Here is a 144,179-nt window from a genome sequence, read left to right on the forward strand (position 1 = left end):
AAGTTGAGAGAGGAAGGGTTATGCTACAGTTAACGGGAATGATAGAAACTATGAATAGCATCATTTCCGTCTTCTCTTTAGCCAAATCCTACCAGTTCAGCAAGAGTGAAGTTGAGACTCTTATGCTCAAACTTGCGTTCATACAAATATAGAAGTCTAAATAAAGCCCTAATTTCTTTCATCTTACCATCAACACTTTCAGTTGGGCATTCTGTCTACCCTGCAACTCATATCATTACCAAGATAAATGTATCCTACTCTTTGTTAGGCAACAGAGTGGCTCTCATGTCAGAAAGCATCTTGCTTTAGCTTTATGATGTCAGACTGCTAGGCAACAGAATGGCACCACATGTCAGACAACTTCTTGCTTTAGCTTTATGATGTCAGGCCCCCCTGGACCAATTGTCCTTGTGGAAGCTGACCACACAGGAGGATGAGATATCAGAAGTTATGCAGTAGGTTACTATCCGTATTCATGACTGCCAGCCACGTAGGAGGGGGAATGGTAAAGGAATCTGAAACAGTCAAAGCTCTGTGTCCTTTTTGAAAGTGGGATGGGGGTACAAAGACAGATTATCCTTCACAAAAATCCATCTTGAGTATCAGAGCCCAACATACAGAGTGCAGGAGAAGAGGTTAAATGAGCTTCCTACCGTGAGAATGTAACACTATTTTTCATACGTGAGATGGTGCATTTCAGCCTCAAAGGCAGCAATTTCCTCGAATGGAACATTGCTATCACCAGGATCTAAAGCAGGTTTTAGTAGAGTTCGAGTCAGTCAGTCTTTTATTAACTATCATGACCAACATAATGTGATCCATATTACTTCTTTCTTGACAGAAATGATATTCAGGCACAGGTTTCCACTATAAAGTAGTGAGGACATTCCGTTGCTATGAACATCTTTTTAATGCCCAAAAGAATGATTGGGCGTTTTACTTACCACGTAAATTGGTAAAATGATGCACTATGCCAGAAGACTTCCTTTTTTTTTTTGCTTCAGTCTCGGCAATTCAGAGAAACTCTGCTGTGAAACACTGCCACTGCTGGTCATTCAGTATAATCTGCAGATGGAAAAGTCCACTGTTAGTACATTTAATATAAGCAATACAAAAAGTTTTGATTTATATAAAGGGTTACCAGATCTATACTATGGAGTCTGTTTTATTGTGAAAATCAACAGCTCAATAAAAAAATCAAATCTCAATTTGTGTTTATAACCTCCCATACTTCTCTGCATTCCCTTGACTCATTTGCTAAAACTCTCTAAACAATTGTAGCACGTACATTAGGACATAGATCTTTTTGCCAGCCAAGTGGCAGCGCACCATTCTCACTTCTTTAGTTTTAGGATATGGTACACCAGTAGCAATTAAGCCAGCTGATAAGTTGAGAGAGGAAGGGTTATGCTACAGTTAACGGGAATGATAGAAACTATGAATAGCATCATTTCCATCTTCTCTTTAGCCAAATCCTACCAGTTCAGCAAGAGTGAAGTTGAGACTCTTATGCTCAAACTTGCGTTCATACAAATATAGAAGTCTAAATAAAGTCCTAATTTCTTTCATCTTACCATCAACACTTTCAGTTGGGCATCCTGTCTACCCTGCAACTCATATCATTACCAAGATAAATGTATCCTACTCTTTGTTAGGCAACAGAGTGGCTCTCATGTCAGAAAGCATCTTGCTTTAGCTTTATGATGTCAGACTGCTAGGCAACAGAATGGCACCACATGTCAGACAACTTCTTGCTTTAGCTTTATGATGTCAGGCCCCCCTGGACCAATTGTCCTTGTGGAAGCTGACCACACAGGAGGATGAGATATCAGAAGTTATGCAGTAGGTTACTATCCGTATTCATGACTGCCAGCCACGTAAGAGGGGGAATGGTAAAGGGATCTTAAACAGTCAAAGCTCTGTGTCCTTTTTGAAAGTGGGATGGGGGTACAAAGACAGATTATCCTTAACAAAAATCCATCTTGAGTATCAGAGCCCAACATACAGAGTGCAGGAGAAGAGGTTAAATGAGCTTCCTACCGTGAGAATGTAACACTATTTTTCATACGTGAGATGGTGCATTTCAGCCTCAAAGGCAGCAATTTCCTCGAATGGAACATTGCTATCACCAGGATCTAAAGCAGGTTTTAGTAGAGTTCGAGTCAGTCAGTCTTTTATTAACTATCATGACCAACATAATGTGATCCATATTACTTCTTTCTTGACAGAAATGATATTCAGGCTCAGGTTTCCACTATAAAGTAGTGAGGACATTCCGTTGCTATGAACATCTTTTTAATGCCCAAAAGAATGATTGGGCGTTTTACTTACCACGTAAATTGGTAAAATGATGCACTATGCCAGAAGACTTCCTTTTTTTTTTGCTTCAGTCTCGGCAAGTCAGAGAAACTCTGCTGTGAAACACTGCCACTGCTGGTCATTCAGTATAATCTGCAGATGGAAAAGTCCACTGTTAGTACATTTAATATAAGCAATACAAAAAGTTTTGATTTATATAAAGGGTTACCAGATCTATACTATGGAGTCTGTTTTATTGTGAAAATCAACAGCTCAATAAAAAAATCTAATCTCAATTTGTGTTTATAACCTCCCATACTTCTCTGCATTCCCTTGACTCATTTGCTAAAACTCTCTAAACAATTGTAGCACGTACATTAGGACATAGATCTTTTTGCCAGCCAAGTGGCAGCGCACCATTCTCACTTCTTTAGTTTTAGGATATGGTACACCAGTAGCAATTAAGCCAGCTGATAAGTTGAGAGAGGAAGGGTTATGCTACAGTTTACGGGAATGATAGAAACTATGAATAGCATCATTTCCATCTTCTCTTTAGCCAAATCCTACCAGTTCAGCAAGAGTGAAGTTGAGACTCTTATGCTCAAACTTGCGTTCATACAAATATAGAAGTCTAAATAAAGCCCTAATTTCTTTCATCTTACCATCAACACTTTCAGTTGGGCATCCTGTCTACCCTGCAACTCATATCATTACCAAGATAAATGTATCCTACTCTTTGTTAGGCAACAGAGTGGCTCTCATGTCAGAAAGCATCTTGCTTTAGCTTTATGATGTCAGACTGCTAGGCAACAGAATGGCACCACATGTCAGACAACTTCTTGCTTTAGCTTTATGATGTCAGGCCCCCCTGGACCAATTGTCCTTGTGGAAGCTGACCACACAGGAGGATGAGATATCAGAAGTTATGCAGTAGGTTACTATCCGTATTCATGACTGCCAGCCACGTAGGAGGGGGAATGGTAAAGGAATCTGAAACAGTCAAAGCTCTGTGTCCTTTTTGAAAGTGGGATGGGGGTACAAAGACAGATTATCCTTCACAAAAATCCATCTTGAGTATCAGAGCCCAACATACAGAGTGCAGGAGAAGAGGTTAAATGAGCTTCCTACCGTGAGAATGTAACACTATTTTTCATACGTGAGATGGTGCATTTCAGCCTCAAAGGCAGCAATTTCCTCGAATGGAACATTGCTATCACCAGGATCTAAAGCAGGTTTTAGTAGAGTTCGAGTCAGTCAGTCTTTTATTAACTATCATGACCAACATAATGTGATCCATATTACTTCTTTCTTGACAGAAATGATATTCAGGCACAGGTTTCCACTATAAAGTAGTGAGGACATTCCGTTGCTATGAACATCTTTTTAATGCCCAAAAGAATGATTGGGCGTTTTACTTACCACGTAAATTGGTAAAATGATGCACTATGCCAGAAGACTTCCTTTTATTTTTTGCTTCAGTCTCGGCAATTCAGAGAAACTCTGCTGTGAAACACTGCCACTGCTGGTCATTCAGTATAATCTGCAGATGGAAAAGTCCACTGTTAGTACATTTAATATAAGCAATACAAAAAGTTTTGATTTATATAAAGGGTTACCAGATCTATACTATGGAGTCTGTTTTATTGTGAAAATCAACAGCTCAATAAAAAAATCTAATCTCAATTTGTGTTTATAACCTCCCATACTTCTCTGCATTCCCTTGACTCATTTGCTAAAACTCTCTAAACAATTGTAGCACGTACATTAGGACATAGATCTTTTTGCCAGCCAAGTGGCAGCGCACCATTCTCACTTCTTTAGTTTTAGGATATGGTACACCAGTAGCAATTAAGCCAGCTGATAAGTTGAGAGAGGAAGGGTTATGCTACAGTTTACGGGAATGATAGAAACTATGAATAGCATCATTTCCATCTTCTCTTTAGCCAAATCCTACCAGTTCAGCAAGAGTGAAGTTGAGACTCTTATGCTCAAACTTGCGTTCATACAAATATAGAAGTCTAAATAAAGCCCTAATTTCTTTCATCTTACCATCAACACTTTCAGTTGGGCATCCTGTCTACCCTGCAACTCATATCATTACCAAGATAAATGTATCCTACTCTTTGTTAGGCAACAGAGTGGCTCTCATGTCAGAAAGCATCTTGCTTTAGCTTTATGATGTCAGACTGCTAGGCAACAGAATGGCACCACATGTCAGACAACTTCTTGCTTTAGCTTTATGATGTCAGGCCCCCCTGGACCAATTGTCCTTGTGGAAGCTGACCACACAGGAGGATGAGATATCAGAAGTTATGCAGTAGGTTACTATCCGTATTCATGACTGCCAGCCACGTAGGAGGGGGAATGGTAAAGGAATCTGAAACAGTCAAAGCTCTGTGTCCTTTTTGAAAGTGGGATGGGGGTACAAAGACAGATTATCCTTCACAAAAATCCATCTTGAGTATCAGAGCCCAACATACAGAGTGCAGGAGAAGAGGTTAAATGAGCTTCCTACCGTGAGAATGTAACACTATTTTTCATACGTGAGATGGTGCATTTCAGCCTCAAAGGCAGCAATTTCCTCGAATGGAACATTGCTATCACCAGGATCTAAAGCAGGTTTTAGTAGAGTTCGAGTCAGTCAGTCTTTTATTAACTATCATGACCAACATAATGTGATCCATATTACTTCTTTCTTGACAGAAATGATATTCAGGCACAGGTTTCCACTATAAAGTAGTGAGGACATTCCGTTGCTATGAACATCTTTTTAATGCCCAAAAGAATGATTGGGCGTTTTACTTACCACGTAAATTGGTAAAATGATGCACTATGCCAGAAGACTTCCTTTTATTTTTTGCTTCAGTCTCGGCAATTCAGAGAAACTCTGCTGTGAAACACTGCCACTGCTGGTCATTCAGTATAATCTGCAGATGGAAAAGTCCACTGTTAGTACATTTAATATAAGCAATACAAAAAGTTTTGATTTATATAAAGGGTTACCAGATCTATACTATGGAGTCTGTTTTATTGTGAAAATCAACAGCTCAATAAAAAAATCTAATCTCAATTTGTGTTTATAACCTCCCATACTTCTCTGCATTCCCTTGACTCATTTGCTAAAACTCTCTAAACAATTGTAGCACGTACATTAGGACATAGATCTTTTTGCCAGCCAAGTGGCAGCGCACCATTCTCACTTCTTTAGTTTTAGGATATGGTACACCAGTAGCAATTAAGCCAGCTGATAAGTTGAGAGAGGAAGGGTTATGCTACAGTTTACGGGAATGATAGAAACTATGAATAGCATCATTTCCATCTTCTCTTTAGCCAAATCCTACCAGTTCAGCAAGAGTGAAGTTGAGACTCTTATGCTCAAACTTGCGTTCATACAAATATAGAAGTCTAAATAAAGCCCTAATTTCTTTCATCTTACCATCAACACTTTCAGTTGGGCATCCTGTCTACCCTGCAACTCATATCATTACCAAGATAAATGTATCCTACTCTTTGTTAGGCAACAGAGTGGCTCTCATGTCAGAAAGCATCTTGCTTTAGCTTTATGATGTCAGACTGCTAGGCAACAGAATGGCACCACATGTCAGACAACTTCTTGCTTTAGCTTTATGATGTCAGGCCCCCCTGGACCAATTGTCCTTGTGGAAGCTGACCACACAGGAGGATGAGATATCAGAAGTTATGCAGTAGGTTACTATCCGTATTCATGACTGCCAGCCACGTAGGAGGGGGAATGGTAAAGGAATCTGAAACAGTCAAAGCTCTGTGTCCTTTTTGAAAGTGGGATGGGGGTACAAAGACAGATTATCCTTCACAAAAATCCATCTTGAGTATCAGAGCCCAACATACAGAGTGCAGGAGAAGAGGTTAAATGAGCTTCCTACCGTGAGAATGTAACACTATTTTTCATACGTGAGATGGTGCATTTCAGCCTCAAAGGCAGCAATTTCCTCGAATGGAACATTGCTATCACCAGGATCTAAAGCAGGTTTTAGTAGAGTTCGAGTCAGTCAGTCTTTTATTAACTATCATGACCAACATAATGTGATCCATATTACTTCTTTCTTGACAGAAATGATATTCAGGCACAGGTTTCCACTATAAAGTAGTGAGGACATTCCGTTGCTATGAACATCTTTTTAATGCCCAAAAGAATGATTGGGCGTTTTACTTACCACGTAAATTGGTAAAATGATGCACTATGCCAGAAGACTTCCTTTTATTTTTTGCTTCAGTCTCGGCAATTCAGAGAAACTCTGCTGTGAAACACTGCCACTGCTGGTCATTCAGTATAATCTGCAGATGGAAAAGTCCACTGTTAGTACATTTAATATAAGCAATACAAAAAGTTTTGATTTATATAAAGGGTTACCAGATCTATACTATGGAGTCTGTTTTATTGTGAAAATCAACAGCTCAATAAAAAAATCAAATCTCAATTTTTGTTTATAACCTCCCATACTTCTCTGCATTCCCTTGACTCATTTGCTAAAACTCTCTAAACAATTGTAGCACGTACATTAGGACATAGATCTTTTTGCCAGCCAAGTGGCAGCGCACCATTCTCACTTCTTTAGTTTTAGGATATGGTACACCAGTAGCAATTAAGCCAGCTGATAAGTTGAGAGAGGAAGGGTTATGCTACAGTTAACGGGAATGATAGAAACTATGAATAGCATCATTTCCGTCTTCTCTTTAGCCAAATCCTACCAGTTCAGCAAGAGTGAAGTTGAGACTCTTATGCTCAAACTTGCGTTCATACAAATATAGAAGTCTAAATAAAGCCCTAATTTCTTTCATCTTACCATCAACACTTTCAGTTGGGCATCCTGTCTACCCTGCAACTCATATCATTACCAAGATAAATGTATCCTACTCTTTGTTAGGCAACAGAGTGGCTCTCATGTCAGAAAGCATCTTGCTTTAGCTTTATGATGTCAGACTGCTAGGCAACAGAATGGCACCACATGTCAGACAACTTCTTGCTTAAGCTTTATGATGTCAGGCCCCCCTGGACCAATTGTCCTTGTGGAAGCTGACCACACAGGAGGATGAGATATCAGAAGTTATGCAGTAGGTTACTATCCGTATTCATGACTGCCAGCCACGTAGGAGGGGGAATGGTAAAGGAATCTGAAACAGTCAAAGCTCTGTGTCCTTTTTGAAAGTGGGATGGGGGTACAAAGACAGATTATCCTTCACAAAAATCCATCTTGAGTATCAGAGCCCAACATACAGAGTGCAGGAGAAGAGGTTAAATGAGCTTCCTACCGTGAGAATGTAACACTATTTTTCATACGTGAGATGGTGCATTTCAGCCTCAAAGGCAGCAATTTCCTCGAATGGAACATTGCTATCACCAGGATCTAAAGCAGGTTTTAGTAGAGTTCGAGTCAGTCAGTCTTTTATTAACTATCATGACCAACATAATGTGATCCATATTACTTCTTTCTTGACAGAAATGATATTCAGGCACAGGTTTCCACTATAAAGTAGTGAGGACATTCCGTTGCTATGAACATCTTTTTAATGCCCAAAGGAATGATTGGGCGTTTTACTTACCACGTAAATTGGTAAAATGATGCACTATGCCAGAAGACTTCCTTTTTTTTTTTGCTTCAGTCTCGGCAATTCAGAGAAACTCTGCTGTGAAACACTGCCACTGCTGGTCATTCAGTATAATCTGCAGATGGAAAAGTCCACTGTTAGTACATTTAATATAAGCAATACAAAAAGTTTTGATTTATATAAAGGGTTACCAGATCTATACTATGGAGTCTGTTTTATTGTGAAAATCAACAGCTCAATAAAAAAATCAAATCTCAATTTGTGTTTATAACCTCCCATACTTCTCTGCATTCCCTTGACTCATTTGCTAAAACTCTCTAAACAATTGTAGCACGTACATTAGGACATAGATCTTTTTGCCAGCCAAGTGGCAGCGCACCATTCTCACTTCTTTAGTTTTAGGATATGGTACACCAGTAGCAATTAAGCCAGCTGATAAGTTGAGAGAGGAAGGGTTATGCTACAGTTAACGGGAATGATAGAAACTATGAATAGCATCATTTCCATCTTCTCTTTAGCCAAATCCTACCAGTTCAGCAAGAGTGAAGTTGAGACTCTTATGCTCAAACTTGCGTTCATACAAATATAGAAGTCTAAATAAAGTCCTAATTTCTTTCATCTTACCATCAACACTTTCAGTTGGGCATCCTGTCTACCCTGCAACTCATATCATTACCAAGATAAATGTATCCTACTCTTTGTTAGGCAACAGAGTGGCTCTCATGTCAGAAAGCATCTTGCTTTAGCTTTATGATGTCAGACTGCTAGGCAACAGAATGGCACCACATGTCAGACAACTTCTTGCTTTAGCTTTATGATGTCAGGCCCCCCTGGACCAATTGTCCTTGTGGAAGCTGACCACACAGGAGGATGAGATATCAGAAGTTATGCAGTAGGTTACTATCCGTATTCATGACTGCCAGCCACGTAAGAGGGGGAATGGTAAAGGGATCTTAAACAGTCAAAGCTCTGTGTCCTTTTTGAAAGTGGGATGGGGGTACAAAGACAGATTATCCTTAACAAAAATCCATCTTGAGTATCAGAGCCCAACATACAGAGTGCAGGAGAAGAGGTTAAATGAGCTTCCTACCGTGAGAATGTAACACTATTTTTCATACGTGAGATGGTGCATTTCAGCCTCAAAGGCAGCAATTTCCTCGAATGGAACATTGCTATCACCAGGATCTAAAGCAGGTTTTAGTAGAGTTCGAGTCAGTCAGTCTTTTATTAACTATCATGACCAACATAATGTGATCCATATTACTTCTTTCTTGACAGAAATGATATTCAGGCTCAGGTTTCCACTATAAAGTAGTGAGGACATTCCGTTGCTATGAACATCTTTTTAATGCCCAAAAGAATGATTGGGCGTTTTACTTACCACGTAAATTGGTAAAATGATGCACTATGCCAGAAGACTTCCTTTTTTTTTTGCTTCAGTCTCGGCAAGTCAGAGAAACTCTGCTGTGAAACACTGCCACTGCTGGTCATTCAGTATAATCTGCAGATGGAAAAGTCCACTGTTAGTACATTTAATATAAGCAATACAAAAAGTTTTGATTTATATAAAGGGTTACCAGATCTATACTATGGAGTCTGTTTTATTGTGAAAATCAACAGCTCAATAAAAAAATCTAATCTCAATTTGTGTTTATAACCTCCCATACTTCTCTGCATTCCCTTGACTCATTTGCTAAAACTCTCTAAACAATTGTAGCACGTACATTAGGACATAGATCTTTTTGCCAGCCAAGTGGCAGCGCACCATTCTCACTTCTTTAGTTTTAGGATATGGTACACCAGTAGCAATTAAGCCAGCTGATAAGTTGAGAGAGGAAGGGTTATGCTACAGTTTACGGGAATGATAGAAACTATGAATAGCATCATTTCCATCTTCTCTTTAGCCAAATCCTACCAGTTCAGCAAGAGTGAAGTTGAGACTCTTATGCTCAAACTTGCGTTCATACAAATATAGAAGTCTAAATAAAGCCCTAATTTCTTTCATCTTACCATCAACACTTTCAGTTGGGCATCCTGTCTACCCTGCAACTCATATCATTACCAAGATAAATGTATCCTACTCTTTGTTAGGCAACAGATTGGCTCTCATGTCAGAAAGCATCTTGCTTTAGCTTTATGATGTCAGACTGCTAGGCAACAGAATGGCACCACATGTCAGACAACTTCTTGCTTTAGCTTTATGATGTCAGGCCCCCCTGGACCAATTGTCCTTGTGGAAGCTGACCACACAGGAGGATGAGATATCAGAAGTTATGCAGTAGGTTACTATCCGTATTCATGACTGCCAGCCACGTAGGAGGGGGAATGGTAAAGGAATCTGAAACAGTCAAAGCTCTGTGTCCTTTTTGAAAGTGGGATGGGGGTACAAAGACAGATTATCCTTCACAAAAATCCATCTTGAGTATCAGAGCCCAACATACAGAGTGCAGGAGAAGAGGTTAAATGAGCTTCCTACCGTGAGAATGTAACACTGTTTTTCATACGTGAGATGGTGCATTTCAGCCTCAAAGGCAGAAATTTCCTCGAATGGAACATTGCTATCACCAGGATCTAAAGCAGGTTTTAGTAGAGTTCGAGTCAGTCAGTCTTTTATTAACTATCATGACCAACATAATGTGATCCATATTACTTCTTTCTTGACAGAAATGATATTCAGGCTCAGGTTTCCACTATAAAGTAGTGAGGACATTCCGTTGCTATGAACATCTTTTTAATGCCCAAAAGAATGATTGGGCGTTTTACTTACCACGTAAATTGGTAAAATGATGCACTATGCCAGAAGACTTCCTTTTTTTTTTGCTTCAGTCTCGGCAAGTCAGAGAAACTCTGCTGTGAAACACTGCCACTGCTGGTCATTCAGTATAATCTGCAGATGGAAAAGTCCACTGTTAGTACATTTAATATAAGCAATACAAAAAGTTTTGATTTATATAAAGGGTTACCAGATCTATACTATGAAGTCTGTTTTATTGTGAAAATCAACAGCTCAATAAAAAAATCAAATCTCAATTTTTGTTTATAACCTCCCATACTTCTCTGCATTCCCTTGACTCATTTGCTAAAACTCTCTAAACAATTGTAGCACGTACATTAGGACATAGATCTTTTTGCCAGCCAAGTGGCAGCGCACCATTCTCACTTCTTTAGTTTTAGGATATGGTACACCAGTAGCAATTAAGCCAGCTGATAAGTTGAGAGAGGAAGGGTTATGCTACAGTTAACGGGAATGATAGAAACTATGAATAGCATCATTTCCATCTTCTCTTTAGCCAAATCCTACCAGTTCAGCAAGAGTGAAGTTGAGACTCTTATGCTCAAACTTGCGTTCATACAAATATAGAAGTCTAAATAAAGTCCTAATTTCTTTCATCTTACCATCAACACTTTCAGTTGGGCATCCTGTCTACCCTGCAACTCATATCATTACCAAGAGAAATGTATCCTACTCTTTGTTAGGCAACAGAGTGGCTCTCATGTCAGAAAGCATCTTGCTTTAGCTTTATGATGTCAGACTGCTAGGCAACAGAATGGCACCACATGTCAGACAACTTCTTGCTTTAGCTTTATGATGTCAGGCCCCCCTGGACCAATTGTCCTTGTGGAAGCTGACCACACAGGAGGATGAGATATCAGAAGTTATGCAGTAGGTTACTATCCGTATTCATGACTGCCAGCCACGTAGGAGGGGGAATGGTAAAGGAATCTGAAACAGTCAAAGCTCTGTGTCCTTTTTGAAAGTGGGATGGGGTACAAAGACAGATTATCCTTAACAAAAATCCATCTTGAGTATCAGAGCCCAACATACAGAGTGCAGGAGAAGAGGTTAAATGAGCTTCCTACCGTGAGAATGTAACACTATTTTTCATACGTGAGATGGTGCATTTCAGCCTCAAAGGCAGCAATTTCCTCGAATGGAACATTGCTATCACCAGGATCTAAAGCAGGTTTTAGTAGAGTTCGAGTCAGTCAGTCTTTTATTAACTATCATGACCAACATAATGTGATCCATATTACTTCTTTCTTGACAGAAATGATATTCAGGCACAGGTTTCCACTATAAAGTAGTGAGGACATTCCGTTGCTATGAACATCTTTTTAATGCCCAAAAGAATGATTGGGTGTTTTACTTACCACGTAAATTGGTAAAATGATGCACTATGCCAGAAGACTTCCTTTTTTTTTTTGCTTCAGTCTCGGCAATTCAGAGAAACTCTGCTGTGAAACACTGCCACTGCTGGTCATTCAGTATAATCTGCAGATGGAAAAGTCCACTGTTAGTACATTTAATATAAGCAATACAAAAAGTTTTGATTTATATAAAGGGTTACCAGATCTATACTATGGAGTCTGTTTTATTGTGAAAATCAACAGCTCAATAAAAAAATCAAATCTCAATTTGTGTTTATAACCTCCCATACTTCTCTGCATTCCCTTGACTCATTTGCTAAAACTCTCTAAACAATTGTAGCATGTACATTAGGACATAGATCTTTTTGCCAGCCAAGTGGCAGCGCACCATTCTCACTTCTTTAGTTTTAGGATATGGTACACCAGTAGCAATTAAGCCAGCTGATAAGTTGAGAGAGGAAGGGTTATGCTACAGTTAACGGGAATGATAGAAACTATGAATAGCATCATTTCCATCTTCTCTTTAGCCAAATCCTACCAGTTCAGCAAGAGTGAAGTTGAGACTCTTATGCTCAAACTTGCGTTCATACAAATATAGAAGTCTAAATAAAGTCCTAATTTCTTTCATCTTACCATCAACACTTTCAGTTGGGCATCCTGTCTACCCTGCAACTCATATCATTACCAAGATAAATGTATCCTACTCTTTGTTAGGCAACAGAGTGGCTCTCATGTCAGAAAGCATCTTGCTTTAGCTTTATGATGTCAGACTGCTAGGCAACAGAATGGCACCACATGTCAGACAACTTCTTGCTTTAGCTTTATGATGTCAGGCCCCCCCTGGACCAATTGTCCTTGTGGAAGCTGACCACACAGGAGGATGAGATATCAGAAGTTATGCAGTAGGTTACTATCCGTATTCATGACTGCCAGCCACGTAAGAGGGGGAATGGTAAAGGAATCTTAAACAGTCAAAGCTCTGTGTCCTTTTTGAAAGTGGGATGGGGGTACAAAGACAGATTATCCTTAACAAAAATCCATCTTGAGTATCAGAGCCCAACATACAGAGTGCAGGAGAAGAGGTTAAATGAGCTTCCTACCGTGAGAATGTAACACTATTTTTCATACGTGAGATGGTGCATTTCAGCCTCAAAGGCAGCAATTTCCTCGAATGGAACATTGCTATCACCAGGATCTAAAGCAGGTTTTAGTAGAGTTCGAGTCAGTCAGTCTTTTATTAACTATCATGACCAACATAATGTGATCCATATTACTTCTTTCTTGACAGAAATGATATTCAGGCTCAGGTTTCCACTATAAAGTAGTGAGGACATTCCGTTGCTATGAACATCTTTTTAATGCCCAAAAGAATGATTGGGCGTTTTACTTACCACGTAAATTGGTAAAATGATGCACTATGCCAGAAGACTTCCTTTTTTTTTGCTTCAGTCTCGGCAAGTCAGAGAAACTCTGCTGTGAAACACTGCCACTGCTGGTCATTCAGTATAATCTGCAGATGGAAAAGTCCACTGTTAGTACATTTAATATAAGCAATACAAAAAGTTTTGATTTATATAAAGGGTTACCAGATCTATACTATGAAGTCTGTTTTATTGTGAAAATCAACAGCTCAATAAAAAAATCAAATCTCAATTTTTGTTTATAACCTCCCATACTTCTCTGCATTCCCTTGACTCATTTGCTAAAACTCTCTAAACAATTGTAGCACGTACATTAGGACATAGATCTTTTTGCCAGCCAAGTGGCAGCGCACCATTCTCACTTCTTTAGTTTTAGGATATGGTACACCAGTAGCAATTAAGCCAGCTGATAAGTTGAGAGAGGAAGGGTTATGCTACAGTTAACGGGAATGATAGAAACTATGAATAGCATCATTTCCATCTTCTCTTTAGCCAAATCCTACCAGTTCAGCAAGAGTGAAGTTGAGACTCTTATGCTCAAACTTGCGTTCATACAAATATAGAAGTCTAAATAAAGTCCTAATTTCTTTCATCTTACCATCAACACTTTCAGTTGGGCATCCTGTCTACCCTGCAACTCATATCATTACCAAGAGAAATGTATCCTACTCTTTGTTAGGCAACAGAGTGGCTCTCATGTCAGAAAGCATCTTGCTTTAGCTTTATGATGTCAGACTGCTAGGCAACAGAATGGCACCACATGTCAGACAACTTCTTGCTTTAGCTTTATGATGTCAGGCCCCCCTGGACCAATTGTCCTTGTGGAAGCTGACCACACAGGAGGATGAGATATCAGAAGTTATGCAGTAGGTTACTATCCGTATTCATGACTGCCAGCCACGTAGGAGGGGGAATGGTAAAGGAATCTGAAACAGTCAAAGCTCTGTGTCCTTTTTGAAAGTGGGATGGGGGTACAAAGACAGATTATCCTTCACAAAAATCCATCTTGAGTATCAGAGCCCAACATACAGAGTGCAGGAGAAGAGGTTAAATGAGCTTCCTACCGTGAGAATGTAACACTATTTTTCATACGTGAGATGGTGCATTTCAGCCTCAAAGGCAGCAATTTCCTCGAATGGAACATTGCTATCACCAGGATCTAAAGCAGGTTTTAGTAGAGTTCGAGTCAGTCAGTCTTTTATTAACTATCATGACCAACATAATGTGATCCATATTACTTCTTTCTTGACAGAAATGATATTCAGGCACAGGTTTCCACTATAAAGTAGTGAGGACATTCCGTTGCTATGAACATCTTTTTAATGCCCAAAAGAATGATTGGGTGTTTTACTTACCACGTAAATTGGTAAAATGATGCACTATGCCAGAAGACTTCCTTTTTTTTTTTGCTTCAGTCTCGGCAATTCAGAGAAACTCTGCTGTGAAACACTGCCACTGCTGGTCATTCAGTATAATCTGCAGATGGAAAAGTCCACTGTTAGTACATTTAATATAAGCAATACAAAAAGTTTTGATTTATATAAAGGGTTACCAGATCTATACTATGGAGTCTGTTTTATTGTGAAAATCAACAGCTCAATAAAAAAATCAAATCTCAATTTGTGTTTATAACCTCCCATACTTCTCTGCATTCCCTTGACTCATTTGCTAAAACTCTCTAAACAATTGTAGCACGTACATTAGGACATAGATCTTTTTGCCAGCCAAGTGGCAGCGCACCATTCTCACTTCTTTAGTTTTAGGATATGGTACACCAGTAGCAATTAAGCCAGCTGATAAGTTGAGAGAGGAAGGGTTATGCTACAGTTTACGGGAATGATAGAAACTATGAATAGCATCATTTCCATCTTCTCTTTAGCCAAATCCTACCAGTTCAGCAAGAGTGAAGTTGAGACTCTTATGCTCAAACTTGCGTTCATACAAATATAGAAGTCTAAATAAAGTCCTAATTTCTTTCATCTTACCATCAACACTTTCAGTTGGGCATCCTGTCTACCCTGCAACTCATATCATTACCAAGATAAATGTATCCTACTCTTTGTTAGGCAACAGAGTGGCTCTCATGTCAGAAAGCATCTTGCTTTAGCTTTATGATGTCAGACTGCTAGGCAACAGAATGGCACCACATGTCAGACAACTTCTTGCTTTAGCTTTATGATGTCAGGCCCCCCTGGACCAATTGTCCTTGTGGAAGCTGACCACACAGGAGGATGAGATATCAGAAGTTATGCAGTAGGTTACTATCCGTATTCATGACTGCCAGCCACGTAGGAGGGGGAATGGTAAAGGAATCTGAAACAGTCAAAGCTCTGTGTCCTTTTTGAAAGTGGGATGGGGGTACAAAGACAGATTATCCTTCACAAAAATCCATCTTGAGTATCAGAGCCCAACATACAGAGTGCAGGAGAAGAGGTTAAATGAGCTTCCTACCGTGAGAATGTAACACTATTTTTCATACGTGAGATGGTGCATTTCAGCCTCAAAGGCAGCAATTTCCTCGAATGGAACATTGCTATCACTAGGATCTAAAGCAGGTTTTAGTAGAGTTCGAGTCAGTCAGTCTTTTATTAACTATCATGACCAACATAATGTGATCCATATTACTTCTTTCTTGACAGAAATGATATTCAGGCACAGGTTTCCACTATAAAGTAGTGAGGACATTCCGTTGCTATGAACATCTTTTTAATGCCCAAAAGAATGATTGGGCGTTTTACTTACCACGTAAATTGGTAAAATGATGCACTATGCCAGAAGACTTCCTTTTTTTTTTTGCTTCAGTCTCGGCAATTCAGAGAAACTCTGCTGTGAAACACTGCCACTGCTGGTCATTCAGTATAATCTGCAGATGGAAAAGTCCACTGTTAGTACATTTAATATAAGCAATACAAAAAGTTTTGATTTATATAAAGGGTTACCAGATCTATACTATGGAGTCTGTTTTATTGTGAAAATCAACAGCTCAATAAAAAAATCAAATCTCAATTTGTGTTTATAACCTCCCATACTTCTCTGCATTCCCTTGACTCATTTGCTAAAACTCTCTAAACAATTGTAGCACGTACATTAGGACATAGATCTTTTTGCCAGCCAAGTGGCAGCGCACCATTCTCACTTCTTTAGTTTTAGGATATGGTACACCAGTAGCAATTAAGCCAGCTGATAAGTTGAGAGAGGAAGGGTTATGCTACAGTTTACGGGAATGATAGAAACTATGAATAGCATCATTTCCATCTTCTCTTTAGCCAAATCCTACCAGTTCAGCAAGAGTGAAGTTGAGACTCTTATGCTCAAACTTGCGTTCATACAAATATAGAAGTCTAAATAAAGCCCTAATTTCTTTCATCTTACCATCAACACTTTCAGTTGGGCATCCTGTCTACCCTGCAACTCATATCATTACCAAGATAAATGTATCCTACTCTTTGTTAGGCAACAGAGTGGCTCTCATGTCAGAAAGCATCTTGCTTTAGCTTTATGATGTCAGACTGCTAGGCAACAGAATGGCACCACATGTCAGACAACTTCTTGCTTTAGCTTTATGATGTCAGGCCCCCCTGGACCAATTGTCCTTGTGGAAGCTGACCACACAGGAGGATGAGATATCAGAAGTTATGCAGTAGGTTACTATCCGTATTCATGACTGCCAGCCACGTAGGAGGGGGAATGGTAAAGGAATCTGAAACAGTCAAAGCTCTGTGTCCTTTTTGAAAGTGGGATGGGGGTACAAAGACAGATTATCCTTCACAAAAATCCATCTTGAGTATCAGAGCCCAACATACAGAGTGCAGGAGAAGAGGTTAAATGAGCTTCCTACCGTGAGAATGTAACACTATTTTTCATACGTGAGATGGTGCATTTCAGCCTCAAAGGCAGCAATTTCCTCGAATGGAACATTGCTATCACCAGGATCTAAAGCAGGTTTTAGTAGAGTTCGAGTCAGTCAGTCTTTTATTAACTATCATGACCAACATAATGTGATCCATATTACTTCTTTCTTGACAGAAATGATATTCAGGCACAGGTTTCCACTATAAAGTAGTGAGGACATTCCGTTGCTATGAACATCTTTTTAATGCCCAAAAGAATGATTGGGCGTTTTACTTACCACGTAAATTGGTAAAATGATGCACTATGCCAGAAGACTTCCTTTTATTTTTTGCTTCAGTCTCGGCAATTCAGAGAAACTCTGCTGTGAAACACTGCCACTGCTGGTCATTCAGTATAATCTGCAGATGGAAAAGTCCACTGTTAGTACATTTAATATAAGCAATACAAAAAGTTTTGATTTATATAAAGGGTTACCAGATCTATACTATGGAGTCTGTTTTATTGTGAAAATCAACAGCTCAATAAAAAAATCAAATCTCAATTTTTGTTTATAACCTCCCATACTTCTCTGCATTCCCTTGACTCATTTGCTAAAACTCTCTAAACAATTGTAGCACGTACATTAGGACATAGATCTTTTTGCCAGCCAAGTGGCAGCGCACCATTCTCACTTCTTTAGTTTTAGGATATGGTACACCAGTAGCAATTAAGCCAGCTGATAAGTTGAGAGAGGAAGGGTTATGCTACAGTTAACGGGAATGATAGAAACTATGAATAGCATCATTTCCATCTTCTCTTTAGCCAAATCCTACCAGTTCAGCAAGAGTGAAGTTGAGACTCTTATGCTCAAACTTGCGTTCATACAAATATAGAAGTCTAAATAAAGCCCTAATTTCTTTCATCTTACCATCAACACTTTCAGTTGGGCATCCTGTCTACCCTGCAACTCATATCATTACCAAGATAAATGTATCCTACTCTTTGTTAGGCAACAGAGTGGCTCTCATGTCAGAAAGCATCTTGCTTTAGCTTTATGATGTCAGACTGCTAGGCAACAGAATGGCACCACATGTCAGACAACTTCTTGCTTTAGCTTTATGATGTCAGGCCCCCCTGGACCAATTGTCCTTGTGGAAGCTGACCACACAGGAGGATGAGATATCAGAAGTTATGCAGTAGGTTACTATCCGTATTCATGACTGCCAGCCACGTAGGAGGGGGAATGGTAAAGGAAACAGAAACAGTCAAAGCTCTGTGTCCTTTTTGAAAGTGGGATGGGGGTACAAAGACAGATTATCCTTCACAAAAATCCATCTTGAGTATCAGAGCCCAACATACAGAGTGCAGGAGAAGAGGTTAAATGAGCTTCCTACCGTGAGAATGTAACACTATTTTTCATACGTGAGATGGTGCATTTCAGACTCAAAGGCAGCAATTTCCTCGAATGGAACATTGCTATCACCAGGATCTAAAGCAGGTTTTAGTAGAGTTCGAGTCAGTCAGTCTTTTATTAACTATCATGACCAACATAATGTGATCCATATTACTTCTTTCTTGACAGAAATGATATTCAGGCACAGGTTTCCACTATAAAGTAGTGAGGACATTCCGTTGCTATGAACATCTTTTTAATGCCCAAAAGAATGATTGGGCGTTTTACTTACCACGTAAATTGGTAAAATGATGCACTATGCCAGAAGACTTCCTTTTTTTTTTGCTTCAGTCTCGGCAATTCAGAGAAACTCTGCTGTGAAACACTGCCACTGCTGGTCATTCAGTATAATCTGCAGATGGAAAAGTCCACTGTTAGTACATTTAATATAAGCAATACAAAAAGTTTTGATTTATATAAAGGGTTACCAGATCTATACTATGGAGTCTGTTTTATTGTGAAAATCAACAGCTCAATAAAAAAATCTAATCTCAATTTGTGTTTATAACCTCCCATACTTCTCTGCATTCCCTTGACTCATTTGCTAAAACTCTCTAAACAATTGTAGCACGTACATTAGGACATAGATCTTTTTGCCAGCCAAGTGGCAGCGCACCATTCTCACTTCTTTAGTTTTAGGATATGGTACACCAGTAGCAATTAAGCCAGCTGATAAGTTGAGAGAGGAAGGGTTATGCTACAGTTTACGGGAATGATAGAAACTATGAATAGCATCATTTCCATCTTCTCTTTAGCCAAATCCTACCAGTTCAGCAAGAGTGAAGTTGAGACTCTTATGCTCAAACTTGCGTTCATACAAATATAGAAGTCTAAATAAAGCCCTAATTTCTTTCATCTTACCATCAACACTTTCAGTTGGGCATCCTGTCTACCCTGCAACTCATATCATTACCAAGATAAATGTATCCTACTCTTTGTTAGGCAACAGAGTGGCTCTCATGTCAGAAAGCATCTTGCTTTAGCTTTATGATGTCAGACTGCTAGGCAACAGAATGGCACCACATGTCAGACAACTTCTTGCTTTAGCTTTATGATGTCAGGCCCCCCTGGACCAATTGTCCTTGTGGAAGCTGACCACACAGGAGGATGAGATATCAGAAGTTATGCAGTAGGTTACTATCCGTATTCATGACTGCCAGCCACGTAGGAGGGGGAATGGTAAAGGAATCTGAAACAGTCAAAGCTCTGTGTCCTTTTTGAAAGTGGGATGGGGGTACAAAGACAGATTATCCTTCACAAAAATCCATCTTGAGTATCAGAGCCCAACATACAGAGTGCAGGAGAAGAGGTTAAATGAGCTTCCTACCGTGAGAATGTAACACTATTTTTCATACGTGAGATGGTGCATTTCAGCCTCAAAGGCAGCAATTTCCTCGAATGGAACATTGCTATCACCAGGATCTAAAGCAGGTTTTAGTAGAGTTCGAGTCAGTCAGTCTTTTATTAACTATCATGACCAACATAATGTGATCCATATTACTTCTTTCTTGACAGAAATGATATTCAGGCACAGGTTTCCACTATAAAGTAGTGAGGACATTCCGTTGCTATGAACATCTTTTTAATGCCCAAAAGAATGATTGGGCGTTTTACTTACCACGTAAATTGGTAAAATGATGCACTATGCCAGAAGACTTCCTTTTTTTTTTTGCTTCAGTCTCGGCAATTCAGAGAAACTCTGCTGTGAAACACTGCCACTGCTGGTCATTCAGTATAATCTGCAGATGGAAAAGTCCACTGTTAGTACATTTAATATAAGCAATACAAAAAGTTTTGATTTATATAAAGGGTTACCAGATCTATACTATGGAGTCTGTTTTATTGTGAAAATCAACAGCTCAATAAAAAAATCAAATCTCAATTTGTGTTTATAACCTCCCATACTTCTCTGCATTCCCTTGACTCATTTGCTAAAACTCTCTAAACAATTGTAGCACGTACATTAGGACATAGATCTTTTTGCCAGCCAAGTGGCAGCGCACCATTCTCACTTCTTTAGTTTTAGGATATGGTACACCAGTAGCAATTAAGCCAGCTGATAAGTTGAGAGAGGAAGGGTTATGCTACAGTTAACGGGAATGATAGAAACTATGAATAGCATCATTTCCATCTTCTCTTTAGCCAAATCCTACCAGTTCAGCAAGAGTGAAGTTGAGACTCTTATGCTCAAACTTGCGTTCATACAAATATAGAAGTCTAAATAAAGTCCTAATTTCTTTCATCTTACCATCAACACTTTCAGTTGGGCATCCTGTCTACCCTGCAACTCATATCATTACCAAGATAAATGTATCCTACTCTTTGTTAGGCAACAGAGTGGCTCTCATGTCAGAAAGCATCTTGCTTTAGCTTTATGATGTCAGACTGCTAGGCAACAGAATGGCACCACATGTCAGACAACTTCTTGCTTTAGCTTTATGATGTCAGGCCCCCCTGGACCAATTGTCCTTGTGGAAGCTGACCACACAGGAGGATGAGATATCAGAAGTTATGCAGTAGGTTACTATCCGTATTCATGACTGCCAGCCACGTAAGAGGGGGAATGGTAAAGGGATCTTAAACAGTCAAAGCTCTGTGTCCTTTTTGAAAGTGGGATGGGGGTACAAAGACAGATTATCCTTAACAAAAATCCATCTTGAGTATCAGAGCCCAACATACAGAGTGCAGGAGAAGAGGTTAAATGAGCTTCCTACCGTGAGAATGTAACACTATTTTTCATACGTGAGATGGTGCATTTCAGCCTCAAAGGCAGCAATTTCCTCGAATGGAACATTGCTATCACCAGGATCTAAAGCAGGTTTTAGTAGAGTTCGAGTCAGTCAGTCTTTTATTAACTATCATGACCAACATAATGTGATCCATATTACTTCTTTCTTGACAGAAATGATATTCAGGCACAGGTTTCCACTATAAAGTAGTGAGGACATTCCGTTGCTATGAACATCTTTTTAATGCCCAAAAGAATGATTGGGCGTTTTACTTACCACGTAAATTGGTAAAATGATGCACTATGCCAGAAGACTTCCTTTTTTTTTTGCTTCAGTCTCGGCAAGTCAGAGAAACTCTGCTGTGAAACACTGCCACTGCTGGTCATTCAGTATAATCTGCAGATGGAAAAGTCCACTGTTAGTACATTTAATATAAGCAATACAAAAAGTTTTGATTTATATAAAGGGTTACCAGATCTATACTATGGAGTCTGTTTTATTGTGAAAATCAACAGCTCAATAAAAAAATCTAATCTCAATTTGTGTTTATAACCTCCCATACTTCTCTGCATTCCCTTGACTCATTTGCTAAAACTCTCTAAACAATTGTAGCACGTACATTAGGACATAGATCTTTTTGCCAGCCAAGTGGCAGCGCACCATTCTCACTTCTTTAGTTTTAGGATATGGTACACCAGTAGCAATTAAGCCAGCTGATAAGTTGAGAGAGGAAGGGTTATGCTACAGTTAACGGGAATGATAGAAACTATGAATAGCATCATTTCCATCTTCTCTTTAGCCAAATCCTACCAGTTCAGCAAGAGTGAAGTTGAGACTCTTATGCTCAAACTTGCGTTCATACAAATATAGAAGTCTAAATAAAGTCCTAATTTCTTTCATCTTACCATCAACACTTTCAGTTGGGCATCCTGTCTACCCTGCAACTCATATCATTACCAAGATAAATGTATCCTACTCTTTGTTAGGCAACAGAGTGGCTCTCATGTCAGAAAGCATCTTGCTTTAGCTTTATGATGTCAGACTGCTAGGCAACAGAATGGCACCACATGTCAGACAACTTCTTGCTTTAGCTTTATGATGTCAGGCCCCCCTGGACCAATTGTCCTTGTGGAAGCTGACCACACAGGAGGATGAGATATCAGAAGTTATGCAGTAGGTTACTATCCGTATTCATGACTGCCAGCCACGTAAGAGGGGGAATGGTAAAGGAATCTTAAACAGTCAAAGCTCTGTGTCCTTTTTGAAAGTGGGATGGGGGTACAAAGACAGATTATCCTTAACAAAAATCCATCTTGAGTATCAGAGCCCAACATACAGAGTGCAGGAGAAGAGGTTAAATGAGCTTCCTACCGTGAGAATGTAACACTATTTTTCATACGTGAGATGGTGCATTTCAGCCTCAAAGGCAGCAATTTCCTCGAATGGAACATTGCTATCACCAGGATCTAAAGCAGGTTTTAGTAGAGTTCGAGTCAGTCAGTCTTTTATTAACTATCATGACCAACATAATGTGATCCATATTACTTCTTTCTTGACAGAAATGATATTCAGGCTCAGGTTTCCACTATAAAGTAGTGAGGACATTCCGTTGCTATGAACATCTTTTTAATGCCCAAAAGAATGATTGGGCGTTTTACTTACCACGTAAATTGGTAAAATGATGCACTATGCCAGAAGACTTCCTTTTATTTTTTGCTTCAGTCTCGGCAATTCAGAGAAACTCTGCTGTGAAACACTGCCACTGCTGGTCATTCAGTATAATCTGCAGATGGAAAAGTCCACTGTTAGTACATTTAATATAAGCAATACAAAAAGTTTTGATTTATATAAAGGGTTACCAGATCTATACTATGGAGTCTGTTTTATTGTGAAAATCAACAGCTCAATAAAAAAATCTAATCTCAATTTTTGTTTATAACCTCCCATACTTCTCTGCATTCCCTTGACTCATTTGCTAAAACTCTCTAAACAATTGTAGCACGTACATTAGGACATAGATCTTTTTGCCAGCCAAGTGGCAGCGCACCATTCTCACTTCTTTAGTTTTAGGATATGGTACACCAGTAGCAATTAAGCCAGCTGATAAGTTGAGAGAGGAAGGGTTATGCTACAGTTAACGGGAATGATAGAAACTATGAATAGCATCATTTCCATCTTCTCTTTTGCCAAATCCTACCAGTTCAGCAAGAGTGAAGTTGAGACTCTTATGCTCAAACTTGCGTTCATACAAATATAGAAGTCTAAATAAAGCCCTAATTTCTTTCATCTTACCATCAACACTTTCAGTTGGGCATCCTGTCTACCCTGCAACTCATATCATTACCAAGATAAATGTATCCTACTCTTTGTTAGGCAACAGAGTGGCTCTCATGTCAGAAAGCATCTTGCTTTAGCTTTATGATGTCAGACTGCTAGGCAACAGAATGGCACCACATGTCAGACAACTTCTTGCTTTAGCTTTATGATGTCAGGCCCCCCTGGACCAATTGTCCTTGTGGAAGCTGACCACACAGGAGGATGAGATATCAGAAGTTATGCAGTAGGTTACTATCCGTATTCATGACTGCCAGCCACGTAGGAGGGGGAATGGTAAAGGAAACAGAAACAGTCAAAGCTCTGTGTCCTTTTTGAAAGTGGGATGGGGGTACAAAGACAGATTATCCTTCACAAAAATCCATCTTGAGTATCAGAGCCCAACATACAGAGTGCAGGAGAAGAGGTTAAATGAGCTTCCTACCGTGAGAATGTAACACTATTTTTCATACGTGAGATGGTGCATTTCAGACTCAAAGGCAGCAATTTCCTCGAATGGAACATTGCTATCACCAGGATCTAAAGCAGGTTTTAGTAGAGTTCGAGTCAGTCAGTCTTTTATTAACTATCATGACCAACATAATGTGATCCATATTACTTCTTTCTTGACAGAAATGATATTCAGGCACAGGTTTCCACTATAAAGTAGTGAGGACATTCCGTTGCTATGAACATCTTTTTAATGCCCAAAAGAATGATTGGGCGTTTTACTTACCACGTAAATTGGTAAAATGATGCACTATGCCAGAAGACTTCCTTTTTTTTTTGCTTCAGTCTCGGCAATTCAGAGAAACTCTGCTGTGAAACACTGCCACTGCTGGTCATTCAGTATAATCTGCAGATGGAAAAGTCCACTGTTAGTACATTTAATATAAGCAATACAAAAAGTTTTGATTTATATAAAGGGTTACCAGATCTATACTATGGAGTCTGTTTTATTGTGAAAATCAACAGCTCAATAAAAAAATCTAATCTCAATTTGTGTTTATAACCTCCCATACTTCTCTGCATTCCCTTGACTCATTTGCTAAAACTCTCTAAACAATTGTAGCACGTACATTAGGACATAGATCTTTTTGCCAGCCAAGTGGCAGCGCACCATTCTCACTTCTTTAGTTTTAGGATATGGTACACCAGTAGCAATTAAGCCAGCTGATAAGTTGAGAGAGGAAGGGTTATGCTACAGTTTACGGGAATGATAGAAACTATGAATAGCATCATTTCCATCTTCTCTTTAGCCAAATCCTACCAGTTCAGCAAGAGTGAAGTTGAGACTCTTATGCTCAAACTTGCGTTCATACAAATATAGAAGTCTAAATAAAGCCCTAATTTCTTTCATCTTACCATCAACACTTTCAGTTGGGCATCCTGTCTACCCTGCAACTCATATCATTACCAAGATAAATGTATCCTACTCTTTGTTAGGCAACAGAGTGGCTCTCATGTCAGAAAGCATCTTGCTTTAGCTTTATGATGTCAGACTGCTAGGCAACAGAATGGCACCACATGTCAGACAACTTCTTGCTTTAGCTTTATGATGTCAGGCCCCCCTGGACCAATTGTCCTTGTGGAAGCTGACCACACAGGAGGATGAGATATCAGAAGTTATGCAGTAGGTTACTATCCGTATTCATGACTGCCAGCCACGTAGGAGGGGGAATGGTAAAGGAATCTGAAACAGTCAAAGCTCTGTGTCCTTTTTGAAAGTGGGATGGGGGTACAAAGACAGATTATCCTTCACAAAAATCCATCTTGAGTATCAGAGCCCAACATACAGAGTGCAGGAGAAGAGGTTAAATGAGCTTCCTACCGTGAGAATGTAACACTATTTTTCATACGTGAGATGGTGCATTTCAGCCTCAAAGGCAGCAATTTCCTCGAATGGAACATTGCTATCACCAGGATCTAAAGCAGGTTTTAGTAGAGTTCGAGTCAGTCAGTCTTTTATTAACTATCATGACCAACATAATGTGATCCATATTACTTCTTTCTTGACAGAAATGATATTCAGGCACAGGTTTCCACTATAAAGTAGTGAGGACATTCCGTTGCTATGAACATCTTTTTAATGCCCAAAAGAATGATTGGGCGTTTTACTTACCACGTAAATTGGTAAAATGATGCACTATGCCAGAAGACTTCCTTTTTTTTTTTGCTTCAGTCTCGGCAATTCAGAGAAACTCTGCTGTGAAACACTGCCACTGCTGGTCATTCAGTATAATCTGCAGATGGAAAAGTCCACTGTTAGTACATTTAATATAAGCAATACAAAAAGTTTTGATTTATATAAAGGGTTACCAGATCTATACTATGGAGTCTGTTTTATTGTGAAAATCAACAGCTCAATAAAAAAATCAAATCTCAATTTGTGTTTATAACCTCCCATACTTCTCTGCATTCCCTTGACTCATTTGCTAAAACTCTCTAAACAATTGTAGCACGTACATTAGGACATAGATCTTTTTGCCAGCCAAGTGGCAGCGCACCATTCTCACTTCTTTAGTTTTAGGATATGGTACACCAGTAGCAATTAAGCCAGCTGATAAGTTGAGAGAGGAAGGGTTATGCTACAGTTAACGGGAATGATAGAAACTATGAATAGCATCATTTCCATCTTCTCTTTAGCCAAATCCTACCAGTTCAGCAAGAGTGAAGTTGAGACTCTTATGCTCAAACTTGCGTTCATACAAATATAGAAGTCTAAATAAAGTCCTAATTTCTTTCATCTTACCATCAACACTTTCAGTTGGGCATCCTGTCTACCCTGCAACTCATATCATTACCAAGATAAATGTATCCTACTCTTTGTTAGGCAACAGAGTGGCTCTCATGTCAGAAAGCATCTTGCTTTAGCTTTATGATGTCAGACTGCTAGGCAACAGAATGGCACCACATGTCAGACAACTTCTTGCTTTAGCTTTATGATGTCAGGCCCCCCTGGACCAATTGTCCTTGTGGAAGCTGACCACACAGGAGGATGAGATATCAGAAGTTATGCAGTAGGTTACTATCCGTATTCATGACTGCCAGCCACGTAAGAGGGGGAATGGTAAAGGGATCTTAAACAGTCAAAGCTCTGTGTCCTTTTTGAAAGTGGGATGGGGGTACAAAGACAGATTATCCTTAACAAAAATCCATCTTGAGTATCAGAGCCCAACATACAGAGTGCAGGAGAAGAGGTTAAATGAGCTTCCTACCGTGAGAATGTAACACTATTTTTCATACGTGAGATGGTGCATTTCAGCCTCAAAGGCAGCAATTTCCTCGAATGGAACATTGCTATCACCAGGATCTAAAGCAGGTTTTAGTAGAGTTCGAGTCAGTCAGTCTTTTATTAACTATCATGACCAACATAATGTGATCCATATTACTTCTTTCTTGACAGAAATGATATTCAGGCACAGGTTTCCACTATAAAGTAGTGAGGACATTCCGTTGCTATGAACATCTTTTTAATGCCCAAAAGAATGATTGGGCGTTTTACTTACCACGTAAATTGGTAAAATGATGCACTATGCCAGAAGACTTCCTTTTTTTTTTGCTTCAGTCTCGGCAAGTCAGAGAAACTCTGCTGTGAAACACTGCCACTGCTGGTCATTCAGTATAATCTGCAGATGGAAAAGTCCACTGTTAGTACATTTAATATAAGCAATACAAAAAGTTTTGATTTATATAAAGGGTTACCAGATCTATACTATGGAGTCTGTTTTATTGTGAAAATCAACAGCTCAATAAAAAAATCTAATCTCAATTTGTGTTTATAACCTCCCATACTTCTCTGCATTCCCTTGACTCATTTGCTAAAACTCTCTAAACAATTGTAGCACGTACATTAGGACATAGATCTTTTTGCCAGCCAAGTGGCAGCGCACCATTCTCACTTCTTTAGTTTTAGGATATGGTACACCAGTAGCAATTAAGCCAGCTGATAAGTTGAGAGAGGAAGGGTTATGCTACAGTTAACGGGAATGATAGAAACTATGAATAGCATCATTTCCATCTTCTCTTTAGCCAAATCCTACCAGTTCAGCAAGAGTGAAGTTGAGACTCTTATGCTCAAACTTGCGTTCATACAAATATAGAAGTCTAAATAAAGTCCTAATTTCTTTCATCTTACCATCAACACTTTCAGTTGGGCATCCTGTCTACCCTGCAACTCATATCATTACCAAGATAAATGTATCCTACTCTTTGTTAGGCAACAGAGTGGCTCTCATGTCAGAAAGCATCTTGCTTTAGCTTTATGATGTCAGACTGCTAGGCAACAGAATGGCACCACATGTCAGACAACTTCTTGCTTTAGCTTTATGATGTCAGGCCCCCCTGGACCAATTGTCCTTGTGGAAGCTGACCACACAGGAGGATGAGATATCAGAAGTTATGCAGTAGGTTACTATCCGTATTCATGACTGCCAGCCACGTAAGAGGGGGAATGGTAAAGGAATCTTAAACAGTCAAAGCTCTGTGTCCTTTTTGAAAGTGGGATGGGGGTACAAAGACAGATTATCCTTAACAAAAATCCATCTTGAGTATCAGAGCCCAACATACAGAGTGCAGGAGAAGAGGTTAAATGAGCTTCCTACCGTGAGAATGTAACACTATTTTTCATACGTGAGATGGTGCATTTCAGCCTCAAAGGCAGCAATTTCCTCGAATGGAACATTGCTATCACCAGGATCTAAAGCAGGTTTTAGTAGAGTTCGAGTCAGTCAGTCTTTTATTAACTATCATGACCAACATAATGTGATCCATATTACTTCTTTCTTGACAGAAATGATATTCAGGCTCAGGTTTCCACTATAAAGTAGTGAGGACATTCCGTTGCTATGAACATCTTTTTAATGCCCAAAAGAATGATTGGGCGTTTTACTTACCACGTAAATTGGTAAAATGATGCACTATGCCAGAAGACTTCCTTTTATTTTTTGCTTCAGTCTCGGCAATTCAGAGAAACTCTGCTGTGAAACACTGCCACTGCTGGTCATTCAGTATAATCTGCAGATGGAAAAGTCCACTGTTAGTACATTTAATATAAGCAATACAAAAAGTTTTGATTTATATAAAGGGTTACCAGATCTATACTATGGAGTCTGTTTTATTGTGAAAATCAACAGCTCAATAAAAAAATCTAATCTCAATTTTTGTTTATAACCTCCCATACTTCTCTGCATTCCCTTGACTCATTTGCTAAAACTCTCTAAACAATTGTAGCACGTACATTAGGACATAGATCTTTTTGCCAGCCAAGTGGCAGCGCACCATTCTCACTTCTTTAGTTTTAGGATATGGTACACCAGTAGCAATTAAGCCAGCTGATAAGTTGAGAGAGGAAGGGTTATGCTACAGTTAACGGGAATGATAGAAACTATGAATAGCATCATTTCCATCTTCTCTTTTGCCAAATCCTACCAGTTCAGCAAGAGTGAAGTTGAGACTCTTATGCTCAAACTTGCGTTCATACAAATATAGAAGTCTAAATAAAGCCCTAATTTCTTTCATCTTACCATCAACACTTTCAGTTGGGCATCCTGTCTACCCTGCAACTCATATCATTACCAAGATAAATGTATCCTACTCTTTGTTAGGCAACAGAGTGGCTCTCATGTCAGAAAGCATCTTGCTTTAGCTTTATGATGTCAGACTGCTAGGCAACAGAATGGCACCACATGTCAGACAACTTCTTGCTTTAGCTTTATGATGTCAGGCCCCCCTGGACCAATTGTCCTTGTGGAAGCTGACCACACAGGAGGATGAGATATCAGAAGTTATGCAGTAGGTTACTATCCGTATTCATGACTGCCAGCCACGTAAGAGGGGGAATGGTAAAGGAATCTTAAACAGTCAAAGCTCTGTGTCCTTTTTGAAAGTGGGATGGGGGTACAAAGACAGATTATCCTTAACAAAAATCCATCTTGAGTATCAGAGCCCAACATACAGAGTGCAGGAGAAGAGGTTAAATGAGCTTCCTACCGTGAGAATGTAACACTATTTTTCATACGTGAGATGGTGCATTTCAGCCTCAAAGGCAGCAATTTCCTCGAATGGAACATTGCTATCACCAGGATCTAAAGCAGGTTTTAGTAGAGTTCGAGTCAGTCAGTCTTTTATTAACTATCATGACCAACATAATGTGATCCATATTACTTCTTTCTTGACAGAAATGATATTCAGGCTCAGGTTTCCACTATAAAGTAGTGAGGACATTCCGTTGCTATGAACATCTTTTTAATGCCCAAAAGAATGATTGGGCGTTTTACTTACCACGTAAATTGGTAAAATGATGCACTATGCCAGAAGACTTCCTTTTATTTTTTGCTTCAGTCTCGGCAATTCAGAGAAACTCTGCTGTGAAACACTGCCACTGCTGGTCATTCAGTATAATCTGCAGATGGAAAAGTCCACTGTTAGTACATTTAATATAAGCAATACAAAAAGTTTTGATTTATATAAAGGGTTACCAGATCTATACTATGGAGTCTGTTTTATTGTGAAAATCAACAGCTCAATAAAAAAATCAAATCTCAATTTTTGTTTATAACCTCCCATACTTCTCTGCATTCCCTTGACTCATTTGCTAAAACTCTCTAAACAATTGTAGCACGTACATTAGGACATAGATCTTTTTGCCAGCCAAGTGGCAGCGCACCATTCTCACTTCTTTAGTTTTAGGATATGGTACACCAGTAGCAATTAAGCCAGCTGATAAGTTGAGAGAGGAAGGGTTATGCTACAGTTAACGGGAATGATAGAAACTATGAATAGCATCATTTCCATCTTCTCTTTTGCCAAATCCTACCAGTTCAGCAAGAGTGAAGTTGAGACTCTTATGCTCAAACTTGCGTTCATACAAATATAGAAGTCTAAATAAAGCCCTAATTTCTTTCATCTTACCATCAACACTTTCAGTTGGGCATCCTGTCTACCCTGCAACTCATATCATTACCAAGATAAATGTATCCTACTCTTTGTTAGGCAACAGAGTGGCTCTCATGTCAGAAAGCATCTTGCTTTAGCTTTATGATGTCAGACTGCTAGGCAACAGAATGGCACCACATGTCAGACAACTTCTTGCTTTAGCTTTATGATGTCAGGCCCCCCTGGACCAATTGTCCTTGTGGAAGCTGACCACACAGGAGGATGAGATATCAGAAGTTATGCAGTAGGTTACTATCCGTATTCATGACTGCCAGCCACGTAGGAGGGGGAATGGTAAAGGAATCTGAAACAGTCAAAGCTCTGTGTCCTTTTTGAAAGTGGGATGGGGGTACAAAGACAGATTATCCTTCACAAAAATCCATCTTGAGTATCAGAGCCCAACATACAGAGTGCAGGAGAAGAGGTTAAATGAGCTTCCTACCGTGAGAATGTAACACTATTTTTCATACGTGAGATGGTGCATTTCAGCCTCAAAGGCAGCAATTTCCTCGAATGGAACATTGCTATCACCAGGATCTAAAGCAGGTTTTAGTAGAGTTCGAGTCAGTCAGTCTTTTATTAACTATCATGACCAACATAATGTGATCCATATTACTTCTTTCTTGACAGAAATGATATTCAGGCACAGGTTTCCACTATAAAGTAGTGAGGACATTCCGTTGCTATGAACATCTTTTTAATGCCCAAAAGAATGATTGGGCGTTTTACTTACCACGTAAATTGGTAAAATGATGCACTATGCCAGAAGACTTCCTTTTTTTTTTTGCTTCAGTCTCGGCAATTCAGAGAAACTCTGCTGTGAAACACTGCCACTGCTGGTCATTCAGTATAATCTGCAGATGGAAAAGTCCACTGTTAGTACATTTAATATAAGCAATACAAAAAGTTTTGATTTATATAAAGGGTTACCAGATCTATACTATGGAGTCTGTTTTATTGTGAAAATCAACAGCTCAATAAAAAAATCAAATCTCAATTTTTGTTTATAACCTCCCATACTTCTCTGCATTCCCTTGACTCATTTGCTAAAACTCTCTAAACAATTGTAGCACGTACATTAGGACATAGATCTTTTTGCCAGCCAAGTGGCAGCGCACCATTCTCACTTCTTTAGTTTTAGGATATGGTACACCAGTAGCAATTAAGCCAGCTGATAAGTTGAGAGAGGAAGGGTTATGCTACAGTTAACGGGAATGATAGAAACTATGAATAGCATCATTTCCATCTTCTCTTTAGCCAAATCCTACCAGTTCAGCAAGAGTGAAGTTGAGACTCTTATGCTCAAACTTGCGTTCATACAAATATAGAAGTCTAAATAAAGCCCTAATTTCTTTCATCTTACCATCAACACTTTCAGTTGGGCATCCTGTCTACCCTGCAACTCATATCATTACCAAGATAAATGTATCCTACTCTTTGTTAGGCAACAGAGTGGCTCTCATGTCAGAAAGCATCTTGCTTTAGCTTTATGATGTCAGACTGCTAGGCAACAGAATGGCACCACATGTCAGACAACTTCTTGCTTTAGCTTTATGATGTCAGGCCCCCCTGGACCAATTGTCCTTGTGGAAGCTGACCACACAGGAGGATGAGATATCAGAAGTTATGCAGTAGGTTACTATCCGTATTCATGACTGCCAGCCACGTAGGAGGGGGAATGGTAAAGGAAACAGAAACAGTCAAAGCTCTGTGTCCTTTTTGAAAGTGGGATGGGGGTACAAAGACAGATTATCCTTCACAAAAATCCATCTTGAGTATCAGAGCCCAACATACAGAGTGCAGGAGAAGAGGTTAAATGAGCTTCCTACCGTGAGAATGTAACACTATTTTTCATACGTGAGATGGTGCATTTCAGCCTCAAAGGCAGCAATTTCCTCGAATGGAACATTGCTATCACCAGGATCTAAAGCAGGTTTTAGTAGAGTTCGAGTCAGTCAGTCTTTTATTAACTATCATGACCAACATAATGTGATCCATATTACTTCTTTCTTGACAGAAATGATATTCAGGCACAGGTTTCCACTATAAAGTAGTGAGGACATTCCGTTGCTATGAACATCTTTTTAATGCCCAAAAGAATGATTGGGCGTTTTACTTACCACGTAAATTGGTAAAATGATGCACTATGCCAGAAGACTTCCTTTTTTTTTTGCTTCAGTCTCGGCAAGTCAGAGAAACTCTGCTGTGAAACACTGCCACTGCTGGTCATTCAGTATAATCTGCAGATGGAAAAGTCCACTGTTAGTACATTTAATATAAGCAATACAAAAAGTTTTGATTTATATAAAGGGTTACCAGATCTATACTATGGAGTCTGTTTTATTGTGAAAATCAACAGCTCAATAAAAAAATCTAATCTCAATTTGTGTTTATAACCTCCCATACTTCTCTGCATTCCCTTGACTCATTTGCTAAAACTCTCTAAACAATTGTAGCACGTACATTAGGACATAGATCTTTTTGCCAGCCAAGTGGCAGCGCACCATTCTCACTTCTTTAGTTTTAGGATATGGTACACCAGTAGCAATTAAGCCAGCTGATAAGTTGAGAGAGGAAGGGTTATGCTACAGTTAACGGGAATGATAGAAACTATGAATAGCATCATTTCCATCTTCTCTTTAGCCAAATCCTACCAGTTCAGCAAGAGTGAAGTTGAGACTCTTATGCTCAAACTTGCGTTCATACAAATATAGAAGTCTAAATAAAGTCCTAATTTCTTTCATCTTACCATCAACACTTTCAGTTGGGCATCCTGTCTACCCTGCAACTCATATCATTACCAAGATAAATGTATCCTACTCTTTGTTAGGCAACAGAGTGGCTCTCATGTCAGAAAGCATCTTGCTTTAGCTTTATGATGTCAGACTGCTAGGCAACAGAATGGCACCACATGTCAGACAACTTCTTGCTTTAGCTTTATGATGTCAGGCCCCCCTGGACCAATTGTCCTTGTGGAAGCTGACCACACAGGAGGATGAGATATCAGAAGTTATGCAGTAGGTTACTATCCGTATTCATGACTGCCAGCCACGTAAGAGGGGGAATGGTAAAGGGATCTTAAACAGTCAAAGCTCTGTGTCCTTTTTGAAAGTGGGATGGGGGTACAAAGACAGATTATCCTTCACAAAAATCCATCTTGAGTATCAGAGCCCAACATACAGAGTGCAGGAGAAGAGGTTAAATGAGCTTCCTACCGTGAGAATGTAACACTATTTTTCATACGTGAGATGGTGCATTTCAGCCTCAAAGGCAGCAATTTCCTCGAATGGAACATTGCTATCACCAGGATCTAAAGCAGGTTTTAGTAGAGTTCGAGTCAGTCAGTCTTTTATTAACTATCATGACCAACATAATGTGATCCATATTACTTCTTTCTTGACAGAAATGATATTCAGGCACAGGTTTCCACTATAAAGTAGTGAGGACATTCCGTTGCTATGAACATCTTTTTAATGCCCAAAAGAATGATTGGGCGTTTTACTTACCACGTAAATTGGTAAAATGATGCACTATGCCAGAAGACTTCCTTTTTTTTTTGCTTCAGTCTCGGCAAGTCAGAGAAACTCTGCTGTGAAACACTGCCACTGCTGGTCATTCAGTATAATCTGCAGATGGAAAAGTCCACTGTTAGTACATTTAATATAAGCAATACAAAAAGTTTTGATTTATATAAAGGGTTACCAGATCTATACTATGGAGTCTGTTTTATTGTGAAAATCAACAGCTCAATAAAAAAATCTAATCTCAATTTGTGTTTATAACCTCCCATACTTCTCTGCATTCCCTTGACTCATTTGCTAAAACTCTCTAAACAATTGTAGCACGTACATTAGGACATAGATCTTTTTGCCAGCCAAGTGGCAGCGCACCATTCTCACTTCTTTAGTTTTAGGATATGGTACACCAGTAGCAATTAAGCCAGCTGATAAGTTGAGAGAGGAAGGGTTATGCTACAGTTAACGGGAATGATAGAAACTATGAATAGCATCATTTCCATCTTCTCTTTAGCCAAATCCTACCAGTTCAGCAAGAGTGAAGTTGAGACTCTTATGCTCAAACTTGCGTTCATACAAATATAGAAGTCTAAATAAAGTCCTAATTTCTTTCATCTTACCATCAACACTTTCAGTTGGGCATCCTGTCTACCCTGCAACTCATATCATTACCAAGATAAATGTATCCCACTCTTTGTTAGGCAACAGAGTGGCTCTCATGTCAGAAAGCATCTTGCTTTAGCTTTATGATGTCAGACTGCTAGGCAACAGAATGGCACCACATGTCAGACAACTTCTTGCTTTAGCTTTATGATGTCAGGCCCCCCTGGACCAATTGTCCTTGTGGAAGCTGACCACACAGGAGGATGAGATATCAGAAGTTATGCAGTAGGTTACTATCCGTATTCATGACTGCCAGCCACGTAAGAGGGGGAATGGTAAAGGAATCTTAAACAGTCAAAGCTCTGTGTCCTTTTTGAAAGTGGGATGGGGGTACAAAGACAGATTATCCTTAACAAAAATCCATCTTGAGTATCAGAGCCCAACATACAGAGTGCAGGAGAAGAGGTTAAATGAGCTTCCTACCGTGAGAATGTAACACTATTTTTCATACGTGAGATGGTGCATTTCAGCCTCAAAGGCAGCAATTTCCTCGAATGGAACATTGCTATCACCAGGATCTAAAGCAGGTTTTAGTAGAGTTCGAGTCAGTCAGTCTTTTATTAACTATCATGACCAACATAATGTGATCCATATTACTTCTTTCTTGACAGAAATGATATTCAGGCTCAGGTTTCCACTATAAAGTAGTGAGGACATTCCGTTGCTATGAACATCTTTTTAATGCCCAAAAGAATGATTGGGCGTTTTACTTACCACGTAAATTGGTAAAATGATGCACTATGCCAGAAGACTTCCTTTTATTTTTTGCTTCAGTCTCGGCAATTCAGAGAAACTCTCCTGTGAAACACTGCCACTGCTGGTCATTCAGTATAATCTGCAGATGGAAAAGTCCACTGTTAGTACATTTAATATAAGCAATACAAAAAGTTTTGATTTATATAAAGGGTTACCAGATCTATACTATGGAGTCTGTTTTATTGTGAAAATCAACAGCTCAATAAAAAAATCTAATCTCAATTTTTGTTTATAACCTCCCATACTTCTCTGCATTCCCTTGACTCATTTGCTAAAACTCTCTAAACAATTGTAGCACGTACATTAGGACATAGATCTTTTTGCCAGCCAAGTGGCAGCGCACCATTCTCACTTCTTTAGTTTTAGGATATGGTACACCAGTAGCAATTAAGCCAGCTGATAAGTTGAGAGAGGAAGGGTTATGCTACAGTTAACGGGAATGATAGAAACTATGAATAGCATCATTTCCATCTTCTCTTTTGCCAAATCCTACCAGTTCAGCAAGAGTGAAGTTGAGACTCTTATGCTCAAACTTGCGTTCATACAAATATAGAAGTCTAAATAAAGCCCTAATTTCTTTCATCTTACCATCAACACTTTCAGTTGGGCATCCTGTCTACCCTGCAACTCATATCATTACCAAGATAAATGTATCCTACTCTTTGTTAGGCAACAGAGTGGCTCTCATGTCAGAAAGCATCTTGCTTTAGCTTTATGATGTCAGACTGCTAGGCAACAGAATGGCACCACATGTCAGACAACTTCTTGCTTTAGCTTTATGATGTCAGGCCCCCCTGGACCAATTGTCCTTGTGGAAGCTGACCACACAGGAGGATGAGATATCAGAAGTTATGCAGTAGGTTACTATCCGTATTCATGACTGCCAGCCACGTAAGAGGGGGAATGGTAAAGGAATCTTAAACAGTCAAAGCTCTGTGTCCTTTTTGAAAGTGGGATGGGGGTACAAAGACAGATTATCCTTAACAAAAATCCATCTTGAGTATCAGAGCCCAACATACAGAGTGCAGGAGAAGAGGTTAAATGAGCTTCCTACCGTGAGAATGTAACACTATTTTTCATACGTGAGATGGTGCATTTCAGCCTCAAAGGCAGCAATTTCCTCGAATGGAACATTGCTATCACCAGGATCTAAAGCAGGTTTTAGTAGAGTTCGAGTCAGTCAGTCTTTTATTAACTATCATGACCAACATAATGTGATCCATATTACTTCTTTCTTGACAGAAATGATATTCAGGCTCAGGTTTCCACTATAAAGTAGTGAGGACATTCCGTTGCTATGAACATCTTTTTAATGCCCAAAAGAATGATTGGGCGTTTTACTTACCACGTAAATTGGTAAAATGATGCACTATGCCAGAAGACGTCCTTTTATTTTTTGCTTCAGTCTCGGCAATTCAGAGAAACTCTGCTGTGAAACACTGCCACTGCTGGTCATTCAGTATAATCTGCAGATGGAAAAGTCCACTGTTAGTACATTTAATATAAGCAATACAAAAAGTTTTGATTTATATAAAGGGTTACCAGATCTATACTATGGAGTCTGTTTTATTGTGAAAATCAACAGCTCAATAAAAAAATCAAATCTCAATTTTTGTTTATAACCTCCCATACTTCTCTGCATTCCCTTGACTCATTTGCTAAAACTCTCTAAACAATTGTAGCACGTACATTAGGACATAGATCTTTTTGCCAGCCAAGTGGCAGCGCACCATTCTCACTTCTTTAGTTTTAGGATATGGTACACCAGTAGCAATTAAGCCAGCTGATAAGTTGAGAGAGGAAGGGTTATGCTACAGTTAACGGGAATGATAGAAACTATGAATAGCATCATTTCCATCTTCTCTTTTGCCAAATCCTACCAGTTCAGCAAGAGTGAAGTTGAGACTCTTATGCTCAAACTTGCGTTCATACAAATATAGAAGTCTAAATAAAGCCCTAATTTCTTTCATCTTACCATCAACACTTTCAGTTGGGCATCCTGTCTACCCTGCAACTCATATCATTACCAAGATAAATGTATCCTACTCTTTGTTAGGCAACAGAGTGGCTCTCATGTCAGAAAGCATCTTGCTTTAGCTTTATGATGTCAGACTGCTAGGCAACAGAATGGCACCACATGTCAGACAACTTCTTGCTTTAGCTTTATGATGTCAGGCCCCCCTGGACCAATTGTCCTTGTGGAAGCTGACCACACAGGAGGATGAGATATCAGAAGTTATGCAGTAGGTTACTATCCGTATTCATGACTGCCAGCCACGTAAGAGGGGGAATGGTAAAGGAATCTTATACAGTCAAAGCTCTGTGTCCTTTTTGAAAGTGGGATGGGGGTACAAAGACAGATTATCCTTCACAAAAATCCATCTTGAGTATCAGAGCCCAACATACAGAGTGCAGGAGAAGGGGTTAAATGAGCTTCCTACCGTGAGAATGTAACACTATTTTTCATACGTGAGATGGTGCATTTCAGCCTCAAAGGCAGCAATTTCCTCGAATGGAACATTGCTATCACCAGGATCTAAAGCAGGTTTTAGTAGAGTTCGAGTCAGTCAGTCTTTTATTAACTATCATGACCAACATAATGTGATCCATATTACTTCTTTCTTGACAGAAATGATATTCAGGCACAGGTTTCCACTATAAAGTAGTGAGGACATTCCGTTGCTATGAACATCTTTTTAATGCCCAAAAGAATGATTGGGCGTTTTACTTACCACGTAAATTGGTAAAATGATGCACTATGCCAGAAGACTTCCTTTTTTTTTTGCTTCAGTCTCGGCAAGTCAGAGAAACTCTGCTGTGAAACACTGCCACTGCTGGTCATTCAGTATAATCTGCAGATGGAAAAGTCCACTGTTAGTACATTTAATATAAGCAATACAAAAAGTTTTGATTTATATAAAGGGCTACCAGATCTATACTATGGAGTCTGTTTTATTGTGAAAATCAACAGCTCAATAAAAAAATCTAATCTCAATTTGTGTTTATAACCTCCCATACTTCTCTGCATTCCCTTGACTCATTTGCTAAAACTCTCGAAACAATTGTAGCACGTACATTAGGACATAGATCTTTTTGCCAGCCAAGTGGCAGCGCACCATTCTCACTTCTTTAGTTTTAGGATATGGTACACCAGTAGCAATTAAGCCAGCTGATAAGTTGAGAGAGGAAGGGTTATGCTACAGTTAACGGGAATGATAGAAACTATGAATAGCATCATTTCCATCTTCTCTTTAGCCAAATCCTACCAGTTCAGCAAGAGTGAAGTTGAGACTCTTATGCTCAAACTTGCGTTCATACAAATATAGAAGTCTAAATAAAGTCCTAATTTCTTTCATCTTACCATCAACACTTTCAGTTGGGCATCCTGTCTACCCTGCAACTCATATCATTACCAAGATAAATGTATCCTACTCTTTGTTAGGCAACAGAGTGGCTCTCATGTCAGAAAGCATCTTGCTTTAGCTTTATGATGTCAGACTGCTAGGCAACAGAATGGCACCACATGTCAGACAACTTCTTGCTTTAGCTTTATGATGTCAGGCCCCCCTGGACCAATTGTCCTTGTGGAAGCTGACCACACAGGAGGATGAGATATCAGAAGTTATGCAGTAGGTTACTATCCGTATTCATGACTGCCAGCCACGTAAGAGGGGGAATGGTAAAGGAATCTTATACAGTCAAAGCTCTGTGTCCTTTTTGAAAGTGGGATGGGGGTACAAAGACAGATTATCCTTAACAAAAATCCATCTTGAGTATCAGAGCCCAACATACAGAGTGCAGGAGAAGAGGTTAAATGAGCTTCCTACCGTGAGAATGTAACACTATTTTTCATACGTGAGATGGTGCATTTCAGCCTCAAAGGCAGCAATTTCCTCGAATGGAACATTGCTATCACCAGGATCTAAAGCAGGTTTTAGTAGAGTTCGAGTCAGTCAGTCTTTTATTAACTATCATGACCAACATAATGTGATCCATATTACTTCTTTCTTGACAGAAATGATATTCAGGCTCAGGTTTCCACTATAAAGTAGTGAGGACATTCCGTTGCTATGAACATCTTTTTAATGCCCAAAAGAATGATTGGGCGTTTTACTTACCACGTAAATTGGTAAAATGATGCACTATGCCAGAAGACTTCCTTTTATTTTTTGCTTCAGTCTCGGCAATTCAGAGAAACTCTGCTGTGAAACACTGCCACTGCTGGTCATTCAGTATAATCTGCAGATGGAAAAGTCCACTGTTAGTACATTTAATATAAGCAATACAAAAAGTTTTGATTTATATAAAGGGTTACCAGATCTATACTATGGAGTCTGTTTTATTGTGAAAATCAACAGCTCAATAAAAAAATCAAATCTCAATTTTTGTTTATAACCTCCCATACTTCTCTGCATTCCCTTGACTCATTTGCTAAAACTCTCTAAACAATTGTAGCACGTACATTAGGACATAGATCTTTTTGCCAGCCAAGTGGCAGCGCACCATTCTCACTTCTTTAGTTTTAGGATATGGTACACCAGTAGCAATTAAGCCAGCTGATAAGTTGAGAGAGGAAGGGTTATGCTACAGTTAACGGGAATGATAGAAACTATGAATAGCATCATTTCCATCTTCTCTTTAGCCAAATCCTACCAGTTCAGCAAGAGTGAAGTTGAGACTCTTATGCTCAAACTTGCGTTCATACAAATATAGAAGTCTAAATAAAGCCCTAATTTCTTTCATCTTACCATCAACACTTTCAGTTGGGCATCCTGTCTACCCTGCAACTCATATCATTACCAAGATAAATGTATCCTACTCTTTGTTAGGCAACAGAGTGGCTCTCATGTCAGAAAGCATCTTGCTTTAGCTTTATGATGTCAGACTGCTAGGCAACAGAATGGCACCACATGTCAGACAACTTCTTGCTTTAGCTTTATGATGTCAGGCCCCCCTGGACCAATTGTCCTTGTGGAAGCTGACCACACAGGAGGATGAGATATCAGAAGTTATGCAGTAGGTTACTATCCGTATTCATGACTGCCAGCCACGTAGGAGGGGGAATGGTAAAGGAATCTGAAACAGTCAAAGCTCTGTGTCCTTTTTGAAAGTGGGATGGGGGTACAAAGACAGATTATCCTTCACAAAAATCCATCTTGAGTATCAGAGCCCAACATACAGAGTGCAGGAGAAGAGGTTAAATGAGCTTCCTACCGTGAGAATGTAACACTATTTTTCATACGTGAGATGGTGCATTTCAGCCTCAAAGGCAGCAATTTCCTCGAATGGAACATTGCTATCACCAGGATCTAAAGCAGGTTTTAGTAGAGTTCGAGTCAGTCAGTCTTTTATTAACTATCATAACCAACATAATGTGATCCATATTACTTCTTTCTTGACAGAAATGATATTCAGGCACAGGTTTCCACTATAAAGTAGTGAGGACATTCCGTTGCTATGAACATCTTTTTAATGCCCAAAAGAATGATTGGGCGTTTTACTTACCACGTAAATTGGTAAAATGATGCACTATGCCAGAAGACTTCCTTTTTTTTTTGCTTCAGTCTCGGCAAGTCAGAGAAACTCTGCTGTGAAACACTGCCACTGCTGGTCATTCAGTATAATCTGCAGATGGAAAAGTCCACTGTTAGTACATTTAATATAAGCAATACAAAAAGTTTTGATTTATATAAAGGGTTACCAGATCTATACTATGGAGTCTGTTTTATTGTGAAAATCAACAGCTCAATAAAAAAATCTAATCTCAATTTGTGTTTATAACCTCCCATACTTCTCTGCATTCCCTTGACTCATTTGCTAAAACTCTCGAAACAATTGTAGCACGTACATTAGGACATAGATCTTTTTGCCAGCCAAGTGGCAGCGCACCATTCTCACTTCTTTAGTTTTAGGATATGGTACACCAGTAGCAATTAAGCCAGCTGATAAGTTGAGAGAGGAAGGGTTATGCTACAGTTAACGGGAATGATAGAAACTATGAATAGCATCATTTCCATCTTCTCTTTTGCCAAATCCTACCAGTTCAGCAAGAGTGAAGTTGAGACTCTTATGCTCAAACTTGCGTTCATACAAATATAGAAGTCTAAATAAAGCCCTAATTTCTTTCATCTTACCATCAACACTTTCAGTTGGGCATCCTGTCTACCCTGCAACTCATATCATTACCAAGATAAATGTATCCTACTCTTTGTTAGGCAACAGAGTGGCTCTCATGTCAGAAAGCATCTTGCTTTAGCTTTATGATGTCAGACTGCTAGGCAACAGAATGGCACCACATGTCAGACAACTTCTTGCTTTAGCTTTATGATGTCAGGCCCCCCTGGACCAATTGTCCTTGTGGAAGCTGACCACACAGGAGGATGAGATATCAGAAGTTATGCAGTAGGTTACTATCCGTATTCATGACTGCCAGCCACGTAAGAGGGGGAATGGTAAAGGAATCTTAAACAGTCAAAGCTCTGTGTCCTTTTTGAAAGTGGGATGGGGGTACAAAGACAGATTATCCTTAACAAAAATCCATCTTGAGTATCAGAGCCCAACATACAGAGTGCAGGAGAAGAGGTTAAATGAGCTTCCTACCGTGAGAATGTAACACTATTTTTCATACGTGAGATGGTGCATTTCAGCCTCAAAGGCAGCAATTTCCTCGAATGGAACATTGCTATCACCAGGATCTAAAGCAGGTTTTAGTAGAGTTCGAGTCAGTCAGTCTTTTATTAACTATCATGACCAACATAATGTGATCCATATTACTTCTTTCTTGACAGAAATGATATTCAGGCTCAGGTTTCCACTATAAAGTAGTGAGGACATTCCGTTGCTATGAACATCTTTTTAATGCCCAAAAGAATGATTGGGCGTTTTACTTACCACGTAAATTGGTAAAATGATGCACTATGCCAGAAGACTTCCTTTTATTTTTTGCTTCAGTCTCGGCAATTCAGAGAAACTCTGCTGTGAAACACTGCCACTGCTGGTCATTCAGTATAATCTGCAGATGGAAAAGTCCACTGTTAGTACATTTAATATAAGCAATACAAAAAGTTTTGATTTATATAAAGGGTTACCAGATCTATACTATGGAGTCTGTTTTATTGTGAAAATCAACAGCTCAATAAAAAAATCAAATCTCAATTTTTGTTTATAACCTCCCATACTTCTCTGCATTCCCTTGACTCATTTGCTAAAACTCTCTAAACAATTGTAGCACGTACATTAGGACATAGATCTTTTTGCCAGCCAAGTGGCAGCGCACCATTCTCACTTCTTTAGTTTTAGGATATGGTACACCAGTAGCAATTAAGCCAGCTGATAAGTTGAGAGAGGAAGGGTTATGCTACAGTTAACGGGAATGATAGAAACTATGAATAGCATCATTTCCATCTTCTCTTTTGCCAAATCCTACCAGTTCAGCAAGAGTGAAGTTGAGACTCTTATGCTCAAACTTGCGTTCATACAAATATAGAAGTCTAAATAAAGCCCTAATTTCTTTCATCTTACCATCAACACTTTCAGTTGGGCATCCTGTCTACCCTGCAACTCATATCATTACCAAGATAAATGTATCCTACTCTTTGTTAGGCAACAGAGTGGCTCTCATGTCAGAAAGCATCTTGCTTTAGCTTTATGATGTCAGACTGCTAGGCAACAGAATGGCACCACATGTCAGACAACTTCTTGCTTTAGCTTTATGATGTCAGGCCCCCCTGGACCAATTGTCCTTGTGGAAGCTGACCACACAGGAGGATGAGATATCAGAAGTTATGCAGTAGGTTACTATCCGTATTCATGACTGCCAGCCACGTAAGAGGGGGAATGGTAAAGGAATCTTATACAGTCAAAGCTCTGTGTCCTTTTTGAAAGTGGGATGGGGGTACAAAGACAGATTATCCTTCACAAAAATCCATCTTGAGTATCAGAGCCCAACATACAGAGTGCAGGAGAAGAGGTTAAATGAGCTTCCTACCGTGAGAATGTAACACTATTTTTCATACGTGAGATGGTGCATTTCAGCCTCAAAGGCAGCAATTTCCTCGAATGGAACATTGCTATCACCAGGATCTAAAGCAGGTTTTAGTAGAGTTCGAGTCAGTCAGTCTTTTATTAACTATCATGACCAACATAATGTGATCCATATTACTTCTTTCTTGACAGAAATGATATTCAGGCACAGGTTTCCACTATAAAGTAGTGAGGACATTCCGTTGCTATGAACATCTTTTTAATGCCCAAAAGAATGATTGGGCGTTTTACTTACCACGTAAATTGGTAAAATGATGCACTATGCCAGAAGACTTCCTTTTTTTTTTGCTTCAGTCTCGGCAAGTCAGAGAAACTCTGCTGTGAAACACTGCCACTGCTGGTCATTCAGTATAATCTGCAGATGGAAAAGTCCACTGTTAGTACATTTAATATAAGCAATACAAAAAGTTTTGATTTATATAAAGGGCTACCAGATCTATACTATGGAGTCTGTTTTATTGTGAAAATCAACAGCTCAATAAAAAAATCTAATCTCAATTTGTGTTTATAACCTCCCATACTTCTCTGCATTCCCTTGACTCATTTGCTAAAACTCTCGAAACAATTGTAGCACGTACATTAGGACATAGATCTTTTTGCCAGCCAAGTGGCAGCGCACCATTCTCACTTCTTTAGTTTTAGGATATGGTACACCAGTAGCAATTAAGCCAGCTGATAAGTTGAGAGAGGAAGGGTTATGCTACAGTTAACGGGAATGATAGAAACTATGAATAGCATCATTTCCATCTTCTCTTTAGCCAAATCCTACCAGTTCAGCAAGAGTGAAGTTGAGACTCTTATGCTCAAACTTGCGTTCATACAAATATAGAAGTCTAAATAAAGTCCTAATTTCTTTCATCTTACCATCAACACTTTCAGTTGGGCATCCTGTCTACCCTGCAACTCATATCATTACCAAGATAAATGTATCCTACTCTTTGTTAGGCAACAGAGTGGCTCTCATGTCAGAAAGCATCTTGCTTTAGCTTTATGATGTCAGACTGCTAGGCAACAGAATGGCACCACATGTCAGACAACTTCTTGCTTTAGCTTTATGATGTCAGGCCCCCCTGGACCAATTGTCCTTGTGGAAGCTGACCACACAGGAGGATGAGATATCAGAAGTTATGCAGTAGGTTACTATCCGTATTCATGACTGCCAGCCACGTAGGAGGGGGAATGGTAAAGGAATCTGAAACAGTCAAAGCTCTGTGTCCTTTTTGAAAGTGGGATGGGGGTACAAAGACAGATTATCCTTCACAAAAATCCATCTTGAGTATCAGAGCCCAACATACAGAGTGCAGGAGAAGAGGTTAAATGAGCTTCCTACCGTGAGAATGTAACACTATTTTTCATACGTGAGATGGTGCATTTCAGCCTCAAAGGCAGCAATTTCCTCGAATGGAACATTGCTATCACCAGGATCTAAAGCAGGTTTTAGTAGAGTTCGAGTCAGTCAGTCTTTTATTAACTATCATAACCAACATAATGTGATCCATATTACTTCTTTCTTGACAGAAATGATATTCAGGCACAGGTTTCCACTATAAAGTAGTGAGGACATTCCGTTGCTATGAACATCTTTTTAATGCCCAAAAGAATGATTGGGCGTTTTACTTACCACGTAAATTGGTAAAATGATGCACTATGCCAGAAGACTTCCTTTTTTTTTTGCTTCAGTCTCGGCAAGTCAGAGAAACTCTGCTGTGAAACACTGCCACTGCTGGTCATTCAGTATAATCTGCAGATGGAAAAGTCCACTGTTAGTACATTTAATATAAGCAATACAAAAAGTTTTGATTTATATAAAGGGTTACCAGATCTATACTATGGAGTCTGTTTTATTGTGAAAATCAACAGCTCAATAAAAAAATCTAATCTCAATTTGTGTTTATAACCTCCCATACTTCTCTGCATTCCCTTGACTCATTTGCTAAAACTCTCGAAACAATTGTAGCACGTACATTAGGACATAGATCTTTTTGCCAGCCAAGTGGCAGCGCACCATTCTCACTTCTTTAGTTTTAGGATATGGTACACCAGTAGCAATTAAGCCAGCTGATAAGTTGAGAGAGGAAGGGTTATGCTACAGTTAACGGGAATGATAGAAACTATGAATAGCATCATTTCCATCTTCTCTTTAGCCAAATCCTACCAGTTCAGCAAGAGTGAAGTTGAGACTCTTATGCTCAAACTTGCGTTCATACAAATATAGAAGTCTAAATAAAGTCCTAATTTCTTTCATCTTACCATCAACACTTTCAGTTGGGCATCCTGTCTACCCTGCAACTCATATCATTACCAAGATAAATGTATCCTACTCTTTGTTAGGCAACAGAGTGGCTCTCATGTCAGAAAGCATCTTGCTTTAGCTTTATGATGTCAGACTGCTAGGCAACAGAATGGCACCACATGTCAGACAACTTCTTGCTTTAGCTTTATGATGTCAGGCCCCCCTGGACCAATTGTCCTTGTGGAAGCTGACCACACAGGAGGATGAGATATCAGAAGTTATGCAGTAGGTTACTATCCGTATTCATGACTGCCAGCCACGTAAGAGGGGGAATGGTAAAGGAATCTTATACAGTCAAAGCTCTGTGTCCTTTTTGAAAGTGGGATGGGGGTACAAAGACAGATTATCCTTAACAAAAATCCATCTTGAGTATCAGAGCCCAACATACAGAGTGCAGGAGAAGAGGTTAAATGAGCTTCCTACCGTGAGAATGTAACACTATTTTTCATACGTGAGATGGTGCATTTCAGCCTCAAAGGCAGCAATTTCCTCGAATGGAACATTGCTATCACCAGGATCTAAAGCAGGTTTTAGTAGAGTTCGAGTCAGTCAGTCTTTTATTAACTATCATGACCAACATAATGTGATCCATATTACTTCTTTCTTGACAGAAATGATATTCAGGCTCAGGTTTCCACTATAAAGTAGTGAGGACATTCCGTTGCTATGAACATCTTTTTAATGCCCAGAAGAATGATTGGGCGTTTTACTTACCACGTAAATTGGTAAAATGATGCACTATGCCAGAAGACTTCCTTTTATTTTTTGCTTCAGTCTCGGCAATTCAGAGAAACTCTGCTGTGAAACACTGCCACTGCTGGTCATTCAGTATAATCTGCAGATGGAAAAGTCCACTGTTAGTACATTTAATATAAGCAATACAAAAAGTTTTGATTTATATAAAGGGTTACCAGATCTATACTATGGAGTCTGTTTTATTGTGAAAATCAACAGCTCAATAAAAAAATCAAATCTCAATTTTTGTTTATAACCTCCCATACTTCTCTGCATTCCCTTGACTCATTTGCTAAAACTCTCTAAACAATTGTAGCACGTACATTAGGACATAGATCTTTTTGCCAGCCAAGTGGCAGCGCACCATTCTCACTTCTTTAGTTTTAGGATATGGTACACCAGAAGCAATTAAGCCAGCTGATAAGTTGAGAGAGGAAGGGTTATGCTACAGTTAACGGGAATGATAGAAACTATGAATAGCATCATTTCCATCTTCTCTTTAGCCAAATCCTACCAGTTCAGCAAGAGTGAAGTTGAGACTCTTATGCTCAAACTTGCGTTCAGACAAATATAGAAGTCTAAATAAAGTCCTAATTTCTTTCATCTTACCATCAACACTTTCAGTTGGGCATCCTATCTACCCTGCAACTCATATCATTACCAAGATAAATGTATCCTACTCTTTGTTAGGCAACAGAGTGGCTCTCATGTCAGAAAGCATCTTGCTTTAGCTTTATGATGTCAGACTGCTAGGCAACAGAATGGCACCACATGTCAGACAACTTCTTGCTTTAGCTTTATGATGTCAGGCCCCCCTGGACCAATTGTCCTTGTGGAAGCTGACCACACAGGAGGATGAGATATCAGAAGTTATGCAGTAGGTTACTATCCGTATTCATGACTGCCAGCCACGTAGGAGGGGGGATGGTAAAGGAATCTGAAACAGTCAAAGCTCTATGTCCTTTTTGAAAGTGGGATGGGGGTACAAAGACAGATTATCCTTAACAAAAATCCATCTTGAGTATCAGAGCCCAACATACAGAGTGCAGGAGAAGAGGTTAAATGAGCTTCCTACCGTGAGAATGTAACACTATTTTTCATACGTGAGATGGTGCATTTCAGCCTCAAAGGCAGCAATTTCCTCGAATGGAACATTGCTATCACCAGGATCTAAAGCAGGTTTTAGTAGAGTTCGAGTCAGTCAGTCTTTTATTAACTATCATGACCAACATAATGTGATCCATATTACTTCTTTCTTGACAGAAATGATATTCAGGCTCAGGTTTCCACTATAAAGTAGTGAGGACATTCCGTTGCTATGAACATCTTTTTAATGCCCAAAAGAATGATTGGGCATTTTACTTACCACGTAAATTGGTAAAATGATGCACTATGCCAGAAGACTTCCTTTTTTTTTGCTTCAGTCTCGGCAATTCAGAGAAACTCTGCTGTGAAACACTGCCACTGCTGGTCATTCAGTATAATCTGCAGATGGAAAAGTCCACTGTTAGTACATTTAATATAAGCAATACAAAAAGTTTTGATTTATATAAAGGGTTACCAGATCTATACTATGGAGTCTGTTTTATTGTGAAAATCAACAGCTCAATAAAAAAATCAAATCTCAATTTGTGTTTATAACCTCCCATACTTCTCTGCATTCCCTTGACTCATTTGCTAAAACTCTCTAAACAATTGTAGCACGTACATTAGGACATAGATCTTTTTGCCAGCCAAGTGGCAGCGCACCATTCTCACTTCTTTAGTTTTAGGATATGGTACACCAGTAGCAATTAAGCCAGCTGATAAGTTGAGAGAGGAAGGGTTATGCTACAGTTAACGGGAATGATAGAAACTATGAATAGCATCATTTCCATCTTCTCTTTAGCCAAATCCTACCAGTTCAGCAAGAGTGAAGTTGAGACTCTTATGCTCAAACTTGCGTTCATACAAATATAGAAGTCTAAATAAAGTCCTAATTTCTTTCATCTTACCATCAACACTTTCAGTTGGGCATCCTGTCTACCCTGCAACTCATATCATTACCAAGATAAATGTATCCTACTCTTTTGTTAGGCAACAGAGTGGCTCTCATGTCAGAAAGCATCTTGCTTTAGCTTTATGATGTCAGACTGCTAGGCAACAGAATGGCACCACATGTCAGACAACTTCTTGCTTTAGCTTTATGATGTCAGGCCCCCCTGGACCAATTGTCCTTGTGGAAGCTGACCACACAGGAGGATGAGATATCAGAAGTTATGCAGTAGGTTACTATCCGTATTCATGACTGCCAGCCACGTAGGAGGGGGAATGGTAAAGGAATCTGAAACAGTCAAAGCTCTGTGTCCTTTTTGAAAGTGGGATGGGGGTACAAAGACAGATTATCCTTAACAAAAATCCATCTTGAGTATCAGAGCCCAACATACAGAGTGCAGGAGAAGAGGTTAAATGAGCTTCCTACCGTGAGAATGTAACACTATTTTTCATACGTGAGATGGTGCATTTCAGCCTCAAAGGCAGCAATTTCCTCGAATGGAACATTGCTATCACCAGGATCTAAAGCAGGTTTTAGTAGAGTTCGAGTCAGTCAGTCTTTTATTAACTATCATGACCAACATAATGTGATCCATATTACTTCTTTCTTGACAGAAATGATATTCAGGCACAGGTTTCCACTATAAAGTAGTGAGGACATTCCGTTGCTATGAACATCTTTTTAATGCCCAAAAGAATGATTGGGCGTTTTACTTACCACGTAAATTGGTAAAATGATGCACTATGCCAGAAGACTTCCTTTTTTTTTTGCTTCAGTCTCGGCAAGTCAGAGAAACTCTGCTGTGAAACACTGCCACTGCTGGTCATTCAGTATAATCTGCAGATGGAAAAGTCCACTGTTAGTACATTTAATATAAGCAATACAAAAAGTTTTGATTTATATAAAGGGTTACCAGATCTATACTATGGAGTCTGTTTTATTGTGAAAATCAACAGCTCAATAAAAAAATCAAATCTCAATTTGTGTTTATAACCTCCCATACTTCTCTGCATTCCCTTGACTCATTTGCTAAAACTCTCTAAACAATTGTAGCACGTACATTAGGACATAGATCTTTTTGCCAGCCAAGTGGCAGCGCACCATTCTCACTTCTTTAGTTTTAGGATATGGTACACCAGTAGCAATTAAGCCAGCTGATAAGTTGAGAGAGGAAGGGTTATGCTACAGTTAACGGGAATGATAGAAACTATGAATAGCATCATTTCCATCTTCTCTTTAGCCAAATCCTACCAGTTCAGCAAGAGTGAAGTTGAGACTCTTATGCTCAAACTTGCGTTCATACAAATATAGAAGTCTAAATAAAGTCCTAATTTCTTTCATCTTACCATCAACACTTTCAGTTGGGCATCCTGTCTACCCTGCAACTCATATCATTACCAAGATAAATGTATCCTACTCTTTTGTTAGGCAACAGAGTGGCTCTCATGTCAGAAAGCATCTTGCTTTAGCTTTATGATGTCAGACTGCTAGGCAACAGAATGGCACCACATGTCAGACAACTTCTTGCTTTAGCTTTATGATGTCAGGCCCCCCTGGACCAATTGTCCTTGTGGAAGCTGACCACACAGGAGGATGAGATATCAGAAGTTATGCAGTAGGTTACTATCCGTATTCATGACTGCCAGCCACGTAGGAGGGGGAATGGTAAAGGAATCTGAAACAGTCAAAGCTCTGTGTCCTTTTTGAAAGTGGGATGGGGGTACAAAGACAGATTATCCTTAACAAAAATCCATCTTGAGTATCAGAGCCCAACATACAGAGTGCAGGAGAAGAGGTTAAATGAGCTTCCTACCGTGAGAATGTAACACTATTTTTCATACGTGAGATGGTGCATTTCAGCCTCAAAGGCAGCAATTTCCTCGAATGGAACATTGCTATCACCAGGATCTAAAGCAGGTTTTAGTAGAGTTCGAGTCAGTCAGTCTTTTATTAACTATCATGACCAACATAATGTGATCCATATTACTTCTTTCTTGACAGAAATGATATTCAGGCACAGGTTTCCACTATAAAGTAGTGAGGACATTCCGTTGCTATGAACATCTTTTTAATGCCCAAAAGAATGATTGGGCGTTTTACTTACCACGTAAATTGGTAAAATGATGCACTATGCCAGAAGACTTCCTTTTTTTTTTGCTTCAGTCTCGGCAAGTCAGAGAAACTCTGCTGTGAAACACTGCCACTGCTGGTCATTCAGTATAATCTGCAGATGGAAAAGTCCACTGTTAGTACATTTAATATAAGCAATACAAAAAGTTTTGATTTATATAAAGGGTTACCAGATCTATACTATGGAGTCTGTTTTATTGTGAAAATCAACAGCTCAATAAAAAAATCAAATCTCAATTTGTGTTTATAACCTCCCATACTTCTCTGCATTCCCTTGACTCATTTGCTAAAACTCTCTAAACAATTGTAGCACGTACATTAGGACATAGATCTTTTTGCCAGCCAAGTGGCAGCGCACCATTCTCACTTCTTTAGTTTTAGGATATGGTACACCAGTAGCAATTAAGCCAGCTGATAAGTTGAGAGAGGAAGGGTTATGCTACAGTTAACGGGAATGATAGAAAGTATGAATAGCATAATTTCCATCTTCTCTTTAGCCAAATCCTACCAGTTCAGCAAGAGTGAAGTTGAGACTCTTATGCTCAAACTTGCGTTCATACAAATATAGAAGTCTAAATAAAGTCCTAATTTCTTTCATCTTACCATCAACACTTTCAGTTGGGCATCCTGTCTACCCTGCAACTCATATCATTACCAAGATAAATGTATCCTACTCTTTGTTAGGCAACAGAGTGGCTCTCATGTCAGAAAGCATCTTGCTTTAGCTTTATGATGTCAGACTGCTAGGCAACAGAATGGCACAACATGTCAGACAACTTCTTGCTTTAGCTTTATGATGTCAGGCCCCCCTGGACCAATTGTCCTTGTGGAAGCTGACCACACAGGAGGATGAGATATCAGAAGTTATGCAGTAGGTTACTATCCGTATTCATGACTGCCAGCCACGTAGGAGGGGGAATGGTAAAGGAATCTGAAACAGTCAAAGCTCTGTGTCCTTTTTGAAAGTGGGATGGGGGTACAAAGACAGATTATCCTTAACAAAAATCCATCTTGAGTATCAGAGCCCAACATACAGAGTGCAGGAGAAGAGGTTAAATGAGCTTCCTACCGTGAGAATGTAACACTATTTTTCATACGTGAGATGGTGCATTTCAGCCTCAAAGGCAGCAATTTCCTCGAATGGAACATTGCTATCACCAGGATCTAAAGCAGGTTTTAGTAGAGTTCGAGTCAGTCAGTCTTTTATTAACTATCATGACCAACATAATGTGATCCATATTACTTCTTTCTTGACAGAAATGATATTCAGGCACAGGTTTCCACTATAAAGTAGTGAGGACATTCCGTTGCTATGAACATCTTTTTAATGCCCAAAAGAATGATTGGGCGTTTTACTTACCACGTAAATTGGTAAAATGATGCACTATGCCAGAAGACTTCCTTTTTTTTTTGCTTCAGTCTCGGCAAGTCAGAGAAACTCTGCTGTGAAACACTGCCACTGCTGGTCATTCAGTATAATCTGCAGATGGAAAAGTCCACTGTTAGTACATTTAATATAAGCAATACAAAAAGTTTTGATTTATATAAAGGGTTACCAGATCTATACTATGGAGTCTGTTTTATTGTGAAAATCAACAGCTCAATAAAAAAATCAAATCTCAATTTGTGTTTATAACCTCCCATACTTCTCTGCATTCCCTTGACTCATTTGCTAAAACTCTCTAAACAATTGTAGCACGTACATTAGGACATAGATCTTTTTGCCAGCCAAGTGGCAGCGCACCATTCTCACTTCTTTAGTTTTAGGATATGGTACACCAGTAGCAATTAAGCCAGCTGATAAGTTGAGAGAGGAAGGGTTATGCTACAGTTAACGGGAATGATAGAAACTATGAATAGCATCATTTCCATCTTCTCTTTAGCCAAATCCTACCAGTTCAGCAAGAGTGAAGTTGAGACTCTTATGCTCAAACTTGCGTTCATACAAATATAGAAGTCTAAATAAAGTCCTAATTTCTTTCATCTTACCATCAACACTTTCAGTTGGGCATCCTGTCTACCCTGCAACTCATATCATTACCAAGATAAATGTATCCTACTCTTTGTTAGGCAACAGAGTGGCTCTCATGTCAGAAAGCATCTTGCTTTAGCTTTATGATGTCAGACTGCTAGGCAACAGAATGGCACCACATGTCAGACAACTTCTTGCTTTAGCTTTATGATGTCAGGCCCCCCTGGACCAATTGTCCTTGTGGAAGCTGACCACACAGGAGGATGAGATATCAGAAGTTATGCAGTAGGTTACTATCCGTATTCATGACTGCCAGCCACGTAAGAGGGGGAATGGTAAAGGAATCTTAAACAGTCAAAGCTCTGTGTCCTTTTTGAAAGTGGGATGGGGGTACAAAGACAGATTATCCTTAACAAAAATCCATCTTGAGTATCAGAGCCCAACATACAGAGTGCAGGAGAAGAGGTTAAATGAGCTTCCTACCGTGAGAATGTAACACTATTTTTCATACGTGAGATGGTGCATTTCAGCCTCAAAGGCAGCAATTTCCTCGAATGGAACATTGCTATCACCAGGATCTAAAGCAGGTTTTAGTAGAGTTCGAGTCAGTCAGTCTTTTATTAACTATCATGACCAACATAATGTGATCCATATTACTTCTTTCTTGACAGAAATGATATTCAGGCTCAGGTTTCCACTATAAAGTAGTGAGGACATTCCGTTGCTATGAACATCTTTTTAATGCCCAAAAGAATGATTGGGCGTTTTACTTACCACGTAAATTGGTAAAATGATGCACTATGCCAGAAGACTTCCTTTTATTTTTTGCTTCAGTCTCGGCAATTCAGAGAAACTCTGCTGTGAAACACTGCCACTGCTGGTCATTCAGTATAATCTGCAGATGGAAAAGTCCACTGTTAGTACATTTAATATAAGCAATACAAAAAGTTTTGATTTATATAAAGGGTTACCAGATCTATACTATGGAGTCTGTTTTATTGTGAAAATCAACAGCTCAATAAAAAAATCAAATCTCAATTTTTGTTTATAACCTCCCATACTTCTCTGCATTCCCTTGACTCATTTGCTAAAACTCTCTAAACAATTGTAGCACGTACATTAGGACATAGATCTTTTTGCCAGCCAAGTGGCAGCGCACCATTCTCACTTCTTTAGTTTTAGGATATGGTACACCAGTAGCAATTAAGCCAGCTGATAAGTTGAGAGAGGAAGGGTTATGCTACAGTTAACGGGAATGATAGAAACTATGAATAGCATCATTTCCATCTTCTCTTTTGCCAAATCCTACCAGTTCAGCAAGAGTGAAGTTGAGACTCTTATGCTCAAACTTGCGTTCATACAAATATAGAAGTCTAAATAAAGCCCTAATTTCTTTCATCTTACCATCAACACTTTCAGTTGGGCATCCTGTCTACCCTGCAACTCATATCATTACCAAGATAAATGTATCCTACTCTTTGTTAGGCAACAGAGTGGCTCTCATGTCAGAAAGCATCTTGCTTTAGCTTTATGATGTCAGACTGCTAGGCAACAGAATGGCACCACATGTCAGACAACTTCTTGCTTTAGCTTTATGATGTCAGGCCCCCCTGGACCAATTGTCCTTGTGGAAGCTGACCACACAGGAGGATGAGATATCAGAAGTTATGCAGTAGGTTACTATCCGTATTCATGACTGCCAGCCACGTAAGAGGGGGAATGGTAAAGGAATCTTATACAGTCAAAGCTCTGTGTCCTTTTTGAAAGTGGGATGGGGGTACAAAGACAGATTATCCTTCACAAAAATCCATCTTGAGTATCAGAGCCCAACATACAGAGTGCAGGAGAAGAGGTTAAATGAGCTTCCTACCGTGAGAATGTAACACTATTTTTCATACGTGAGATGGTGCATTTCAGCCTCAAAGGCAGCAATTTCCTCGAATGGAACATTGCTATCACCAGGATCTAAAGCAGGTTTTAGTAGAGTTCGAGTCAGTCAGTCTTTTATTAACTATCATGACCAACATAATGTGATCCATATTACTTCTTTCTTGACAGAAATGATATTCAGGCACAGGTTTCCACTATAAAGTAGTGAGGACATTCCGTTGCTATGAACATCTTTTTAATGCCCAAAAGAATGATTGGGCGTTTTACTTACCACGTAAATTGGTAAAATGATGCACTATGCCAGAAGACTTCCTTTTTTTTTTGCTTCAGTCTCGGCAAGTCAGAGAAACTCTGCTGTGAAACACTGCCACTGCTGGTCATTCAGTATAATCTGCAGATGGAAAAGTCCACTGTTAGTACATTTAATATAAGCAATACAAAAAGTTTTGATTTATATAAAGGGCTACCAGATCTATACTATGGAGTCTGTTTTATTGTGAAAATCAACAGCTCAATAAAAAAATCTAATCTCAATTTGTGTTTATAACCTCCCATACTTCTCTGCATTCCCTTGACTCATTTGCTAAAACTCTCGAAACAATTGTAGCACGTACATTAGGACATAGATCTTTTTGCCAGCCAAGTGGCAGCGCACCATTCTCACTTCTTTAGTTTTAGGATATGGTACACCAGTAGCAATTAAGCCAGCTGATAAGTTGAGAGAGGAAGGGTTATGCTACAGTTAACGGGAATGATAGAAACTATGAATAGCATCATTTCCATCTTCTCTTTAGCCAAATCCTACCAGTTCAGCAAGAGTGAAGTTGAGACTCTTATGCTCAAACTTGCGTTCATACAAATATAGAAGTCTAAATAAAGTCCTAATTTCTTTCATCTTACCATCAACACTTTCAGTTGGGCATCCTGTCTACCCTGCAACTCATATCATTACCAAGATAAATGTATCCTACTCTTTGTTAGGCAACAGAGTGGCTCTCATGTCAGAAAGCATCTTGCTTTAGCTTTATGATGTCAGACTGCTAGGCAACAGAATGGCACCACATGTCAGACAACTTCTTGCTTTAGCTTTATGATGTCAGGCCCCCCTGGACCAATTGTCCTTGTGGAAGCTGACCACACAGGAGGATGAGATATCAGAAGTTATGCAGTAGGTTACTATCCGTATTCATGACTGCCAGCCACGTAAGAGGGGGAATGGTAAAGGAATCTTATACAGTCAAAGCTCTGTGTCCTTTTTGAAAGTGGGATGGGGGTACAAAGACAGATTATCCTTAACAAAAATCCATCTTGAGTATCAGAGCCCAACATACAGAGTGCAGGAGAAGAGGTTAAATGAGCTTCCTACCGTGAGAATGTAACACTATTTTTCATACGTGAGATGGTGCATTTCAGCCTCAAAGGCAGCAATTTCCTCGAATGGAACATTGCTATCACCAGGATCTAAAGCAGGTTTTAGTAGAGTTCGAGTCAGTCAGTCTTTTATTAACTATCATGACCAACATAATGTGATCCATATTACTTCTTTCTTGACAGAAATGATATTCAGGCTCAGGTTTCCACTATAAAGTAGTGAGGACATTCCGTTGCTATGAACATCTTTTTAATGCCCAAAAGAATGATTGGGCGTTTTACTTACCACGTAAATTGGTAAAATGATGCACTATGCCAGAAGACTTCCTTTTATTTTTTGCTTCAGTCTCGGCAATTCAGAGAAACTCTGCTGTGAAACACTGCCACTGCTGGTCATTCAGTATAATCTGCAGATGGAAAAGTCCACTGTTAGTACATTTAATATAAGCAATACAAAAAGTTTTGATTTATATAAAGGGTTACCAGATCTATACTATGGAGTCTGTTTTATTGTGAAAATCAACAGCTCAATAAAAAAATCAAATCTCAATTTTTGTTTATAACCTCCCATACTTCTCTGCATTCCCTTGACTCATTTGCTAAAACTCTCTAAACAATTGTAGCACGTACATTAGGACATAGATCTTTTTGCCAGCCAAGTGGCAGCGCACCATTCTCACTTCTTTAGTTTTAGGATATGGTACACCAGTAGCAATTAAGCCAGCTGATAAGTTGAGAGAGGAAGGGTTATGCTACAGTTAACGGGAATGATAGAAACTATGAATAGCATCATTTCCATCTTCTCTTTAGCCAAATCCTACCAGTTCAGCAAGAGTGAAGTTGAGACTCTTATGCTCAAACTTGCGTTCATACAAATATAGAAGTCTAAATAAAGCCCTAATTTCTTTCATCTTACCATCAACACTTTCAGTTGGGCATCCTGTCTACCCTGCAACTCATATCATTACCAAGATAAATGTATCCTACTCTTTGTTAGGCAACAGAGTGGCTCTCATGTCAGAAAGCATCTTGCTTTAGCTTTATGATGTCAGACTGCTAGGCAACAGAATGGCACCACATGTCAGACAACTTCTTGCTTTAGCTTTATGATGTCAGGCCCCCCTGGACCAATTGTCCTTGTGGAAGCTGACCACACAGGAGGATGAGATATCAGAAGTTATGCAGTAGGTTACTATCCGTATTCATGACTGCCAGCCACGTAGGAGGGGGAATGGTAAAGGAATCTGAAACAGTCAAAGCTCTGTGTCCTTTTTGAAAGTGGGATGGGGGTACAAAGACAGATTATCCTTCACAAAAATCCATCTTGAGTATCAGAGCCCAACATACAGAGTGCAGGAGAAGAGGTTAAATGAGCTTCCTACCGTGAGAATGTAACACTATTTTTCATACGTGAGATGGTGCATTTCAGCCTCAAAGGCAGCAATTTCCTCGAATGGAACATTGCTATCACCAGGATCTAAAGCAGGTTTTAGTAGAGTTCGAGTCAGTCAGTCTTTTATTAACTATCATAACCAACATAATGTGATCCATATTACTTCTTTCTTGACAGAAATGATATTCAGGCACAGGTTTCCACTATAAAGTAGTGAGGACATTCCGTTGCTATGAACATCTTTTTAATGCCCAAAAGAATGATTGGGCGTTTTACTTACCACGTAAATTGGTAAAATGATGCACTATGCCAGAAGACTTCCTTTTTTTTTTGCTTCAGTCTCGGCAAGTCAGAGAAACTCTGCTGTGAAACACTGCCACTGCTGGTCATTCAGTATAATCTGCAGATGGAAAAGTCCACTGTTAGTACATTTAATATAAGCAATACAAAAAGTTTTGATTTATATAAAGGGTTACCAGATCTATACTATGGAGTCTGTTTTATTGTGAAAATCAACAGCTCAATAAAAAAATCTAATCTCAATTTGTGTTTATAACCTCCCATACTTCTCTGCATTCCCTTGACTCATTTGCTAAAACTCTCGAAACAATTGTAGCACGTACATTAGGACATAGATCTTTTTGCCAGCCAAGTGGCAGCGCACCATTCTCACTTCTTTAGTTTTAGGATATGGTACACCAGTAGCAATTAAGCCAGCTGATAAGTTGAGAGAGGAAGGGTTATGCTACAGTTAACGGGAATGATAGAAACTATGAATAGCATCATTTCCATCTTCTCTTTAGCCAAATCCTACCAGTTCAGCAAGAGTGAAGTTGAGACTCTTATGCTCAAACTTGCGTTCATACAAATATAGAAGTCTAAATAAAGTCCTAATTTCTTTCATCTTACCATCAACACTTTCAGTTGGGCATCCTGTCTACCCTGCAACTCATATCATTACCAAGATAAATGTATCCTACTCTTTGTTAGGCAACAGAGTGGCTCTCATGTCAGAAAGCATCTTGCTTTAGCTTTATGATGTCAGACTGCTAGGCAACAGAATGGCACCACATGTCAGACAACTTCTTGCTTTAGCTTTATGATGTCAGGCCCCCCTGGACCAATTGTCCTTGTGGAAGCTGACCACACAGGAGGATGAGATATCAGAAGTTATGCAGTAGGTTACTATCCGTATTCATGACTGCCAGCCACGTAAGAGGGGGAATGGTAAAGGAATCTTATACAGTCAAAGCTCTGTGTCCTTTTTGAAAGTGGGATGGGGGTACAAAGACAGATTATCCTTAACAAAAATCCATCTTGAGTATCAGAGCCCAACATACAGAGTGCAGGAGAAGAGGTTAAATGAGCTTCCTACCGTGAGAATGTAACACTATTTTTCATACGTGAGATGGTGCATTTCAGCCTCAAAGGCAGCAATTTCCTCGAATGGAACATTGCTATCACCAGGATCTAAAGCAGGTTTTAGTAGAGTTCGAGTCAGTCAGTCTTTTATTAACTATCATGACCAACATAATGTGATCCATATTACTTCTTTCTTGACAGAAATGATATTCAGGCTCAGGTTTCCACTATAAAGTAGTGAGGACATTCCGTTGCTATGAACATCTTTTTAATGCCCAGAAGAATGATTGGGCGTTTTACTTACCACGTAAATTGGTAAAATGATGCACTATGCCAGAAGACTTCCTTTTATTTTTTGCTTCAGTCTCGGCAATTCAGAGAAACTCTGCTGTGAAACACTGCCACTGCTGGTCATTCAGTATAATCTGCAGATGGAAAAGTCCACTGTTAGTACATTTAATATAAGCAATACAAAAAGTTTTGATTTATATAAAGGGTTACCAGATCTATACTATGGAGTCTGTTTTATTGTGAAAATCAACAGCTCAATAAAAAAATCAAATCTCAATTTTTGTTTATAACCTCCCATACTTCTCTGCATTCCCTTGACTCATTTGCTAAAACTCTCTAAACAATTGTAGCACGTACATTAGGACATAGATCTTTTTGCCAGCCAAGTGGCAGCGCACCATTCTCACTTCTTTAGTTTTAGGATATGGTACACCAGAAGCAATTAAGCCAGCTGATAAGTTGAGAGAGGAAGGGTTATGCTACAGTTAACGGGAATGATAGAAACTATGAATAGCATCATTTCCATCTTCTCTTTAGCCAAATCCTACCAGTTCAGCAAGAGTGAAGTTGAGACTCTTATGCTCAAACTTGCGTTCAGACAAATATAGAAGTCTAAATAAAGTCCTAATTTCTTTCATCTTACCATCAACACTTTCAGTTGGGCATCCTATCTACCCTGCAACTCATATCATTACCAAGATAAATGTATCCTACTCTTTGTTAGGCAACAGAGTGGCTCTCATGTCAGAAAGCATCTTGCTTTAGCTTTATGATGTCAGACTGCTAGGCAACAGAATGGCACCACATGTCAGACAACTTCTTGCTTTAGCTTTATGATGTCAGGCCCCCCTGGACCAATTGTCCTTGTGGAAGCTGACCACACAGGAGGATGAGATATCAGAAGTTATGCAGTAGGTTACTATCCGTATTCATGACTGCCAGCCACGTAGGAGGGGGGATGGTAAAGGAATCTGAAACAGTCAAAGCTCTATGTCCTTTTTGAAAGTGGGATGGGGGTACAAAGACAGATTATCCTTAACAAAAATCCATCTTGAGTATCAGAGCCCAACATACAGAGTGCAGGAGAAGAGGTTAAATGAGCTTCCTACCGTGAGAATGTAACACTATTTTTCATACGTGAGATGGTGCATTTCAGCCTCAAAGGCAGCAATTTCCTCGAATGGAACATTGCTATCACCAGGATCTAAAGCAGGTTTTAGTAGAGTTCGAGTCAGTCAGTCTTTTATTAACTATCATGACCAACATAATGTGATCCATATTACTTCTTTCTTGACAGAAATGATATTCAGGCTCAGGTTTCCACTATAAAGTAGTGAGGACATTCCGTTGCTATGAACATCTTTTTAATGCCCAAAAGAATGATTGGGCATTTTACTTACCACGTAAATTGGTAAAATGATGCACTATGCCAGAAGACTTCCTTTTTTTTTGCTTCAGTCTCGGCAATTCAGAGAAACTCTGCTGTGAAACACTGCCACTGCTGGTCATTCAGTATAATCTGCAGATGGAAAAGTCCACTGTTAGTACATTTAATATAAGCAATACAAAAAGTTTTGATTTATATAAAGGGTTACCAGATCTATACTATGGAGTCTGTTTTATTGTGAAAATCAACAGCTCAATAAAAAAATCAAATCTCAATTTGTGTTTATAACCTCCCATACTTCTCTGCATTCCCTTGACTCATTTGCTAAAACTCTCTAAACAATTGTAGCACGTACATTAGGACATAGATCTTTTTGCCAGCCAAGTGGCAGCGCACCATTCTCACTTCTTTAGTTTTAGGATATGGTACACCAGTAGCAATTAAGCCAGCTGATAAGTTGAGAGAGGAAGGGTTATGCTACAGTTAACGGGAATGATAGAAACTATGAATAGCATCATTTCCATCTTCTCTTTAGCCAAATCCTACCAGTTCAGCAAGAGTGAAGTTGAGACTCTTATGCTCAAACTTGCGTTCATACAAATATAGAAGTCTAAATAAAGTCCTAATTTCTTTCATCTTACCATCAACACTTTCAGTTGGGCATCCTGTCTACCCTGCAACTCATATCATTACCAAGATAAATGTATCCTACTCTTTTGTTAGGCAACAGAGTGGCTCTCATGTCAGAAAGCATCTTGCTTTAGCTTTATGATGTCAGACTGCTAGGCAACAGAATGGCACCACATGTCAGACAACTTCTTGCTTTAGCTTTATGATGTCAGGCCCCCCTGGACCAATTGTCCTTGTGGAAGCTGACCACACAGGAGGATGAGATATCAGAAGTTATGCAGTAGGTTACTATCCGTATTCATGACTGCCAGCCACGTAGGAGGGGGAATGGTAAAGGAATCTGAAACAGTCAAAGCTCTGTGTCCTTTTTGAAAGTGGGATGGGGGTACAAAGACAGATTATCCTTAACAAAAATCCATCTTGAGTATCAGAGCCCAACATACAGAGTGCAGGAGAAGAGGTTAAATGAGCTTCCTACCGTGAGAATGTAACACTATTTTTCATACGTGAGATGGTGCATTTCAGCCTCAAAGGCAGCAATTTCCTCGAATGGAACATTGCTATCACCAGGATCTAAAGCAGGTTTTAGTAGAGTTCGAGTCAGTCAGTCTTTTATTAACTATCATGACCAACATAATGTGATCCATATTACTTCTTTCTTGACAGAAATGATATTCAGGCACAGGTTTCCACTATAAAGTAGTGAGGACATTCCGTTGCTATGAACATCTTTTTAATGCCCAAAAGAATGATTGGGCGTTTTACTTACCACGTAAATTGGTAAAATGATGCACTATGCCAGAAGACTTCCTTTTTTTTTTGCTTCAGTCTCGGCAAGTCAGAGAAACTCTGCTGTGAAACACTGCCACTGCTGGTCATTCAGTATAATCTGCAGATGGAAAAGTCCACTGTTAGTACATTTAATATAAGCAATACAAAAAGTTTTGATTTATATAAAGGGTTACCAGATCTATACTATGGAGTCTGTTTTATTGTGAAAATCAACAGCTCAATAAAAAAATCAAATCTCAATTTGTGTTTATAACCTCCCATACTTCTCTGCATTCCCTTGACTCATTTGCTAAAACTCTCTAAACAATTGTAGCACGTACATTAGGACATAGATCTTTTTGCCAGCCAAGTGGCAGCGCACCATTCTCACTTCTTTAGTTTTAGGATATGGTACACCAGTAGCAATTAAGCCAGCTGATAAGTTGAGAGAGGAAGGGTTATGCTACAGTTAACGGGAATGATAGAAACTATGAATAGCATCATTTCCATCTTCTCTTTAGCCAAATCCTACCAGTTCAGCAAGAGTGAAGTTGAGACTCTTATGCTCAAACTTGCGTTCATACAAATATAGAAGTCTAAATAAAGTCCTAATTTCTTTCATCTTACCATCAACACTTTCAGTTGGGCATCCTGTCTACCCTGCAACTCATATCATTACCAAGATAAATGTATCCTACTCTTTTGTTAGGCAACAGAGTGGCTCTCATGTCAGAAAGCATCTTGCTTTAGCTTTATGATGTCAGACTGCTAGGCAACAGAATGGCACCACATGTCAGACAACTTCTTGCTTTAGCTTTATGATGTCAGGCCCCCCTGGACCAATTGTCCTTGTGGAAGCTGACCACACAGGAGGATGAGATATCAGAAGTTATGCAGTAGGTTACTATCCGTATTCATGACTGCCAGCCACGTAGGAGGGGGAATGGTAAAGGAATCTGAAACAGTCAAAGCTCTGTGTCCTTTTTGAAAGTGGGATGGGGGTACAAAGACAGATTATCCTTAACAAAAATCCATCTTGAGTATCAGAGCCCAACATACAGAGTGCAGGAGAAGAGGTTAAATGAGCTTCCTACCGTGAGAATGTAACACTATTTTTCATACGTGAGATGGTGCATTTCAGCCTCAAAGGCAGCAATTTCCTCGAATGGAACATTGCTATCACCAGGATCTAAAGCAGGTTTTAGTAGAGTTCGAGTCAGTCAGTCTTTTATTAACTATCATGACCAACATAATGTGATCCATATTACTTCTTTCTTGACAGAAATGATATTCAGGCACAGGTTTCCACTATAAAGTAGTGAGGACATTCCGTTGCTATGAACATCTTTTTAATGCCCAAAAGAATGATTGGGCGTTTTACTTACCACGTAAATTGGTAAAATGATGCACTATGCCAGAAGACTTCCTTTTTTTTTTGCTTCAGTCTCGGCAAGTCAGAGAAACTCTGCTGTGAAACACTGCCACTGCTGGTCATTCAGTATAATCTGCAGATGGAAAAGTCCACTGTTAGTACATTTAATATAAGCAATACAAAAAGTTTTGATTTATATAAAGGGTTACCAGATCTATACTATGGAGTCTGTTTTATTGTGAAAATCAACAGCTCAATAAAAAAATCAAATCTCAATTTGTGTTTATAACCTCCCATACTTCTCTGCATTCCCTTGACTCATTTGCTAAAACTCTCTAAACAATTGTAGCACGTACATTAGGACATAGATCTTTTTGCCAGCCAAGTGGCAGCGCACCATTCTCACTTCTTTAGTTTTAGGATATGGTACACCAGTAGCAATTAAGCCAGCTGATAAGTTGAGAGAGGAAGGGTTATGCTACAGTTAACGGGAATGATAGAAAGTATGAATAGCATAATTTCCATCTTCTCTTTAGCCAAATCCTACCAGTTCAGCAAGAGTGAAGTTGAGACTCTTATGCTCAAACTTGCGTTCATACAAATATAGAAGTCTAAATAAAGTCCTAATTTCTTTCATCTTACCATCAACACTTTCAGTTGGGCATCCTGTCTACCCTGCAACTCATATCATTACCAAGATAAATGTATCCTACTCTTTGTTAGGCAACAGAGTGGCTCTCATGTCAGAAAGCATCTTGCTTTAGCTTTATGATGTCAGACTGCTAGGCAACAGAATGGCACAACATGTCAGACAACTTCTTGCTTTAGCTTTATGATGTCAGGCCCCCCTGGACCAATTGTCCTTGTGGAAGCTGACCACACAGGAGGATGAGATATCAGAAGTTATGCAGTAGGTTACTATCCGTATTCATGACTGCCAGCCACGTAGGAGGGGGAATGGTAAAGGAATCTGAAACAGTCAAAGCTCTGTGTCCTTTTTGAAAGTGGGATGGGGGTACAAAGACAGATTATCCTTAACAAAAATCCATCTTGAGTATCAGAGCCCAACATACAGAGTGCAGGAGAAGAGGTTAAATGAGCTTCCTACCGTGAGAATGTAACACTATTTTTCATACGTGAGATGGTGCATTTCAGCCTCAAAGGCAGCAATTTCCTCGAATGGAACATTGCTATCACCAGGATCTAAAGCAGGTTTTAGTAGAGTTCGAGTCAGTCAGTCTTTTATTAACTATCATGACCAACATAATGTGATCCATATTACTTCTTTCTTGACAGAAATGATATTCAGGCACAGGTTTCCACTATAAAGTAGTGAGGACATTCCGTTGCTATGAACATCTTTTTAATGCCCAAAAGAATGATTGGGCGTTTTACTTACCACGTAAATTGGTAAAATGATGCACTATGCCAGAAGACTTCCTTTTTTTTTTGCTTCAGTCTCGGCAAGTCAGAGAAACTCTGCTGTGAAACACTGCCACTGCTGGTCATTCAGTATAATCTGCAGATGGAAAAGTCCACTGTTAGTACATTTAATATAAGCAATACAAAAAGTTTTGATTTATATAAAGGGTTACCAGATCTATACTATGGAGTCTGTTTTATTGTGAAAATCAACAGCTCAATAAAAAAATCAAATCTCAATTTGTGTTTATAACCTCCCATACTTCTCTGCATTCCCTTGACTCATTTGCTAAAACTCTCTAAACAATTGTAGCACGTACATTAGGACATAGATCTTTTTGCCAGCCAAGTGGCAGCGCACCATTCTCACTTCTTTAGTTTTAGGATATGGTACACCAGTAGCAATTAAGCCAGCTGATAAGTTGAGAGAGGAAGGGTTATGCTACAGTTAACGGGAATGATAGAAACTATGAATAGCATCATTTCCATCTTCTCTTTAGCCAAATCCTACCAGTTCAGCAAGAGTGAAGTTGAGACTCTTATGCTCAAACTTGCGTTCATACAAATATAGAAGTCTAAATAAAGTCCTAATTTCTTTCATCTTACCATCAACACTTTCAGTTGGGCATCCTGTCTACCCTGCAACTCATATCATTACCAAGATAAATGTATCCTACTCTTTGTTAGGCAACAGAGTGGCTCTCATGTCAGAAAGCATCTTGCTTTAGCTTTATGATGTCAGACTGCTAGGCAACAGAATGGCACCACATGTCAGACAACTTCTTGCTTTAGCTTTATGATGTCAGGCCCCCCTGGACCAATTGTCCTTGTGGAAGCTGACCACACAGGAGGATGAGATATCAGAAGTTATGCAGTAGGTTACTATCCGTATTCATGACTGCCAGCCACGTAGGAGGGGGAATGGTAAAGGAATCTGAAACAGTCAAAGCTCTGTGTCCTTTTTGAAAGTGGGATGGGGGTACAAAGACAGATTATCCTTAACAAAAATCCATCTTGAGTATCAGAGCCCAACATACAGAGTGCAGGAGAAGAGGTTAAATGAGCTTCCTACCGTGAGAATGTAACACTATTTTTCATACGTGAGATGGTGCATTTCAGCCTCAAAGGCAGCAATTTCCTCGAATGGAACATTGCTATCACCAGGATCTAAAGCAGGTTTTAGTAGAGTTCGAGTCAGTCAGTCTTTTATTAACTATCATGACCAACATAATGTGATCCATATTACTTCTTTCTTGACAGAAATGATATTCAGGCACAGGTTTCCACTATAAAGTAGTGAGGACATTCCGTTGCTATGAACATCTTTTTAATGCCCAAAAGAATGATTGGGCGTTTTACTTACCACGTAAATTGGTAAAATGATGCACTATGCCAGAAGACTTCCTTTTTTTTTTTGCTTCAGTCTCGGCAAGTCAGAGAAACTCTGCTGTGAAACACTGCCACTGCTGGTCATTCAGTATAATCTGCAGATGGAAAAGTCCACTGTTAGTACATTTAATATAAGCAATACAAAAAGTTTTGATTTATATAAAGGGTTACCAGATCTATACTATGGAGTCTGTTTTATTGTGAAAATCAACAGCTCAATAAAAAAATCAAATCTCAATTTGTGTTTATAACCTCCCATACTTCTCTGCATTCCCTTGACTCATTTGCTAAAACTCTCTAAACAATTGTAGCACGTACATTAGGACATAGATCTTTTTGCCAGCCAAGTGGCAGCGCACCATTCTCACTTCTTTAGTTTTAGGATATGGTACACCAGTAGCAATTAAGCCAGCTGATAAGTTGAGAGAGGAAGGGTTATGCTACAGTTAACGGGAATGATAGAAAGTATGAATAGCATCATTTCCATCTTCTCTTTAGCCAAATCCTACCAGTTCAGCAAGAGTGAAGTTGAGACTCTTATGCTCAAACTTGCGTTCATACAAATATAGAAGTCTAAATAAAGTCCTAATTTCTTTCATCTTACCATCAACACTTTCAGTTGGGCATCCTGTCTACCCTGCAACTCATATCATTACCAAGATAAATGTATCCTACTCTTTGTTAGGCAACAGAGTGGCTCTCATGTCAGAAAGCATCTTGCTTTAGCTTTATGATGTCAGACTGCTAGGCAACAGAATGGCACAACATGTCAGACAACTTCTTGCTTTAGCTTTATGATGTCAGGCCCCCCTGGACCAATTGTCCTTGTGGAAGCTGACCACACAGGAGGATGAGATATCAGAAGTTATGCAGTAGGTTACTATCCGTATTCATGACTGCCAGCCACGTAGGAGGGGGAATGGTAAAGGAATCTGAAACAGTCAAAGCTCTGTGTCCTTTTTGAAAGTGGGATGGGGGTACAAAGACAGATTATCCTTAACAAAAATCCATCTTGAGTATCAGAGCCCAACATACAGAGTGCAGGAGAAGAGGTTAAATGAGCTTCCTACCGTGAGAATGTAACACTATTTTTCATACGTGAGATGGTGCATTTCAGCCTCAAAGGCAGCAATTTCCTCGAATGGAACATTGCTATCACCAGGATCTAAAGCAGGTTTTAGTAGAGTTCGAGTCAGTCAGTCTTTTATTAACTATCATGACCAACATAATGTGATCCATATTACTTCTTTCTTGACAGAAATGATATTCAGGCACAGGTTTCCACTATAAAGTAGTGAGGACATTCCGTTGCTATGAACATCTTTTTAATGCCCAAAAGAATGATTGGGCGTTTTACTTACCACGTAAATTGGTAAAATGATGCACTATGCCAGAAGACTTCCTTTTTTTTTTGCTTCAGTCTCGGCAAGTCAGAGAAACTCTGCTGTGAAACACTGCCACTGCTGGTCATTCAGTATAATCTGCAGATGGAAAAGTCCACTGTTAGTACATTTAATATAAGCAATACAAAAAGTTTTGATTTATATAAAGGGTTACCAGATCTATACTATGGAGTCTGTTTTATTGTGAAAATCAACAGCTCAATAAAAAAATCAAATCTCAATTTGTGTTTATAACCTCCCATACTTCTCTGCATTCCCTTGACTCATTTGCTAAAACTCTCTAAACAATTGTAGCACGTACATTAGGACATAGATCTTTTTGCCAGCCAAGTGGCAGCGCACCATTCTCACTTCTTTAGTTTTAGGATATGGTACACCAGTAGCAATTAAGCCAGCTGATAAGTTGAGAGAGGAAGGGTTATGCTACAGTTAACGGGAATGATAGAAACTATGAATAGCATCATTTCCATCTTCTCTTTAGCCAAATCCTACCAGTTCAGCAAGAGTGAAGTTGAGACTCTTATGCTCAAACTTGCGTTCATACAAATATAGAAGTCTAAATAAAGTCCTAATTTCTTTCATCTTACCATCAACACTTTCAGTTGGGCATCCTGTCTACCCTGCAACTCATATCATTACCAAGATAAATGTATCCTACTCTTTGTTAGGCAACAGAGTGGCTCTCATGTCAGAAAGCATCTTGCTTTAGCTTTATGATGTCAGACTGCTAGGCAACAGAATGGCACCACATGTCAGACAACTTCTTGCTTTAGCTTTATGATGTCAGGCCCCCCTGGACCAATTGTCCTTGTGGAAGCTGACCACACAGGAGGATGAGATATCAGAAGTTATGCAGTAGGTTACTATCCGTATTCATGACTGCCAGCCACGTAGGAGGGGGAATGGTAAAGGAATCTGAAACAGTCAAAGCTCTGTGTCCTTTTTGAAAGTGGGATGGGGGTACAAAGACAGATTATCCTTAACAAAAATCCATCTTGAGTATCAGAGCCCAACATACAGAGTGCAGGAGAAGAGGTTAAATGAGCTTCCTACCGTGAGAATGTAACACTATTTTTCATACGTGAGATGGTGCATTTCAGCCTCAAAGGCAGCAATTTCCTCGAATGGAACATTGCTATCACCAGGATCTAAAGCAGGTTTTAGTAGAGTTCGAGTCAGTCAGTCTTTTATTAACTATCATGACCAACATAATGTGATCCATATTACTTCTTTCTTGACAGAAATGATATTCAGGCACAGGTTTCCACTATAAAGTAGTGAGGACATTCCGTTGCTATGAACATCTTTTTAATGCCCAAAAGAATGATTGGGCGTTTTACTTACCACGTAAATTGGTAAAATGATGCACTATGCCAGAAGACTTCCTTTTTTTTTTTGCTTCAGTCTCGGCAAGTCAGAGAAACTCTGCTGTGAAACACTGCCACTGCTGGTCATTCAGTATAATCTGCAGATGGAAAAGTCCACTGTTAGTACATTTAATATAAGCAATACAAAAAGTTTTGATTTATATAAAGGGTTACCAGATCTATACTATGGAGTCTGTTTTATTGTGAAAATCAACAGCTCAATAAAAAAATCAAATCTCAATTTGTGTTTATAACCTCCCATACTTCTCTGCATTCCCTTGACTCATTTGCTAAAACTCTCTAAACAATTGTAGCACGTACATTAGGACATAGATCTTTTTGCCAGCCAAGTGGCAGCGCACCATTCTCACTTCTTTAGTTTTAGGATATGGTACACCAGTAGCAATTAAGCCAGCTGATAAGTTGAGAGAGGAAGGGTTATGCTACAGTTAACGGGAATGATAGAAACTATGAATAGCATCATTTCCATCTTCTCTTTAGCCAAATCCTACCAGTTCAGCAAGAGTGAAGTTGAGACTCTTATGCTCAAACTTGCGTTCATACAAATATAGAAGTCTAAATAAAGTCCTAATTTCTTTCATCTTACCATCAACACTTTCAGTTGGGCATCCTGTCTACCCTGCAACTCATATCATTACCAAGATAAATGTATCCTACTCTTTGTTAGGCAACAGAGTGGCTCTCATGTCAGAAAGCATCTTGCTTTAGCTTTATGATGTCAGACTGCTAGGCAACAGAATGGCACCACATGTCAGACAACTTCTTGCTTTAGCTTTATGATGTCAGGCCCCCCTGGACCAATTGTCCTTGTGGAAGCTGACCACACAGGAGGATGAGATATCAGAAGTTATGCAGTAGGTTACTATCCGTATTCATGACTGCCAGCCACGTAGGAGGGGGAATGGTAAAGGAATCTGAAACAGTCAAAGCTCTGTGTCCTTTTTGAAAGTGGGATGGGGGTACAAAGACAGATTATCCTTAACAAAAATCCATCTTGAGTATCAGAGCCCAACATACAGAGTGCAGGAGAAGAGGTTAAATGAGCTTCCTACCGTGAGAATGTAACACTATTTTTCATACGTGAGATGGTGCATTTCAGCCTCAAAGGCAGCAATTTCCTCGAATGGAACATTGCTATCACCAGGATCTAAAGCAGGTTTTAGTAGAGTTCGAGTCAGTCAGTCTTTTATTAACTATCATGACCAACATAATGTGATCCATATTACTTCTTTCTTGACAGAAATGATATTCAGGCACAGGTTTCCACTATAAAGTAGTGAGGACATTCCGTTGCTATGAACATCTTTTTAATGCCCAAAAGAATGATTGGGCGTTTTACTTACCACGTAAATTGGTAAAATGATGCACTATGCCAGAAGACTTCCTTTTTTTTTTTGCTTCAGTCTCGGCAAGTCAGAGAAACTCTGCTGTGAAACACTGCCACTGCTGGTCATTCAGTATAATCTGCAGATGGAAAAGTCCACTGTTAGTACATTTAATATAAGCAATACAAAAAGTTTTGATTTATATAAAGGGTTACCAGATCTATACTATGGAGTCTGTTTTATTGTGAAAATCAACAGCTCAATAAAAAAATCAAATCTCAATTTGTGTTTATAACCTCCCATACTTCTCTGCATTCCCTTGACTCATTTGCTAAAACTCTCTAAACAATTGTAGCACGTACATTAGGACATAGATCTTTTTGCCAGCCAAGTGGCAGCGCACCATTCTCACTTCTTTAGTTTTAGGATATGGTACACCAGTAGCAATTAAGCCAGCTGATAAGTTGAGAGAGGAAGGGTTATGCTACAGTTAACGGGAATGATAGAAACTATGAATAGCATCATTTCCATCTTCTCTTTAGCCAAATCCTACCAGTTCAGCAAGAGTGAAGTTGAGACTCTTATGCTCAAACTTGCGTTCATACAAATATAGAAGTCTAAATAAAGTCCTAATTTCTTTCATCTTACCATCAACACTTTCAGTTGGGCATCCTGTCTACCCTGCAACTCATATCATTACCAAGATAAATGTATCCTACTCTTTGTTAGGCAACAGAGTGGCTCTCATGTCAGAAAGCATCTTGCTTTAGCTTTATGATGTCAGACTGCTAGGCAACAGAATGGCACCACATGTCAGACAACTTCTTGCTTTAGCTTTATGATGTCAGGCCCCCCTGGACCAATTGTCCTTGTGGAAGCTGACCGCACAGGAGGATGAGATATCAGAAGTTATGCAGTAGGTTACTATCCGTATTCATGACTGCCAGCCACGTAAGAGGGGGAATGGTAAAGGAATCTTAAACAGTCAAAGCTCTGTGTCCTTTTTGAAAGTGGGATGGGGGTACAAAGACAGATTATCCTTAACAAAAATCCATCTTGAGTATCAGAGCCCAACATACAGAGTGCAGGAGAAGAGGTTAAATGAGCTTCCTACCGTGAGAATGTAACACTATTTTTCATACGTGAGATGGTGCATTTCAGCCTCAAAGGCAGCAATTTCCTCGAATGGAACATTGCTATCACCAGGATCTAAAGCAGGTTTTAGTAGAGTTCGAGTCAGTCAGTCTTTTATTAACTATCATGACCAACATAATGTGATCCATATTACTTCTTTCTTGACAGAAATGATATTCAGGCACAGGTTTCCACTATAAAGTAGTGAGGACATTCCGTTGCTATGAACATCTTTTTAATGCCCAAAAGAATGATTGGGCGTTTTACTTACCACGTAAATTGGTAAAATGATGCACTATGCCAGAAGACTTCCTTTTTTTTTTTGCTTCAGTCTCGGCAAGTCAGAGAAACTCTGCTGTGAAACACTGCCACTGCTGGTCATTCAGTATAATCTGCAGATGGAAAAGTCCACTGTTAGTACATTTAATATAAGCAATACAAAAAGTTTTGATTTATATAAAGGGTTACCAGATCTATACTATGGAGTCTGTTTTATTGTGAAAATCAACAGCTCAATAAAAAAATCAAATCTCAATTTGTGTTTATAACCTCCCATACTTCTCTGCATTCCCTTGACTCATTTGCTAAAACTCTCTAAACAATTGTAGCACGTACATTAGGACATAGATCTTTTTGCCAGCCAAGTGGCAGCGCACCATTCTCACTTCTTTAGTTTTAGGATATGGTACACCAGTAGCAATTAAGCCAGCTGATAAGTTGAGAGAGGAAGGGTTATGCTACAGTTAACGGGAATGATAGAAACTATGAATAGCATCATTTCCATCTTCTCTTTAGCCAAATCCTACCAGTTCAGCAAGAGTGAAGTTGAGACTCTTATGCTCAAACTTGCGTTCATACAAATATAGAAGTCTAAATAAAGTCCTAATTTCTTTCATCTTACCATCAACACTTTCAGTTGGGCATCCTGTCTACCCTGCAACTCATATCATTACCAAGATAAATGTATCCTACTCTTTGTTAGGCAACAGAGTGGCTCTCATGTCAGAAAGCATCTTGCTTTAGCTTTATGATGTCAGACTGCTAGGCAACAGAATGGCACCACATGTCAGACAACTTCTTGCTTTAGCTTTATGATGTCAGGCCCCCCTGGACCAATTGTCCTTGTGGAAGCTGACCACACAGGAGGATGAGATATCAGAAGTTATGCAGTAGGTTACTATCCGTATTCATGACTGCCAGCCACGTAGGAGGGGGAATGGTAAAGGAATCTGAAACAGTCAAAGCTCTGTGTCCTTTTTGAAAGTGGGATGGGGGTACAAAGACAGATTATCCTTAACAAAAATCCATCTTGAGTATCAGAGCCCAACATACAGAGTGCAGGAGAAGAGGTTAAATGAGCTTCCTACCGTGAGAATGTAACACTATTTTTCATACGTGAGATGGTGCATTTCAGCCTCAAAGGCAGCAATTTCCTCGAATGGAACATTGCTATCACCAGGATCTAAAGCAGGTTTTAGTAGAGTTCGAGTCAGTCAGTCTTTTATTAACTATCATGACCAACATAATGTGATCCATATTACTTCTTTCTTGACAGAAATTATATTCAGGCTCAGGTTTCCACTATAAAGTAGTGAGGACATTCCATTGCTATGAACATCTTTTTAATGCCCAAAAGAATGATTGGGCGTTTTACTTACCACGTAAATTGGTAAAATGATGCACTATGCCAGAAGACTTCCTTTTATTTTTTGCTTCAGTCTCGGCAATTCAGAGAAACTCTGCTGTGAAACACTGCCACTGCTGGTCATTCAGTATAATCTGCAGATGGAAAAGTCCACTGTTAGTACATTTAATATAAGCAATACAAAAAGTTTTGATTTATATAAAGGGTTACCAGATCTATACTATGGAGTCTGTTTTATTGTGAAAATCAACAGCTCAATAAAAAATCAAATCTCAATTTGTGTTTATAACCTCCCATACTTCTCTGCATTCCCTTGACTCATTTGCTAAAACTCTCTAAACAATTGTAGCACGTACATTAGGACATAGATCTTTTTGCCAGCCAAGTGGCAGCGCACCATTCTCACTTCTTTAGTTTTAGGATATGGTACACCAGTAGCAATTAAGCCAGCTGATAAGTTGAGAGAGGAAGGGTTATGCTACAGTTAACGGGAATGATAGAAACTATGAATAGCATCATTTCCATCTTCTCTTTAGCCAAATCCTACCAGTTCAGCAAGAGTGAAGTTGAGACTCTTATGCTCAAACTTGCGTTCATACAAATATAGAAGTCTAAATAAAGTCCTAATTTCTTTCATCTTACCATCAACACTTTCAGTTGGGCATCCTGTCTACCCTGCAACTCATATCATTACCAAGATAAATGTATCCTACTCTTTGTTAGGCAACAGAGTGGCTCTCATGTCAGAAAGCATCTTGCTTTAGCTTTATGATGTCAGACTGCTAGGCAACAGAATGGCACCACATGTCAGACAACTTCTTGCTTTAGCTTTATGATGTCAGGCCCCCCTGGACCAATTGTCCTTGTGGAAGCTGACCGCACAGGAGGATGAGATATCAGAAGTTATGCAGTAGGTTACTATCCGTATTCATGACTGCCAGCCACGTAAGAGGGGGAATGGTAAAGGAATCTTAAACAGTCAAAGCTCTGTGTCCTTTTTGAAAGTGGGATGGGGGTACAAAGACAGATTATCCTTAACAAAAATCCATCTTGAGTATCAGAGCCCAACATACAGAGTGCAGGAGAAGAGGTTAAATGAGCTTCCTACCGTGAGAATGTAACACTATTTTTCATACGTGAGATGGTGCATTTCAGCCTCAAAGGCAGCAATTTCCTCGAATGGAACATTGCTATCACCAGGATCTAAAGCAGGTTTTAGTAGAGTTCGAGTCAGTCAGTCTTTTATTAACTATCATGACCAACATAATGTGATCCATATTACTTCTTTCTTGACAGAAATGATATTCAGGCACAGGTTTCCACTATAAAGTAGTGAGGACATTCCGTTGCTATGAACATCTTTTTAATGCCCAAAAGAATGATTGGGCGTTTTACTTACCACGTAAATTGGTAAAATGATGCACTATGCCAGAAGACTTCCTTTTTTTTTTTGCTTCAGTCTCGGCAAGTCAGAGAAACTCTGCTGTGAAACACTGCCACTGCTGGTCATTCAGTATAATCTGCAGATGGAAAAGTCCACTGTTAGTACATTTAATATAAGCAATACAAAAAGTTTTGATTTATATAAAGGGTTACCAGATCTATACTATGGAGTCTGTTTTATTGTGAAAATCAACAGCTCAATAAAAAAATCAAATCTCAATTTGTGTTTATAACCTCCCATACTTCTCTGCATTCCCTTGACTCATTTGCTAAAACTCTCTAAACAATTGTAGCACGTACATTAGGACATAGATCTTTTTGCCAGCCAAGTGGCAGCGCACCATTCTCACTTCTTTAGTTTTAGGATATGGTACACCAGTAGCAATTAAGCCAGCTGATAAGTTGAGAGAGGAAGGGTTATGCTACAGTTAACGGGAATGATAGAAACTATGAATAGCATCATTTCCATCTTCTCTTTAGCCAAATCCTACCAGTTCAGCAAGAGTGAAGTTGAGACTCTTATGCTCAAACTTGCGTTCATACAAATATAGAAGTCTAAATAAAGTCCTAATTTCTTTCATCTTACCATCAACACTTTCAGTTGGGCATCCTGTCTACCCTGCAACTCATATCATTACCAAGATAAATGTATCCTACTCTTTGTTAGGCAACAGAGTGGCTCTCATGTCAGAAAGCATCTTGCTTTAGCTTTATGATGTCAGACTGCTAGGCAACAGAATGGCACCACATGTCAGACAACTTCTTGCTTTAGCTTTATGATGTCAGGCCCCCCTGGACCAATTGTCCTTGTGGAAGCTGACCACACAGGAGGATGAGATATCAGAAGTTATGCAGTAGGTTACTATCCGTATTCATGACTGCCAGCCACGTAGGAGGGGGAATGGTAAAGGAATCTGAAACAGTCAAAGCTCTGTGTCCTTTTTGAAAGTGGGATGGGGGTACAAAGACAGATTATCCTTAACAAAAATCCATCTTGAGTATCAGAGCCCAACATACAGAGTGCAGGAGAAGAGGTTAAATGAGCTTCCTACCGTGAGAATGTAACACTATTTTTCATACGTGAGATGGTGCATTTCAGCCTCAAAGGCAGCAATTTCCTCGAATGGAACATTGCTATCACCAGGATCTAAAGCAGGTTTTAGTAGAGTTCGAGTCAGTCAGTCTTTTATTAACTATCATGACCAACATAATGTGATCCATATTACTTCTTTCTTGACAGAAATTATATTCAGGCTCAGGTTTCCACTATAAAGTAGTGAGGACATTCCATTGCTATGAACATCTTTTTAATGCCCAAAAGAATGATTGGGCGTTTTACTTACCACGTAAATTGGTAAAATGATGCACTATGCCAGAAGACTTCCTTTTATTTTTTGCTTCAGTCTCGGCAATTCAGAGAAACTCTGCTGTGAAACACTGCCACTGCTGGTCATTCAGTATAATCTGCAGATGGAAAAGTCCACTGTTAGTACATTTAATATAAGCAATACAAAAAGTTTTGATTTATATAAAGGGTTACCAGATCTATACTATGGAGTCTGTTTTATTGTGAAAATCAACAGCTCAATAAAAAATCAAATCTCAATTTGTGTTTATAACCTCCCATACTTCTCTGCATTCCCTTGACTCATTTGCTAAAACTCTCTAAACAATTGTAGCACGTACATTAGGACATAGATCTTTTTGCCAGCCAAGTGGCAGCGCACCATTCTCACTTCTTTAGTTTTAGGATATGGTACACCAGTAGCAATTAAGCCAGCTGATAAGTTGAGAGAGGAAGGGTTATGCTACAGTTAACGGGAATGATAGAAACTATGAATAGCATCATTTCCATCTTCTCTTTAGCCAAATCCTACCAGTTCAGCAAGAGTGAAGTTGAGACTCTTATGCTCAAACTTGCGTTCATACAAATATAGAAGTCTAAATAAAGTCCTAATTTCTTTCATCTTACCATCAACACTTTCAGTTGGGCATCCTGTCTACCCTGCAACTCATATCATTACCAAGATAAATGTATCCTACTCTTTGTTAGGCAACAGAGTGGCTCTCATGTCAGAAAGCATCTTGCTTTAGCTTTATGATGTCAGACTGCTAGGCAACAGAATGGCACCACATGTCAGACAACTTCTTGCTTTAGCTTTATGATGTCAGGCCCCCCTGGACCAATTGTCCTTGTGGAAGCTGACCACACAGGAGGATGAGATATCAGAAGTTATGCAGTAGGTTACTATCCGTATTCATGACTGCCAGCCACGTAAGAGGGGGAATGGTAAAGGAATCTGAAACAGTCAAAGCTCTGTGTCCTTTTTGAAAGTGGGATGGGGGTACAAAGACAGATTATCCTTAACAAAAATCCATCTTGAGTATCAGAGCCCAACATACAGAGTGCAGGAGAAGAGGTTAAATGAGCTTCCTACCGTGAGAATGTAACACTATTTTTCATACGTGAGATGGTGCATTTCAGCCTCAAAGGCAGCAATTTCCTCGAATGGATAATTGCTATCACCAGGATCTAAAGCAGGTTTTAGTAGAGTTCGAGTCAGTCAGTCTTTTATTAACTATCATGACCAACATAATGTGATCCATATTACTTCTTTCTTGACAGAAATGATATTCAGGCTCAGGTTTCCACTATAAAGTAGTGAGGACATTCCGTTGCTATGAACATCTTTTTAATGCTCAAAAGAATGATTGGGCGTTTTACTTACCACGTAAATTGGTAAAATGATGCACTATGCCAGAAGACTTCCTTTTATTTTTTGCTTCAGTCTCGGCAATTCAGAGAAACTCTGCTGTGAAACACTGCCACTGCTGGTCATTCAGTATAATCTGCAGATGGAAAAGTCCACTGTTAGTACATTTAATATAAGCAATACAAAAAGTTTTGATTTATATAAAGGGTTACCAGATCTATACTATGGAGTCTGTTTTATTGTGAAAATCAACAGCTCAATAAAAAAATCAAATCTCAATTTGTGTTTATAACCTCCCATACTTCTCTGCATTCCCTTGACTCATTTGCTAAAACTCTCTAAACAATTGTAGCACGTACATTAGGACATAGATCTTTTTGCCAGCCAAGTGGCAGCGCACCATTCTCACTTCTTTAGTTTTAGGATATGGTACACCAGTAGCAATTAAGCCAGCTGATAAGTTGAGAGAGGAAGGGTTATGCTACAGTTAACGGGAATGATAGAAACTATGAATAGCATCATTTCCATCTTCTCTTTAGCCAAATCCTACCAGTTCAGCAAGAGTGAAGTTGAGACTCTTATGCTCAAACTTGCGTTCATACAAATATAGAAGTCTAAATAAAGTCCTAATTTCTTTCATCTTACCATCAACACTTTCAGTTGGGCATCCTGTCTACCCTGCAACTCATATCATTACCAAGATAAATGTATCCTACTCTTTGTTAGGCAACAGAGTGGCTCTCATGTCAGAAAGCATCTTGCTTTAGCTTTATGATGTCAGACTGCTAGGCAACAGAATGGCACCACATGTCAGACAACTTCTTGCTTTAGCTTTATGATGTCAGGCCCCCCTGGACCAATTGTCCTTGTGGAAGCTGACCACACAGGAGGATGAGATATCAGAAGTTATGCAGTAGGTTACTATCCGTATTCATGACTGCCAGCCACGTAGGAGGGGGAATGGTAAAGGAATCTGAAACAGTCAAAGCTCTGTGTCCTTTTTGAAAGTGGGATGGGGGTACAAAGACAGATTATCCTTAACAAAAATCCATCTTGAGTATCAGAGCCCAACATACAGAGTGCAGGAGAAGAGGTTAAATGAGCTTCCTACCGTGAGAATGTAACACTATTTTTCATACATGAGATGGTGCATTTCAGCCTCAAAGGCAGCAATTTCCTCGAATGGAACATTGCTATCACCAGGATCTAAAGCAGGTTTTAGTAGAGTTCGAGTCAGTCAGTCTTTTATTAACTATCATGACCAACATAATGTGATCCATATTACTTCTTTCTTGACAGAAATGATATTCAGGCACAGGTTTCCACTATAAAGTAGTGAGGACATTCCGTTGCTATGAACATCTTTTTAATGCCCAAAAGAATGATTGGGCGTTTTACTTACCACGTAAATTGGTAAAATGATGCACTATGCCAGAAGACTTCCTTTTTTTTTTTGCTTCAGTCTCGGCAAGTCAGAGAAACTCTGCTGTGAAACACTGCCACTGCTGGTCATTCAGTATAATCTGCAGATGGAAAAGTCCACTGTTAGTACATTTAATATAAGCAATACAAAAAGTTTTGTTTTATATAAAGGGTTACCAGATCTATACTATGGAGTCTGTTTTATTGTGAAAATCAACAGCTCAATAAAAAAATCAAATCTCAATTTGTGTTTATAACCTCCCATACTTCTCTGCATTCCCTTGACTCATTTGCTAAAACTCTCTAAACAATTGTAGCACGTACATTAGGACATAGATCTTTTTGCCAGCCAAGTGGCAGCGCACCATTCTCACTTCTTTAGTTTTAGGATATGGTACACCAGTAGCAATTAAGCCAGCTGATAAGTTGAGAGAGGAAGGGTTATGCTACAGTTAACGGGAATGATAGAAACTATGAATAGCATCATTTCCATCTTCTCTTTAGCCAAATCCTACCAGTTCAGCAAGAGTGAAGTTGAGACTCTTATGCTCAAACTTGCGTTCATACAAATATAGAAGTCTAAATAAAGTCCTAATTTCTTTCATCTTACCATCAACACTTTCAGTTGGGCATCCTGTCTACCCTGCAACTCATATCATTACCAAGATAAATGTATCCTACTCTTTGTTAGGCAACAGAGTGGCTCTCATGTCAGAAAGCATCTTGCTTTAGCTTTATGATGTCAGACTGCTAGGCAACAGAATGGCACCACATGTCAGACAACTTCTTGCTTTAGCTTTATGATGTCAGGCCCCCCTGGACCAATTGTCCTTGTGGAAGCTGACCACACAGGAGGATGAGATATCAGAAGTTATGCAGTAGGTTACTATCCGTATTCATGACTGCCAGCCACGTAAGAGGGGGAATGGTAAAGGAATCTGAAACAGTCAAAGCTCTGTGTCCTTTTTGAAAGTGGGATGGGGGTACAAAGACAGATTATCCTTAACAAAAATCCATCTTGAGTATCAGAGCCCAACATACAGAGTGCAGGAGAAGAGGTTAAATGAGCTTCCTACCGTGAGAATGTAACACTATTTTTCATACGTGAGATGGTGCATTTCAGCCTCAAAGGCAGCAATTTCCTCGAATGGAACATTGCTATCACCAGGATCTAAAGCAGGTTTTAGTAGAGTTCGAGTCAGTCAGTCTTTTATTAACTATCATGACCAACATAATGTGATCCATATTACTTCTTTCTTGACAGAAATGATATTCAGGCTCAGGTTTCCACTATAAAGTAGTGAGGACATTCCATTGCTATGAACATCTTTTTAATGCCCAAAAGAATGATTGGGCGTTTTACTTACCACGTAAATTGGTAAAATGATGCACTATGCCAGAAGACTTCCTTTTATTTTTTGCTTCAGTCTCGGCAATTCAGAGAAACTCTGCTGTGAAACACTGCCACTGCTGGTCATTCAGTATAATCTGCAGATGGAAAAGTCCACTGTTAGTACATTTAATATAAGCAATACAAAAAGTTTTGATTTATATAAAGGGTTACCAGATCTATACTATGGAGTCTGTTTTATTGTGAAAATCAACAGCTCAATAAAAAAATCAAATCTCAATTTGTGTTTATAACCTCCCATACTTCTCTGCATTCCCTTGACTCATTTGCTAAAACTCTCTAAACAATTGTAGCACGTACATTAGGACATAGATCTTTTTGCCAGCCAAGTGGCAGCGCACCATTCTCACTTCTTTAGTTTTAGGATATGGTACACCAGTAGCAATTAAGCCAGCTGATAAGTTGAGAGAGGAAGGGTTATGCTACAGTTAACGGGAATGATAGAAACTATGAATAGCATCATTTCCATCTTCTCTTTAGCCAAATCCTACCAGTTCAGCAAGAGTGAAGTTGAGACTCTTATGCTCAAACTTGCGTTCATACAAATATAGAAGTCTAAATAAAGTCCTAATTTCTTTCATCTTACCATCAACACTTTCAGTTGGGCATCCTGTCTACCCTGCAACTCATATCATTACCAAGATAAATGTATCCTACTCTTTGTTAGGCAACAGAGTGGCTCTCATGTCAGAAAGCATCTTGCTTTAGCTTTATGATGTCAGACTGCTAGGCAACAGAATGGCACCACATGTCAGACAACTTCTTGCTTTAGCTTTATGATGTCAGGCCCCCCTGGACCAATTGTCCTTGTGGAAGCTGACCACACAGGAGGATGAGATATCAGAAGTTATGCAGTAGGTTACTATCCGTATTCATGACTGCCAGCCACGTAGGAGGGGGAATGGTAAAGGAATCTGAAACAGTCAAAGCTCTGTGTCCTTTTTGAAAGTGGGATGGGGGTACAAAGACAGATTATCCTTAACAAAAATCCATCTTGAGTATCAGAGCCCAACATACAGAGTGCAGGAGAAGAGGTTAAATGAGCTTCCTACCGTGAGAATGTAACACTATTTTTCATACGTGAGATGGTGCATTTCAGCCTCAAAGGCAGCAATTTCCTCGAATGGAACATTGCTATCACCAGGATCTAAAGCAGGTTTTAGTAGAGTTCGAGTCAGTCAGTCTTTTATTAACTATCATGACCAACATAATGTGATCCATATTACTTCTTTCTTGACAGAAATTATATTCAGGCTCAGGTTTCCACTATAAAGTAGTGAGGACATTCCATTGCTATGAACATCTTTTTAATGCCCAAAAGAATGATTGGGCGTTTTACTTACCACGTAAATTGGTAAAATGATGCACTATGCCAGACGACTTCCTTTTATTTTTTGCTTCAGTCTCGGCAATTCAGAGAAACTCTGCTGTGAAACACTGCCACTGCTGGTCATTCAGTATAATCTGCAGATGGAAAAGTCCACTGTTAGTACATTTAATATAAGCAATACAAAAAGTTTTGATTTATATAAAGGGTTACCAGATCTATACTATGGAGTCTGTTTTATTGTGAAAATCAACAGCTCAATAAAAAATCAAATCTCAATTTGTGTTTATAACCTCCCATACTTCTCTGCATTCCCTTGACTCATTTGCTAAAACTCTCTAAACAATTGTAGCACGTACATTAGGACATAGATCTTTTTGCCAGCCAAGTGGCAGCGCACCATTCTCACTTCTTTAGTTTTAGGATATGGTACACCAGTAGCAATTAAGCCAGCTGATAAGTTGAGAGAGGAAGGGTTATGCTACAGTTAACGGGAATGATAGAAACTATGAATAGCATCATTTCCATCTTCTCTTTAGCCAAATCCTACCAGTTCAGCAAGAGTGAAGTTGAGACTCTTATGCTCAAACTTGCGTTCATACAAATATAGAAGTCTAAATAAAGTCCTAATTTCTTTCATCTTACCATCAACACTTTCAGTTGGGCATCCTGTCTACCCTGCAACTCATATCATTACCAAGATAAATGTATCCTACTCTTTGTTAGGCAACAGAGTGGCTCTCATGTCAGAAAGCATCTTGCTTTAGCTTTATGATGTCAGACTGCTAGGCAACAGAATGGCACCACATGTCAGACAACTTCTTGCTTTAGCTTTATGATGTCAGGCCCCCCTGGACCAATTGTCCTTGTGGAAGCTGACCACACAGGAGGATGAGATATCAGAAGTTATGCAGTAGGTTACTATCCGTATTCATGACTGCCAGCCACGTAAGAGGGGGAATGGTAAAGGAATCTGAAACAGTCAAAGCTCTGTGTCCTTTTTGAAAGTGGGATGGGGGTACAAAGACAGATTATCCTTAACAAAAATCCATCTTGAGTATCAGAGCCCAACATACAGAGTGCAGGAGAAGAGGTTAAATGAGCTTCCTACCGTGAGAATGTAACACTATTTTTCATACGTGAGATGGTGCATTTCAGCCTCAAAGGCAGCAATTTCCTCGAATGGAACATTGCTATCACCAGGATCTAAAGCAGGTTTTAGTAGAGTTCGAGTCAGTCAGTCTTTTATTAACTATCATGACCAACATAATGTGATCCATATTACTTCTTTCTTGACAGAAATTATATTCAGGCTCAGGTTTCCACTATAAAGTAGTGAGGACATTCCATTGCTATGAACATCTTTTTAATGCCCAAAAGAATGATTGGGCGTTTTACTTACCACGTAAATTGGTAAAATGATGCACTATGCCAGAAGACTTCCTTTTATTTTTTGCTTCAGTCTCGGCAATTCAGAGAAACTCTGCTGTGAAACACTGCCACTGCTGGTCATTCAGTATAATCTGCAGATGGAAAAGTCCACTGTTAGTACATTTAATATAAGCAATACAAAAAGTTTTGATTTATATAAAGGGTTACCAGATCTATACTATGGAGTCTGTTTTATTGTGAAAATCAACAGCTCAATAAAAAATCAAATCTCAATTTGTGTTTATAACCTCCCATACTTCTCTGCATTCCCTTGACTCATTTGCTAAAACTCTCTAAACAATTGTAGCACGTACATTAGGACATAGATCTTTTTGCCAGCCAAGTGGCAGCGCACCATTCTCACTTCTTTAGTTTTAGGATATGGTACACCAGTAGCAATTAAGCCAGCTGATAAGTTGAGAGAGGAAGGGTTATGCTACAGTTAACGGGAATGATAGAAACTATGAATAGCATCATTTCCATCTTCTCTTTAGCCAAATCCTACCAGTTCAGCAAGAGTGAAGTTGAGACTCTTATGCTCAAACTTGCGTTCATACAAATATAGAAGTCTAAATAAAGTCCTAATTTCTTTCATCTTACCATCAACACTTTCAGTTGGGCATCCTGTCTACCCTGCAACTCATATCATTACCAAGATAAATGTATCCTACTCTTTGTTAGGCAACAGAGTGGCTCTCATGTCAGAAAGCATCTTGCTTTAGCTTTATGATGTCAGACTGCTAGGCAACAGAATGGCACCACATGTCAGACAACTTCTTGCTTTAGCTTTATGATGTCAGGCCCCCCTGGACCAATTGTCCTTGTGGAAGCTGACCACACAGGAGGATGAGATATCAGAAGTTATGCAGTAGGTTACTATCCGTATTCATGACTGCCAGCCACGTAAGAGGGGGAATGGTAAAGGAATCTGAAACAGTCAAAGCTCTGTGTCCTTTTTGAAAGTGGGATGGGGGTACAAAGACAGATTATCCTTAACAAAAATCCATCTTGAGTATCAGAGCCCAACATACAGAGTGCAGGAGAAGAGGTTAAATGAGCTTCCTACCGTGAGAATGTAACACTATTTTTCATACGTGAGATGGTGCATTTCAGCCTCAAAGGCAGCAATTTCCTCGAATGGATAATTGCTATCACCAGGATCTAAAGCAGGTTTTAGTAGAGTTCGAGTCAGTCAGTCTTTTATTAACTATCATGACCAACATAATGTGATCCATATTACTTCTTTCTTGACAGAAATGATATTCAGGCTCAGGTTTCCACTATAAAGTAGTGAGGACATTCCGTTGCTATGAACATCTTTTTAATGCTCAAAAGAATGATTGGGCGTTTTACTTACCACGTAAATTGGTAAAATGATGCACTATGCCAGAAGACTTCCTTTTATTTTTTGCTTCAGTCTCGGCAATTCAGAGAAACTCTGCTGTGAAACACTGCCACTGCTGGTCATTCAGTATAATCTGCAGATGGAAAAGTCCACTGTTAGTACATTTAATATAAGCAATACAAAAAGTTTTGATTTATATAAAGGGTTACCAGATCTATACTATGGAGTCTGTTTTATTGTGAAAATCAACAGCTCAATAAAAAAATCAAATCTCAATTTGTGTTTATAACCTCCCATACTTCTCTGCATTCCCTTGACTCATTTGCTAAAACTCTCTAAACAATTGTAGCACGTACATTAGGACATAGATCTTTTTGCCAGCCAAGTGGCAGCGCACCATTCTCACTTCTTTAGTTTTAGGATATGGTACACCAGTAGCAATTAAGCCAGCTGATAAGTTGAGAGAGGAAGGGTTATGCTACAGTTAACGGGAATGATAGAAACTATGAATAGCATCATTTCCATCTTCTCTTTAGCCAAATCCTACCAGTTCAGCAAGAGTGAAGTTGAGACTCTTATGCTCAAACTTGCGTTCATACAAATATAGAAGTCTAAATAAAGTCCTAATTTCTTTCATCTTACCATCAACACTTTCAGTTGGGCATCCTGTCTACCCTGCAACTCATATCATTACCAAGATAAATGTATCCTACTCTTTGTTAGGCAACAGAGTGGCTCTCATGTCAGAAAGCATCTTGCTTTAGCTTTATGATGTCAGACTGCTAGGCAACAGAATGGCACCACATGTCAGACAACTTCTTGCTTTAGCTTTATGATGTCAGGCCCCCCTGGACCAATTGTCCTTGTGGAAGCTGACCACACAGGAGGATGAGATATCAGAAGTTATGCAGTAGGTTACTATCCGTATTCATGACTGCCAGCCACGTAGGAGGGGGAATGGTAAAGGAATCTGAAACAGTCAAAGCTCTGTGTCCTTTTTGAAAGTGGGATGGGGGTACAAAGACAGATTATCCTTAACAAAAATCCATCTTGAGTATCAGAGCCCAACATACAGAGTGCAGGAGAAGAGGTTAAATGAGCTTCCTACCGTGAGAATGTAACACTATTTTTCATACATGAGATGGTGCATTTCAGCCTCAAAGGCAGCAATTTCCTCGAATGGAACATTGCTATCACCAGGATCTAAAGCAGGTTTTAGTAGAGTTCGAGTCAGTCAGTCTTTTATTAACTATCATGACCAACATAATGTGATCCATATTACTTCTTTCTTGACAGAAATGATATTCAGGCACAGGTTTCCACTATAAAGTAGTGAGGACATTCCGTTGCTATGAACATCTTTTTAATGCCCAAAAGAATGATTGGGCGTTTTACTTACCACGTAAATTGGTAAAATGATGCACTATGCCAGAAGACTTCCTTTTTTTTTTTGCTTCAGTCTCGGCAAGTCAGAGAAACTCTGCTGTGAAACACTGCCACTGCTGGTCATTCAGTATAATCTGCAGATGGAAAAGTCCACTGTTAGTACATTTAATATAAGCAATACAAAAAGTTTTGTTTTATATAAAGGGTTACCAGATCTATACTATGGAGTCTGTTTTATTGTGAAAATCAACAGCTCAATAAAAAAATCAAATCTCAATTTGTGTTTATAACCTCCCATACTTCTCTGCATTCCCTTGACTCATTTGCTAAAACTCTCTAAACAATTGTAGCACGTACATTAGGACATAGATCTTTTTGCCAGCCAAGTGGCAGCGCACCATTCTCACTTCTTTAGTTTTAGGATATGGTACACCAGTAGCAATTAAGCCAGCTGATAAGTTGAGAGAGGAAGGGTTATGCTACAGTTAACGGGAATGATAGAAACTATGAATAGCATCATTTCCATCTTCTCTTTAGCCAAATCCTACCAGTTCAGCAAGAGTGAAGTTGAGACTCTTATGCTCAAACTTGCGTTCATACAAATATAGAAGTCTAAATAAAGTCCTAATTTCTTTCATCTTACCATCAACACTTTCAGTTGGGCATCCTGTCTACCCTGCAACTCATATCATTACCAAGATAAATGTATCCTACTCTTTGTTAGGCAACAGAGTGGCTCTCATGTCAGAAAGCATCTTGCTTTAGCTTTATGATGTCAGACTGCTAGGCAACAGAATGGCACCACATGTCAGACAACTTCTTGCTTTAGCTTTATGATGTCAGGCCCCCCTGGACCAATTGTCCTTGTGGAAGCTGACCACACAGGAGGATGAGATATCAGAAGTTATGCAGTAGGTTACTATCCGTATTCATGACTGCCAGCCACGTAGGAGGGGGAATGGTAAAGGAATCTGAAACAGTCAAAGCTCTGTGTCCTTTTTGAAAGTGGGATGGGGGTACAAAGACAGATTATCCTTAACAAAAATCCATCTTGAGTATCAGAGCCCAACATACAGAGTGCAGGAGAAGAGGTTAAATGAGCTTCCTACCGTGAGAATGTAACACTATTTTTCATACGTGAGATGGTGCATTTCAGCCTCAAAGGCAGCAATTTCCTCGAATGGAACATTGCTATCACCAGGATCTAAAGCAGGTTTTAGTAGAGTTCGAGTCAGTCAGTCTTTTATTAACTATCATGACCAACATAATGTGATCCATATTACTTCTTTCTTGACAGAAATTATATTCAGGCTCAGGTTTCCACTATAAAGTAGTGAGGACATTCCATTGCTATGAACATCTTTTTAATGCCCAAAAGAATGATTGGGCGTTTTACTTACCACGTAAATTGGTAAAATGATGCACTATGCCAGAAGACTTCCTTTTATTTTTTGCTTCAGTCTCGGCAATTCAGAGAAACTCTGCTGTGAAACACTGCCACTGCTGGTCATTCAGTATAATCTGCAGATGGAAAAGTCCACTGTTAGTACATTTAATATAAGCAATACAAAAAGTTTTGATTTATATAAAGGGTTACCAGATCTATACTATGGAGTCTGTTTTATTGTGAAAATCAACAGCTCAATAAAAAATCAAATCTCAATTTGTGTTTATAACCTCCCATACTTCTCTGCATTCCCTTGACTCATTTGCTAAAACTCTCTAAACAATTGTAGCACGTACATTAGGACATAGATCTTTTTGCCAGCCAAGTGGCAGCGCACCATTCTCACTTCTTTAGTTTTAGGATATGGTACACCAGTAGCAATTAAGCCAGCTGATAAGTTGAGAGAGGAAGGGTTATGCTACAGTTAACGGGAATGATAGAAACTATGAATAGCATCATTTCCATCTTCTCTTTAGCCAAATCCTACCAGTTCAGCAAGAGTGAAGTTGAGACTCTTATGCTCAAACTTGCGTTCATACAAATATAGAAGTCTAAATAAAGTCCTAATTTCTTTCATCTTACCATCAACACTTTCAGTTGGGCATCCTGTCTACCCTGCAACTCATATCATTACCAAGATAAATGTATCCTACTCTTTGTTAGGCAACAGAGTGGCTCTCATGTCAGAAAGCATCTTGCTTTAGCTTTATGATGTCAGACTGCTAGGCAACAGAATGGCACCACATGTCAGACAACTTCTTGCTTTAGCTTTATGATGTCAGGCCCCCCTGGACCAATTGTCCTTGTGGAAGCTGACCACACAGGAGGATGAGATATCAGAAGTTATGCAGTAGGTTACTATCCGTATTCATGACTGCCAGCCACGTAAGAGGGGGAATGGTAAAGGAATCTGAAACAGTCAAAGCTCTGTGTCCTTTTTGAAAGTGGGATGGGGGTACAAAGACAGATTATCCTTAACAAAAATCCATCTTGAGTATCAGAGCCCAACATACAGAGTGCAGGAGAAGAGGTTAAATGAGCTTCCTACCGTGAGAATGTAACACTATTTTTCATACGTGAGATGGTGCATTTCAGCCTCAAAGGCAGCAATTTCCTCGAATGGATAATTGCTATCACCAGGATCTAAAGCAGGTTTTAGTAGAGTTCGAGTCAGTCAGTCTTTTATTAACTATCATGACCAACATAATGTGATCCATATTACTTCTTTCTTGACAGAAATGATATTCAGGCTCAGGTTTCCACTATAAAGTAGTGAGGACATTCCGTTGCTATGAACATCTTTTTAATGCTCAAAAGAATGATTGGGCGTTTTACTTACCACGTAAATTGGTAAAATGATGCACTATGCCAGAAGACTTCCTTTTATTTTTTGCTTCAGTCTCGGCAATTCAGAGAAACTCTGCTGTGAAACACTGCCACTGCTGGTCATTCAGTATAATCTGCAGATGGAAAAGTCCACTGTTAGTACATTTAATATAAGCAATACAAAAAGTTTTGATTTATATAAAGGGTTACCAGATCTATACTATGGAGTCTGTTTTATTGTGAAAATCAACAGCTCAATAAAAAAATCAAATCTCAATTTGTGTTTATAACCTCCCATACTTCTCTGCATTCCCTTGACTCATTTGCTAAAACTCTCTAAACAATTGTAGCACGTACATTAGGACATAGATCTTTTTGCCAGCCAAGTGGCAGCGCACCATTCTCACTTCTTTAGTTTTAGGATATGGTACACCAGTAGCAATTAAGCCAGCTGATAAGTTGAGAGAGGAAGGGTTATGCTACAGTTAACGGGAATGATAGAAACTATGAATAGCATCATTTCCATCTTCTCTTTAGCCAAATCCTACCAGTTCAGCAAGAGTGAAGTTGAGACTCTTATGCTCAAACTTGCGTTCATACAAATATAGAAGTCTAAATAAAGTCCTAATTTCTTTCATCTTACCATCAACACTTTCAGTTGGGCATCCTGTCTACCCTGCAACTCATATCATTACCAAGATAAATGTATCCTACTCTTTGTTAGGCAACAGAGTGGCTCTCATGTCAGAAAGCATCTTGCTTTAGCTTTATGATGTCAGACTGCTAGGCAACAGAATGGCACCACATGTCAGACAACTTCTTGCTTTAGCTTTATGATGTCAGGCCCCCCTGGACCAATTGTCCTTGTGGAAGCTGACCACACAGGAGGATGAGATATCAGAAGTTATGCAGTAGGTTACTATCCGTATTCATGACTGCCAGCCACGTAGGAGGGGGAATGGTAAAGGAATCTGAAACAGTCAAAGCTCTGTGTCCTTTTTGAAAGTGGGATGGGGGTACAAAGACAGATTATCCTTAACAAAAATCCATCTTGAGTATCAGAGCCCAACATACAGAGTGCAGGAGAAGAGGTTAAATGAGCTTCCTACCGTGAGAATGTAACACTATTTTTCATACATGAGATGGTGCATTTCAGCCTCAAAGGCAGCAATTTCCTCGAATGGAACATTGCTATCACCAGGATCTAAAGCAGGTTTTAGTAGAGTTCGAGTCAGTCAGTCTTTTATTAACTATCATGACCAACATAATGTGATCCATATTACTTCTTTCTTGACAGAAATGATATTCAGGCACAGGTTTCCACTATAAAGTAGTGAGGACATTCCGTTGCTATGAACATCTTTTTAATGCCCAAAAGAATGATTGGGCGTTTTACTTACCACGTAAATTGGTAAAATGATGCACTATGCCAGAAGACTTCCTTTTTTTTTTTGCTTCAGTCTCGGCAAGTCAGAGAAACTCTGCTGTGAAACACTGCCACTGCTGGTCATTCAGTATAATCTGCAGATGGAAAAGTCCACTGTTAGTACATTTAATATAAGCAATACAAAAAGTTTTGTTTTATATAAAGGGTTACCAGATCTATACTATGGAGTCTGTTTTATTGTGAAAATCAACAGCTCAATAAAAAAATCAAATCTCAATTTGTGTTTATAACCTCCCATACTTCTCTGCATTCCCTTGACTCATTTGCTAAAACTCTCTAAACAATTGTAGCACGTACATTAGGACATAGATCTTTTTGCCAGCCAAGTGGCAGCGCACCATTCTCACTTCTTTAGTTTTAGGATATGGTACACCAGTAGCAATTAAGCCAGCTGATAAGTTGAGAGAGGAAGGGTTATGCTACAGTTAACGGGAATGATAGAAACTATGAATAGCATCATTTCCATCTTCTCTTTAGCCAAATCCTACCAGTTCAGCAAGAGTGAAGTTGAGACTCTTATGCTCAAACTTGCGTTCATACAAATATAGAAGTCTAAATAAAGTCCTAATTTCTTTCATCTTACCATCAACACTTTCAGTTGGGCATCCTGTCTACCCTGCAACTCATATCATTACCAAGATAAATGTATCCTACTCTTTGTTAGGCAACAGAGTGGCTCTCATGTCAGAAAGCATCTTGCTTTAGCTTTATGATGTCAGACTGCTAGGCAACAGAATGGCACCACATGTCAGACAACTTCTTGCTTTAGCTTTATGATGTCAGGCCCCCCTGGACCAATTGTCCTTGTGGAAGCTGACCACACAGGAGGATGAGATATCAGAAGTTATGCAGTAGGTTACTATCCGTATTCATGACTGCCAGCCACGTAAGAGGGGGAATGGTAAAGGAATCTGAAACAGTCAAAGCTCTGTGTCCTTTTTGAAAGTGGGATGGGGGTACAAAGACAGATTATCCTTAACAAAAATCCATCTTGAGTATCAGAGCCCAACATACAGAGTGCAGGAGAAGAGGTTAAATGAGCTTCCTACCGTGAGAATGTAACACTATTTTTCATACGTGAGATGGTGCATTTCAGCCTCAAAGGCAGCAATTTCCTCGAATGGAACATTGCTATCACCAGGATCTAAAGCAGGTTTTAGTAGAGTTCGAGTCAGTCAGTCTTTTATTAACTATCATGACCAACATAATGTGATCCATATTACTTCTTTCTTGACAGAAATGATATTCAGGCTCAGGTTTCCACTATAAAGTAGTGAGGACATTCCATTGCTATGAACATCTTTTTAATGCCCAAAAGAATGATTGGGCGTTTTACTTACCACGTAAATTGGTAAAATGATGCACTATGCCAGAAGACTTCCTTTTATTTTTTGCTTCAGTCTCGGCAATTCAGAGAAACTCTGCTGTGAAACACTGCCACTGCTGGTCATTCAGTATAATCTGCAGATGGAAAAGTCCACTGTTAGTACATTTAATATAAGCAATACAAAAAGTTTTGATTTATATAAAGGGTTACCAGATCTATACTATGGAGTCTGTTTTATTGTGAAAATCAACAGCTCAATAAAAAAATCAAATCTCAATTTGTGTTTATAACCTCCCATACTTCTCTGCATTCCCTTGACTCATTTGCTAAAACTCTCTAAACAATTGTAGCACGTACATTAGGACATAGATCTTTTTGCCAGCCAAGTGGCAGCGCACCATTCTCACTTCTTTAGTTTTAGGATATGGTACACCAGTAGCAATTAAGCCAGCTGATAAGTTGAGAGAGGAAGGGTTATGCTACAGTTAACGGGAATGATAGAAACTATGAATAGCATCATTTCCATCTTCTCTTTAGCCAAATCCTACCAGTTCAGCAAGAGTGAAGTTGAGACTCTTATGCTCAAACTTGCGTTCATACAAATATAGAAGTCTAAATAAAGTCCTAATTTCTTTCATCTTACCATCAACACTTTCAGTTGGGCATCCTGTCTACCCTGCAACTCATATCATTACCAAGATAAATGTATCCTACTCTTTGTTAGGCAACAGAGTGGCTCTCATGTCAGAAAGCATCTTGCTTTAGCTTTATGATGTCAGACTGCTAGGCAACAGAATGGCACCACATGTCAGACAACTTCTTGCTTTAGCTTTATGATGTCAGGCCCCCCTGGACCAATTGTCCTTGTGGAAGCTGACCACACAGGAGGATGAGATATCAGAAGTTATGCAGTAGGTTACTATCCGTATTCATGACTGCCAGCCACGTAGGAGGGGGAATGGTAAAGGAATCTGAAACAGTCAAAGCTCTGTGTCCTTTTTGAAAGTGGGATGGGGGTACAAAGACAGATTATCCTTAACAAAAATCCATCTTGAGTATCAGAGCCCAACATACAGAGTGCAGGAGAAGAGGTTAAATGAGCTTCCTACCGTGAGAATGTAACACTATTTTTCATACATGAGATGGTGCATTTCAGCCTCAAAGGCAGCAATTTCCTTGAATGGAACATTGCTATCACCAGGATCTAAAGCAGGTTTTAGTAGAGTTCGAGTCAGTCAGTCTTTTATTAACTATCATGACCAACATAATGTGATCCATATTACTTCTTTCTTGACAGAAATGATATTCAGGCACAGGTTTCCACTATAAAGTAGTGAGGACATTCCGTTGCTATGAACATCTTTTTAATGCCCAAAAGAATGATTGGGCGTTTTACTTACCACGTAAATTGGTAAAATGATGCACTATGCCAGAAGACTTCCTTTTTTTTTTTGCTTCAGTCTCGGCAAGTCAGAGAAACTCTGCTGTGAAACACTGCCACTGCTGGTCATTCAGTATAATCTGCAGATGGAAAAGTCCACTGTTAGTACATTTAATATAAGCAATACAAAAAGTTTTGATTTATATAAAGGGTTACCAGATCTATACTATGGAGTCTGTTTTATTGTGAAAATCAACAGCTCAATAAAAAAATCAAATCTCAATTTGTGTTTATAACCTCCCATACTTCTCTGCATTCCCTTGACTCATTTGCTAAAACTCTCTAAACAATTGTAGCACGTACATTAGGACATAGATCTTTTTGCCAGCCAAGTGGCAGCGCACCATTCTCACTTCTTTAGTTTTAGGATATGGTACACCAGTAGCAATTAAGCCAGCTGATAAGTTGAGAGAGGAAGGGTTATGCTACAGTTAACGGGAATGATAGAAACTATGAATAGCATCATTTCCATCTTCTCTTTAGCCAAATCCTACCAGTTCAGCAAGAGTGAAGTTGAGACTCTTATGCTCAAACTTGCGTTCATACAAATATAGAAGTCTAAATAAAGTCCTAATTTCTTTCATCTTACCATCAACACTTTCAGTTGGGCATCCTGTCTACCCTGCAACTCATATCATTACCAAGATAAATGTATCCTACTCTTTGTTAGGCAACAGAGTGGCTCTCATGTCAGAAAGCATCTTGCTTTAGCTTTATGATGTCAGACTGCTAGGCAACAGAATGGCACCACATGTCAGACAACTTCTTGCTTTAGCTTTATGATGTCAGGCCCCCCTGGACCAATTGTCCTTGTGGAAGCTGACCACACAGGAGGATGAGATATCAGAAGTTATGCAGTAGGTTACTATCCGTATTCATGACTGCCAGCCACGTAGGAGGGGGAATGGTAAAGGAATCTGAAACAGTCAAAGCTCTGTGTCCTTTTTGAAAGTGGGATGGGGGTACAAAGACAGATTATCCTTAACAAAAATCCATCTTGAGTATCAGAGCCCAACATACAGAGTGCAGGAGAAGAGGTTAAATGAGCTTCCTACCGTGAGAATGTAACACTATTTTTCATACATGAGATGGTGCATTTCAGCCTCAAAGGCAGCAATTTCCTCGAATGGAACATTGCTATCACCAGGATCTAAAGCAGGTTTTAGTAGAGTTCGAGTCAGTCAGTCTTTTATTAACTATCATGACCAACATAATGTGATCCATATTACTTCTTTCTTGACAGAAATGATATTCAGGCACAGGTTTCCACTATAAAGTAGTGAGGACATTCCGTTGCTATGAACATCTTTTTAATGCCCAAAAGAATGATTGGGCGTTTTACTTACCACGTAAATTGGTAAAATGATGCACTATGCCAGAAGACTTCCTTTTTTTTTTTGCTTCAGTCTCGGCAAGTCAGAGAAACTCTGCTGTGAAACACTGCCACTGCTGGTCATTCAGTATAATCTGCAGATGGAAAAGTCCACTGTTAGTACATTTAATATAAGCAATACAAAAAGTTTTGATTTATATAAAGGGTTACCAGATCTATACTATGGAGTCTGTTTTATTGTGAAAATCAACAGCTCAATAAAAAAATCAAATCTCAATTTGTGTTTATAACCTCCCATACTTCTCTGCATTCCCTTGACTCATTTGCTAAAACTCTCTAAACAATTGTAGCACGTACATTAGGACATAGATCTTTTTGCCAGCCAAGTGGCAGCGCACCATTCTCACTTCTTTAGTTTTAGGATATGGTACACCAGTAGCAATTAAGCCAGCTGATAAGTTGAGAGAGGAAGGGTTATGCTACAGTTAACGGGAATGATAGAAACTATGAATAGCATCATTTCCATCTTCTCTTTAGCCAAATCCTACCAGTTCAGCAAGAGTGAAGTTGAGACTCTTATGCTCAAACTTGCGTTCATACAAATATAGAAGTCTAAATAAAGTCCTAATTTCTTTCATCTTACCATCAACACTTTCAGTTGGGCATCCTGTCTACCCTGCAACTCATATCATTACCAAGATAAATGTATCCTACTCTTTGTTAGGCAACAGAGTGGCTCTCATGTCAGAAAGCATCTTGCTTTAGCTTTATGATGTCAGACTGCTAGGCAACAGAATGGCACCACATGTCAGACAACTTCTTGCTTTAGCTTTATGATGTCAGGCCCCCCTGGACCAATTGTCCTTGTGGAAGCTGACCACACAGGAGGATGAGATATCAGAAGTTATGCAGTAGGTTACTATCCGTATTCATGACTGCCAGCCACGTAAGAGGGGGAATGGTAAAGGAATCTGAAACAGTCAAAGCTCTGTGTCCTTTTTGAAAGTGGGATGGGGGTACAAAGACAGATTATCCTTAACAAAAATCCATCTTGAGTATCAGAGCCCAACATACAGAGTGCAGGAGAAGAGGTTAAATGAGCTTCCTACCGTGAGAATGTAACACTATTTTTCATACGTGAGATGGTGCATTTCAGCCTCAAAGGCAGCAATTTCCTCGAATGGAACATTGCTATCACCAGGATCTAAAGCAGGTTTTAGTAGAGTTCGAGTCAGTCAGTCTTTTATTAACTATCATGACCAACATAATGTGATCCATATTACTTCTTTCTTGACAGAAATTATATTCAGGCTCAGGTTTCCACTATAAAGTAGTGAGGACATTCCATTGCTATGAACATCTTTTTAATGCCCAAAAGAATGATTGGGCGTTTTACTTACCACGTAAATTGGTAAAATGATGCACTATGCCAGAAGACTTCCTTTTATTTTTTGCTTCAGTCTCGGCAATTCAGAGAAACTCTGCTGTGAAACACTGCCACTGCTGGTCATTCAGTATAATCTGCAGATGGAAAAGTCCACTGTTAGTACATTTAATATAAGCAATACAAAAAGTTTTGATTTATATAAAGGGTTACCAGATCTATACTATGGAGTCTGTTTTATTGTGAAAATCAACAGCTCAATAAAAAATCAAATCTCAATTTGTGTTTATAACCTCCCATACTTCTCTGCATTCCCTTGACTCATTTGCTAAAACTCTCTAAACAATTGTAGCACGTACATTAGGACATAGATCTTTTTGCCAGCCAAGTGGCAGCGCACCATTCTCACTTCTTTAGTTTTAGGATATGGTACACCAGTAGCAATTAAGCCAGCTGATAAGTTGAGAGAGGAAGGGTTATGCTACAGTTAACGGGAATGATAGAAACTATGAATAGCATCATTTCCATCTTCTCTTTAGCCAAATCCTACCAGTTCAGCAAGAGTGAAGTTGAGACTCTTATGCTCAAACTTGCGTTCATACAAATATAGAAGTCTAAATAAAGTCCTAATTTCTTTCATCTTACCATCAACACTTTCAGTTGGGCATCCTGTCTACCCTGCAACTCATATCATTACCAAGATAAATGTATCCTACTCTTTGTTAGGCAACAGAGTGGCTCTCATGTCAGAAAGCATCTTGCTTTAGCTTTATGATGTCAGACTGCTAGGCAACAGAATGGCACCACATGTCAGACAACTTCTTGCTTTAGCTTTATGATGTCAGGCCCCCCTGGACCAATTGTCCTTGTGGAAGCTGACCACACAGGAGGATGAGATATCAGAAGTTATGCAGTAGGTTACTATCCGTATTCATGACTGCCAGCCACGTAGGAGGGGGAATGGTAAAGGAATCTGAAACAGTCAAAGCTCTGTGTCCTTTTTGAAAGTGGGATGGGGGTACAAAGACAGATTATCCTTAACAAAAATCCATCTTGAGTATCAGAGCCCAACATACAGAGTGCAGGAGAAGAGGTTAAATGAGCTTCCTACCGTGAGAATGTAACACTATTTTTCATACGTGAGATGGTGCATTTCAGCCTCAAAGGCAGCAATTTCCTCGAATGGAACATTGCTATCACCAGGATCTAAAGCAGGTTTTAGTAGAGTTCGAGTCAGTCAGTCTTTTATTAACTATCATGACCAACATAATGTGATCCATATTACTTCTTTCTTGACAGAAATGATATTCAGGCACAGGTTTCCACTATAAAGTAGTGAGGACATTCCGTTGCTATGAACATCTTTTTAATGCCCAAAAGAATGATTGGGCGTTTTACTTACCACGTAAATTGGTAAAATGATGCACTATGCCAGAAGACTTCCTTTTTTTTTTGCTTCAGTCTCGGCAAGTCAGAGAAACTCTGCTGTGAAACACTGCCACTGCTGGTCATTCAGTATAATCTGCAGATGGAAAAGTCCACTGTTAGTACATTTAATATAAGCAATACAAAAAGTTTTGATTTATATAAAGGGTTACCAGATCTATACTATGGAGTCTGTTTTATTGTGAAAATCAACAGCTCAATAAAAAAATCAAATCTCAATTTGTGTTTATAACCTCCCATACTTCTCTGCATTCCCTTGACTCATTTGCTAAAACTCTCTAAACAATTGTAGCACGTACATTAGGACATAGATCTTTTTGCCAGCCAAGTGGCAGCGCACCATTCTCACTTCTTTAGTTTTAGGATATGGTACACCAGTAGCAATTAAGCCAGCTGATAAGCTGAGAGAGGAAGGGTTATGCTACAGTTAACGGGAATGATAGAAACTATGAATAGCATCATTTCCATCTTCTCTTTAGCCAAATCCTACCAGTTCAGCAAGAGTGAAGTTGAGACTCTTATGCTCAAACTTGCGTTCATACAAATATAGAAGTCTAAATAAAGTCCTAATTTCTTTCATCTTACCATCAACACTTTCAGTTGGGCATCCTGTCTACCCTGCAACTCATATCATTACCAAGATAAATGTATCCTACTCTTTGTTAGGCAACAGAGTGGCTCTCATGTCAGAAAGCATCTTGCTTTAGCTTTATGATGTCAGACTGCTAGGCAACAGAATGGCACCACATGTCAGACAACTTCTTGCTTTAGCTTTATGATGTCAGGCCCCCCTGGACCAATTGTCCTTGTGGAAGCTGACCACACAGGAGGATGAGATATCAGAAGTTATGCAGTAGGTTACTATCCGTATTCATGACTGCCAGCCACGTAAGAGGGGGAATGGTAAAGGAATCTGAAACAGTCAAAGCTCTGTGTCCTTTTTGAAAGTGGGATGGGGGTACAAAGACAGATTATCCTTAACAAAAATCCATCTTGAGTATCAGAGCCCAACATACAGAGTGCAGGAGAAGAGGTTAAATGAGCTTCCTACCGTGAGAATGTAACACTATTTTTCATACGTGAGATGGTGCATTTCAGCCTCAAAGGCAGCAATTTCCTCGAATGGAACATTGCTATCACCAGGATCTAAAGCAGGTTTTAGTAGAGTTCGAGTCAGTCAGTCTTTTATTAACTATCATGACCAACATAATGTGATCCATATTACTTCTTTCTTGACAGAAATTATATTCAGGCTCAGGTTTCCACTATAAAGTAGTGAGGACATTCCATTGCTATGAACATCTTTTTAATGCCCAAAAGAATGATTGGGCGTTTTACTTACCACGTAAATTGGTAAAATGATGCACTATGCCAGAAGACTTCCTTTTATTTTTTGCTTCAGTCTCGGCAATTCAGAGAAACTCTGCTGTGAAACACTGCCACTGCTGGTCATTCAGTATAATCTGCAGATGGAAAAGTCCACTGTTAGTACATTTAATATAAGCAATACAAAAAGTTTTGATTTATATAAAGGGTTACCAGATCTATACTATGGAGTCTGTTTTATTGTGAAAATCAACAGCTCAATAAAAAATCAAATCTCAATTTGTGTTTATAACCTCCCATACTTCTCTGCATTCCCTTGACTCATTTGCTAAAACTCTCTAAACAATTGTAGCACGTACATTAGGACGTAGATCTTTTTGCCAGCCAAGTGGCAGCGCACCATTCTCACTTCTTTAGTTTTAGGATATGGTACACCAGTAGCAATTAAGCCAGCTGATAAGTTGAGAGAGGAAGGGTTATGCTACAGTTAACGGGAATGATAGAAACTATGAATAGCATCATTTCCATCTTCTCTTTATCCAAATCCTACCAGTTCAGCAAGAGTGAAGTTGAGACTCTTATGCTCAAACTTGCGTTCATACAAATATAGAAGTCTAAATAAAGTCCTAATTTCTTTCATCTTACCATCAACACTTTCAGTTGGGCATCCTGTCTACCCTGCAACTCATATCATTACCAAGATAAATGTATCCTACTCTTTGTTAGGCAACAGAGTGGCTCTCATGTCAGAAAGCATCTTGCTTTAGCTTTATGATGTCAGACTGCTAGGCAACAGAATGGCACCACATGTCAGACAACTTCTTGCTTTAGCTTTATGATGTCAGGCCCCCCTGGACCAATTGTCCTTGTGGAAGCTGACCACACAGGAGGATGAGATATCAGAAGTTATGCAGTAGGTTACTATCCGTATTCATGACTGCCAGCCACGTAGGAGGGGGAATGGTAAAGGAATCTGAAACAGTCAAAGCTCTGTGTCCTTTTTGAAAGTGGGATGGGGGTACAAAGACAGATTATCCTTAACAAAAATCCATCTTGAGTATCAGAGCCCAACATACAGAGTGCAGGAGAAGAGGTTAAATGAGCTTCCTACCGTGAGAATGTAACACTATTTTTCATACGTGAGATGGTGCATTTCAGCCTCAAAGGCAGCAATTTCCTCGAATGGAACATTGCTATCACCAGGATCTAAAGCAGGTTTTAGTAGAGTTCGAGTCAGTCTGTCTTTTATTAACTATCATGACCAACATAATGTGATCCATATTACTTCTTTCTTGACAGAAATGATATTCAGGCACAGGTTTCCACTATAAAGTAGTGAGGACATTCCGTTGCTATGAACATCTTTTTAATGCCCAAAAGAATGATTGGGCGTTTTACTTACCACGTAAATTGGTAAAATGATGCACTATGCCAGAAGACTTCCTTTTTTTTTTGCTTCAGTCTCGGCAAGTCAGAGAAACTCTGCTGTGAAACACTGCCACTGCTGGTCATTCAGTATAATCTGCAGATGGAAAAGTCCACTGTTAGTACATTTAATATAAGCAATACAAAAAGTTTTGATTTATATAAAGGGTTACCAGATCTATACTATGGAGTCTGTTTTATTGTGAAAATCAACAGCTCAATAAAAAAATCAAATCTCAATTTGTGTTTATAACCTCCCATACTTCTCTGCATTCCCTTGACTCATTTGCTAAAACTCTCTAAACAATTGTAGCACGTACATTAGGACATAGATCTTTTTGCCAGCCAAGTGGCAGCGCACCATTCTCACTTCTTTAGTTTTAGGATATGGTACACCAGTAGCAATTAAGCCAGCTGATAAGCTGAGAGAGGAAGGGTTATGCTACAGTTAACGGGAATGATAGAAACTATGAATAGCATCATTTCCATCTTCTCTTTAGCCAAATCCTACCAGTTCAGCAAGAGTGAAGTTGAGACTCTTATGCTCAAACTTGCGTTCATACAAATATAGAAGTCTAAATAAAGTCCTAATTTCTTTCATCTTACCATCAACACTTTCAGTTGGGCATCCTGTCTACCCTGCAACTCATATCATTACCAAGATAAATGTATCCTACTCTTTGTTAGGCAACAGAGTGGCTCTCATGTCAGAAAGCATCTTGCTTTAGCTTTATGATGTCAGACTGCTAGGCAACAGAATGGCACCACATGTCAGACAACTTCTTGCTTTAGCTTTATGATGTCAGGCCCCCCTGGACCAATTGTCCTTGTGGAAGCTGACCACACAGGAGGATGAGATATCAGAAGTTATGCAGTAGGTTACTATCCGTATTCATGACTGCCAGCCACGTAGGAGGGGGAATGGTAAAGGAATCTGAAACAGTCAAAGCTCTGTGTCCTTTTTGAAAGTGGGATGGGGGTACAAAGACAGATTATCCTTAACAAAAATCCATCTTGAGTATCAGAGCCCAACATACAGAGTGCAGGAGAAGAGGTTAAATGAGCTTCCTACCGTGAGAATGTAACACTATTTTTCATACGTGAGATGGTGCATTTCAGCCTCAAAGGCAGCAATTTCCTCGAATGGAACATTGCTATCACCAGGATCTAAAGCAGGTTTTAGTAGAGTTCGAGTCAGTCAGTCTTTTATTAACTATCATGACCAACATAATGTGATCCATATTACTTCTTTCTTGACAGAAATGATATTCAGGCACAGGTTTCCACTATAAAGTAGTGAGGACATTCCGTTGCTATGAACATCTTTTTAATGCCCAAAAGAATGATTGGGCGTTTTACTCACCACGTAAATTGGTAAAATGATGCACTATGCCAGAAGACTTCCTTTTTTTTTTTGCTTTAGTCTCGGCAAGTCAGAGAAACTCTGCTGTGAAACACTGCCACTGCTGGTCATTCAGTATAATCTGCAGATGGAAAAGTCCACTGTTAGTACATTTAATATAAGCAATACAAAAAGTTTTGATTTATATAAAGGGTTACCAGATCTATACTATGGAGTCTGTTTTATTGTGAAAATCAACAGCTCAATAAAAAAATCAAATCTCAATTTGTGTTTATAACCTCCCATACTTCTCTGCATTCCCTTGACTCATTTGCTAAAACTCTCTAAACAATTGTAGCACGTACATTAGGACATAGATCTTTTTGCCAGCCAAGTGGCAGCGCACCTTTCTCACTTCTTTAGTTTTAGGATATGGTACACCAGTAGCAATTAAGCCAGCTGATAAGTTGAGAGAGGAAGGGTTATGCTACAGTTAACGGGAATGATAGAAACTATGAATAGCATCATTTCCATCTTCTCTTTAGCCAAATCCTACCAGTTCAGCAAGAGTGAAGTTGAGACTCTTATGCTCAAACTTGCGTTCATACAAATATAGAAGTCTAAATAAAGTCCTAATTTCTTTCATCTTACCATCAACACTTTCAGTTGGGCATCCTGTCTACCCTGCAACTCATATCATTACCAAGATAAATGTATCCTACTCTTTGTTAGGCAACAGAGTGGCTCTCATGTCAGAAAGCATCTTGCTTTAGCTTTATGATGTCAGACTGCTAGGCAACAGAATGGCACCACATGTCAGACAACTTCTTGCTTTAGCTTTATGATGTCAGGCCCCCCTGGACCAATTGTCCTTGTGGAAGCTGACCACACAGGAGGATGAGATATCAGAAGTTATGCAGTAGGTTACTATCCGTATTCATGACTGCCAGCCACGTAAGAGGGGGAATGGTAAAGGAATCTGAAACAGTCAAAGCTCTGTGTCCTTTTTGAAAGTGGGATGGGGGTACAAAGACAGATTATCCTTAACAAAAATCCATCTTGAGTATCAGAGCCCAACATACAGAGTGCAGGAGAAGAGGTTAAATGAGCTTCCTACCGTGAGAATGTAACACTATTTTTCATACGTGAGATGGTGCATTTCAGCCTCAAAGGCAGCAATTTCCTCGAATGGAACATTGCTATCACCAGGATCTAAAGCAGGTTTTAGTAGAGTTCGAGTCAGTCAGTCTTTTATTAACTATCATGACCAACATAATGTGATCCATATTACTTCTTTCTTGACAGAAATTATATTCAGGCTCAGGTTTCCACTATAAAGTAGTGAGGACATTCCATTGCTATGAACATCTTTTTAATGCCCAAAAGAATGATTGGGCGTTTTACTTACCACGTAAATTGGTAAAATGATGCACTATGCCAGAAGACTTCCTTTTATTTTTTGCTTCAGTCTCGGCAATTCAGAGAAACTCTGCTGTGAAACACTGCCACTGCTGGTCATTCAGTATAATCTGCAGATGGAAAAGTCCACTGTTAGTACATTTAATATAAGCAATACAAAAAGTTTTGATTTATATAAAGGGTTACCAGATCTATACTATGGAGTCTGTTTTATTGTGAAAATCAACAGCTCAATAAAAAATCAAATCTCAATTTGTGTTTATAACCTCCCATACTTCTCTGCATTCCCTTGACTCATTTGCTAAAACTCTCTAAACAATTGTAGCACGTACATTAGGACATAGATCTTTTTGCCAGCCAAGTGGCAGCGCACCATTCTCACTTCTTTAGTTTTAGGATATGGTACACCAGTAGCAATTAAGCCAGCTGATAAGTTGAGAGAGGAAGGGTTATGCTACAGTTAACGGGAATGATAGAAACTATGAATAGCATCATTTCCATCTTCTCTTTAGCCAAATCCTACCAGTTCAGCAAGAGTGAAGTTGAGACTCTTATGCTCAAACTTGCGTTCATACAAATATAGAAGTCTAAATAAAGTCCTAATTTCTTTCATCTTACCATCAACACTTTCAGTTGGGCATCCTGTCTACCCTGCAACTCATATCATTACCAAGATAAATGTATCCTACTCTTTGTTAGGCAACAGAGTGGCTCTCATGTCAGAAAGCATCTTGCTTTAGCTTTATGATGTCAGACTGCTAGGCAACAGAATGGCACCACATGTCAGACAACTTCTTGCTTTAGCTTTATGATGTCAGGCCCCCCTGGACCAATTGTCCCTGTGGAAGCTGACCACACAGGAGGATGAGATATCAGAAGTTATGCAGTAGGTTACTATCCGTATTCATGACTGCCAGCCACGTAAGAGGGGGAATGGTAAAGGAATCTTAAACAGTCAAAGCTCTGTGTCCTTTTTGAAAGTGGGATGGGGGTACAAAGACAGATTATCCTTAACAAAAATCCATCTTGAGTATCAGAGCCCAACATACAGAGTGCAGGAGAAGAGGTTAAATGAGCTTCCTACCGTGAGAATGTAACACTATTTTTCATACGTGAGATGGTGCATTTCAGCCTCAAAGGCAGCAATTTCCTCGAATGGAACATTGCTATCACCAGGATCTAAAGCAGGTTTTAGTAGAGTTCGAGTCAGTCAGTCTTTTATTAACTATCATGACCAACATAATGTGATCCATATTACTTCTTTCTTGACAGAAATGATATTCAGGCACAGGTTTCCACTATAAAGTAGTGAGGACATTCCGTTGCTATGAACATCTTTTTAATGCCCAAAAGAATGATTGGGCGTTTTACTTACCACGTAAATTGGTAAAATGATGCACTATGCCAGAAGACTTCCTTTTTTGTTTGCTTCAGTCTCGGCAAGTCAGAGAAACTCTGCTGTGAAACACTGCCACTGCTGGTCATTCAGTATAATCTGCAGATGGAAAAGTCCACTGTTAGTACATTTAATATAAGCAATACAAAAAGTTTTGATTTATATAAAGGGTTACCAGATCTATACTATGGAGTCTGTTTTATTGTGAAAATCAACAGCTCAATAAAAAAATCAAATCTCAATTTGTGTTTATAACCTCCCATACTTCTCTGCATTCCCTTGACTCATTTGCTAAAACTCTCTAAACAATTGTAGCACGTACATTAGGACATAGATCTTTTTGCCAGCCAAGTGGCAGCGCAACATTCTCACTTCTTTAGTTTTAGGATATGGTACACCAGTAGCAATTAAGCCAGCTGATAAGCTGAGAGAGGAAGGGTTATGCTACAGTTAACGGGAATGATAGAAACTATGAATAGCATCATTTCCATCTTCTCTTTAGCCAAATCCTACCAGTTCAGCAACAGTGAAGTTGAGACTCTTATGCTCAAACTTGCGTTCATACAAATATAGAAGTCTAAATAAAGTCCTAATTTCTTTCATCTTACCATCAACACTTTCAGTTGGGCATCCTGTCTACCCTGCAACTCATATCATTACCAAGATAAATGTATCCTACTCTTTGTTAGGCAACAGAGTGGCTCTCATGTCAGAAAGCATCTTGCTTTAGCTTTATGATGTCAGACTGCTAGGCAACAGAATGGCACCACATGTCAGACAACTTCTTGCTTTAGCTTTATGATGTCAGGCCCCCCTGGACCAATTGTCCTTGTGGAAGCTGACCACACAGGAGGATGAGATATCAGAAGTTATGCAGTAGGTTACTATCCGTATTCATGACTGCCAGCCACGTAGGAGGGGGAATGGTAAAGGAATCTGAAACAGTCAAAGCTCTGTGTCCTTTTTGAAAGTGGGATGGGGGTACAAAGACAGATTATCCTTAACAAAAATCCATCTTGAGTATCAGAGCCCAACATACAGAGTGCAGGAGAAGAGGTTAAATGAGCTTCCTACCGTGAGAATGTAACACTATTTTTCATACGTGAGATGGTGCATTTCAGCCTCAAAGGCAGCAATTTCCTCGAATGGAACATTGCTATCACCAGGATCTAAAGCAGGTTTTAGTAGAGTTCGAGTCAGTCAGTCTTTTATTAACTATCATGACCAACATAATGTGATCCATATTACTTCTTTCTTGACAGAAATGATATTCAGGCACAGGTTTCCACTAAAAAGTAGTGAGGACATTCCGTTGCTATGAACATCTTTTTAATGCCTAAAAGAATGATTGGGCGTTTTACTTACCACGTAAATTGGTAAAATGATGCACTATGCCAGAAGACTTCCTTTTTTTTTTTGCTTCAGTCTCGGCAATTCAGAGAAACTCTGCTGTGAAACACTGCCACTGCTGGTCATTCAGTATAATCTGCAGATGGAAAAGTCCACTGTTAGTACATTTAATATAAGCAATACAAAAAGTTTTGATTTATATAAAGGGTTACCAGATCTATACTATGGAGTCTGTTTTATTGTGAAAATCAACAGCTCAATAAAAAAATCAAATCTCAATTTGTGTTTATAACCTCCCATACTTCTCTGCATTCCCTTGACTCATTTGCTAAAACTCTCTAAACAATTGTAGCACGTACATTAGGACATAGATCTTTTTGCCAGCCAAGTGGCAGCGCACCATTCTCACTTCTTTAGTTTTAGGATATGGTACACCAGTAGCAATTAAGCCAGCTGATAAGTTGAGAGAGGAAGGGTTATGCTACAGTTAACGGGAATGATAGAAACTATGAATAGCATCATTTCCATCTTCTCTTTAGCCAAATCCTACCAGTTCAGCAAGAGTGAAGTTGAGACTCTTATGCTCAAACTTGCGTTCATACAAATATAGAAGTCTAAATAAAGTCCTAATTTCTTTCATCTTACCATCAACACTTTCAGTTGGGCATCCTGTCTACCCTGCAACTCATATCATTACCAAGATAAATGTATCCTACTCTTTGTTAGGCAACAGAGTGGCTCTCATGTCAGAAAGCATCTTGCTTTAGCTTTATGATGTCAGACTGCTAGGCAACAGAATGGCACCACATGTCAGACAACTTCTTGCTTTAGCTTTATGATGTCAGGCCCCCCTGGACCAATTGTCCTTGTGGAAGCTGACCACACAGGAGGATGAGATATCAGAAGTTATGCAGTAGGTTACTATCCGTATTCATGACTGCCAGCCACGTAGGAGGGGGAATGGTAAAGGAATCTGAAACAGTCAAAGCTCTGTGTCCTTTTTGAAAGTGGGATGGGGGTACAAAGACAGATTATCCTTAACAAAAATCCATCTTGAGTATCAGAGCCCAACATACAGAGTGCAGGAGAAGAGGTTAAATGAGCTTCCTACCGTGAGAATGTAACACTATTTTTCATACATGAGATGGTGCATTTCAGCCTCAAAGGCAGCAATTTCCTTGAATGGAACATTGCTATCACCAGGATCTAAAGCAGGTTTTAGTAGAGTTCGAGTCAGTCAGTCTTTTATTAACTATCATGACCAACATAATGTGATCCATATTACTTCTTTCTTGACAGAAATGATATTCAGGCACAGGTTTCCACTATAAAGTAGTGAGGACATTCCGTTGCTATGAACATCTTTTTAATGCCCAAAAGAATGATTGGGCGTTTTACTTACCACGTAAATTGGTAAAATGATGCACTATGCCAGAAGACTTCCTTTTTTTTTTTGCTTCAGTCTCGGCAAGTCAGAGAAACTCTGCTGTGAAACACTGCCACTGCTGGTCATTCAGTATAATCTGCAGATGGAAAAGTCCACTGTTAGTACATTTAATATAAGCAATACAAAAAGTTTTGATTTATATAAAGGGTTACCAGATCTATACTATGGAGTCTGTTTTATTGTGAAAATCAACAGCTCAATAAAAAAATCAAATCTCAATTTGTGTTTATAACCTCCCATACTTCTCTGCATTCCCTTGACTCATTTGCTAAAACTCTCTAAACAATTGTAGCACGTACATTAGGACATAGATCTTTTTGCCAGCCAAGTGGCAGCGCACCATTCTCACTTCTTTAGTTTTAGGATATGGTACACCAGTAGCAATTAAGCCAGCTGATAAGTTGAGAGAGGAAGGGTTATGCTACAGTTAACGGGAATGATAGAAACTATGAATAGCATCATTTCCATCTTCTCTTTAGCCAAATCCTACCAGTTCAGCAAGAGTGAAGTTGAGACTCTTATGCTCAAACTTGCGTTCATACAAATATAGAAGTCTAAATAAAGTCCTAATTTCTTTCATCTTACCATCAACACTTTCAGTTGGGCATCCTGTCTACCCTGCAACTCATATCATTACCAAGATAAATGTATCCTACTCTTTGTTAGGCAACAGAGTGGCTCTCATGTCAGAAAGCATCTTGCTTTAGCTTTATGATGTCAGACTGCTAGGCAACAGAATGGCACCACATGTCAGACAACTTCTTGCTTTAGCTTTATGATGTCAGGCCCCCCTGGACCAATTGTCCTTGTGGAAGCTGACCACACAGGAGGATGAGATATCAGAAGTTATGCAGTAGGTTACTATCCGTATTCATGACTGCCAGCCACGTAGGAGGGGGAATGGTAAAGGAATCTGAAACAGTCAAAGCTCTGTGTCCTTTTTGAAAGTGGGATGGGGGTACAAAGACAGATTATCCTTAACAAAAATCCATCTTGAGTATCAGAGCCCAACATACAGAGTGCAGGAGAAGAGGTTAAATGAGCTTCCTACCGTGAGAATGTAACACTATTTTTCATACATGAGATGGTGCATTTCAGCCTCAAAGGCAGCAATTTCCTCGAATGGAACATTGCTATCACCAGGATCTAAAGCAGGTTTTAGTAGAGTTCGAGTCAGTCAGTCTTTTATTAACTATCATGACCAACATAATGTGATCCATATTACTTCTTTCTTGACAGAAATGATATTCAGGCACAGGTTTCCACTATAAAGTAGTGAGGACATTCCGTTGCTATGAACATCTTTTTAATGCCCAAAAGAATGATTGGGCGTTTTACTTACCACGTAAATTGGTAAAATGATGCACTATGCCAGAAGACTTCCTTTTTTTTTTTGCTTCAGTCTCGGCAAGTCAGAGAAACTCTGCTGTGAAACACTGCCACTGCTGGTCATTCAGTATAATCTGCAGATGGAAAAGTCCACTGTTAGTACATTTAATATAAGCAATACAAAAAGTTTTGATTTATATAAAGGGTTACCAGATCTATACTATGGAGTCTGTTTTATTGTGAAAATCAACAGCTCAATAAAAAAATCAAATCTCAATTTGTGTTTATAACCTCCCATACTTCTCTGCATTCCCTTGACTCATTTGCTAAAACTCTCTAAACAATTGTAGCACGTACATTAGGACATAGATCTTTTTGCCAGCCAAGTGGCAGCGCACCATTCTCACTTCTTTAGTTTTAGGATATGGTACACCAGTAGCAATTAAGCCAGCTGATAAGTTGAGAGAGGAAGGGTTATGCTACAGTTAACGGGAATGATAGAAACTATGAATAGCATCATTTCCATCTTCTCTTTAGCCAAATCCTACCAGTTCAGCAAGAGTGAAGTTGAGACTCTTATGCTCAAACTTGCGTTCATACAAATATAGAAGTCTAAATAAAGTCCTAATTTCTTTCATCTTACCATCAACACTTTCAGTTGGGCATCCTGTCTACCCTGCAACTCATATCATTACCAAGATAAATGTATCCTACTCTTTGTTAGGCAACAGAGTGGCTCTCATGTCAGAAAGCATCTTGCTTTAGCTTTATGATGTCAGACTGCTAGGCAACAGAATGGCACCACATGTCAGACAACTTCTTGCTTTAGCTTTATGATGTCAGGCCCCCCTGGACCAATTGTCCCTGTGGAAGCTGACCACACAGGAGGATGAGATATCAGAAGTTATGCAGTAGGTTACTATCCGTATTCATGACTGCCAGCCACGTAAGAGGGGGAATGGTAAAGGAATCTTAAACAGTCAAAGCTCTGTGTCCTTTTTGAAAGTGGGATGGGGGTACAAAGACAGATTATCCTTAACAAAAATCCATCTTGAGTATCAGAGCCCAACATACAGAGTGCAGGAGAAGAGGTTAAATGAGCTTCCTACCGTGAGAATGTAACACTATTTTTCATACGTGAGATGGTGCATTTCAGCCTCAAAGGCAGCAATTTCCTCGAATGGAACATTGCTATCACCAGGATCTAAAGCAGGTTTTAGTAGAGTTCGAGTCAGTCAGTCTTTTATTAACTATCATGACCAACATAATGTGATCCATATTACTTCTTTCTTGACAGAAATGATATTCAGGCACAGGTTTCCACTATAAAGTAGTGAGGACATTCCGTTGCTATGAACATCTTTTTAATGCCCAAAAGAATGATTGGGCGTTTTACTTACCACGTAAATTGGTAAAATGATGCACTATGCCAGAAGACTTCCTTTTTTGTTTGCTTCAGTCTCGGCAAGTCAGAGAAACTCTGCTGTGAAACACTGCCACTGCTGGTCATTCAGTATAATCTGCAGATGGAAAAGTCCACTGTTAGTACATTTAATATAAGCAATACAAAAAGTTTTGATTTATATAAAGGGTTACCAGATCTATACTATGGAGTCTGTTTTATTGTGAAAATCAACAGCTCAATAAAAAAATCAAATCTCAATTTGTGTTTATAACCTCCCATACTTCTCTGCATTCCCTTGACTCATTTGCTAAAACTCTCTAAACAATTGTAGCACGTACATTAGGACATAGATCTTTTTGCCAGCCAAGTGGCAGCGCAACATTCTCACTTCTTTAGTTTTAGGATATGGTACACCAGTAGCAATTAAGCCAGCTGATAAGCTGAGAGAGGAAGGGTTATGCTACAGTTAACGGGAATGATAGAAACTATGAATAGCATCATTTCCATCTTCTCTTTAGCCAAATCCTACCAGTTCAGCAACAGTGAAGTTGAGACTCTTATGCTCAAACTTGCGTTCATACAAATATAGAAGTCTAAATAAAGTCCTAATTTCTTTCATCTTACCATCAACACTTTCAGTTGGGCATCCTGTCTACCCTGCAACTCATATCATTACCAAGATAAATGTATCCTACTCTTTGTTAGGCAACAGAGTGGCTCTCATGTCAGAAAGCATCTTGCTTTAGCTTTATGATGTCAGACTGCTAGGCAACAGAATGGCACCACATGTCAGACAACTTCTTGCTTTAGCTTTATGATGTCAGGCCCCCCTGGACCAATTGTCCTTGTGGAAGCTGACCACACAGGAGGATGAGATATCAGAAGTTATGCAGTAGGTTACTATCCGTATTCATGACTGCCAGCCACGTAGGAGGGGGAATGGTAAAGGAATCTGAAACAGTCAAAGCTCTGTGTCCTTTTTGAAAGTGGGATGGGGGTACAAAGACAGATTATCCTTAACAAAAATCCATCTTGAGTATCAGAGCCCAACATACAGAGTGCAGGAGAAGAGGTTAAATGAGCTTCCTACCGTGAGAATGTAACACTATTTTTCATACGTGAGATGGTGCATTTCAGCCTCAAAGGCAGCAATTTCCTCGAATGGAACATTGCTATCACCAGGATCTAAAGCAGGTTTTAGTAGAGTTCGAGTCAGTCAGTCTTTTATTAACTATCATGACCAACATAATGTGATCCATATTACTTCTTTCTTGACAGAAATGATATTCAGGCACAGGTTTCCACTAAAAAGTAGTGAGGACATTCCGTTGCTATGAACATCTTTTTAATGCCTAAAAGAATGATTGGGCGTTTTACTTACCACGTAAATTGGTAAAATGATGCACTATGCCAGAAGACTTCCTTTTTTTTTTTGCTTCAGTCTCGGCAATTCAGAGAAACTCTGCTGTGAAACACTGCCACTGCTGGTCATTCAGTATAATCTGCAGATGGAAAAGTCCACTGTTAGTACATTTAATATAAGCAATACAAAAAGTTTTGATTTATATAAAGGGTTACCAGATCTATACTATGGAGTCTGTTTTATTGTGAAAATCAACAGCTCAATAAAAAAATCAAATCTCAATTTGTGTTTATAACCTCCCATACTTCTCTGCATTCCCTTGACTCATTTGCTAAAACTCTCTAAACAATTGTAGCACGTACATTAGGACATAGATCTTTTTGCCAGCCAAGTGGCAGCGCACCATTCTCACTTCTTTAGTTTTAGGATATGGTACACCAGTAGCAATTAAGCCAGCTGATAAGTTGAGAGAGGAAGGGTTATGCTACAGTTAACGGGAATGATAGAAACTATGAATAGCATCATTTCCATCTTCTCTTTAGCCAAATCCTACCAGTTCAGCAAGAGTGAAGTTGAGACTCTTATGCTCAAACTTGCGTTCATACAAATATAGAAGTCTAAATAAAGTCCTAATTTCTTTCATCTTACCATCAACACTTTCAGTTGGGCATCCTGTCTACCCTGCAACTCATATCATTACCAAGATAAATGTATCCTACTCTTTGTTAGGCAACAGAGTGGCTCTCATGTCAGAAAGCATCTTGCTTTAGCTTTATGATGTCAGACTGCTAGGCAACAGAATGGCACCACATGTCAGACAACTTCTTGCTTTAGCTTTATGATGTCAGGCCCCCCTGGACCAATTGTCCTTGTGGAAGCTGACCACACAGGAGGATGAGATATCAGAAGTTATGCAGTAGGTTACTATCCGTATTCATGACTGCCAGCCACGTAGGAGGGGGAATGGTAAAGGAATCTGAAACAGTCAAAGCTCTGTGTCCTTTTTGAAAGTGGGATGGGGGTACAAAGACAGATTATCCTTAACAAAAATCCATCTTGAGTATCAGAGCCCAACATACAGAGTGCAGGAGAAGAGGTTAAATGAGCTTCCTACCGTGAGAATGTAACACTATTTTTCATACATGAGATGGTGCATTTCAGCCTCAAAGGCAGCAATTTCCTTGAATGGAACATTGCTATCACCAGGATCTAAAGCAGGTTTTAGTAGAGTTCGAGTCAGTCAGTCTTTTATTAACTATCATGACCAACATAATGTGATCCATATTACTTCTTTCTTGACAGAAATGATATTCAGGCACAGGTTTCCACTATAAAGTAGTGAGGACATTCCGTTGCTATGAACATCTTTTTAATGCCCAAAAGAATGATTGGGCGTTTTACTTACCACGTAAATTGGTAAAATGATGCACTATGCCAGAAGACTTCCTTTTTTTTTTTGCTTCAGTCTCGGCAAGTCAGAGAAACTCTGCTGTGAAACACTGCCACTGCTGGTCATTCAGTATAATCTGCAGATGGAAAAGTCCACTGTTAGTACATTTAATATAAGCAATACAAAAAGTTTTGATTTATATAAAGGGTTACCAGATCTATACTATGGAGTCTGTTTTATTGTGAAAATCAACAGCTCAATAAAAAAATCAAATCTCAATTTGTGTTTATAACCTCCCATACTTCTCTGCATTCCCTTGACTCATTTGCTAAAACTCTCTAAACAATTGTAGCACGTACATTAGGACATAGATCTTTTTGCCAGCCAAGTGGCAGCGCACCATTCTCACTTCTTTAGTTTTAGGATATGGTACACCAGTAGCAATTAAGCCAGCTGATAAGTTGAGAGAGGAAGGGTTATGCTACAGTTAACGGGAATGATAGAAACTATGAATAGCATCATTTCCATCTTCTCTTTAGCCAAATCCTACCAGTTCAGCAAGAGTGAAGTTGAGACTCTTATGCTCAAACTTGCGTTCATACAAATATAGAAGTCTAAATAAAGTCCTAATTTCTTTCATCTTACCATCAACACTTTCAGTTGGGCATCCTGTCTACCCTGCAACTCATATCATTACCAAGATAAATGTATCCTACTCTTTGTTAGGCAACAGAGTGGCTCTCATGTCAGAAAGCATCTTGCTTTAGCTTTATGATGTCAGACTGCTAGGCAACAGAATGGCACCACATGTCAGACAACTTCTTGCTTTAGCTTTATGATGTCAGGCCCCCCTGGACCAATTGTCCTTGTGGAAGCTGACCACACAGGAGGATGAGATATCAGAAGTTATGCAGTAGGTTACTATCCGTATTCATGACTGCCAGCCACGTAGGAGGGGGAATGGTAAAGGAATCTGAAACAGTCAAAGCTCTGTGTCCTTTTTGAAAGTGGGATGGGGGTACAAAGACAGATTATCCTTAACAAAAATCCATCTTGAGTATCAGAGCCCAACATACAGAGTGCAGGAGAAGAGGTTAAATGAGCTTCCTACCGTGAGAATGTAACACTATTTTTCATACATGAGATGGTGCATTTCAGCCTCAAAGGCAGCAATTTCCTCGAATGGAACATTGCTATCACCAGGATCTAAAGCAGGTTTTAGTAGAGTTCGAGTCAGTCAGTCTTTTATTAACTATCATGACCAACATAATGTGATCCATATTACTTCTTTCTTGACAGAAATGATATTCAGGCACAGGTTTCCACTATAAAGTAGTGAGGACATTCCGTTGCTATGAACATCTTTTTAATGCCCAAAAGAATGATTGGGCGTTTTACTTACCACGTAAATTGGTAAAATGATGCACTATGCCAGAAGACTTCCTTTTTTTTTTTGCTTCAGTCTCGGCAAGTCAGAGAAACTCTGCTGTGAAACACTGCCACTGCTGGTCATTCAGTATAATCTGCAGATGGAAAAGTCCACTGTTAGTACATTTAATATAAGCAATACAAAAAGTTTTGATTTATATAAAGGGTTACCAGATCTATACTATGGAGTCTGTTTTATTGTGAAAATCAACAGCTCAATAAAAAAATCAAATCTCAATTTGTGTTTATAACCTCCCATACTTCTCTGCATTCCCTTGACTCATTTGCTAAAACTCTCTAAACAATTGTAGCACGTACATTAGGACATAGATCTTTTTGCCAGCCAAGTGGCAGCGCACCATTCTCACTTCTTTAGTTTTAGGATATGGTACACCAGTAGCAATTAAGCCAGCTGATAAGTTGAGAGAGGAAGGGTTATGCTACAGTTAACGGGAATGATAGAAACTATGAATAGCATCATTTCCATCTTCTCTTTAGCCAAATCCTACCAGTTCAGCAAGAGTGAAGTTGAGACTCTTATGCTCAAACTTGCGTTCATACAAATATAGAAGTCTAAATAAAGTCCTAATTTCTTTCATCTTACCATCAACACTTTCAGTTGGGCATCCTGTCTACCCTGCAACTCATATCATTACCAAGATAAATGTATCCTACTCTTTGTTAGGCAACAGAGTGGCTCTCATGTCAGAAAGCATCTTGCTTTAGCTTTATGATGTCAGACTGCTAGGCAACAGAATGGCACCACATGTCAGACAACTTCTTGCTTTAGCTTTATGATGTCAGGCCCCCCTGGACCAATTGTCCTTGTGGAAGCTGACCACACAGGAGGATGAGATATCAGAAGTTATGCAGTAGGTTACTATCCGTATTCATGACTGCCAGCCACGTAAGAGGGGGAATGGTAAAGGAATCTGAAACAGTCAAAGCTCTGTGTCCTTTTTGAAAGTGGGATGGGGGTACAAAGACAGATTATCCTTAACAAAAATCCATCTTGAGTATCAGAGCCCAACATACAGAGTGCAGGAGAAGAGGTTAAATGAGCTTCCTACCGTGAGAATGTAACACTATTTTTCATACGTGAGATGGTGCATTTCAGCCTCAAAGGCAGCAATTTCCTCGAATGGAACATTGCTATCACCAGGATCTAAAGCAGGTTTTAGTAGAGTTCGAGTCAGTCAGTCTTTTATTAACTATCATGACCAACATAATGTGATCCATATTACTTCTTTCTTGACAGAAATTATATTCAGGCTCAGGTTTCCACTATAAAGTAGTGAGGACATTCCATTGCTATGAACATCTTTTTAATGCCCAAAAGAATGATTGGGCGTTTTACTTACCACGTAAATTGGTAAAATGATGCACTATGCCAGAAGACTTCCTTTTATTTTTTGCTTCAGTCTCGGCAATTCAGAGAAACTCTGCTGTGAAACACTGCCACTGCTGGTCATTCAGTATAATCTGCAGATGGAAAAGTCCACTGTTAGTACATTTAATATAAGCAATACAAAAAGTTTTGATTTATATAAAGGGTTACCAGATCTATACTATGGAGTCTGTTTTATTGTGAAAATCAACAGCTCAATAAAAAATCAAATCTCAATTTGTGTTTATAACCTCCCATACTTCTCTGCATTCCCTTGACTCATTTGCTAAAACTCTCTAAACAATTGTAGCACGTACATTAGGACATAGATCTTTTTGCCAGCCAAGTGGCAGCGCACCATTCTCACTTCTTTAGTTTTAGGATATGGTACACCAGTAGCAATTAAGCCAGCTGATAAGTTGAGAGAGGAAGGGTTATGCTACAGTTAACGGGAATGATAGAAACTATGAATAGCATCATTTCCATCTTCTCTTTAGCCAAATCCTACCAGTTCAGCAAGAGTGAAGTTGAGACTCTTATGCTCAAACTTGCGTTCATACAAATATAGAAGTCTAAATAAAGTCCTAATTTCTTTCATCTTACCATCAACACTTTCAGTTGGGCATCCTGTCTACCCTGCAACTCATATCATTACCAAGATAAATGTATCCTACTCTTTGTTAGGCAACAGAGTGGCTCTCATGTCAGAAAGCATCTTGCTTTAGCTTTATGATGTCAGACTGCTAGGCAACAGAATGGCACCACATGTCAGACAACTTCTTGCTTTAGCTTTATGATGTCAGGCCCCCCTGGACCAATTGTCCTTGTGGAAGCTGACCACACAGGAGGATGAGATATCAGAAGTTATGCAGTAGGTTACTATCCGTATTCATGACTGCCAGCCACGTAGGAGGGGGAATGGTAAAGGAATCTGAAACAGTCAAAGCTCTGTGTCCTTTTTGAAAGTGGGATGGGGGTACAAAGACAGATTATCCTTAACAAAAATCCATCTTGAGTATCAGAGCCCAACATACAGAGTGCAGGAGAAGAGGTTAAATGAGCTTCCTACCGTGAGAATGTAACACTATTTTTCATACGTGAGATGGTGCATTTCAGCCTCAAAGGCAGCAATTTCCTCGAATGGAACATTGCTATCACCAGGATCTAAAGCAGGTTTTAGTAGAGTTCGAGTCAGTCAGTCTTTTATTAACTATCATGACCAACATAATGTGATCCATATTACTTCTTTCTTGACAGAAATGATATTCAGGCACAGGTTTCCACTATAAAGTAGTGAGGACATTCCGTTGCTATGAACATCTTTTTAATGCCCAAAAGAATGATTGGGCGTTTTACTTACCACGTAAATTGGTAAAATGATGCACTATGCCAGAAGACTTCCTTTTTTTTTTGCTTCAGTCTCGGCAAGTCAGAGAAACTCTGCTGTGAAACACTGCCACTGCTGGTCATTCAGTATAATCTGCAGATGGAAAAGTCCACTGTTAGTACATTTAATATAAGCAATACAAAAAGTTTTGATTTATATAAAGGGTTACCAGATCTATACTATGGAGTCTGTTTTATTGTGAAAATCAACAGCTCAATAAAAAAATCAAATCTCAATTTGTGTTTATAACCTCCCATACTTCTCTGCATTCCCTTGACTCATTTGCTAAAACTCTCTAAACAATTGTAGCACGTACATTAGGACATAGATCTTTTTGCCAGCCAAGTGGCAGCGCACCATTCTCACTTCTTTAGTTTTAGGATATGGTACACCAGTAGCAATTAAGCCAGCTGATAAGCTGAGAGAGGAAGGGTTATGCTACAGTTAACGGGAATGATAGAAACTATGAATAGCATCATTTCCATCTTCTCTTTAGCCAAATCCTACCAGTTCAGCAAGAGTGAAGTTGAGACTCTTATGCTCAAACTTGCGTTCATACAAATATAGAAGTCTAAATAAAGTCCTAATTTCTTTCATCTTACCATCAACACTTTCAGTTGGGCATCCTGTCTACCCTGCAACTCATATCATTACCAAGATAAATGTATCCTACTCTTTGTTAGGCAACAGAGTGGCTCTCATGTCAGAAAGCATCTTGCTTTAGCTTTATGATGTCAGACTGCTAGGCAACAGAATGGCACCACATGTCAGACAACTTCTTGCTTTAGCTTTATGATGTCAGGCCCCCCTGGACCAATTGTCCTTGTGGAAGCTGACCACACAGGAGGATGAGATATCAGAAGTTATGCAGTAGGTTACTATCCGTATTCATGACTGCCAGCCACGTAAGAGGGGGAATGGTAAAGGAATCTGAAACAGTCAAAGCTCTGTGTCCTTTTTGAAAGTGGGATGGGGGTACAAAGACAGATTATCCTTAACAAAAATCCATCTTGAGTATCAGAGCCCAACATACAGAGTGCAGGAGAAGAGGTTAAATGAGCTTCCTACCGTGAGAATGTAACACTATTTTTCATACGTGAGATGGTGCATTTCAGCCTCAAAGGCAGCAATTTCCTCGAATGGAACATTGCTATCACCAGGATCTAAAGCAGGTTTTAGTAGAGTTCGAGTCAGTCAGTCTTTTATTAACTATCATGACCAACATAATGTGATCCATATTACTTCTTTCTTGACAGAAATTATATTCAGGCTCAGGTTTCCACTATAAAGTAGTGAGGACATTCCATTGCTATGAACATCTTTTTAATGCCCAAAAGAATGATTGGGCGTTTTACTTACCACGTAAATTGGTAAAATGATGCACTATGCCAGAAGACTTCCTTTTATTTTTTGCTTCAGTCTCGGCAATTCAGAGAAACTCTGCTGTGAAACACTGCCACTGCTGGTCATTCAGTATAATCTGCAGATGGAAAAGTCCACTGTTAGTACATTTAATATAAGCAATACAAAAAGTTTTGATTTATATAAAGGGTTACCAGATCTATACTATGGAGTCTGTTTTATTGTGAAAATCAACAGCTCAATAAAAAATCAAATCTCAATTTGTGTTTATAACCTCCCATACTTCTCTGCATTCCCTTGACTCATTTGCTAAAACTCTCTAAACAATTGTAGCACGTACATTAGGACGTAGATCTTTTTGCCAGCCAAGTGGCAGCGCACCATTCTCACTTCTTTAGTTTTAGGATATGGTACACCAGTAGCAATTAAGCCAGCTGATAAGTTGAGAGAGGAAGGGTTATGCTACAGTTAACGGGAATGATAGAAACTATGAATAGCATCATTTCCATCTTCTCTTTATCCAAATCCTACCAGTTCAGCAAGAGTGAAGTTGAGACTCTTATGCTCAAACTTGCGTTCATACAAATATAGAAGTCTAAATAAAGTCCTAATTTCTTTCATCTTACCATCAACACTTTCAGTTGGGCATCCTGTCTACCCTGCAACTCATATCATTACCAAGATAAATGTATCCTACTCTTTGTTAGGCAACAGAGTGGCTCTCATGTCAGAAAGCATCTTGCTTTAGCTTTATGATGTCAGACTGCTAGGCAACAGAATGGCACCACATGTCAGACAACTTCTTGCTTTAGCTTTATGATGTCAGGCCCCCCTGGACCAATTGTCCTTGTGGAAGCTGACCACACAGGAGGATGAGATATCAGAAGTTATGCAGTAGGTTACTATCCGTATTCATGACTGCCAGCCACGTAGGAGGGGGAATGGTAAAGGAATCTGAAACAGTCAAAGCTCTGTGTCCTTTTTGAAAGTGGGATGGGGGTACAAAGACAGATTATCCTTAACAAAAATCCATCTTGAGTATCAGAGCCCAACATACAGAGTGCAGGAGAAGAGGTTAAATGAGCTTCCTACCGTGAGAATGTAACACTATTTTTCATACGTGAGATGGTGCATTTCAGCCTCAAAGGCAGCAATTTCCTCGAATGGAACATTGCTATCACCAGGATCTAAAGCAGGTTTTAGTAGAGTTCGAGTCAGTCTGTCTTTTATTAACTATCATGACCAACATAATGTGATCCATATTACTTCTTTCTTGACAGAAATGATATTCAGGCACAGGTTTCCACTATAAAGTAGTGAGGACATTCCGTTGCTATGAACATCTTTTTAATGCCCAAAAGAATGATTGGGCGTTTTACTTACCACGTAAATTGGTAAAATGATGCACTATGCCAGAAGACTTCCTTTTTTTTTTGCTTCAGTCTCGGCAAGTCAGAGAAACTCTGCTGTGAAACACTGCCACTGCTGGTCATTCAGTATAATCTGCAGATGGAAAAGTCCACTGTTAGTACATTTAATATAAGCAATACAAAAAGTTTTGATTTATATAAAGGGTTACCAGATCTATACTATGGAGTCTGTTTTATTGTGAAAATCAACAGCTCAATAAAAAAATCAAATCTCAATTTGTGTTTATAACCTCCCATACTTCTCTGCATTCCCTTGACTCATTTGCTAAAACTCTCTAAACAATTGTAGCACGTACATTAGGACATAGATCTTTTTGCCAGCCAAGTGGCAGCGCACCATTCTCACTTCTTTAGTTTTAGGATATGGTACACCAGTAGCAATTAAGCCAGCTGATAAGCTGAGAGAGGAAGGGTTATGCTACAGTTAACGGGAATGATAGAAACTATGAATAGCATCATTTCCATCTTCTCTTTAGCCAAATCCTACCAGTTCAGCAAGAGTGAAGTTGAGACTCTTATGCTCAAACTTGCGTTCATACAAATATAGAAGTCTAAATAAAGTCCTAATTTCTTTCATCTTACCATCAACACTTTCAGTTGGGCATCCTGTCTACCCTGCAACTCATATCATTACCAAGATAAATGTATCCTACTCTTTGTTAGGCAACAGAGTGGCTCTCATGTCAGAAAGCATCTTGCTTTAGCTTTATGATGTCAGACTGCTAGGCAACAGAATGGCACCACATGTCAGACAACTTCTTGCTTTAGCTTTATGATGTCAGGCCCCCCTGGACCAATTGTCCTTGTGGAAGCTGACCACACAGGAGGATGAGATATCAGAAGTTATGCAGTAGGTTACTATCCGTATTCATGACTGCCAGCCACGTAGGAGGGGGAATGGTAAAGGAATCTGAAACAGTCAAAGCTCTGTGTCCTTTTTGAAAGTGGGATGGGGGTACAAAGACAGATTATCCTTAACAAAAATCCATCTTGAGTATCAGAGCCCAACATACAGAGTGCAGGAGAAGAGGTTAAATGAGCTTCCTACCGTGAGAATGTAACACTATTTTTCATACGTGAGATGGTGCATTTCAGCCTCAAAGGCAGCAATTTCCTCGAATGGAACATTGCTATCACCAGGATCTAAAGCAGGTTTTAGTAGAGTTCGAGTCAGTCAGTCTTTTATTAACTATCATGACCAACATAATGTGATCCATATTACTTCTTTCTTGACAGAAATGATATTCAGGCACAGGTTTCCACTATAAAGTAGTGAGGACATTCCGTTGCTATGAACATCTTTTTAATGCCCAAAAGAATGATTGGGCGTTTTACTCACCACGTAAATTGGTAAAATGATGCACTATGCCAGAAGACTTCCTTTTTTTTTTTGCTTTAGTCTCGGCAAGTCAGAGAAACTCTGCTGTGAAACACTGCCACTGCTGGTCATTCAGTATAATCTGCAGATGGAAAAGTCCACTGTTAGTACATTTAATATAAGCAATACAAAAAGTTTTGATTTATATAAAGGGTTACCAGATCTATACTATGGAGTCTGTTTTATTGTGAAAATCAACAGCTCAATAAAAAAATCAAATCTCAATTTGTGTTTATAACCTCCCATACTTCTCTGCATTCCCTTGACTCATTTGCTAAAACTCTCTAAACAATTGTAGCACGTACATTAGGACATAGATCTTTTTGCCAGCCAAGTGGCAGCGCACCTTTCTCACTTCTTTAGTTTTAGGATATGGTACACCAGTAGCAATTAAGCCAGCTGATAAGTTGAGAGAGGAAGGGTTATGCTACAGTTAACGGGAATGATAGAAACTATGAATAGCATCATTTCCATCTTCTCTTTAGCCAAATCCTACCAGTTCAGCAAGAGTGAAGTTGAGACTCTTATGCTCAAACTTGCGTTCATACAAATATAGAAGTCTAAATAAAGTCCTAATTTCTTTCATCTTACCATCAACACTTTCAGTTGGGCATCCTGTCTACCCTGCAACTCATATCATTACCAAGATAAATGTATCCTACTCTTTGTTAGGCAACAGAGTGGCTCTCATGTCAGAAAGCATCTTGCTTTAGCTTTATGATGTCAGACTGCTAGGCAACAGAATGGCACCACATGTCAGACAACTTCTTGCTTTAGCTTTATGATGTCAGGCCCCCCTGGACCAATTGTCCTTGTGGAAGCTGACCACACAGGAGGATGAGATATCAGAAGTTATGCAGTAGGTTACTATCCGTATTCATGACTGCCAGCCACGTAAGAGGGGGAATGGTAAAGGAATCTGAAACAGTCAAAGCTCTGTGTCCTTTTTGAAAGTGGGATGGGGGTACAAAGACAGATTATCCTTAACAAAAATCCATCTTGAGTATCAGAGCCCAACATACAGAGTGCAGGAGAAGAGGTTAAATGAGCTTCCTACCGTGAGAATGTAACACTATTTTTCATACGTGAGATGGTGCATTTCAGCCTCAAAGGCAGCAATTTCCTCGAATGGAACATTGCTATCACCAGGATCTAAAGCAGGTTTTAGTAGAGTTCGAGTCAGTCAGTCTTTTATTAACTATCATGACCAACATAATGTGATCCATATTACTTCTTTCTTGACAGAAATTATATTCAGGCTCAGGTTTCCACTATAAAGTAGTGAGGACATTCCATTGCTATGAACATCTTTTTAATGCCCAAAAGAATGATTGGGCGTTTTACTTACCACGTAAATTGGTAAAATGATGCACTATGCCAGAAGACTTCCTTTTATTTTTTGCTTCAGTCTCGGCAATTCAGAGAAACTCTGCTGTGAAACACTGCCACTGCTGGTCATTCAGTATAATCTGCAGATGGAAAAGTCCACTGTTAGTACATTTAATATAAGCAATACAAAAAGTTTTGATTTATATAAAGGGTTACCAGATCTATACTATGGAGTCTGTTTTATTGTGAAAATCAACAGCTCAATAAAAAATCAAATCTCAATTTGTGTTTATAACCTCCCATACTTCTCTGCATTCCCTTGACTCATTTGCTAAAACTCTCTAAACAATTGTAGCACGTACATTAGGACATAGATCTTTTTGCCAGCCAAGTGGCAGCGCACCATTCTCACTTCTTTAGTTTTAGGATATGGTACACCAGTAGCAATTAAGCCAGCTGATAAGTTGAGAGAGGAAGGGTTATGCTACAGTTAACGGGAATGATAGAAACTATGAATAGCATCATTTCCATCTTCTCTTTAGCCAAATCCTACCAGTTCAGCAAGAGTGAAGTTGAGACTCTTATGCTCAAACTTGCGTTCATACAAATATAGAAGTCTAAATAAAGTCCTAATTTCTTTCATCTTACCATCAACACTTTCAGTTGGGCATCCTGTCTACCCTGCAACTCATATCATTACCAAGATAAATGTATCCTACTCTTTGTTAGGCAACAGAGTGGCTCTCATGTCAGAAAGCATCTTGCTTTAGCTTTATGATGTCAGACTGCTAGGCAACAGAATGGCACCACATGTCAGACAACTTCTTGCTTTAGCTTTATGATGTCAGGCCCCCCTGGACCAATTGTCCCTGTGGAAGCTGACCACACAGGAGGATGAGATATCAGAAGTTATGCAGTAGGTTACTATCCGTATTCATGACTGCCAGCCACGTAAGAGGGGGAATGGTAAAGGAATCTTAAACAGTCAAAGCTCTGTGTCCTTTTTGAAAGTGGGATGGGGGTACAAAGACAGATTATCCTTAACAAAAATCCATCTTGAGTATCAGAGCCCAACATACAGAGTGCAGGAGAAGAGGTTAAATGAGCTTCCTACCGTGAGAATGTAACACTATTTTTCATACGTGAGATGGTGCATTTCAGCCTCAAAGGCAGCAATTTCCTCGAATGGAACATTGCTATCACCAGGATCTAAAGCAGGTTTTAGTAGAGTTCGAGTCAGTCAGTCTTTTATTAACTATCATGACCAACATAATGTGATCCATATTACTTCTTTCTTGACAGAAATGATATTCAGGCACAGGTTTCCACTATAAAGTAGTGAGGACATTCCGTTGCTATGAACATCTTTTTAATGCCCAAAAGAATGATTGGGCGTTTTACTTACCACGTAAATTGGTAAAATGATGCACTATGCCAGAAGACTTCCTTTTTTGTTTGCTTCAGTCTCGGCAAGTCAGAGAAACTCTGCTGTGAAACACTGCCACTGCTGGTCATTCAGTATAATCTGCAGATGGAAAAGTCCACTGTTAGTACATTTAATATAAGCAATACAAAAAGTTTTGATTTATATAAAGGGTTACCAGATCTATACTATGGAGTCTGTTTTATTGTGAAAATCAACAGCTCAATAAAAAAATCAAATCTCAATTTGTGTTTATAACCTCCCATACTTCTCTGCATTCCCTTGACTCATTTGCTAAAACTCTCTAAACAATTGTAGCACGTACATTAGGACATAGATCTTTTTGCCAGCCAAGTGGCAGCGCAACATTCTCACTTCTTTAGTTTTAGGATATGGTACACCAGTAGCAATTAAGCCAGCTGATAAGCTGAGAGAGGAAGGGTTATGCTACAGTTAACGGGAATGATAGAAACTATGAATAGCATCATTTCCATCTTCTCTTTAGCCAAATCCTACCAGTTCAGCAACAGTGAAGTTGAGACTCTTATGCTCAAACTTGCGTTCATACAAATATAGAAGTCTAAATAAAGTCCTAATTTCTTTCATCTTACCATCAACACTTTCAGTTGGGCATCCTGTCTACCCTGCAACTCATATCATTACCAAGATAAATGTATCCTACTCTTTGTTAGGCAACAGAGTGGCTCTCATGTCAGAAAGCATCTTGCTTTAGCTTTATGATGTCAGACTGCTAGGCAACAGAATGGCACCACATGTCAGACAACTTCTTGCTTTAGCTTTATGATGTCAGGCCCCCCTGGACCAATTGTCCTTGTGGAAGCTGACCACACAGGAGGATGAGATATCAGAAGTTATGCAGTAGGTTACTATCCGTATTCATGACTGCCAGCCACGTAGGAGGGGGAATGGTAAAGGAATCTGAAACAGTCAAAGCTCTGTGTCCTTTTTGAAAGTGGGATGGGGGTACAAAGACAGATTATCCTTAACAAAAATCCATCTTGAGTATCAGAGCCCAACATACAGAGTGCAGGAGAAGAGGTTAAATGAGCTTCCTACCGTGAGAATGTAACACTATTTTTCATACGTGAGATGGTGCATTTCAGCCTCAAAGGCAGCAATTTCCTCGAATGGAACATTGCTATCACCAGGATCTAAAGCAGGTTTTAGTAGAGTTCGAGTCAGTCAGTCTTTTATTAACTATCATGACCAACATAATGTGATCCATATTACTTCTTTCTTGACAGAAATGATATTCAGGCACAGGTTTCCACTAAAAAGTAGTGAGGACATTCCGTTGCTATGAACATCTTTTTAATGCCTAAAAGAATGATTGGGCGTTTTACTTACCACGTAAATTGGTAAAATGATGCACTATGCCAGAAGACTTCCTTTTTTTTTTTGCTTCAGTCTCGGCAATTCAGAGAAACTCTGCTGTGAAACACTGCCACTGCTGGTCATTCAGTATAATCTGCAGATGGAAAAGTCCACTGTTAGTACATTTAATATAAGCAATACAAAAAGTTTTGATTTATATAAAGGGTTACCAGATCTATACTATGGAGTCTGTTTTATTGTGAAAATCAACAGCTCAATAAAAAAATCAAATCTCAATTTGTGTTTATAACCTCCCATACTTCTCTGCATTCCCTTGACTCATTTGCTAAAACTCTCTAAACAATTGTAGCACGTACATTAGGACATAGATCTTTTTGCCAGCCAAGTGGCAGCGCACCATTCTCACTTCTTTAGTTTTAGGATATGGTACACCAGTAGCAATTAAGCCAGCTGATAAGTTGAGAGAGGAAGGGTTATGCTACAGTTAACGGGAATGATAGAAACTATGAATAGCATCATTTCCATCTTCTCTTTAGCCAAATCCTACCAGTTCAGCAAGAGTGAAGTTGAGACTCTTATGCTCAAACTTGCGTTCATACAAATATAGAAGTCTAAATAAAGTCCTAATTTCTTTCATCTTACCATCAACACTTTCAGTTGGGCATCCTGTCTACCCTGCAACTCATATCATTACCAAGATAAATGTATCCTACTCTGTTAGGCAACAGAGTGGCTCTCATGTCAGAAAGCATCTTGCTTTAGCTTTATGATGTCAGACTGCTAGGCAACAGAATGGCACCACATGTCAGACAACTTCTTGCTTTAGCTTTATGATGTCAGGCCCCCCTGGACCAATTGTCCTTGTGGAAGCTGACCACACAGGAGGATGAGATATCAGAAGTTATGCAGTAGGTTACTATCCGTATTCATGACTGCCAGCCACGTAAGAGGGGGAATGGTAAAGGAATCTTAAACAGTCAAAGCTCTGTGTCCTTTTTGAAAGTGGGATGGGGGTACAAAGACAGATTATCCTTAACAAAAATCCATCTTGAGTATCAGAGCCCAACATACAGAGTGCAGGAGAAGAGGTTAAATGAGCTTCCTACCGTGAGAATGTAACACTATTTTTCATACGTGAGATGGTGCATTTCAGCCTCAAAGGCAGCAATTTCCTCGAATGGAACATTGCTATCACCAGGATCTAAAGCAGGTTTTAGTAGAGTTCGAGTCAGTCAGTCTTTTATTAACTATCATGACCAACATAATGTGATCCATATTACTTCTTTCTTGACAGAAATGATATTCAGGCACAGGTTTCCACTATAAAGTAGTGAGGACATTCCGTTGCTATGAGCATCTTTTTAATGCCCAAAAGAATGATTGGGCGTTTTACTCACCACGTAAATTGGTAAAATGATGCACTATGCCAGAAGACTTCCTTTTTTTTTTTGCTTTAGTCTCGGCAAGTCAGAGAAACTCTGCTGTGAAACACTGCCACTGCTGGTCATTCAGTATAATCTGCAGATGGAAAAGTCCACTGTTAGTACATTTAATATAAGCAATACAAAAAGTTTTGATTTATATAAAGGGTTACCAGATCTATACTATGGAGTCTGTTTTATTGTGAAAATCAACAGCTCAATAAAAAAATCAAATCTCAATTTGTGTTTATAACCTCCCATACTTCTCTGCATTCCCTTGACTCATTTGCTAAAACTCTCTAAACAATTGTAGCACGTACATTAGGACATAGATCTTTTTGCCAGCCAAGTGGCAGCGCACCATTCTCACTTCTTTAGTTTTAGGATATGGTACACCAGTAGCAATTAAGCCAGCTGATAAGTTGAGAGAGGAAGGGTTATGCTACAGTTAACGGGAATGATAGAAACTATGAATAGCATCATTTCCATCTTCTCTTTAGCCAAATCCTACCAGTTCAGCAAGAGTGAAGTTGAGACTCTTATGCTCAAACTTGCGTTCATACAAATATAGAAGTCTAAATAAAGTCCTAATTTCTTTCATCTTACCATCAACACTTTCAGTTGGGCATCCTGTCTACCCTGCAACTCATATCATTACCAAGATAAATGTATCCTACTCTTTGTTAGGCAACAGAGTGGCTCTCATGTCAGAAAGCATCTTGCTTTAGCTTTATGATGTCAGACTGCTAGGCAACAGAATGGCACCACATGTCAGACAACTTCTTGCTTTAGCTTTATGATGTCAGGCCCCCCTGGACCAATTGTCCTTGTGGAAGCTGACCACACAGGAGGATGAGATATCAGAAGTTATGCAGTAGGTTACTATCCGTATTCATGACTGCCAGCCACGTAGGAGGGGGAATGGTAAAGGAATCTGAAACAGTCAAAGCTCTGTGTCCTTTTTGAAAGTGGGATGGGGGTACAAAGACAGATTATCCTTAACAAAAATCCATCTTGAGTATCAGAGCCCAACATACAGAGTGCAGGAGAAGAGGTTAAATGAGCTTCCTACCGTGAGAATGTAACACTATTTTTCATACGTGAGATGGTGCATTTCAGCCTCAAAGGCAGCAATTTCCTCGAATGGAACATTGCTATCACCAGGATCTAAAGCAGGTTTTAGTAGAGTTCGAGTCAGTCTTTTATTAACTATCATGACCAACATAATGTGATCCATATTACTTCTTTCTTGACAGAAATGATATTCAGGCACAGGTTTCCACTATAAAGTAGTGAGGACATTCCGTTGCTATGAACATCTTTTTAATGCCCAAAAGAATGATTGGGCGTTTTACTTACCACGTAAATTGGTAAAATGATGCACTATGCCAGAAGACTTCCTTTTTTTTTTGCTTCAGTCTCGGCAAGTCAGAGAAACTCTGCTGTGAAACACTGCCACTGCTGGTCATTCAGTATAATCTGCAGATGGAAAAGTCCACTGTTAGTACATTTAATATAAGCAATACAAAAAGTTTTGATTTATATAAAGGGTTACCAGATCTATACTATGGAGTCTGTTTTATTGTGAAAATCAACAGCTCAATAAAAAAATCAAATCTCAATTTGTGTTTATAACCTCCCATACTTCTCTGCATTCCCTTGACTCATTTGCTAAAACTCTCTAAACAATTGTAGCACGTACATTAGGACATAGATCTTTTTGCCAGCCAAGTGGCAGCGCACCATTCTCACTTCTTTAGTTTTAGGATATGGTACACCAGTAGCAATTAAGCCAGCTGATAAGTTGAGAGAGGAAGGGTTATGCTACAGTTAACGGGAATGATAGAAACTATGAATAGCATCATTTCCATCTTCTCTTTAGCCAAATCCTACCAGTTCAGCAAGAGTGAAGTTGAGACTCTTATGCTCAAACTTGCGTTCATACAAATATAGAAGTCTAAATAAAGTCCTAATTTCTTTCATCTTACCATCAACACTTTCAGTTGGGCATCCTGTCTACCCTGCAACTCATATCATTACCAAGATAAATGTATCCTACTCTGTTAGGCAACAGAGTGGCTCTCATGTCAGAAAGCATCTTGCTTTAGCTTTATGATGTCAGACTGCTAGGCAACAGAATGGCACCACATGTCAGACAACTTCTTGCTTTAGCTTTATGATGTCAGGCCCCCCTGGACCAATTGTCCTTGTGGAAGCTGACCACACAGGAGGATGAGATATCAGAAGTTATGCAGTAGGTTACTATCCGTATTCATGACTGCCAGCCACGTAAGAGGGGGAATGGTAAAGGAATCTTAAACAGTCAAAGCTCTGTGTCCTTTTTGAAAGTGGGATGGGGGTACAAAGACAGATTATCCTTAACAAAAATCCATCTTGAGTATCAGAGCCCAACATACAGAGTGCAGGAGAAGAGGTTAAATGAGCTTCCTACCGTGAGAATGTAACACTATTTTTCATACGTGAGATGGTGCATTTCAGCCTCAAAGGCAGCAATTTCCTCGAATGGAACATTGCTATCACCAGGATCTAAAGCAGGTTTTAGTAGAGTTCGAGTCAGTCAGTCTTTTATTAACTATCATGACCAACATAATGTGATCCATATTACTTCTTTCTTGACAGAAATGATATTCAGGCACAGGTTTCCACTATAAAGTAGTGAGGACATTCCGTTGCTATGAACATCTTTTTAATGCCCAAAAGAATGATTGGGCGTTTTACTCACCACGTAAATTGGTAAAATGATGCACTATGCCAGAAGACTTCCTTTTTTTTTTTGCTTTAGTCTCGGCAAGTCAGAGAAACTCTGCTGTGAAACACTGCCACTGCTGGTCATTCAGTATAATCTGCAGATGGAAAAGTCCACTGTTAGTACATTTAATATAAGCAATACAAAAAGTTTTGATTTATATAAAGGGTTACCAGATCTATACTATGGAGTCTGTTTTATTGTGAAAATCAACAGCTCAATAAAAAAATCAAATCTCAATTTGTGTTTATAACCTCCCATACTTCTCTGCATTCCCTTGACTCATTTGCTAAAACTCTCTAAACAATTGTAGCACGTACATTAGGACATAGATCTTTTTGCCAGCCAAGTGGCAGCGCACCTTTCTCACTTCTTTAGTTTTAGGATATGGTACACCAGTAGCAATTAAGCCAGCTGATAAGTTGAGAGAGGAAGGGTTATGCTACAGTTAACGGGAATGATAGAAACTATGAATAGCATCATTTCCATCTTCTCTTTAGCCAAATCCTACCAGTTCAGCAAGAGTGAAGTTGAGACTCTTATGCTCAAACTTGCGTTCATACAAATATAGAAGTCTAAATAAAGTCCTAATTTCTTTCATCTTACCATCAACACTTTCAGTTGGGCATCCTGTCTACCCTGCAACTCATATCATTACCAAGATAAATGTATCCTACTCTTTGTTAGGCAACAGAGTGGCTCTCATGTCAGAAAGCATCTTGCTTTAGCTTTATGATGTCAGACTGCTAGGCAACAGAATGGCACCACATGTCAGACAACTTCTTGCTTTAGCTTTATGATGTCAGGCCCCCCTGGACCAATTGTCCTTGTGGAAGCTGACCACACAGGAGGATGAGATATCAGAAGTTATGCAGTAGGTTACTATCCGTATTCATGACTGCCAGCCACGTAGGAGGGGGAATGGTAAAGCAATCTGAAACAGTCAAAGCTCTGTGTCCTTTTTGAAAGTGGGATGGGGGTACAAAGACAGATTATCCTTAACAAAAATCCATCTTGAGTATCAGAGCCCAACATACAGAGTGCAGGAGAAGAGGTTAAATGAGCTTCCTACCGTGAGAATGTAACACTATTTTTCATACGTGAGATGGTGCATTTCAGCCTCAAAGGCAGCAATTTCCTCGAATGGAACATTGCTATCACCAGGATCTAAAGCAGGTTTTAGTAGAGTTCGAGTCAGTCAGTCTTTTATTAACTATCATGACCAACATAATGTGATCCATATTACTTCTTTCTTGACAGAAATTATATTCAGGCTCAGGTTTCCACTATAAAGTAGTGAGGACATTCCATTGCTATGAACATCTTTTTAATGCCCAAAAGAATGATTGGGCGTTTTACTTACCACGTAAATTGGTAAAATGATGCACTATGCCAGAAGACTTCCTTTTATTTTTTGCTTCAGTCTCGGCAATTCAGAGAAACTCTGCTGTGAAACACTGCCACTGCTGGTCATTCAGTATAATCTGCAGATGGAAAAGTCCACTGTTAGTACATTTAATATAAGCAATACAAAAAGTTTTGATTTATATAAAGGGTTACCAGATCTATACTATGGAGTCTGTTTTATTGTGAAAATCAACAGCTCAATAAAAAATCAAATCTCAATTTGTGTTTATAACCTCCCATACTTCTCTGCATTCCCTTGACTCATTTGCTAAAACTCTCTAAACAATTGTAGCACGTACATTAGGACATAGATCTTTTTGCCAGCCAAGTGGCAGCGCACCATTCTCACTTCTTTAGTTTTAGGATATGGTACACCAGTAGCAATTAAGCCAGCTGATAAGTTGAGAGAGGAATGGTTATGCTACAGTTAACGGGAATGATAGAAACTATGAATAGCATCATTTCCATCTTCTCTTTAGCCAAATCCTACCAGTTCAGCAAGAGTGAAGTTGAGACTCTTATGCTCAAACTTGCGTTCATACAAATATAGAAGTCTAAATAAAGTCCTAATTTCTTTCATCTTACCATCAACACTTTCAGTTGGGCATCCTGTCTACCCTGCAACTCATATCATTACCAAGATAAATGTATCCTACTCTTTGTTAGGCAACAGAGTGGCTCTCATGTCAGAAAGCATCTTGCTTTAGCTTTATGATGTCAGACTGCTAGGCAACAGAATGGCACCACATGTCAGACAACTTCTTGCTTTAGCTTTATGATGTCAGGCCCCCCTGGACCAATTGTCCTTGTGGAAGCTGACCACACAGGAGGATGAGATATCAGAAGTTATGCAGTAGGTTACTATCCGTATTCATGACTGCCAGCCACGTAGGAGGGGGAATGGTAAAGGAATCTGAAACAGTCAAAGCTCTGTGTCCTTTTTGAAAGTGGGATGGGGGTACAAAGACAGATTATCCTTAACAAAAATCCATCTTGAGTATCAGAGCCCAACATACAGAGTGCAGGAGAAGAGGTTAAATGAGCTTCCTACCGTGAGAATGTAACACTATTTTTCATACGTGAGATGGTGCATTTCAGCCTCAAAGGCAGCAATTTCCTCGAATGGAACATTGCTATCACCAGGATCTAAAGCAGGTTTTAGTAGAGTTCGAGTCAGTCAGTCTTTTATTAACTATCATGACCAACATAATGTGATCCATATTACTTCTTTCTTGACAGAAATGATATTCAGGCACAGGTTTCCACTATAAAGTAGTGAGGACATTCCGTTGCTATGAACATCTTTTTAATGCCCAAAAGAATGATTGGGCGTTTTACTTACCACGTAAATTGGTAAAATGATGCACTATGCCAGAAGACTTCCTTTTTTTTTTGCTTCAGTCTCGGCAAGTCAGAGAAACTCTGCTGTGAAACACTGCCACTGCTGGTCATTCAGTATAATCTGCAGATGGAAAAGTCCACTGTTAGTACATTTAATATAAGCAATACAAAAAGTTTTGATTTATATAAAGGGTTACCAGATCTATACTATGGAGTCTGTTTTATTGTGAAAATCAACAGCTCAATAAAAAAATCAAATCTCAATTTGTGTTTATAACCTCCCATACTTCTCTGCATTCCCTTGACTCATTTGCTAAAACTCTCTAAACAATTGTAGCACGTACATTAGGACATAGATCTTTTTGCCAGCCAAGTGGCAGCGCACCATTCTCACTTCTTTAGTTTTAGGATATGGTACACCAGTAGCAATTAAGCCAGCTGATAAGCTGAGAGAGGAAGGGTTATGCTACAGTTAACGGGAATGATAGAAACTATGAATAGCATCATTTCCATCTTCTCTTTAGCCAAATCCTACCAGTTCAGCAAGAGTGAAGTTGAGACTCTTATGCTCAAACTTGCGTTCATACAAATATAGAAGTCTAAATAAAGTCCTAATTTCTTTCATCTTACCATCAACACTTTCAGTTGGGCATCCTGTCTACCCTGCAACTCATATCATTACCAAGATAAATGTATCCTACTCTTTGTTAGGCAACAGAGTGGCTCTCATGTCAGAAAGCATCTTGCTTTAGCTTTATGATGTCAGACTGCTAGGCAACAGAATGGCACCACATGTCAGACAACTTCTTGCTTTAGCTTTATGATGTCAGGCCCCCCTGGACCAATTGTCCTTGTGGAAGCTGACCACACAGGAGGATGAGATATCAGAAGTTATGCAGTAGGTTACTATCCGTATTCATGACTGCCAGCCACGTAAGAGGGGGAATGGTAAAGGAATCTTAAACAGTCAAAGCTCTGTGTCCTTTTTGAAAGTGGGATGGGGGTACAAAGACAGATTATCCTTAACAAAAATCCATCTTGAGTATCAGAGCCCAACATACAGAGTGCAGGAGAAGAGGTTAAATGAGCTTCCTACCGTGAGAATGTAACACTATTTTTCATACGTGAGATGGTGCATTTCAGCCTCAAAGGCAGCAATTTCCTCGAATGGAACATTGCTATCACCAGGATCTAAAGCAGGTTTTAGTAGAGTTCGAGTCAGTCAGTCTTTTATTAACTATCATGACCAACATAATGTGATCCATATTACTTCTTTCTTGACAGAAATGATATTCAGGCACAGGTTTCCACTATAAAGTAGTGAGGACATTCCGTTGCTATGAACATCTTTTTAATGCCCAAAAGAATGATTGGGCGTTTTACTTACCACGTAAATTGGTAAAATGATGCACTATGCCAGAAGACTTCCTTTTTTTTTTGCTTCAGTCTCGGCAAGTCAGAGAAACTCTGCTGTGAAACACTGCCACTGCTGGTCATTCAGTATAATCTGCAGATGGAAAAGTCCACTGTTAGTACATTTAATATAAGCAATACAAAAAGTTTTGATTTATATAAAGGGTTACCAGATCTATACTATGGAGTCTGTTTTATTGTGAAAATCAACAGCTCAATAAAAAAATCAAATCTCAATTTGTGTTTATAACCTCCCATACTTCTCTGCATTCCCTTGACTCATTTGCTAAAACTCTCTAAACAATTGTAGCACGTACATTAGGACATAGATCTTTTTGCCAGCCAAGTGGCAGCGCAACATTCTCACTTCTTTAGTTTTAGGATATGGTACACCAGCAGCAATCAAGCCAGCTGATAAGCTGAGAGAGGAAGGGTTATGCTACAGTTAACGGGAATGATAGAAACTATGAATAGCATCATTTCCATCTTCTCTTTAGCCAAATCCTACCAGTTCAGCAACAGTGAAGTTGAGACTCTTATGCTCAAACTTGCGTTCATACAAATATAGAAGTCTAAATAAAGTCCTAATTTCTTTCATCTTACCATCAACACTTTCAGTTGGGCATCCTGTCTACCCTGCAACTCATATCATTACCAAGATAAATGTATCCTACTCTTTGTTAGGCAACAGAGTGGCTCTCATGTCAGAAAGCATCTTGCTTTAGCTTTATGATGTCAGACTGCTAGGCAACAGAATGGCACCACATGTCAGACAACTTCTTGCTTTAGCTTTATGATGTCAGGCCCCCCTGGACCAATTGTCCTTGTGGAAGCTGACCACACAGGAGGATGAGATATCAGAAGTTATGCAGTAGGTTACTATCCGTATTCATGACTGCCAGCCACGTAGGAGGGGGAATGGTAAAGGAATCTGAAACAGTCAAAGCTCTGTGTCCTTTTTGAAAGTGGGATGGGGGTACAAAGACAGATTATCCTTAACAAAAATCCATCTTGAGTATCAGAGCCCAACATACAGAGTGCAGGAGAAGAGGTTAAATGAGCTTCCTACCGTGAGAATGTAACACTATTTTTCATACGTGAGATGGTGCATTTCAGCCTCAAAGGCAGCAATTTCCTCGAATGGAACATTGCTATCACCAGGATCTAAAGCAGGTTTTAGTAGAGTTCGAGTCAGTCAGTCTTTTATTAACTATCATGACCAACATAATGTGATCCATATTACTTCTTTCTTGACAGAAATGATATTCAGGCACAGGTTTCCACTAAAAAGTAGTGAGGACATTCCGTTGCTATGAACATCTTTTTAATGCCTAAAAGAATGATTGGGCGTTTTACTCACCACGTAAATTGGTAAAATGGTGCACTATGCCAGAAGACTTCCTTTTTTTTTTTGCTTCAGTCTCGGCAATTCAGAGAAACTCTGCTGTGAAACTCTGCCACTGCTGGTCATTCAGTATAATCTGCAGATGGAAAAGTCCACTGTTAGTACATTTAATATAAGCAATACAAAAAGTTTTGATTTATATAAAGGGTTACCAGATCTATACTATGGAGTCTGTTTTATTGTGAAAATCAACAGCTCAATAAAAAAATCAAATCTCAATTTGTGTTTATAACCTCCCATACTTCTCTGCATTCCCTTGACTCATTTGCTAAAACTCTCTAAACAATTGTAGCACGTACATTAGGACATAGATCTTTTTGCCAGCCAAGTGGCAGCGCACCATTCTCACTTCTTTAGTTTTAGGATATGGTACACCAGTAGCAATTAAGCCAGCTGATAAGTTGAGAGAGGAAGGGTTATGCTACAGTTAACGGGAATGATAGAAACTATGAATAGCATCATTTCCATCTTCTCTTTAGCCAAATCCTACCAGTTCAGCAAGAGTGAAGTTGAGACTCTTATGCTCAAACTTGCGTTCATACAAATATAGAAGTCTAAATAAAGTCCTAATTTCTTTCATCTTACCATCAACACTTTCAGTTGGGCATCCTGTCTACCCTGCAACTCATATCATTACCAAGATAAATGTATCCTACTCTGTTAGGCAACAGAGTGGCTCTCATGTCAGAAAGCATCTTGCTTTAGCTTTATGATGTCAGACTGCTAGGCAACAGAATGGCACCACATGTCAGACAACTTCTTGCTTTAGCTTTATGATGTCAGGCCCCCCCTGGACCAATTGTCCTTGTGGAAGCTGACCACACAGGAGGATGAGATATCAGAAGTTATGCAGTAGGTTACTATCCGTATTCATGACTGCCAGCCACGTAGGAGGGGGAATGGTAAAGGAATCTGAAACAGTCAAAGCTCTGTGTCCTTTTTGAAAGTGGGATGGGGGTACAAAGACAGATTATCCTTAACAAAAATCCATCTTGAGTATCAGAGCCCAACATACAGAGTGCAGGAGAAGAGGTTAAATGAGCTTCCTACCGTGAGAATGTAACACTATTTTTCATACGTGAGATGGTGCATTTCAGCCTCAAAGGCAGCAATTTCCTCGAATGGAACATTGCTATCACCAGGATCTAAAGCAGGTTTTAGTAGAGTTCGAGTCAGTCAGTCTTTTATTAACTATCATGACCAACATAATGTGATCCATATTACTTCTTTCTTGACAGAAATGATATTCAGGCACAGGTTTCCACTAAAAAGTAGTGAGGACATTCCGTTGCTATGAACATCTTTTTAATGCCTAAAAGAATGATTGGGCGTTTTACTTACCACGTAAATTGGTAAAATGATGCACTATGCCAGAAGACTTCCTTTTTTTTTTTGCTTCAGTCTCGGCAATTCAGAGAAACTCTGCTGTAAAACACTGCCACTGCTGGTCATTCAGTATAATCTGCAGATGGAAAAGTCCACTGTTAGTACATTTAATATAAGCAATACAAAAAGTTATGATTTATATAAAGGGTTACCAGATCTATACTATGGAGTCTGTTTTATTGTGAAAATCAACAGCTCAATAAAAAAATCAAATCTCAATTTGTGTTTATAACCTCCCATACTTCTCTGCATTCCCTTGACTCATTTGCTAAAACTCTCTAAACAATTGTAGCACGTACATTAGGACATAGATCTTTTTGCCAGCCAAGTGGCAGCGCACCATTCTCACTTCTTTAGTTTTAGGATATGGTACACCAGTAGCAATTAAGCCAGCTGATAAGTTGAGAGAGGAAGGGTTATGCTACAGTTAACGGGAATGATAGAAACTATGAATAGCATCATTTCCATCTTCTCTTTAGCCAAATCCTACCAGTTCAGCAAGAGTGAAGTTGAGACTCTTATGCTCAAACTTGCGTTCATACAAATATAGAAGTCTAAATAAAGTCCTAATTTCTTTCATCTTACCATCAACACTTTCAGTTGGGCATCCTGTCTACCCTGCAACTCATATCATTACCAAGATAAATGTATCCTACTCTGTTAGGCAACAGAGTGGCTCTCATGTCAGAAAGCATCTTGCTTTAGCTTTATGATGTCAGACTGCTAGGCAACAGAATGGCACCACATGTCAGACAACTTCTTGCTTTAGCTTTATGATGTCAGGCCCCCCTGGACCAATTGTCCTTGTGGAAGCTGACCACACAGGAGGATGAGATATCAGAAGTTATGCAGTAGGTTACTATCCGTATTCATGACTGCCAGCCACGTAAGAGGGGGAATGGTAAAGGAATCTTAAACAGTCAAAGCTCTGTGTCCTTTTTGAAAGTGGGATGGGGGTACAAAGACAGATTATCCTTAACAAAAATCCATCTTGAGTATCAGAGCCCAACATACAGAGTGCAGGAGAAGAGGTTAAATGAGCTTCCTACCGTGAGAATGTAACACTATTTTTCATACGTGAGATGGTGCATTTCAGCCTCAAAGGCAGCAATTTCCTCGAATGGAACATTGCTATCACCAGGATCTAAAGCAGGTTTTAGTAGAGTTCGAGTCAGTCAGTCTTTTATTAACTATCATGACCAACATAATGTGATCCATATTACTTCTTTCTTGACAGAAATGATATTCAGGCACAGGTTTCCACTATAAAGTAGTGAGGACATTCCGTTGCTATGAACATCTTTTTAATGCCCAAAAGAATGATTGGGCGTTTTACTCACCACGTAAATTGGTAAAATGATGCACTATGCCAGAAGACTTCCTTTTTTTTTTTGCTTTAGTCTCGGCAAGTCAGAGAAACTCTGCTGTGAAACACTGCCACTGCTGGTCATTCAGTATAATCTGCAGATGGAAAAGTCCACTGTTAGTACATTTAATATAAGCAATACAAAAAGTTTTGATTTATATAAAGGGTTACCAGATCTATACTATGGAGTCTGTTTTATTGTGAAAATCAACAGCTCAATAAAAAAATCAAATCTCAATTTGTGTTTATAACCTCCCATACTTCTCTGCATTCCCTTGACTCATTTGCTAAAACTCTCTAAACAATTGTAGCACGTACATTAGGACATAGATCTTTTTGCCAGCCAAGTGGCAGCGCACCTTTCTCACTTCTTTAGTTTTAGGATATGGTACACCAGTAGCAATTAAGCCAGCTGATAAGTTGAGAGAGGAAGGGTTATGCTACAGTTAACGGGAATGATAGAAACTATGAATAGCATCATTTCCATCTTCTCTTTAGCCAAATCCTACCAGTTCAGCAAGAGTGAAGTTGAGACTCTTATGCTCAAACTTGCGTTCATACAAATATAGAAGTCTAAATAAAGTCCTAATTTCTTTCATCTTACCATCAACACTTTCAGTTGGGCATCCTGTCTACCCTGCAACTCATATCATTACCAAGATAAATGTATCCTACTCTTTGTTAGGCAACAGAGTGGCTCTCATGTCAGAAAGCATCTTGCTTTAGCTTTATGATGTCAGACTGCTAGGCAACAGAATGGCACCACATGTCAGACAACTTCTTGCTTTAGCTTTATGATGTCAGGCCCCCCTGGACCAATTGTCCTTGTGGAAGCTGACCACACAGGAGGATGAGATATCAGAAGTTATGCAGTAGGTTACTATCCGTATTCATGACTGCCAGCCACGTAGGAGGGGGAATGGTAAAGGAATCTGAAACAGTCAAAGCTCTGTGTCCTTTTTGAAAGTGGGATGGGGGTACAAAGACAGATTATCCTTAACAAAAATCCATCTTGAGTATCAGAGCCCAACATACAGAGTGCAGGAGAAGAGGTTAAATGAGCTTCCTACCGTGAGAATGTAACACTATTTTTCATACGTGAGATGGTGCATTTCAGCCTCAAAGGCAGCAATTTCCTCGAATGGAACATTGCTATCACCAGGATCTAAAGCAGGTTTTAGTAGAGTTCGAGTCAGTCAGTCTTTTATTAACTATCATGACCAACATAATGTGATCCATATTACTTCTTTCTTGACAGAAATGATATTCAGGCACAGGTTTCCACTATAAAGTAGTGAGGACATTCCGTTGCTATGAACATCTTTTTAATGCCCAAAAGAATGATTGGGCGTTTTACTTACCACGTAAATTGGTAAAATGATGCACTATGCCAGAAGACTTCCTTTTTTTTTTTTGCTTCAGTCTCGGCAAGTCAGAGAAACTCTGCTGTGAAACACTGCCACTGCTGGTCATTCAGTATAATCTGCAGATGGAAAAGTCCACTGTTAGTACATTTAATATAAGCAATACAAAAAGTTTTGATTTATATAAAGGGTTACCAGATCTATACTATGGAGTCTGTTTTATTGTGAAAATCAACAGCTCAATAAAAAAATCAAATCTCAATTTGTGTTTATAACCTCCCATACTTCTCTGCATTCCCTTGACTCATTTGCTAAAACTCTCTAAACAATTGTAGCACGTACATTAGGACATAGATCTTTTTGCCAGCCAAGTGGCAGCGCACCATTCTCACTTCTTTAGTTTTAGGATATGGTACACCAGTAGCAATTAAGCCAGCTGATAAGTTGAGAGAGGAAGGGTTATGCTACAGTTAACGGGAATGATAGAAACTATGAATAGCATCATTTCCATCTTCTCTTTAGCCAAATCCTACCAGTTCAGCAAGAGTGAAGTTGAGACTCTTATGCTCAAACTTGCGTTCATACAAATATAGAAGTCTAAATAAAGTCCTAATTTCTTTCATCTTACCATCAACACTTTCAGTTGGGCATCCTGTCTACCCTGCAACTCATATCATTACCAAGATAAATGTATCCTACTCTTTGTTAGGCAACAGAGTGGCTCTCATGTCAGAAAGCATCTTGCTTTAGCTTTATGATGTCAGACTGCTAGGCAACAGAATGGCACCACATGTCAGACAACTTCTTGCTTTAGCTTTATGATGTCAGGCCCCCCTGGACCAATTGTCCTTGTGGAAGCTGACCACACAGGAGGATGAGATATCAGAAGTTATGCAGTAGGTTACTATCCGTATTCATGACTGCCAGCCACGTAGGAGGGGGAATGGTAAAGGAATCTGAAACAGTCAAAGCTCTGTGTCCTTTTTGAAAGTGGGATGGGGGTACAAAGACAGATTATCCTTAACAAAAATCCATCTTGAGTATCAGAGCCCAACATACAGAGTGCAGGAGAAGAGGTTAAATGAGCTTCCTACCGTGAGAATGTAACACTATTTTTCATACGTGAGATGGTGCATTTCAGCCTCAAAGGCAGCAATTTCCTCGAATGGAACATTGCTATCACCAGGATCTAAAGCAGGTTTTAGTAGAGTTCGAGTCAGTCAGTCTTTTATTAACTATCATGACCAACATAATGTGATCCATATTACTTCTTTCTTGACAGAAATGATATTCAGGCACAGGTTTCCACTATAAAGTAGTGAGGACATTCCGTTGCTATGAACATCTTTTTAATGCCCAAAAGAATGATTGGGCGTTTTACTTACCACGTAAATTGGTAAAATGATGCACTATGCCAGAAGACTTCCTTTTTTTTTTGCTTCAGTCTCGGCAATTCAGAGAAACTCTGCTGTGAAACACTGCCACTGCTGGTCATTCAGTATAATCTGCAGATGGAAAAGTCCACTGTTAGTACATTTAATATAAGCAATACAAAAAGTTTTGATTTATATAAAGGGTTACCAGATCTATACTATGGAGTCTGTTTTATTGTGAAAATCAACAGCTCAATAAAAAAATCAAATCTCAATTTGTGTTTATAACCTCCCATACTTCTCTGCATTCCCTTGACTCATTTGCTAAAACTCTCTAAACAGTTGTAGCACGTACATTAGGACATAGATCTTTTTGCCAGCCAAGTGGCAGCGCACCATTCTCACTTCTTTAGTTTTAGGATATGGTACACCAGTAGCAATTAAGCCAGCTGATAAGTTGAGAGAGGAAGGGTTATGCTACAGTTAACGGGAATGATAGAAACTATGAATAGCATCATTTCCATCTTCTCTTTAGCCAAATCCTACCAGTTCAGCAAGAGTGAAGTTGAGACTCTTATGCTCAAACTTGCGTTCATACAAATATAGAAGTCTAAATAAAGTCCTAATTTCTTTCATCTTACCATCAACACTTTCAGTTGGGCATCCTGTCTACCCTGCAACTCATATCATTACCAAGATAAATGTATCCTACTCTTTGTTAGGCAACAGAGTGGCTCTCATGTCAGAAAGCATCTTGCTTTAGCTTTATGATGTCAGACTGCTAGGCAACAGAATGGCACCACATGTCAGACAACTTCTTGCTTTAGCTTTATGATGTCAGGCCCCCCTGGACCAATTGTCCTTGTGGAAGCTGACCACACAGGAGGATGAGATATCAGAAGTTATGCAGTAGGTTACTATCCGTATTCATGACTGCCAGCCACGTAGGAGGGGGAATGGTAAAGGAATCTGAAACAGTCAAAGCTCTGTGTCCTTTTTGAAAGTGGGATGGGGGTACAAAGACAGATTATCCTTAACAAAAATCCATCTTGAGTATCAGAGCCCAACATACAGAGTGCAGGAGAAGAGGTTAAATGAGCTTCCTACCGTGAGAATGTAACACTATTTTTCATACGTGAGATGGTGCATTTCAGCCTCAAAGGCAGCAATTTCCTCGAATGGAACATTGCTATCACCAGGATCTAAAGCAGGTTTTAGTAGAGTTCGAGTCAGTCAGTCTTTTATTAACTATCATGACCAACATAATGTGATCCATATTACTTCTTTCTTGACAGAAATGATATTCAGGCACAGGTTTCCACTATAAAGTAGTGAGGACATTCCGTTGCTATGAACATCTTTTTAATGCCCAAAAGAATGATTGGGCGTTTTACTTACCACGTAAATTGGTAAAATGATGCACTATGCCAGAAGACTTCCTTTTTTTTTTTGCTTCAGTCTCGGCAAGTCAGAGAAACTCTGCTGTGAAACACTGCCACTGCTGGTCATTCAGTATAATCTGCAGATGGAAAAGTCCACTGTTAGTACATTTAATATAAGCAATACAAAAAGTTTTGATTTATATAAAGGGTTACCAGATCTATACTATGGAGTCTGTTTTATTGTGAAAATCAACAGCTCAATAAAAAAATCAAATCTCAATTTGTGTTTATAACCTCCCATACTTCTCTGCATTCCCTTGACTCATTTGCTAAAACTCTCTAAACAATTGTAGCACGTACATTAGGACATAGATCTTTTTGCCAGCCAAGTGGCAGCGCACCTTTCTCACTTCTTTAGTTTTAGGATATGGTACACCAGTAGCAATTAAGCCAGCTGATAAGTTGAGAGAGGAAGGGTTATGCTACAGTTAACGGGAATGATAGAAACTATGAATAGCATCATTTCCATCTTCTCTTTAGCCAAATCCTACCAGTTCAGCAAGAGTGAAGTTGAGACTCTTATGCTCAAACTTGCGTTCATACAAATATAGAAGTCTAAATAAAGTCCTAATTTCTTTCATCTTACCATCAACACTTTCAGTTGGGCATCCTGTCTACCCTGCAACTCATATGATTACCAAGATAAATGTATCCTACTCTTTGTTAGGCAACAGAGTGGCTCTCATGTCAGAAAGCATCTTCCTTTAGCTTTATGATGTCAGACTGCTAGGCAACAGAATGGCACCACATGTCAGACAACTTCTTGCTTTAGCTTTATGATGTCAGGCCCCCCTGGACCAATTGTCCTTGTGGAAGCTGACCACACAGGAGGATGAGATATCAGAAGTTATGCAGTAGGTTACTATCCGTATTCATGACTGCCAGCCACGTAGGAGGGGGAATGGTAAAGGAATCTGAAACAGTCAAAGCTCTGTGTCCTTTTTGAAAGTGGGATGGGGGTACAAAGACAGATTATCCTTAACAAAAATCCATCTTGAGTATCAGAGCCCAACATACAGAGTGCAGGAGAAGAGGTTAAATGAGCTTCCTACCGTGAGAATGTAACACTATTTTTCATACGTGAGATGGTGCATTTCAGCCTCAAAGGCAGCAATTTCCTCGAATGGAACATTGCTATCACCAGGATCTAAAGCAGGTTTTAGTAGAGTTCGAGTCAGTCAGTCTTTTATTAACTATCATGACCAACATAATGTGATCCATATTACTTCTTTCTTGACAGAAATGATATTCAGGCACAGGTTTCCACTATAAAGTAGTGAGGACATTCCGTTGCTATGAACATCTTTTTAATGCCTAAAAGAATGATTGGGCGTTTTACTTACCACATAAATTGGTAAAATGATGCACTATGCCAGAAGACTTCCTTTTTTTTTTTGCTTCAGTCTCGGCAATTCAGAGAAACTCTGCTGTGAAACACTGCCACTGCTGGTCATTCAGTATAATCTGCAGATGGAAAAGTCCACTGTTAGTACATTTAATATAAGCAATACAAAAAGTTTTGATTTATATAAAGGGTTACCAGATCTATACTATGGAGTCTGTTTTATTGTGAAAATCAACAGCTCAATAAAAAAATCAAATCTCAATTTGTGTTTATAACCTCCCATACTTCTCTGCATTCCCTTGACTCATTTGCTAAAACTCTCTTAACAATTGTAGCACGTACATTAGGACATAGATCTTTTTGCCAGCCAAGTGGCAGCGCACCATTCTCAATTCTTTAGTTTTAGGATATGGTACACCAGTAGCAATTAAGCCAGCTGATAAGTTGAGAGAGGAAGGGTTATGCTACAGTTAACGGGAATGATAGAAACTATGAATAGCATCATTTCCATCTTCTCTTTAGCCAAATCCTACCAGTTCAGCAAGAGTGAAGTTGAGACTCTTATGCTCAAACTTGCGTTCATACAAATATAGAAGTCTAAATAAAGTCCTAATTTCTTTCATCTTACCATCAACACTTTCAGTTGGGCATCCTGTCTACCCTGCAACTCATATCATTACCAAGATAAATGTATCCTACTCTTTGTTAGGCAACAGAGTGGCTCTCATGTCAGAAAGCATCTTGCTTTAGCTTTATGATGTCAGACTGCTAGGCAACAGAATGGCACCACATGTCAGACAACTTCTTGCTTTAGCTTTATGATGTCAGGCCCCCCTGGACCAATTGTCCTTGTGGAAGCTGACCACACAGGAGGATGAGATATCAGAAGTTATGCAGTAGGTTACTATCCGTATTCATGACTGCCAGCCACGTAGGAGGGGGAATGGTAAAGGAATCTGAAACAGTCAAAGCTCTGTGTCCTTTTTGAAAGTGGGATGGGGGTACAAAGACAGATTATCCTTAACAAAAATCCATCTTGAGTATCAGAGCCCAACATACAGAGTGCAGGAGAAGAGGTTAAATGAGCTTCCTACCGTGAGAATGTAACACTATTTTTCATACGTGAGATGGTGCATTTCAGCCTCAAAGGCAGCAATTTCCTCGAATGGAACATTGCTATCACCAGGATCTAAAGCAGGTTTTAGTAGAGTTCGAGTCAGTCAGTCTTTTATTAACTATCATGACCAACATAATGTGATCCATATTACTTCTTTCTTGACAGAAATGATATTCAGGCACAGGTTTCCACTATAAAGTAGTGAGGACATTCCGTTGCTATGAACATCTTTTTAATGCCCAAAAGAATGATTGGGCGTTTTACTTACCACGTAAATTGGTAAAATGATGCACTATGCCAGAAGACTTCCTTTTTTTTTTTGCTTCAGTCTCGGCAAGTCAGAGAAACTCTGCTGTGAAACACTGCCACTGCTGGTCATTCAGTATAATCTGCAGATGGAAAAGTCCACTGTTAGTACATTTAATATAAGCAATACAAAAAGTTTTGATTTATATAAAGGGTTACCAGATCTATACTATGGAGTCTGTTTTATTGTGAAAATCAACAGCTCAATAAAAAAATCAAATCTCAATTTGTGTTTATAACCTCCCATACTTCTCTGCATTCCCTTGACTCATTTGCTAAAACTCTCTAAACAATTGTAGCACGTACATTAGGACATAGATCTTTTTGCCAGCCAAGTGGCAGCGCACCATTCTCACTTCTTTAGTTTTAGGATATGGTACACCAGTAGCAATT

The sequence above is a fragment of the Lissotriton helveticus genome, chromosome 11 (assembly GCF_964261635.1).
Source record: "Lissotriton helveticus chromosome 11, aLisHel1.1, whole genome shotgun sequence".
NCBI classification, from domain to species: Eukaryota; Metazoa; Chordata; class Amphibia; order Caudata; family Salamandridae; genus Lissotriton; species Lissotriton helveticus.